Raw genomic sequence first — 122,060 nt, 5'->3', positions numbered from 1 at the left:
GATATGAATATTTTATGTAATATTTATAAAAGCAGCTGAGATAGGTTATATTTTTGCTTGTTTTTTTACAAAAAAATAGACTATGTATAAAAATTATTTATATAGTTCAACATTTGGCCAAGGGAAAAGACACTAGGCTCATTATTTAAAGAACAATTTTTAACTAATGTGAACATTATCCCTCACCTTTTTTTAATTATTGATTTATGAAATCAAATTTCATCAGAACGATTGAGATTTTAATAAGTAGTGGGCACATTATATACTGAATCTACTCGCATGGAATTTGTTTTTATGCGTTAAATTTCATATTAATCACATGTTATGTGTATTAATAACTTTAGAAATTTAACAAATTTTAATTTTTAAACCACATCTGTTACTTTAAATGAAAAACATTAAATTTTGTCACTGTTCTTCCTTATCTTTTATGAATCCCCTAAATGCTTAAAGCAGTGTTTCCCAAAGTGTGGTACGCATACACCCAGGGGTACGGGAACAGTTTAGCGGGGGTACGCGTTCTTATGCGAATATCTTACAACAAAAAAAACATTTCGAACATTTTTATTTAAAAACAAAGCTCTCCATGAAAATTTACAATTAAGTATTTTTCTATTGGCTATTTTTTTTCTGAGTTAACAGTTAATAATTAGTATTGTCAAAAGCCAGTTGTAATTTTTAAAACTTTTGTGCTATTTTTTTTATAGTAAAAAATACATTAGTTTTTTTTATTAGGGTACACAGCGTTACGAAAAATTTAGAAAGGGTACACAAAAGTCATAAGTTTGGGAAACACTGGCTTAAAGGGTTATTTATAATGTTACACTTTTTTCTTTATTTTTGATCCCCTCTTTGTCACATTTCCACCTAATCCTTGTCACATGTCATGCTGTATTATATAAACATATGCTAGCAGTTAAGAAATGAAATATGTTATTTATTATACATTTCAAATTTTATTTTTAAACTTTAACTACTTCCCTTTTTTCGAAAATGGCACAATTCCACATGTCACGCTATATAATAAAAACATTAAGATTAATAAGCTTTTTGATGTTCCTATAGAACCAGAAACATGGTGAATTTTACCATATTCAGATAGTTTTTATTTAGATACTTTTTTTTAGTAAGTCACATTTCCTTTATCTGTATCTACTTAGTTCATTTTTTAAATTCATCAAATAAATGAATTTTAAATAAGTTCAGCAAATTTTTTATTTATAATTGATTTTTTATTAATTTTTTACCGCGGAAACTTTATTTTTCATTTCAAAGCACAATTCTCAGACTATATTTTATTTCTATCTGGTATTTAATAAGATTTCCTGATTACTAAATTATTTGTTATTCAATTCGTTAGATAGTGAAAATTTATGTCTTCGGCTACAAATTAATTTATTTCTTTTTCTTATATATTTATTTATTAAATGGTTCATTATTTACCTTATTTATAGACTAGAATAAAAATAGAGCATTCCAACAAAAGCCCATTGTATGCCAAAAGATTCGTGGATGTTCAGGCTTTACAGTGTGGTCAGCATTGTGCACAGGCAGCGTTTATTTCTTAGACAAACTAGCACCCATGGATCTGAAGCAGGGTGGGCTTCAAGCCAACTCTGGGGATCAAACCCTAGCTCTTCACAAATGTTCAGTGCCTTATTGACTAATTGTGGTAGGATGATTAATTATAAAATCGTCAATTTAGTAATAGATCAGTGGAGTAGTAATACTGCTTTATTTATGTCACACTAGAGCTAGACAATGAAGTACAGGCGATAGTTTGAGAATAATCCGAAGACAGGCTATTACAATTTTGATCCTCTGTGAAGGGGAAAAAATATATTGTAAAAATATTAACAAGATGATTTTTTGATTGAAGTTATTCAATTACATACTTATGTCAAAAGATTCAATTATATACAGTAGGGAACCTATTATCCGGAACGATCGGAATCATCTATTCCAGATAACTGATTTTTCCGGTTTGCTTCAGTGATCCGTACGTTAAAATAATCCTAATTGCCAATTGATGTTTTACAATAAATATAAATTGCCATTAATACTAAATGAGTTTTGCTATTTTTTGTTTTAATGAAGTTTGACTGTTTTCATAAAAGAATTTTATAATTAGATTCTTTCCTTTAAATAATTTATTTGAGAATTAAAGATTTGTCAAAATAAACAATTAAATAAATGCTAATGTAACTAAAAAATTTATTCTTATTTTTTTAATATTTTTATTGTTGCATGGACAGTTATTTTCTTTAGAAAAATGATTCTTGACATATATTCTGATCGAGCAATAATTGCTAAGCAGGTATATTTCAATCTCCCTCAAAACTTTGTAATTAAATACATTTTAAAAAATTTCATTAATATCTGATTCATTGTTTTTGGAGAGCTTTTTTTAACTATTCGTTTCAAGCGTTTTCTTTATTTTATTATTATTTCTTCAGGATTTGCCCAAGTTATGTAATTTAATTTTTGATTAATGAGCAACATTAATATTCTACCTTGTGTAAGCAACATTAGGTTTTTGGTATCTGATTTCAGAACTGAATGGAAAAGAGTTTCTATAACGTGCACACAGGGTTGGCAAGGTTTAGGACAGAATGGATTAATCCATCCTGACCAAAACCCTTTTACTTAAATTATGTCAGAATTTTATCTGAACAATATTTAAAAGGTAAAATAAACACAGAACTATTAACATATTGATAATTAAATCTACTAGAGAATATTTGTTTTTAAAAGTATAATGTTTTATTAATATTGTTTGACTCTTCAATTTAAACATTAAACAAAGGAAGATTAATCAGTAATCAAGTTCACTTGGTCCTCTTTAACATTCAATAGCACATAACTAAAGTTTGACTAGCCATACAGGTTAAACTATTAGGGACTAAGTGCTTGGTTAGTCATAAACAGGTTTATTTATCTATAGCACTATTCAAGAATACTTTTATTTCATTCATGTTCAAATCTTTTAGCATAGTGGTGATACATCACCAATGTCAGTGACTGAAATTGATGTTATGCCCTTCAAAACTATTAATACATTTTTCAGTTATTTTGTATTTCCAATTGAAACTAAGATATTTATATTTAAAAACTATTTTTTTTAAATAGATGTCTTTTTTATCATCCTGTGATGCAGAAATTATAACATTTTTTTAAAAAAAATATTGTGAAAAATAAAAAGTTAATTTTTATACAAATTTAGTATTTTTTCAAAAATTTTTTAATATTGCATTATTTTTTCTTATGCAAAAACATAATTTATCAGTATTAAAAGCATATTTATAAGGTATTCACTTTTGTCGTTCAATGAATTGTTTCAAAAATTATAAACCTTTTCCTATTATATTATATTATTTTCCTTTAATAAGTTAAAGTAAATTGTATAAAAAATATCAAATATTTATTGATAGATATAATTATTCAAGATATATTGATAGATATTAGTTCAAGGTTTTGGACACTTTAAGACAGTAAAATCCACGTCCTGTACAAAACCCCAAACCTGCGTGCACAGTTTAAAAATATTTTTTTCTTAAAGCATTTAACAAGCAAACAAATAAATAAATCTTAAAATTAATAAGAAAAAGTGATTTTATGATTATTTAAAATAAATAGTATAGTTTTGTTTAATAGATAAATCAAAATATAATAATGACATTTAGTATGCTAAGTGTTTCTTTTATCTTTGTGAAAACAAACATTTAACAAAATAAATCAAATTGAAAATGTCATAATAAAAAGTAATGTTTAATATTTCTAAGTATACTATACTTAAAATAACACAGAATATTTTCTTAAATTTCTATATCTTCATTTGTTTGGCAGGCGGTTCATCAGTTTTTTCTTCATTGGAAGTAAAAATAGGATTTGGTTGTGTTTTTGAATATGCTGGAGTAACCCAGTAAGGATTTTCTGCAGCATCTTTTGCAAATTTTAAAATTGCTTCTCTGGGATCTAATGAGTCATCTATCTTTTTCTTTAAACCAAGATTTCTTACAATAAATGAAGATAATGTGTTTCCCGCTGACGCAATACGCCCACCTTGACCAGGACCAGTCACCGGAAGATCAGGTCTCTGGGATTTAAGAGGATCTTTCCTGTCTTTTTCCATTTGTTTTTTGGTGCTTCTAGGTCGGTCAACTCTAAACATAGGCAATGCATGTGGAGTTATAATTTGTTGTTCAAAAACCATCTCAGTTTGCTTAGCTTTTCTTTTTGTTTTAACAACACACAACTTGGCTCCTCTTTCACTTAGATCAGGATTGTAATACACTTTAACGTTGCCACTTTTTGTGCTAGCAATTATTTGATTTAATTTTGGGTGCCAGATACTTCTTATCACATCTGAATCTCCAACCTCTAGTTCATAAGCAGTTTTAAAAGTGTTGCGATCGACAAAAACCAACTTCCCCACATTTTCATGTTTTCTTAATGATATACCAGTAAGAATATAATTATCATTAGGGCTAAAGCTACAGTCAGTCATTGGATACCTGTTAAAAAGATCTTTAGCAACAAATATGGGCTGTTTGAAATTTCTGATGTCCCACAATTTTAAAGTATCGTCTCCGCCCCTTGAGGCTAAATAATAATTATCATGAGAAAATGCTATTGATGATGTATCTGTCCCTTTTTCATGTGCATTTCGTATGAGATGCGATGTATTAACAAAATGTTTACGATGATCCCACATTTGGATCGATCCGTCCTGACACGCCGCTGCCACCAGCAATCCATCTCTGCTGTAGCGACACGATATAGGCAAAGCCCTCAATCCACCTTGTTGCCGTGGTTTTATAACATTACGTTGAACTGCTTTTTCATCCATTTGCCAGATCCTTACACTTCCATCATTTGAACATGTTAAAAACTCTTCTTTTGTACGTGGATGCCAACAACCATCATTCAGCATAGCGACATGTCCTTTAGTTTTAGCCATGTCGGTTATATATTGATCTCCTTTGGCACATTCCATTAATTCAAATCCATCTCTGTCTAGAATTTTGGCTTGTGAATTGCCAGCTATTACTAAAATAGCATCACCGGTAATGCTGTATTCGAGATTTTTTATTTGGTGACACTCACAGGGTCTAAGACTACGAAATGATTGCAAGGATACATCCATACCAGCAAAATCCCAAAATTTAATATCAAAGTCATATCCTCCGGATATAAGTCTGGCTCCATTTGGATCTAGACTTATGGCAGATACGGTTTTATTCCCGTGTTCCAACTGAACTTCATGACTCACTGGTATAACCCTGTACCTGTCCTCCAAAAGAGTGGAAGTCTCTTCCTCATAATCAGAACTATCCTCTTTTGCTTCTTTTAAAATGTTCTCAGGCACCGGTGGACCTATAAGCTCATCTTCAGAATCACTGTCACTTGATGAGGATTCTCCTGAGCCATTTGATGAGGATTCTCCAGAATCACTAGATGACGATTCATTAGTTTTTGTATTTTTAGTAGTGTCCTTTTCCACACTCTCTGCAGCAGAGCCGAATTTTTCTTTGGCAGCTCTTCTAGTTTGCTCAAATAAAGCTTCAAAATCAAAAGTACGAGCTTTCTTGCCGAAACTAGAGAATCCCATGAGAGATGACATGGCATCTTCATCGCTGTTATTTGCAATTGAGGAGCTTGGTTTATTTTCCAAATTTGTATTTTTTATAGAACTACTTTTCTGTTGCTGTTTGTTCCGCATTTGACGCAATCGCGTCATTTCCTCTAGATCATCATCCATTTTTAAAGTTAGAAATAGATTATTATGAATTAGTGTCAAACAATTAAATTTCTTAACGACACTAGATAGTAGACGAGATCAACAAATTACACTGTTTAATAACAACATTGAGTTATTGCCAGCTTCAAAAAAAGACATAGATATACTAATGAACGCTCTTCACATAGCTTACTCAAATGACCTATATTAGTGTTAAAACAGTACATTAAATAATAGCATAAAGCTGTAAGCAGATAGCTTAGAGCTCGTCGTCGATTCTCCAATTCAATCATAAACAGTCAACCGTGTGGTAATAGGAATTTTTTGTTCTGTTTTATTAATAAATTGTTTCTGTATAATTCCAAATATGTATTAAATTTAATCAGCTATCCACGTTTAAAAAATATTGATTTACTTTAGTTTTGTAGGATTTTATTTTTCAAAAAAGAGGTATTCCGGCTTGAAAAGTAAGAATTTTTAACTTAATAGTTTTCAAAACATGCAACATTTCTTTTTCTTTAAGAAAATAAAATCTGCACTAGCAGAAAGACTTGATTAAATGAATAATTATATAATAATGAATTTTAAAGGAAATTTATATATGACTATGTTTTTTTGTTTTATTAATTTTTATAAATATGCCTCATAAGGCTGTCTTTGCAAATTTCACCTATTCTATGGTTTTGCTTATTAAAAAAATGTGATTTAATGAAGGACAGCTTTAGACGAGGACATATTTGCTGTTATACAATCTACTCAATTTTAGATACCATTTTTATTGATTAAATATTAAGGTAGAACAAGTAAGTGTTTAAGATTTATATATTAATGTGTGCATGTCCTTTTGTTCAAGTAATTTCATTTTCTCCAGGTAGGAGTCAATCTTAATGGTTTGAGGGCCTTATTCTAAACATGCTAATCAGAGTTTTTTCCACAATAGATAAAATCACCCTGGTAGAATTAAATTTCTTCCAACCCAAGTGAAAGAAATGGGGGGGGGGATATTTTTTAAACAGAAATATCAAACATTAAAATAATTTGTTGAGTTTAAAATATTATAATAATTTTCAAGCTATCAAGTTGCTAATTTTCAAGCTGTCATTTTTAAAATAAAATATTAATTTATTGAAATCAAAATAGTTGTAATTTTTCATACAAAAAGCATACTCAATTTTTAATCAAATACAATTAAGTATGAATATTCAAATCAACTTTTAAGTAGTTTAATGTATATATAGGTTTTTTTAAAAAAAAAAATTCATGTGAAAATAGTTTAAAAAGGTGTATTAAATTTTTTTTTTACTTTCTTAAATTTAATTTGTTTGAATTTAAACTGCTTGCAAGTGTTTTCTCCGGCTCTTAAATTATCCTAACAATTCGACTAAACTGTTAGAAAAAACATAAAAATGGAAGCAAATGAAGAATTTTTGCATTGCAAGTACCCTATTTAAGATTTTGCTTCTAAATTGTTATAAAGGAATATTTATTTTTCTTAGTTTAAAAAAATGTTATTAACATTATCAGATGATATTACACAAAAAATTTTTTTTATTGTATACATTATTATAACCTAACATGTTTTAAAGAAAAATTGTTAATTGGAAAAAAAAGAAAAGTAAATTGAATTCAATTTTAGACTTCTTTTTCACGTTATCAATTTTAAACTTACAATCATCTTATCTGATAAAGTGAATATCTGTTCATTATATTAAAACTGATTAACAGAAGATTCCATTCCTTTGAATTAAGACAATTATATTCCATAAGATTTGAAGAAAATTTTTTTTTAACTCCTTAGGTTTTTTTTAAATATTTTATTTTTTGTTACATAATATAGATGCTTATATTGTATATATATATTCGTGTTCTTGTTAAATTTTTAATTTTCACAGTGTACTGATCGTAGAGACACGGTTCTCAATAGAACACGAAAGTCAAGCATCACTGGTTGCGGTCAGTAAGCGGGTGAGTGACCACTTTGATCAGCCTGCGTAGGGACCGAGGGTACACTGTATCGGTCTTCGTTAAACTGTTCTACCGTTAAGTGCTCAACTTCGCATGCAGGTCATCTGGCTACCGTAGCAGGGGAGCCATCCACTCTGCATAGGATCAAAATTAGCTCTAGTGCGATGTCAATAAAATATCTACCTACCTTACTAAATTTTAAAATTTTGCTTATCTTCCGCAAATTTTTGTCTTTTTTCTACAGCGACGGACATGCAACTCTCATCATCTAAGGATGACTTCCTCACTCTTTCCAGTAGCCTATTAATATAGCTGTAGTGCCACATTAACAACCAAATTAAAATTGACGTAACCTGTTTTTGGTTTCTTCAACAATTATCTGTTTCAAACTGCTTATTTTTTAGTAGTTCGATGTAGGTATCTTTAATAACTTTTTTTATTTTATTATTTTAGCTCTGTAAGATGTCACGCACAAAAAAAGCTGCTATTATGGCTCGCAAAGAAAAAGCTGCTAAGAAGGCCCACACAAAAAAAAGTGCTAAATTTGCTAAATTTAAAAAAAATAGGAAATTGCCAGATGCTACTCCATGGGAAGAACTTTCTAAGAATATCAAAGGAAAGTTAAAATCTAAAAATGAAAATGAGAACCAAAATAAAATTCAATCAATAGTTTCTAAAGATTCTGTTAATGAGAAAAACAATGATGAATTAAATTACCCGGAAACAAATAATGGTCAGTTACAAGAGATATCTCTTAAAAATTCTCTTGAGCCTGTGCATACAAAAAAGAAAAAACTGAAAAATAAACTATATACATCCACAAAAAATATCAGAATTAACGCAATAGTTAAGAATATACATGAAAATAATCAAAATGACTTAACTGAAAAATTAGAGGAAAACAATGATTGTGAATCTTCTAATCCAAAGGGGCAAGAATCTTTGTCTGCAAAGCAGTTATCAAAATATGAGAAAAAGAAGCTAAAAAAGCAAAAGAAAAAACTGTCTGATTCATCTTCTCCACTTCCAGCTGAGAAATCAGATAATCCAGCACAGTTAAAATCGAAGAAGCTATCAAAGAGAAGATTGGAGAAAAATAAATTGTATGAAAAAAAGCGATTGGAGAGGAGAAAAGAGCTTGGAATAATGCTGCTCCCTAAAAATATTGAAAGCAAATTGTTACGAATAAGAAAAGCTTTAAAAAAGAAAAATTTATCTACTGAAGAAATCAAAGATATAATGCGTAAAGAAAGAAGAAAAGCGCAAGATGAATTTCGGAAATCTCACGCCAACCAGGTAATATGAAATTATTGCAATTTTAAAAATTTCCAACTTTTATTTTTTGTGGTTTTTCTTACATGTTGAACTATGATATATTTATTTAGTTAGATCGAGGTTATCTCTGATTTAAGGGTGATTCCAATATTCATAAATTCCATATTCATATAATTTAGTTAAAAAAAATTGTTGAATTTAACAGTTCTGATCATTTTTGTTAATATAACTCTTATTGATTGTTTATATAGCTATTATTATTTATCTAAAAAGTTATGTGACGCTATTTTTTCTCATGCTGTCGCAGTTTGTATTTTTAAGACCTAATATTGTGATTAATATTCACATGATTTTAAAACCCATTATCATGATTCCTGTTCACGTGATTTTAAAACAATATATCATGATTCATATGCATACAGTTTTAAAATCTGACATCGCACTTCTTGTAAGAACTAAGTTTTTATTAAATTAGTTACTCTAAATGTGTGATATTCTTCATTGATAGGTAATTTTAGTATAAATCTTAGTTTGAAAAATTGTGTTTTACGCACAAAATTTTCAGGGTTTTTCCCTTTGTGCCACAATTACCCCTGAAAGTTTTTAAAAATTAAAAACTTGTTATTAGGGTTGTAACATGTTGTCCATTTTTTTATTTTTTAAATTCATAAAAATTACCATAACTTGGAGTAAATTTAAAATCTATAAAATTAAAAATAAAAAATTAATTTTATGAATCAGTCAAATTATTTTAAGCCACTTTCAAAGTTAAAGCTTTTTTTTAATTATAATTTTGAAAAAAGTGCATCTATACAGGGATGAGATTCTTCCGCGGATTCGCGGATTTCCGCTTTTTTGCAGATTTTTCCATTTTTCCCGCTAATTTCCGCTGAAATTTTTTTTTGCCCAAGTTAAAATGTTTTATGAGGAATTTAATTTTCCGCGGAGGGAAATTGTTGAAGTCCCTTTTCCTCCCTCTGAAGTTTCTCTAAAAATCATTTCCTTGGGATAAAACTGGTTGACCTTTATACAGGGATGAGATTTTTTTTGTCTCTCGAATTTCAGCCTTTTTATCAAAAACTCCAAATCTCTAAAAGTTTCGTTTTTTTAAATAAATATCCCGTTTTTTTTTTTTTTTAAATTCAGTCATTGAAGTAAAATAATTATATTTATTTACGATTTTCAAACATAAACAGAAAATTCAATCTACGCCCTAGCTGCTAACCCTTCCGCATTTTTACTTATTTTAGCTATTTTCTCCGATTTCACGCACAGAAAATAAGATTTTCCGTATTTTTTATCCGTCAGCTGGATAGCTCGTATTTTCGTAATTCAGATCTCGATTTTCCACGCGATTTTAATATCAATCATCGATTTTCGTATTTACCTGATTTAAAAGTTGCACATTGCGATTCTTATTTACGCTATTTAAATATCGTATATTATGATACTTATTTATGACATTTAAAAATCCAATATCGTGTTTTGTATTTATGCATTTTTAAAATCTTGATTTTATTATCAAATCTCGATTTTCGTATTTACCTGATTTAAAAGTTGAACGTTGCGATTCTTATTCAGGCGATTTAAATATTGTACAGTGCGATTCTTACTTACGAGATTTAAAAAATCAATATCGCGATTTGTATTTACAAGATTTTAAAGCCCTATGTAGCAATTCGTATTCACGTGAGCTTAAAATCCAATATCATGATTCGTTTTTGTGGTTGTAATATCGTGCGATTTAAAAATTATGCATCGTGATCAAAAAATTAAAAAATCATGATTTGTATTTTCGCATTTTTTTAATTCGATGTAGAGTTTCATATTTACGTGATTTAAAAGTCTCCTATCGGGATTCATATTCACATGGCTTACAAGTTTAAAAATCGCACTTATTTGTCAAGTTTTTGTTTATATATATATATTTTTTCTTCTTCTTTTTTTTTCCTTTTTGTTTGTTTTTTGGATTTCCTCTTTTTTACTTTCTGACTACTCTCATCCCTGATCTATATTTATTTATTATTTAAATGCCTAAGGTTGGCTGGTAGGCATCTTAGAAGGAAAGTTAAGTACCCTTATCCTCATTTACCAATCAATCCGATTCATAAATGAAGAATCCAAAGAAGTCTAGAGTTCTGATGTGACTTTTTTTATTGTCTATTTCTCTTTTAATTTTTTATATTAAAATTTTAAAAGTATATAAACATTAACTATAAGAGCGAGAAAAAATCTTCCAAGTTTTCTTGAAACAAATGATAAAAAATTAATTTTGTTAAGTCGATACCAATAAATTAAAATTTTGTATAACCAATGCTAAAATTAGCTACTTTATCGAAGCATTACTTAAAATAACTATTGGTCTGATCAATAGAGTGAATAGTGTTTTATTGAAACGCAAAGTTTTATTATAAGTTTAAAAAAATGTTTTTTGTTTTGTGTGAACTTGTACTTGCCAACTACAGCTGCTTAGGACAAAAAAAAAAAAAAAAAAAAGCATATATAATTATGTATTCATAAAACAGGGTTTCTTGCCTGACATCAAAAACTTGTTGGGTTGTGTATTTGGAACTGTAGCATTTTGTGTTAGTTGTGCATTGTTTGGTTTTATCATCCAAACAATTATTTGACTTTTTTTTTTTTTAAATCTATTAAATAAAGCTGAAAAGTCCATTCCAAATGCTGCTCTTAAAGATGCAGCATTTCTGACTGCTTCCATTGCTTTTTCAATGTTTTCTTCACTACCTAACTTCTGGTTTAGTGCTTTTTTTTTTTTTTTTTTTTTTTTGTATGTTCGCACCATTTTTATAAGTCAAAATAATAGGATTGAGCATTTTATTTAACATAATGTTACATCTTAAGCTTTTCAATTTACTTAAAATTAATTTCTTTTTTCAAAATCGAATTAAATATTTTTATAAAATTTCAAAATAATTATTTTATTGGCTCTTTTAATGAATTCCTTGTTAATAAATTCTATTTTCAACAAAAATGCAATGAACCGAATCTTGATTTTAAGCTTTTAAGAAAATTTGATATAATTGAAAAAATAATTACAAGCTTGTTTCCTTGAACATCTTTTTCAAATTTTCAAAAGTTTGGAATAATGCTTTATGAAAAAAAGTTGAGTATTTTAAATGTAACAACCGTAATAAATAGGCTTTTTGCAGACTAATGACTTCTTCAAGATTACTTAACAAACCAACAGTTGTGATTTTTAACTTTTGTGCAATTTTTTTATAGTAAAAAATACATTCATTTATTTTATTAGTGGCACACAACATTTTATTTTATAACCGTCGTTGAACAGCTGACCCAATTTCATGGGTTTACGACTACTTACGTTCAACTCCGTAGCCTTGTAATTTTGAACCAATCCAGAAGACAAGGAAACTCCTGGATCAGTACCCCCAGAGGTATTGATTTGTTGTGGGAACATGGAGGACTTTGAGACTCGACAGATTTAACGTGCATCAGTCACCATTTACTACACGGGGAGTCTTTTGCCGGCGAGGATCGAACCCACAACCTCTTGGATATGGGCCCAGCGCCCTACCGACCAGGATATCCCGGCCTGGCACACAACATTGCAAAAAATTTAGAAAGGGTACACAAAAGTCATAAGTTTGGGAAACACTGTTATAAACTATTAAACGCTAGGGGTGCCATCTATGGCCATGAATTCGACTTCTGCCTCACCCATTTATAGGGTGGACCCATTCTTTCATATTCCCTTCTGGAAATCTATTAACAGAATTTCATCTCAATAGGAGACTGACACAACCAGAGGTACCTACATTTTTAAATAAAATATACTTTTCATAAAAATCTATGCTAGCCTATTAAAAAAAAATGTTTGTTGATGTCTAAGTTTCTATTTGAAAGTATTTAGAAAAAAGCAGAAAATACACTAAATTTAATTTGCTGTACATTTACCTTTCATATTTTTTATTATTTTAGATATGTTTCAACTGTAGGAAACCTGGTCATTTAGTAGCTAATTGTCCTTCAAATGAAGATAATAAAGCTGCTTCCATTTGTTTAAAATGTGGCTCAACTGATCATAAATATACTACATGCAAAAAGGAAATCACAGGTGATATTTTGTAAATTTATTTTTCTCTGAATGGTTGTTTAAAATGTGTTCATTTAAAATAATCAATTGATGCACTAAATTTAGTTTGTATCAGAATATTTTTTTTTTTTCCAGCTTGATGAAAGAAAAATTTTTTATTTTAGGTTGAAAATTATTTTGACTTTGACATTGTAATTTTTGATTAAATACCATTTGTTGAGCATAAGTTGATTTCTAATCAATTATAGGTTTCTAACTATTCAAAATATGGCATGTTTAAAGTATTTTTTTTTAGATCTCTTTTTTAGTTTTTATTCACTTTTTTCATTCTATCTGTTTGTTTTCCTGACAAGGATCATTTCCAGGAGTCATTTCTTAACCGTTTTGTGATCATTAACTAACCCATCCTTTATTGGTAATTCTATCATAATACAGTTGAACCTGTTTATCTCGAATCTCACAGGAAAGGCGAAAAATTCAAGATAAAAAGGTTTCGAGTTATACAGGTACTTGAAAAAAAATTTAATTTAATTAAGAAATTCTATTAAAAGGGCATTAAAAGTGCTTTAATTGTTTTTATTCTTATCCACTAATCATTGGATATGAATACAGTATACTCTCAATATCACGAAAACCTTATTATGTCAAAAAATTATTTTTTCCCTTCACATTATATATTTACCTAATGTTAATTTGAATTTCTTTGTTGAAGAATTTTTCTCAAAACCTTGCTATGTTAATTTTTTTCAGAAAAATCCCTATGTAAAATTATTGTAAACCCAATTCTTTTCTATTTAATGCATTTAATTATTTTTGTCTTACTTTTAAAAATAGAATTTAATTATTGTTGTATTTAGACCTATAGTCAACTATCATTTCATACGTCTTTAATAATGCATAATTATTCTTGTTTCATGACTCTACTTTTTAGTGTAATATTTCAGAATATTTGTTTCGACTTTTTAGAACATACTTAGTTCTAAACTTGTTCTCCTAAAAACTCGGTATCTCGAAATTTTTTTAGCGTCCCTTCAACTTTGAGACTTCAAGAGAGTATACTGTACTTATTTTGGCTGGAAACTTACTCATATAATTTTTAAAAAAATTTATGTGATACCTAAAGACTACGAATGAATGTATTGGGGTCTATAGTAGTGTGATTCAGAATGGCAATAATTTTGACTAATTGTTACTGTTCACTGTGTTAAAACAGCATTGAAGTAAATTTAAATCATGTTTATGATAGCAATTCTGTTATTTACTATTTTCCTTACCTTTAAAATTATTGTTTCAATTTTTTTTCTTATTATGACTCAAAGCTGTAAAATGAAAAAGTAATGCGAAGCATATTGCTTTATTTATGTTAACCAGTGTTTTTCCGGTGCAGTTTTAGAAGGACGGCTTTGATCTTTTTTCAGTTAACTTTTTTCGAAAAAATTTATTCACGGATATTGTCTGAACTGCAAATTTTTCTCTTATTTTAAAAATTACTTTTAAAGATACGCATAAAATAGTATTAAAAAGTAATTTAAAAACTGTTGAGGATAGAATTCAGTTATTGCATAATATTACACATTTCAATAAATTTTTACGGTGTTGAATGAGTGCCTTATCAATATTCAAAGTACCCTTTTCTGAGAGAAAGTACCCTGCTCTTTTTTATTCCTAGGGAGAACTCAGTGTTAACTATTCATATTATGCTGCCAACCTTTTAAAAACTTCCAATTCACTAGTTAAAGCTAAATCACCCAAAATTATGAAAAAAATGAAAGATTTGAAAATGTCATATTTTTGGTTTACACTGAAATTAAAAGCTTTTCTTTATATCTATTTAACTTTGTACCTTTCTTCATTGTTTGAAGTGCAATACTCATGGAGCAAATGTATGTACCATGTATCACCAAAATATGAAGCTGATCAAACAAATGTTTCACAAGCCTGATTCATAATAATTTATTCACATAATTTACGAGCACTTGTTCAACGACATCCAAACAGATAACAGAAAGTATAGTTTATTCAATAGTTTATGCAGCAGCATTTCTGATACTTTTTTCAGTGACAATGTTTAATTTCTTATTCAACAGTTGCAACATTATGAACTATGATTCAACTTGTTGTATGCTTCATGACAAAACAGATGAGAGATCTCACATATTTTCCCCTTCCCATTCCTTATCTTTATTAATTGTAAAGTATGTTTTAAAACTTTTTCTAAAGGAATCCTCCATTAAATTTTTTTTATTTAAATCAGTTAGCTTCCATATAAATAAACACACATATTATGAACTAAATTTTAAGTATAATGCAGTAAAGTTTTTAATAAGTTTGTGTATGTTTTCTTAATTTGGTATTTATTTTATGCCATAATTATATCCTAAGAACTTTTATATTTAGTGTCTTAATTTTTATTACTAGGTTTTCCTTTTGCTACCTGTTTCATATGCAAAGAACAAGGTCATATCAGTCGAGATTGCCCCATCAATGAGCATGGGATATATCCTAAGGGTAATGATGAGTTTTGCTAACATACATTATTTAATTATACTTAATTTTGTTTTTAATGTAATATGCTTTTACTTATTCATAATTATTTTCTACTTATAAATTAATCTTCTTTTTAATTTAAATAGACACATTTTAACATCAATTGTATTAATAATTACTTATTCAGTTAAATTACTAATTAATAGTTCAACTTTATGTGGATGAGCATTGTTTTGAACTAATTTTTTAATTTAATTGCCCTAACTTTTTTACTGTATAAACTGGGTTGGAATGGGAGAATTATTTCTTAAAGAGTATTAATTTCTCTTCACTGAATAATTTTGATTTACTCTTTTTAGGCGGAAAATGTAGTTTGTGTGATAGTATCAAACATCTAAGAAAAGATTGTCCAACATTGAACAGTAAAAGTAAGTTTTTATCTATTTTCATCTTTCTGACTATAGTTATGAGTCTCAAAAGAAAAACAAGAGTTTGCATTCAGTATTCATTTTATTTTAAAATTTTAAGTAAATGTCTAGTCATTTAGGTATTTTTATTTTAATTGCTTTTATGGTTTGGAAATTATATATTTGAGTTTAATAAAAGTTAGTAAGGATATTATCATACTTGGAGAATATAGAAAGGACAAATCTAGCTCTTCTAATACTGTAACTAACAAGGGAAATTTATCGGTGTGGTATGCTATCCTGGAAAAACAGCTTACCAGGTAAGCAACACACTCGTATAAACAAGCATCATCTGTACTAAGATCCAGCACATGAGATATGAAAATCATTTGAAGCAATTTGATAGTAGATAATAATTAACAAGATAAAGGTGTATCAATTACTATATTAATTATGTATAGTGTTTATAAATTTAAAATTTGTTTTGTGTTGTTTAAGTATTTCAAATGGCGATTTTCTATTTAACGAATTTTCTATACAAGGAACTTTTTATCAGGATTTAGTGACTTCGTTAAATAGAGGTCCGACTGTATATAGCCATTTAGGTATTATTAATTTGTTTTTATGGTTCAAAAATTGTATATTTGATTTTTATAAATGTAGCTAAAGATATTGTAATTAATCAAAACATCAGAAATTATTTTATGATTATGCAATTAATTTGTTTGTCAATTTCAGAGAAAGGCTCTTCTGTAACACTCAACACAATTGATAAAGGTACAAGCATTGATGATGAAGTTGTGGACACAGAACAAGCGACTCCAAAAGTTAAAATGGCAAAGCCTAAAGTTGTAGTATTTTAATTTTTGTAAAAAGGTATTAAAAGTATTCTGTTTAATAACTGTTCTTTATATTCTATGAAACTTTTCTATACACATATAGGTGTTTTCAAAAACTTAATTTCTATTTTTTTGGACATCTGTACATATACCACTTACGTTGTCATAAATTCAAATTAAATATACCATATTTATATACTTTAAATCATGTACCTGTGACTCCTGTTAAAAAGAATTTTCTAAAAATGGCTTGACTAATGAATTTTATGCATAGATTCATATCCATGTACTTCAGATTTTTTTATCACCGTGAAATATAAAAATTAGGAGTAAAAAAATGACAAATGAAATGCTTATAGTCCTGACAGGGTTCACATGGGTCAGGGAGAACAGGAAAAACCTGGAATTGTCAGGGAATTTTATTTTTAACTCCAAAAATCAGGGGAAGTTGCAATTTTTTTTACAAAAACCTGGAATATTCCTATATCAAACCTGGAAAATAACCAGTCTTAAAATTGTCAATAATAGTAATTAGTTATTGAGATTTGAATTAAATAAGTCTAACATCTATTACAATTGTCGCAAAAATTTTACATTTTAGTTAAACTGTATCTTTTAGTAAATCTAATATTTCACATTACAAATAAAAGAATCAAAGTTTTCTGATGAAAATATGGTCTCAATTTTCGTTGAAATTTATCTGGTATACCTGGAAAAGTCGGGGAATGTTTTTTTTTTGAAATTGAGTGGGAACCCTGCCTGAGTAAAAGTCCTTTAATATTAAATAAGAGATCAAAATGTGTTTTTGTTGAAAAACTGTTTCATAGGATTTGCTTTGCATGTACGCTATTAATTTTCATTCTAAATCCTGAAATATGATCTGATGGATTAAAATGCAGTTAAAATAAATAAGTTATGGTAATCAATAGGTTCAAAGAAATAGGTCAATTTAATATCCCAAACTAACTTATAGAAATACACCCAGAGATGCCAATAGCTACGGGTTCAACGAAATATTTTAAAAATCTACTACAAACTAAAATTTGCAGAAGTTTTGGTTAATTTTAAGGCTGAACATGGCTTTGCTATAAAAAAGTGGTGTATCATATAAGCTCTTAAATTATTTAGAAGTACTTAGTAAAAACTCAATGAATTGAATTTACTAAATTAAGGATCATACATTGAAAGACTACCGCTTGAAAATATTTAACCCATTTGGCATATCTGTACACCTATTGAAAGCTCTATTTGCAAAACTGATTACATTATATCTTGATGTATAAGTAGACCCAATATTTTTTATTACGAGATAGCGAATTTCTGGTATGTTATGTGTATAAGTTGATGCTGAAAAAGCATGAAAGATTTCATATTTTTAAATACATTTCTTGAATAAATAAATTATTACTTTTCATTTTCTTAATAAAATTTAAAGTACTGTTTCTAAAGGAAACACAATAAGAGAAATCTCAAAATTTCTTGTATATAGCATTGAAAGTAATTTTTGACAGGGAGTTGTTCTTATTTATCTCATTGTTTATAATGCATCGATATTTCAGAATCAACGAATATACAACTTTATTATCGGTGTACAAATCAATCCCGATTTTTATAAGCTTTTGGTAGTGTAAAAAATTGACTTATGCACAGAAATATATGGTAGTTATAATTCCTGTTACAAATTTTTTTTAAAAATTTATAAGTATCACTGCAATACTCTGATGTGATTGTTTTTTTAGAAAACAAAACACTTATATGTATTAACATCATGAAATGGCAATGCATTTTTAACCACTGAATAATAAGTTATTTCAAAAGCCAATCTTTATCAGATATATTTATTATTTTTTTATTCAGTTAAATTTAGTAAGTCTGGAATTCATATGATAGTAATGTAGTTATCCAGTCAAGTATCCCAGAGAACAAAAAAGTAGCATTTGGATAATTTTAAGGGTTAAATTATTTAACTCCTAAAATATTAAATTGACAAAGATATCTGTAGTATCCTGTCATTCTAAACTAGTTTATTTACCTTATATCACTGGTCATTACAAGTATTTAAAAAACAAGCTTAAAATATTGTTACCTTGAGCATGTAATGATATGTTTTTCCTTAAATCCTTTTATTCCCTATTTCATGTTAAAATTTTTCTGCTCTCATGTACGAACCTATGACTGATAGTTTACCAGTGATGTGGCAACATTATCCTCCAACCACACATTTAAGACAGAGCTATGTTTCCCGTGGGAGATACATATATTTTTTTAACAATACGCTACATTGATTACCATTTAATATAGTATCAATCTACTGATAGCGTTCTCTAATTACTGATAACGTTTGTTAAAAAAAATCTTTTTAAGCTGAATCACACAACAAAAGATTAACAATTTAAAATATTTATTTTACAAAAATTACAATGATATTAACTGCTATACAAACAATGCTTAAAATAACAAAGACCTTAACAAATCACGTTCAAACTATTCATGTAAAAAAAAAAGTGTAAAAAAGCAAGTATCCCAGTGAACAAAAAAGTGACTAATAAGGAATCTTGGAAGACATTTTAAAAAAACTATACCAAATTTAAAAGAAGTTCTCAGATTCAAACAAATATGTACATGTGCAATAAATAAATCCTAACTAAGAGTTTAGTAAATTCATTTGTTACTTTAAAAAGAAAAAGGAAAGTTTAAGGGAACAACTATATTTTTTAAAAACAATTTACAAATAAGTTTCTTATTTTTAAATGAAAAAATTATATTTTTATTCAGGACATTAAAAAATATGTATAGGAAATCAAGGATAAGGCAAATATCATTTAAGAATCTTAAAAGCTAACTAATAATTACAGCATTTACACATAAAATTTAACTTTTAGATTTAATCTATAAAATAATAAACTATGTTTTGAAGTTAACAATTCACAAACTTGTAAATAGGCTTTTTGACTTAATAATTTTATAAAACCATTTTCTTTTTTATTTATACGAAATATGTAATTTTTCAGTTATGTTTAAAATTTGGCTTCGAAGGGTTGCTTAAAAAAATACGATGTGAAATTTAAAAATACCTTGTTTCAAATAACCCAAACTGGTTTTTAAAAAAAAGTAACCATTAAATGGGATTAAGTTAAATATCTAAAGTTGAAAAATATGTGATCTGATCAAATGCAAAATTTAGATTGATCTCAAATCTCTCAATTGTAAAATGTGATAAAATAAAATCTGTACACAAAAAAAAACTATACATGGACTGCTTTAGATATTGGTCGCTGTCTGCACACAGGTGTTCTTAAAAGTAAGGCACTTTCTGCGGATATGATTGGCAAGCAATTGTCTCTATGGTGCTTTATTAGGTGACTAATACTATCAAATACATGGTCTTTTGTCCTTATCTGAAAACAGAGTACAATTGTTAAAATGACCAATAATTTAGTAATCTAGTTATTTTTCTTACAACATTCAAAAATTATTAACAAAGTTTGTCAACAGATGGTACTAATTTGAAAAAAACAATAAAATGTTTAATAAGTAACCGCCATTTTTTTTCTCCTTCTAATTAATGTGGTGTAGTCTGAAAATAAATTTAAGCCTGTGTGTACATTTCAGTTCGAACAGTCTGACATGCAACAGAAAACATACAGCTAGCTCTTCTAATAAAAAACTATCTGTTGATAAAATTCTGTATAATACATCAAACTGTAGTACATTTCCATATTTTTCTGTTTCATTTTTCTTCAGTAGATTTTTAAAATTGTCTGTCATTTTTAGGACACCCAGATATGTATACCAATAGATTATAAAATTAAAATATTAATACATACATACAAACTTTTACTAACAGTTTTTTCTTCTTAAATATGAATTTTTATAAAAACAAGCTTGTTACTTGCAAACAAGTAACTACATAAGTTTATTTTACTATCATTTATTTGCATTGTCACAAAAATATTGCCAACAAAGTGGGCTCCTTCATAAAAATGATTTTTTAAAAAGATTGTGCCTTTCCAAATATTGGCTTTTTAAACTTTCCATTTATAGATTGGTACATTCAAGCTCAAAAAAAAAATTATAGTAATTTGATAACTGACTTTTTCATATATATATATATATATATATATATATATATATATATATATATATATATATATATATATATATATATATATATATATATAAACTTGTAAACTGTATTTATTTCAAACTTTAACTTAAAAATTGTAGCTATACAATTTATAACCTATAAAATATCTTAATAAATTTTTCATCTTTTGAAGTTTAAAATCTAGTCATATTACCTATATGTTAAAAATATATTTTGGATAAAATAGATTGGGCCAATTCAAGTTTATAATTTCTAAATCAAATCTTACCAGATGATTTGAAAAAAACAAGAAATGCAGGGCTGTCACTGGAGTAGGACTCCAAAAAATAGTTGCTTCAGATATGAGAATTAGTTACTAGAGGCATAAAATAGTTTCCAATCTCATACATATTCTTACAATATCTATACTTAATGATATAAAATATAATGTACTTATTTAGACATTTACATTTTATAAAATATCTAACTTCAAAAAAAAAAAAAAAAACTAGGAATTTACAGAAATAATAAAATAGCAGCATAGTTAAAAATTGATTGTGGCATGCTTTAGATCTAAGAATTTTCTTAAATTAAATATGATAGTTATGTGGATAAACTGTCAGTCAAAACTGCATAAAATGAAACTACAATAAAAATATGGTAAAACTAAAAAATGATTTAATATGTCTTACTTGATGAATTAAATTTTACATGCAATCATGTAAAATTGAGTAAAAAAAGTTGCCGATTTTTCACATAGTCATTTTTGGCTATATTTTGACAAAATTAGTTGCCATAGCAGCCTTTTCATCAAAATTGTCAATTTAGTAATCTTTTTATTGCCAATAGCTTCCATGGAAATAGAAAAATCTTTATTTTTGTATTTTAACATTGAGCTGTGCAACTTCAAATTAAAATTTTTATCGAGCACTTATGAGAGAAATCTTATTTCATGTTACGTAAAATGAAACAAATACGAAGTAACTAAGGCAATTCTCTTATAAATCGGAGCGCTAGGAAATTGTTACGCATACAACACTTGCAGCATTAAATACATTATCCCATACAATATAAGAGAGAAAGCAAAACTTCACCAAACAATAAAACATTTTAATAAAGCCTCACCCTTCTTGCAAATAATTTTTGATTTTTTTTTCCTTCAGTGGGAAGAATCTGAATTTTATCTCTACCCATTACTAAAGTTATAAGTTGATAAAATAAAGAGCAGATTTTACATGTGTAGAAGAAAAACAAAAACATATGAGTAACAAGAAGTAGAATTGATTCTTAAACTCCTGCTATTACCACACACAATTTCTACTTTATCCATTGCCTCATTATTATCTCCTGATTCAATGCAAAACAATTGAAAAATACACATTGTGTTATCCTTTATTGTAAATAGTAGAATTCTATCAGGTGGAGTAAAATGTTTTCGGCCAAAGGGAGATACCTCTAAGCCAAGAGCAGCTATTCCCATGGTAGTTAACCTTTCTCCTAACGGGTTTTTAGATAACCACGTTCTGGCCACCCTATTGAGGTGTTTGATGGTGACCAGTTAAAACAAATCATTGATCAAGACAAAAATGTTACAACATGACCTATTGCGTTAGAGCTTGACATTTGCATTTTATATACAAAACATTTTAAAAGTTTGTTTTTTTGGCAGGAAACTTTTTACTCAACGTAATATTTACAACTTATTAGTATGTAGTACATAAAATTACTGTTAAATAAATAAAAATAGTTACAATTTATTCAGAGTTCTTAACTAGCCAAAACTATCAATGTTAGAGATTTTTTTTATTTAAAGAAATAATACTTACTACTCCTTCTGGATCAACAAGTAATAAATGCTTTCTTTGTAGTTTTTGCATTCCTGTTAACACATACTGACCAGGGGTGGTTTGAGATTCTCGAACCAAAAAGTCACCATCTTTCACGACAAGAGCTTCACTTTCTTGCCTGCTAATTGGACCGTGAAACCAGGGCTCTTCGAGTAATAGAGTCTTCTCAGCATCTATTTTAGCAAGTGGCTTATTTAATGGAAGAGGACTAGCAATTGCTGCTGCTTCAGAAGTAGACAATCCCAGTAATGAATCAATGGATGGTGGCTCATTTTGAATAGCACTTAAGCTAGCACTAAAAGGTTCTGAAATAGTATAAAATTATATTAGCCAGTAATCGCAATAACTACATTATTTTTGTAGTTTGCTACAACTACTTTTGAAATGTAGTTATTATTTCACTACTTTAAGGAGATTAACTATGCTGGAGAAATTAATTTACACCTATGTTCAAAATGGTTTTGAATAAAAAATTTACTTATATTATTTGAATAAAAAAAACTGCTTCAGAAGTAGACAATCCCAATAATGAATCAATGGATGGTGGCTCATTTTGAATAGCACTTAAGCTAGCACTAAAAGGTTCTGAAATAGTATAAAATTATATTAGCCAGTAATCGCAATAACTACATTATTTTTGTAGTTTGCTACAACTACTTTTGAAATGTAGTTATTATTTCACTACTTTAAGGAGATTAACTATGCTGGAGAAATTAATTTACACCTATGTTCAAAATGGTTTTGAATAAAAAATTTACTTATATTATTTGAATAAAAAAAACTGCTTCAGAAGTAGACAATCCCAATAATGAATCAATGGATGGTGGCTCATTTTGAATAGCACTTAAGCTAGCACTAAAAGGTTCTGAAATAGTATAAAATTATATTAGCCAGTAATCGCAATAACTACATTATTTTTGTAGTTTGCTACAACTACTTTTGAAATGTAGTTATTATTTCACTACTTTAAGGAGATTAACTATGCTGGAGAAATTAATTTACACCTATGTTCAAAATGGTTTTGAATAAAAAATTTACTTATATTATTTGAATAAAAAAAACTGCTTCAGAAGTAGACAATCCCAATAATGAATCAATGGATGGTGGCTCATTTTGAATAGCACTTAAGCTAGCACTAAAAGGTTCTGAAATAGTATAAAATTATATTAGCCATTAATCGCAATAACTACATTATTTTTGTAGTTTGCTACAACTACTTTTGAAATGTAGTTATTATTTCACTACTTTAAGGAGATTAACTATGCTGGAGAAATTAATTTACACCTATGTTCAAAATGGTTTTGAATAAAAAATTTACTTATATTATTTGAATAAAAAAAACTGCTTCAGAAGTAGACAATCCCAATAATGAATCAATGGATGGTGGCTCATTTTGAATAGCACTTAAGCTAGCACTAAAAGGTTCTGAAATAGTATAAAATTATATTAGCCAGTAATCGCAATAACTACATTATTTTTGTAGTTTGCTACAACTACTTTTGAAATGTAGTTATTATTTCACTACTTTAAGGAGATTAACTATGCTGGAGAAATTAATTTACACCTATGTTCAAAATGGTTTTGAATAAAAAATTTGCTTGGTTAAATATGAGAAATTATCAAGAAATATTTATTTATGTTTACATGAGTCATTTTGTTATTCTGAAATATTTTTTTTAAATTTATTAATTTAACCTTCAACTTTTTATGCCTTTCTCGGCAGTGAATATTTAAATTAAGAAATACTAAGAAATAACAATTACTTGCAATTTTGTTAACAGTTTAATACTCGTTTATTTAAGATAAAAGAAATTAAGCACATCAGAAATATATTCCCTTCCTTTGAAATAACATCAAGGTTTCACAAGGGTACATTCACATGCAAAAGTGTGACCAAAGAGAAAAATCATTTATTATTTGTAATAGCTGACTCGGGGGTGATTGTGAGCCCAAGTCAAAATTCCGGAAAATTGAGTTTAAAAATTTTTTTAAAAAAAAGACAGTTTAAATTGAAAAATTAGAAAAAAATTTAAACAAGGTTTTTTTTTCTTCCTTTTTCTCAATATTTCTTAGTTTACTTAAAATATATTTAAAATTTTACAAATACCTATACCATTTACACATATCTTTGATATGACCTGGAGAAGTAATTAAAATTTACAAATATGTCTTTCTTTCTTGAGTTTATGATTATAACAACTGTATACTGATAAAAAATGAATATTAATCATGAATATAAGCTTATAAAGTATCTCTCTGGCTCTCCCTTACAAACAAATAAAATAAACTGTGTTTTTAAGTTCCACCTTTGAAAATTTTATTTCCGGAAACTTCTGTGACCCATGATATTTTTAAACATCTCCGGAAACTTCCGGATCACTGTTAGCGAAAATTCCGGAAATCCAGATTTTTTTCCAGAGCACAATCAGCCCTGCTAACTTAAATGATACAGTAGAGAACCAATTACCTGGGATGCTCGGAACCATCGCTATCCCGGATGTCTGAATTTCCCGGTTTTCTGGATCGGCCAAAAGTGTCGTTAATCGATGTTTTATCAAACCCAAATTACAAGGAAAAAGTTAAACATTTTTAAAAATAGGAAAAAAATAATAAGATCTCCTAAATTAAAAAAAATGGTAGAAAAATAAGATTTAAAAGGATAAAAACATTTGCAAATTTAGACAAGAAAAACAAGTTTAAAAAATACAAAATTTGCATATTTATTTTTTGATACTAATTAAAATCCCCAAATTAACTAATATAAAACCAATAATTAAAAAACGCAATATATTTCATACCTAATTATACTGGGGGGTGGGAGGATGAAAAGAAAACTTATTAATCTAAATAAAAACAACACTTGAAAATTATGGAACTGAAGCAATATTTAAAAAAGGCACTAACATAAGTATTAAAACCTTGAAGGATATTATAAGATAAACGGAATTTTAAAAAAATCTTAATGATAAAATTTATGAATAAAAATAATTAATTTATTGAGTACAAAATTTATCCTAAAAGAAAAAAAAAGCAGTGGAATCAGAAAAACAGAATCAAAATTCTAAAATAAAAAAAACTACTATCTTCTTCACATCAATAATCACCTGCTTTTATTAACAAATAATTATATGCTTAAATTAATAAACAATCTTCTCCTTTTTTTTTTAAAGACTATTTTTAATGAAAGCAGATGTGATTGCACATCAAGAAAAACTTGCTAATGATATCGCATTTCAAAGAAATCAGAATTTATTCAACAAAAAAATATTGTTTTGTTAATTGATGTCAAAAAGATGAATATAACTGGTGATTAAATAATGCATTATTCCAAATAATAAAACAATTCACCATAATAAATAACAAAACTGAGTAACTGAAGTGGATAATTTAAAATAAATCTCACATTTCACCTTTAAAATCAATACTCTTAGCCAGATGTTTCAAGTTCCTTAACTCAAACATTCATTGCTATGTGCACTTGTGCAATGCATTTTCCCCACCCCCTGGTAAATCAAAGAGAAAACGAAATCAGCTTGCCACTCCTTTAAGTTTGATTGATGGCAGCTTATCAGAAAAAGAAAATAAACACAGGAGAAAATAAAACATTTGTCCCTTCCCTGCCCCCTCTGGATCTAATGATCTTCAAGATCAGGGGAAGAATTGAATTTCCTCTGGGCAAGTGAAGAGAAGAATTTCCCCCTTTCCCTCTACTCAACTTTAAGGATGAGTCAAATTACTGCTTTTTTTTTAATAATCCTTATAAGTAATTTAAAATAGCGGGAAAACCAAGCAAAATTCTTCCCGGTTATCTGGATACCAGATAAATGGTTCTCTACTGTAGTTATATGCGATTCTAAATGCGCAATTCTGTCAGCGCTCAGCCACAGCACCAAAGGCATTTTCATTGCATCCATTGACAGAGTAGTTGAGTTAGAACCTTGTTTCGTTACCAAACTAACATTAAAAGTAGTTTCCAGGAATCGTAATGCACTACTGTTCTTTTATATTGCATTACTCACTACACTACACTATTTTTTTTTAAAAAAGTAGCACACAACACTACAAACTATGAAAAAAGTAATGTCTTCACTAGTTTTACTGCTTGTTCCACTGCTTGCACTTTTTCCACTCACTGATATCAGCAATGTAGAAAATAATATGGATATCTTAAATGTTTTCAACAAAAAAAGGGCAGTTTATTTAATTCTTTTATTTAGATCAGGTATTCAGAGCCTATGTGTCATAGATCAAAAGTGGCACAGGAAACTGACTTGACTCCTGAATGGCCCTGAATATCAATAACATAAATATAATGGGAAAAAATTAAAAAAAGAAAATCTTTTTCTTCTTCTTTTAGGCATTTTGTTATAGTAAGTTTTTCTCAAAGAATTGAATTTTAACCATTTCTTTTTGTTAGTTTTATTTATGGCAAGGAATTTATTGTTTGCATTAAAATGTCATTTCTAATAAATATTTATAAACAAAGTGAGACATAAACATTATTTAAAAAGTTTTAATTTTTATACCTCATAAGTTTAAAAATTTTTATACTCAATAATTGAGCCAAAAGTTTGTTTAAAAGTAGCAAAAATGTTCATGAAAATTTTATCATGAATCTGAACCCGTCCGAACTCAAAACTTATTTTCAGAAAACAAGCCGCGTAGGGACCAGACAAGGTCCCTAACTGTGCATGTTTCATCTTTTATCTATAAATATCGATAAAATGAGTAGAAAAAAGAATTCAAATAAAGAATAAAAAGTTTGTTAAAAAGTAGTAAAACTGTTTATGAAGATTTTTATAATGAATCTGAGTTTGCCTGAACTAGAAACTTATTTTCAGTAAATGAGCCCACGTAGGGTTCATACTTAGTCTCTGCCTGAGCCCGTTTCATCTCTAGTATATATATATATATCTATATCAATTAAATAAGTAGAAAAAAGAATTGAAATAAAGAATAAATTTTTCTCAATATTAAAACAAAACTTACGCATGTCAAAAATATCGTGATTTACAGCCTTAGTCTTAGTGCTAACATCAGTGCCTCTTTCATTTGAAATAACAGCTGTAGTGTTAACATATTCTAAAATGAACAAACAATATAAATCATTTAAAAAATATTTTTAAAGTTAAATTGTAATTAGTTATTAGAATACAAACAAACCTGGTCCAGGGCGCCTATAAACTGAAACATAATTTGTATTGGTTGTAAGATCAATTAGACTATCAGGAAATTCTTTTTGTATAGGCGTGGTAGCATATGGAACAGGGTATGGTTGAAAATTTGCATTCGCTTCTTTTCTTGTTGGGCTAGGCTAAATAAAAATATAATAATTTCTAAGCCTTTATAAAGAAAGAAATAGGTGTAAATTATATACATACATTGGATTTTATAAAAATATTCCACAAGCTATACATCCATGAGAATTAAAATCACACCTGCCAACCTCCGAAAGTAGGGAATTAGGGAGATTAAAGTTCACAAATAGGAAGATTTTGTGCAGGACAAATTTTAATACTTGAAATACCTCCAATAACCTTTACCTTTTTTTTAGAACTTTAATAATAAAAAAGCAATATTTATAAAGTAGAAATTCCCTCCAATGAATTAAGTTTTTCTGAATGAAAGAAAAATTTAGAAATTTAGCTTTTTCTTTATAAAGAACGCTTAGCAATAATTCATAGTTAATATAATAAGCTTTAAATAATAATATTTGAATTAATTTACATACATTCTATAACTAAAGCAAAAGCAAGAACTCAAATATTTTAAATAACATTAAAATTAAAGTATTTAAATATTCAAATATATAAAAATATTTATTAAAATTGTTCATTTAGAATTCGTTTGTGTCTCTTTTTAATTAGATATTTTCAAGGAGTAATTTGATTGCACCAATTTTGCTTGTTTATGGTGCATAAATTTTTTAGTCTTTTTTATATAAATGTTTTTAGCCATCATGAGTTGGGCAAAAATTCACTCCTCAAACAAATGCAATATCCATGACTAGATCAAAAAATTGTTTTCGTAACAAAAACAAAATCTGTAATATAATTTTTCTGAAACAATTAAGAATATTTTTCTTCAAGCCACCACTAATTTTGAGTGCAAAACACAATTATATTTTTATATTTATAACCATATGATAAAACTGTATTACAGTGACATAGCTTAATGCTGATGCGATTCAAGCTTCCACACAGTCGCTGTTTGCAAGTATTATATTCACAAAATATAAGCAGAAGTAGAAATGTATTGAAATTTCAAGTTACGAGTTGAATTTGTTTGACACCTTATACAATCTTTTTACAAACACCCATTCTGTCTATGTGAGTAAATACTATGCATTTCTTTCTTTTACACTTGTTTCCATGGATACAAAAGTTGTATGATCTGGTTCCAGTAGAAACAAGTGGCATTCTTAGTTTTTGCGCAGTAACTCACAGAACTCATTGACTCACTTTATTCTCTATAAGAAGTAAAAAGAGAATGAAGACACGAGAGGAAGGAGTTACTGGCTATTTTGTTTTCTTTTATAATCAAATTTTGGCAGTTTTTTTATTACCCTTTTATTAATTTTTTTTTTTACAAATTATTTCCTCGTACCTAAAGTAACACTCAAAATTTTGTCCAAAAGTCAGAAATCTTTCACCAAAATCAAAAGAGTTGGTAGGTATTCACCTTTTCCTGTATGCTAAAATTATTTATAATAAAATTGAATTTAAAACATATTTTCAAAATAGAACCAGATTATTTTAATAAATAAAGATAATATTGTTACTATTAATAAAAAAAATTTAATTCTATCTCATTGATCATTGCTTGGAAAAACTATCCACTACTACTTCCTGTCAACTAGCACTTCTTTGATTTTTCTTTCTCTAATGATAGATAGTTTCACTAAATACCTTTTATTTACACAGTTTTGTGATTTATTAATAATAGAAGACATGCTTATTTTAAAACATATAGCTTTTTCTTATTATTATGATTTACATTTTAAGAAGTCTATTAAATATTTTAACATTTATGAAGAGTATGTTTCTAACAATTTGATTGTGTATTTATATTCAGGTGAACAAGTTTGTACAAAGAACATTTAATTTGGAATATAATTTAATTTGGAATTTTGTGATTTATTAATAATAGAAGATATGTTTCTTTTAAAACATATAGCTTTTTCTTATTATTATGGTTTACATTTTAAGAAGTGTAATAAATATGTTAACATTTCTGAAGAGTATGTTTCTTACAATTTGGGTATTTATATTCAGGAGAACAAGTTTGTTCAAAGAATATTTAATTTGGAATATAAAACAAGATTGAAATCATTTATATAACCTTATTGTTTGCATTATAAAGAAATTCTGAGAACTAGATACCAAGTGCTTAATATTTTTTCTTTCGATTCTACAACTTTAACTTTTAAGCAATGATAAAAAAGACATAAATAAATATATACATCTTGTCAGAAAATTTTTATTAAAATTTATAACTGACAATTAATTTTATTTGATAAAAATAAAATTAAAATTATGCATACTTATAAAGTTATGCATTTAAAGATTGAATGTAAACTTTAACGACGAAAGATTATTATTGGGCACTGAGCACAAATAGAACATTACATACTAAAAAGTAAAGACATTAAACAGAGTCATAAACTACACTTGTCCAAAAAAAAAAAAAAAGAAGAAAAAAAAAGGAATGACAATGGCATAGAAGATTGCATATTATTAAGAAAAACAGCTAATATTTTATTACCTCACTACCACTTTTGACAGATTCATTATCCAAAAATGCAGCATTGGCTATTACATCCGGAGGAACTTTACCAGGAAGATCATTATAATATTCAGGATCTTCCCTCGGTGCTATCAAATTTCCATTTAGATGAGAAGCTTGATGTCTGAAAATTGTTAAAAATATTCAATTCATTGATTTTGGAATATAAAAGTAGTTCAATGATATTATTAATAAAATTTAAAAGAATAAAACAAGTAAAAACTATTTATCTCTAAAACTTTATAAATATGTTTATTCCCAGTTTACTGGTTGAAAAAATATATAAATCTGCGTACAATTGATGTTTAATCAATATAAGAACATTTTTAACAGAAAAACATAATAAACAATTAAAACCCAATATATTAACATAGATTAAAAATTAATTATGAGAAAGATAAACACCAATAAAATTGCAGAACTTAATTGAGCGATACTAATTTAAAAAGATTATTGAAAAGAAAAATTTTTGAACACCAATTATCAAATCATCCTTAAAAAATTAACAAACCATATCTAATTAAAATTAATCCACACTCATTAAGTCAATAACTAAAGAATAAAGCTTTTATCAACAAACAAATAAAAATAAATAAATCAAGAACAAAAATGTAATATTTATATTATTTTGCTATAAAATAAATTAATCATCCTAAAATATGAAACAAAGCTTCAAGAAAACAAAAAATAAAATTAGAAATTATTAAATCAATAAAATAAAAGAACAATTTTTCAACAACTAAATAATTCCAAAAAAATAATAAAAAGAACTGAATTAATAAATATACTATACAAATATTCTGTATTTAATTGAAGTTTAATAATATTTAATCAACTGATGAACATTTTTAAGTATAGAGAACAAAAGCGAAAAAAAAACCCAATAAAAATGCAGTGTGTCAATAGATTTTCTATTGGCACAAAGAAAAAAATGAATCATAAAAAGAATGGATAAATTGATAGAAAGTACAAATTATGATGGTAAAACCCACAAAATTAAAAAATATATATTTAAGAAAAATTATTTTAATGATAAATACCTAACGAACACATAAAAAAACTAGCGAAAATATATAGGTTCATTGATGTTATTCATTTAATTGAAATTGAGCCAAATTATAGTTAACTAAAGATTTATTAAAATCACCAAATTAATTAAAATAAAACAAAATTAATGGTTAAAAAATGCAATATATTTCATACCTAAATATATGGAAAAATATATATACTATAAAGAAAACTCATTTATCAAATAAAACCAAAACCACGAAAACCTTGCACGTTAGACGGACGGCAAGGGGACTCTAACCCTTGATCCCTCTACCACTGAGAATATTTTACATCAGCAATTTGTTAATAATGGCCAATTCGGGAAAAACGGAATTTTTTAAATCCTTCATTGCAAAGTGTGAATTGCAGTAGAAAATGGAACAATGAAATCCAGCAATTTGATAGGGTGTCAAATTTTCTAACGATTCCCGGTTTTGGGTTAAAATTATGTTTCTCCCTGATTTTTTTTCTGCTCTCATTTTCCCTGACAATTCCCAGTTTTCCTGATATTCCCGGTGTTTACAAACCCTGTGTACAGAATATCCTGCAGACAAAACATGGCTCAAAATTTCTAGCAGATAAATTACCATGGGGCATTATCTTTTATGAACAATATACTATTAGTATTTGATACACATCAGAGTTTGCCCTAAAAGTAGATAGATAATTCATTTGTGGATAATCAGGATTTAACTGCTGCAGATTGAAAAATTTCTTAAATAATTATTTAAGAATTTAGGCAATACTCTGGCAAAGGAGTTATTACCAAACTTATTACTATAGTACATATATTAGTTAAATAGTTACCTATTACAATACCAGTGGCATTTTACCACAATTTGGCAATTATTCTATGGCCCCATGAAATGGAGTAATATTAGATTTATGCATTTAGATTACTACTGAATTTAAAACAATAAATAAAATCTTTAAAATAAACATTTAAATAAATTCATGATGTCTTTAAACATGCATATGAAGAGAATTCTTACAATTCAGTTTCATTCCTGGTGGCAGGAGTTTTCTTTAAAAATTGTTTATAGCGCAGTTCAAATGCTTGTCCTATAGTAGTAATGACATCTTGGGCAAGTCCACCACCGCATTCAAGAACAAAACATGCACGACCATAGCGTTGGTCTTTGGCAACATAAGAAACAAAATCCATTGTATCCTACAAAAAAAATATCAAATAATTGAATATGTAATACTGAGTAACAAATCATTTTATTATTTAAAACTTATTAATTATGCAATTTTATTATTATTTTATTATTTATTTTTATGAGATTTACTTGAATTGTCAAGTCTTAATGTTACAAATCTAAACCTTACTATCACTGGTGTATTTATAGTGGATTTTATAATATAAGAACAAGGTTGGCAAATTTCTGCCGAGGTGGTTAAAACCGCTGGTAGAAACCGGTTAAAACCAGCATGGCAGAAACTGGCAAAAATTCAGAAAATAACATAAAAGTAAGTACAGAGACTGACATACAATGGATAATTCATAGGAAAAACAATTAAATGTTAAACAAAGTACAATTTATTTACAAAATTATCAGCATTCAAAATCAAATATTACATTGTTTGCACTCTGCAGTAATCTATAACGAAGGATAAGTTTTGATGTAGTTTCTAAACCTAAACAATTTCTCAATTTGCTATGGAACGAACGAGAAATTTGAGAAAATCCTCTCAGAACTAGCAGGCATTGCCATCAAGGAACAAGCAAGATTTGTGAAAATTTCATCTATTGCATATTTTTTTAAAACTAGACCACCATGTAGCAGCTGGGGTAGTGGTCAAAACTTGACTGGAAAAATAAGTTTCAGGAAATGGGGCGATTTGTTTTGCAAAGCTATGACATAAGGTACAAAATCTGGGTTAATATTCCCGAGTAAAATTCTGGCACTTTCTTCTTTAGCACATGATAATTACAATCCCAAATACTTTGGATGCAGCATATAAGCTAGCAAATAATAATCAGTAACTGCCTGTTTAAATCTGTATGTAAACAAAATGTCATTAAGCAATTACTAGAACTAATATAGAAGTTTTTTTAGTTTCTGCCAGTTTTTACTGGTCATAACCAGTTTCTGCCGGCAGAAAGACAACCCTGTATAAGAATCTATTGGAGCATTCGACAGAAATTTCAAATATTGTAAAATAGAAAAAATCTCAAAATATTTGATATTTTGAGTAACAGAAAGTGTTTCCTAATATTATAATAAATGCCTTATTCATAATAGCCATTTATTTTTACTAAAGCTAGTGACTGATGTGGAATACTTAGGAAATTAAAGGCAGTGAACTTTTTAATCAACAAAACAAGTTTGAATATTTTTTCTTTTGAAATTAACCAGAAAATTTAATAAATATGGAGGGGGGGGGGAAGCTCATTTTTTTGAGCACAATGGAGGGGGGAAAAAACCTACAATTAAAAAATTTCTTTTAATTTTGCTCAGAATAATAAATAAAGGAGAGATTAAGGGATTAATGTGCTGTATTATTACATAAAAGTAAAAAAAAAAAAAAATACATAAAAAAAACATGAAAATATAATTTATACTTAGTTGATTTAATTTTAAAGGTTTATATGAATTAAAAAATCAAACAAATAAACAAGCAGAATAAGCAATCAAGGTTTAATTTTCAGAAATAAAATTTTCTGACTCTTTCAGGTTTTACAGGAAAATTCCCAGGGCTCGAAAAAACTCAGAAATTTTACCCGTCCCCGAGGACGGCTTGTCCAACAATGCACCCGTCCTCCGTTGAAACTAACCCGTCGCTTTGAAATAAATAAAAATATAATTTTCTCCTATTTATTACAAACATTTATATAAATTGCACAATGAATTAGTCGTCACTAGGATTACATTATACAGTAATAAAAAAAATACTAGGTTATACTAATACTAATAGTAACCTAGTATTTCTTTTATGAAATAATGTAAATGACAAGGGTCAAGTTATCTGGAATGTCAAGTTATCCGAGGGTACTGCGTTTTTTAAATGAATCAAATATGACGTTTGCCAGTTCCACAATCAAGCCAATGATTTACAGAGGTTTCTGAACAGAAATCTGAAAGGGGTTTTCCATTTAGGTAGATGTTCATAACTGCTTTTAAAGCTTCTTGTTTAAGACCAGTACGTATTGTGTTTTTTTGGAAGTTTATTGCTGTAAAGCCCCTTTCAACCGCTGCAATACTCCCAGACAGAGAAAACATCAATATATGCGCAGTATGTTGCTGTGTTGTGGGTCATTTTGCTGCCTTGTAACTTACAAGACTCTTTGTAAGATAACAAAAATTGAAAATGTATCACGAACATTAACGGGAAAATGGCCGTCCGCGCGGACGTCGGATTCGAGAAATTCGTTGTCCGCGGAGAATTTCTGACCGTCAAGGACGGGCTGTTTTTCGAGCCCTGAAAATTCCTACAAAATTTAAGAACATATTTTTGCTATACATTACAATATTTAATAAGAAATATAAAGCTTTTATTAAAAAGTAACAACGCTTACTTTTTAATAGAAAATATGTCAATCATTGAGCTTTAATAGAAATACATTACAGGGTATAATTTTAAGATGTAGATTTCATGTTAATCAAATTAAAAATAAAAACAATATTTCAGATAAAAACTGCAAAAATTTAAAAACAATGTAAATAATTTGTCAACATGGATATTATAGCCAACATATATTTTCCTTTGATTAAGAACAAAAATGAATTTACACGGAGAGCTTAATTTTAAAAATAAATTATTACCAGCCTCGAATAGTATCATTTGACTGAAAATCTGAATATAATCAAGAAATTTTTTTAGCAAGAAATTGTTAAATAAATATCATTTTGTATAAATTAAAATTTTATTAAATCTAAGAAAAGTTAAGCATCTTGCAGTAGGTTTTTACAAGAAATATTGGATATTAGACTCATTTACTATGACTTTTATTGGCTACTTGTTAAAAAAATTTTTTAAAAAATCATCAAATCGAATTCAAGGTTTTTTTAAACCCACAAAAACCCTGATAAATTTAAAGAACAAAGAAAAATTCAAAACTCACAGCATCACCGCCAGAGGCAAATGATATTTTTGGCATCTCATGATAGGCTATCACCTGCAAATAAAAGAGTTTGAAAAATAAATATTCCAAGATAATATACAAAGAGATAATATGCATAAAATACAAGAGGAAAGAGAGATAATATACATAAAATACAAGAGGAAAGAGAGATAATATGCATAAAATACAATATTTTAGTACTAAAATCAAATAACTTAAAGAATGGTGTTACAGAAATAACTAAATGTTGACACAAAATGAGCACTCACATCTCCAGTTTCCATAGATACAAGATTCAAATAAGAACTAGTTATAGTTAGACTAACATTAGCACCAGCATGATCCATATTTGGTTTTTCAGCAAGCATTTTTACTATTCTTTTATCGATCTGAAATGAAAAATAAAATAATAAAAATTTTAAATAATGTAATTGTTATTGAATGAAACGTCAAACACAATGGTTTAAAATCATTATTTACTTTTCTTTTTTTATCAGGAGTTTTTAAGCCAGCTATTTCACACAATTTTGTAATGCATTCTCTGAAAAAGTAAGATTTCTTTTATTAGACATTTTTTCAACAATTAACAAATAACTTGAAAAATTAAATGTTTTGAAAAAAATTAGCTAAAATGACAACACTCTTTAACAGATTATTTAGTATAATCAAAAATTTTATCTCATTTTCTATTCTTCAAACTATGCTATTTTTTATTAGTAGATACATTTTCTTTGACACTTTTTTAAGTTTTTAGAGACATTTCTAATTTATATATTTGTAATTTAAGATGTATTAATTTTATTTTTCACAGTTTATTTTTTGGTTTAGGCTTCATAGTTTTTTAGGTTAATAATTATGATTAACCAATTATTGCATTATTTTCTTAAGCATATACATTTTTCTTTAATTAGAACCCAAGATTTGACTACAAGTTACATTTCATCTTGACAAACTACATAGCCTATTAACATTAGTATATATTTTCTTCCTGGACAAGAAATTATTTTGATAAAGGAGTTTTTATTCATTTGATTGTACTCATATTTAACAAATTCAGGAGTATAGCTGAAATATCCCACAGATTGCGCTTTGAGTGGTCACCATTGTTTGAAAGACGAAAATAAGAAACACAATTCCCTGTATTTTCTCAGTTTGTAAAGAAAAACTCAAAATTCCCTGTTATCTTAGGTGATTTTTAAATTCAATGCATTTTCCAGGTTTTCCCTGTTGAGTGGCAACCCCAGAGTTAAAAATAACTATCCAGTATTAATGTCTACATTTCATGAAATATTAATTAGAATTAATTTTTTTTATGCGACAGAAAGCCTCCCATCAAATCTCATGTTACCTGTGATGCCAAAATTGGCATTACATATTTCCTACCTTTTAAAATATCGTTAATTACTTAAACTTATTTTATTAATTAAATTATACTTAAATTAAATCAAAGAGTTAATCTTTTAAAGCGAACATAAAATATTTTATTATTTTCTTATCGATCATAGTGACGACTAACTTTTTATTTCAATTCTAATGTAGACTCATTAATTCACTGCCGCTCCTAATTGAAAACAAAAGTCTATTTATAACTCTTTATTATTAATTTCTTTACTCAAATATGTTTCAGTTACAGGGTTATTTTAATTCCCACAGTTTTGTTGGTGACTCATGATTGGCAAAGTATTTTCAAACCCAATATTGATTATGCGGAGTTGGCTTTGTTTTGGTTATGTTATATTTTGATAATTCGCCAATTTTGGATCTCCTATCCATGTTTCTCCTGTGTTCGTTGGGAACAAATACATTTACTTTCAATTTCAAAATTTGTGGCTACTGCAGTCTTTTTTTAGTTATGATTTGTATTTTATATATGGCTATTTTTAAAGTTACAAATTCTTGCTTAATAAATCAAATTTTTACTTAAACGATTTTTATTAATTCCTGGAGACGATCATTTTGTTACGGTCATAAAATAAGAGGTGTTGGTAACGGCCAAGAAAATCCATGATGAGTTTTATACTACCACTATATGCTAATATGGCGATTATTGTCATCAAACTACCTTATACAGTACCCTTCCAAAATATTAGGGACACTTAAAATTTCTAAAAAATTGTCATTTCTCAAAGTGTCATAACTTTTTCAAAAATGATTCAATTTTCATAAAAATTTCAGGATATCATGTTCAGGTCTTCTACTTTCACCTAAAAATTACTAATTTAATTTATCTCAATTTTTTTCAAAAATTCGCACATTTGAAGAAAGCAATTTTTAAAAAAAAAATTCTGACAAGTAGCTACTTTGTAACAAAATTTCTTGCATAAAAATTATTATTTACACATAAAAGTACAAGTCATTAACTTTAAAACGCGCTAAAGTAAATGACTTTATGATTTTTTTGACCGAGGTATGAGATTTTGAAAATTTTTTGTCATTTATAGTGAAAATGAAATTATTGTGAATTCGAAAATTAATTTAGTATTTATTCTTCAGCTTAAAGAGATCAACCTATTAACTATTTTCTATTGAAAATCTGTTAGCTATCAATTATTTATTTGTTACGTAAGGTTCGCATAAGTTTATATTTATCACAGTTGCGAAAAGTTTAAATTTTGCATAAAAATAGGTGGCAAAATAAAGTTAAATTTCCTAAAAATTCCTTGAGTCGTTTTTTAAAATTGTTATTGCAAATTTATAAATAATATTCTTGTTTGTAATAATGTTTTAAATAAAAAACTTAATTAATCCGAATAAGAAAGTTGCAAAAAAATAATTATAAATACTAAATAATTTTCGAATTCACAATAATTTCGTTTTCACTATAAATTACAAAAAATTTTCAAAATCTTATATCTCGGTCAAAAAAAAACGTAAAGTCATTTACTTTAGCCCGTTTTAAAGTTAATGACTTGTACTTTAATGTGTATATAAAAAATTTTATGCAAAAATTTTTTTTACAAAGTAGCAACTTGTCAGATTTGACATTTTTTAAAAATAAAAAATTGCTTTGTTCAAATGTGCAATTTTTTGCAAAAAAATAAGATAAATTAAATAAGTAATTTTTAGATGAAAGTAGAAGACCTGATTATGATATCCTGAAATTTTTATGAAAATTGATTCATTTTTGAAAAAGTTATGACACTTTGAAAAATGAAAATTTTTTAGAAATTCTAAGTGTCCCTAATAATTTGGAAGGGTACAGTAGCTAAATAAAATAATGAATTAATATTCAAGATATGGTATCTAGTTCACACTTTCATATAGATTTTTTCCAATGCCATGGTGATTGTGACTTGAAGAAAGCTTGAAATTGAAGAAAAATTTTAAAGCACAATAGTTAGTTTTAAAAAAAATGCTCTGACAAAAATTAAAAGGACTATACAAATTTATTGACAAATCTTATTTTCACGATAAATTTTGCTATTTTTTAATATAACTATTAATTATATAAAATTTGTAAAACTAACTTAAAACTATGCAAAGTTGTTTTTATTTTCATAAACTTATGTCTATTAGATAAACACAGAAAAAAAAATTACGAGAATTTTTCAGTTAATGTATGTTAATAATTGATAAGAACTAAATAACCTTCATTGTTTATAAGGTAACAGTGACACTTAAACTGTGAATATACTGTGATTCATACTATTGATAACAAAATTAAACAAAAAAAAAATAATAAAATTCAAAACATCATATTTAACTCATTAATGCAAACCATTTAATAATGAAAATGTGATACTTTGTAAGACTATTGTTATAAATATTTTAAACATAAAAAAATAAAATTTGAAATAAACAGTTGTATATTATATACATATTAATGCTTACAAATTAAGGCGATTTTCTAACATACTTTGACAAATTTTTGTTAAATATAAAAAAATATCAAGAAATTAAAAATTTCAAGCAAATATATTACGTTTTATCACAATATAGTAAATCATACATATAATAAAAAGCCATAATAGTCACAATAAAAGTTATAATTAAAGCCCGAATTTTGATAGCCTAAAAAATCTCATTAAATGCAGTTTAAAAATGTCCTTAAAACTACCCTAATATTTAATTGCAGTAATTAACAAAGAAAATGTTTTCCTATTTAAAATTGCTTTCATTTGTGTCAAATGTAAAAAAAAATCAATACATGTTCTTCATACATTTAAGTTTAGAATAAACGTCACATGCTAAAAAAGGAAGAGGTATTATCTCATTAGCATAAAATAAAAGAATTTATCAAACACTTAAAAAGTACAATTAAATGCAAAAAAAATGTTCCAAAATTTAAATTAAAAAAAAAAAAAATACCCAAAAAGTGAATAAATGTCCAAAAATGCAAAAGTCATAAAAATTTGGACCTTAGTCATAATAGTAGTCATTAAGATTTTAGATAAACAAATAAATACTTTGCTATGAGAGATCTTGTATCAAAATCTAAGCTCTTCATAGAAGTATTGACTTCCAGGCATCCTATATACTAAAATTGAAAAATAAATATAAATAGATAAATAAAACACAAAAATAACAAAAACAAATAGATAAAGAATGCATAAATCAGAGGGGTATTCTCAAAAACACACACTAATTGCCTACATTGTTTTTTTTTTTTTAATTATCTTATTAATTCCTTATGAACTGCAATTATTTTAATAATTTGGAACAGCACCATTAGCTTTGCTTTTGAAACTCACTCACGCATACCCAAAATTGTTTGGACAGGAAGACAAAAAAGCCTAAATTAAAGTTCACTGCTGGCCACAGGGAGAGTAAATGTGACAAATCACAAAATTGATAAAATAGCAAAAACTTTTTATCAGTCGCCACCAGGTCTCCGTTTTTTTAGGTCGAAAATGCATGCATGCACTCAATGTGCATTTTATTTATTTTTTTATAAATATGAAATTATTATGAGTATTTTATTACTGTAAAATCTCCCGTTACGAACACTCCTGCAAAGCGAACACCTTTCATTAAGGACATATTTTTAATTAACTGTGAATCTTTATTATGAATAAATTATTATGTACTTTCTCTAAAAACAGACACTCCCATAACCAGACACGGACAGTAATTTATGCCTTGAAATGTTATACTCTATCACTACAAACCGGACAACAATTTTTCTAAATTAAAAAAAAATATATTTCTGCTTTAAACTCCAAGAAAACAAATATGCAACTTTCCACCATCTTTTAAAGCATGTAATTTTTTTACCTTAAATCCACAACTAAAAATATTACGCTATTTCACTACAAAATTATCAATACGTCTCCTTTTTACATGCCTTTGTCTATGCAAAGAAAGGAGAGAACATTTTACTACTCATGTGAAACATTACAGACAGTGGCATGTTTTGATCTGATCAATACTGGTTATGAGACCCCACAAGCTGATAGGATGCCTTAAATGCTCTCAATTTATCTTCCCCACTGAAAATTCCTTTCTATATATATTCAATTTGGAGTCAATTTGATAGGGAGGTGTAAACCTAATAATCAAACCATCTGATAAAGTGACATAGGACTAAAGCACCTATTTGGTGTCATATGAATATCTATGTAAATAAGAAAAACATACTCATTTTTCTGTAACTACATCTAGAATTATGTATACATTACATATATATCACTATAGAAATGTAAGTTTTGATACATTTTTTTTCCGTATTGAGAAAAGTATTTTTTTGAAGTTTAAATAAATATCATTGCAAATAGTTATTGCAGATTATTTAACTCTTTCTATATCATTGCAATTGTTCTAAAAAACAATTTACGGGGTTAAACTTCGCTATTACTGTACCCTTCCCGTAAAGGGACACTTTTGTTACTCCCAAGACTGTCTGTTTAGCCAAGGTTTCAGTGTATAGTCTAAAAAGTACTTTATTTCATGCTTGTTTCTTAATATTTTTTTTATTCATTTTAAAAATATACCTTGTAATGTTTACTGTATTTTGAAAAATGCTTTACGTTGTTAATATTGACAGTTTTTTTTAAATCATTTAACATATTCAATTTTTAAAATATGAGGTCACGTTTTAAAAAGTGACCACTGTTAAAAGAGCTACAGCTAGCCAGTGGCTAGTAACAAAATTTCCCAATTTTCCCTTATAGTGAGCCATGAAATGTTTTTAAAAAACATATAGAGGTTCGCCCAGGGGTGACTACAAGCTATATTCTTCGAGTAAGTCCTTTTCAGTGATATTATTTTAGTTTTTCGCAGGTCGCAGCCTTGAAGTTGCCAAGACTTGGCAATTATTCTGCCATAGATCAGGATACACAAATCTTCCAGGGACAAACACAAAGTTTTAGTAGAGTAACTTGGCATGGCCTATAACACTGTTTCCATTGCAGTTATATAAACAAATATTGAAGTGACTAATTAAACAATTAAAAAATAATTTATAAAATAAAATATTGGATATGTAGTCATAGTCATACATACTCTGACACCATAAGCAATTCCGCTGTCAGCTATTTTTTGATCTGGATGCAACCATCCACGGATTGGTTTGTTTATAAAATTTCCACCTTGATTCCAATCTTCCATTTTGTATTAAGTTTAAATACAACTTCAGTGAAACAATAAGGAAAAACACGAAAAAAAATCAAGCCATTTCATCTAAGAGAAATTAATAATGAATTGTCTTTATAAAGTTAAATTAGAACATCAAGTAAGAATGTTTATTGAAAAAGAAAAACAAGTTGTAAATAACAACTATAAAATAGAAAAATTTAAAAGAGAAAATTTGTTAGAATGTCTCTGGTTACATCAATATATTTTTAAAAATAAATATTAATTGATGATTTCATTTGACGAACACAATGAACTACATTCTTTATTTATCACTTAAAAAATACAGTGATACTGGACATGTAAACTTCATAAGTAAACTTTCATTTCTTTACAAATTTAAATATATAAATTATATATACACATATAATTATTAAAATTTTTAAATGATTACTAACCTTTTAAATTCTATCAACACTACCTTATCGATCGATTGGCAGTGCATAGCAAGAGGACATGTGTGTTGCCATAGGAAACAGGATGCCCCTTCAAGGCAAGTTTTTGCGCATGCGCAGTTTACTATTGATAAACGCTTCCTCCCTGTCCGTGGTACACGATTACACTCATTTCAAGAATGCGACTAATAAAAACTTATCAAGAAATAATAAAAGATTACTAAAAGGGTATTGTAATTATATTTTATTCAATGTAAGATTTTCTGCCTTTTCACTAGAAATTTGTATTGTAATTCCTTAATAGTTGAATGACCATTTCTTAAAATTAATTGATGAACATTGAATAAATAAAAAGCATTGCAAGAATCTACGCTTAATTTCTTACCTATAATCTTTATTTGATGTTAAAACGTGTAATGACTGGTGATTAAGAAGTTAAATTGGAACAATTGCGAGCAGAAATCTGAATAAATTGAGTATAGTTTTTAAATGCAAATATATTTATACAATTCTTAGTATTTAACTATTATCATTCAATAAAATACAGAGAAAAGGCAGCAATAAATATGAATGATATAAAATATATTTACTACTCATAATTCTAAGATAGCTTTCCTCCTTCGTTCACTAATTTTTCATTGACTCAATAAAGTATTCACGTGAATACTTAATTAAAAATACATCAGTAATATTTCATGAAAACAATAAAATGCGACCCAAGCATACATGCGACGAAATTTTTGAGTGACAAATAAAGCATGCTACCCAATTAGTGTATGCTATAATGTAGATTTGAGGCACTATTTATTGAGTGTAGGTTAATTTTTTTCACCCTTTTTTTATTGACTCAATGAAATATTCACAGGATTGCTTAATGAAGAATTCATAAGAAATATTTCATGAAACAATATATTAAAGCAATAATACGTCATACTCTAAATCTTATGTTATCAAAAGTCAAATTATTGTTTTAATTTTTTTTTATTTTCATAGAAAAAAACAAATAATCTTTAGAGTTTCATGTTTTTTATTTCTGAAAATTCTTTTGGAATGATATATTTAAAATCTAGCCTTTTTTCGTTAATTAATTTTACTTGATGAAATATTTATTAAAATATCATTCAAAAATGATATAAGTTGATTTTTTTTTAAATTTTTATTTTAAATTTCATAAATGAAATACTTTTATTTAAAATATTAATTTCTTGTAAAAGTATCATAATTCATTAACCAATTCACATAACTTATTAGCATATATATATGGGATATGTATATTAATTACTTTTTTATGTATATTAATTATTTTCAACACAATGTTCCCTACTTTTTACTACTAAAAATATTCCAAAAACAGAAAATTCAAATATATTAAAAAAAAACTAATACCACTAAATTTTACCTTATTAATCTAAAATTATAGTTTCTTTACGAAATGTTAATTTAAGTACTTAAAAATGTTTCAATTTTCATAATACATTTGTTTTCTACTCCAATTTCTTAAACTTCTTCCATATTGAATTTTTATTCTCTTTCATTTAATTAATAACAAAAAAGTGTTACAAAACAGAAATTACAGAGTATTTGTTAGTGTGTATTATATTTGTGTATTCTGTTAATAGATGACAGCACCAGTCATTTAAAATTAGGAATAATAGTTGCTTTCTACTGAGTGGAGACGGATATTGTCAACAGATGACAATGAGATGTGATAACGTATAGTGTCAACAGATGACAATGAGATACACAAAAATTTAACCATCAGTAAATTGGTGGACCATGCTGATTGGTAATCAGGTGGACCATCAGTAAATTAAATTAAATATCTAGGGGGGGGGAGTTAGACGGACGCTCTTACTTCGTGTTTTTTTTTTTTTTTTTTTTTCTCTTCGTCATTTCTGAAGACTGAGCAAAGATGAGAAAGATTTCTCATACATTTGTATAAACTTTGTCCTTAGTTATTTGTTATTCTCTTAACTAGTAAAAGAACTTGATTGCATGTTTTAGATATTAAATTCACAAATAATACGAAAGATCATTAACTGGAAAATAAATCCGAAATATTATATAATTATTCTTCATGTTTCTTTAACATTTATTATTAACACGTATGATAGTTAGCTCACCTACAACAATTTTTTGTTCCACATCAGTATGTTCCAAATATTCACTGTGGAGAATATTTGGGTTACATCGTTAGTCCACCTACAAAAAATCTTTGCCCATTTTATTTACGAAAATAATTTAGATTAAAAACATTTCATATTGTGTCTACTATTTTTATTTATCTACATACTTTTTTATTCATTTTTAAATACTTTCTAACTGAAATTCGACAAGTCATGGGAAAAAAAACTTCTTAAAATTGTCGGTAGTGAGTTTATTACGATAATTTCAATTTTGCTTTTACTATTATAATAATAGAAACTGAAAATAAAATTACATTCAGGAACTTGCCTGAAACTATTGCGCTCTTTGTAAATTTTACAGCAAAATGTATTTCAGTTCAGAATAAAATTTATATTTTAACGCCTGAATGCTTTTTGATAAAAATCACTTGTATACACAATATAAAAAATTTATTTTGATCTTGTTTGAAATATCGATTGTTCAGAGATGCTTGCTTAATCACTCATTGAGAGACAAATCATTAACCCTTTGGGGCAGAAGAAACTTCTTCTCTTTTGTGTGTCCCTTTTATTTATACATTTTTTTATCTGATAGTCCAATTACCAGTAAAAACATAGTTTTGTATTTTTTAAATATAAAAAAACAGTCTTATATAGTTAAAAAAAATTCTGTTAGATTATCGGAATTAAATTTGCTCCAAAAAATAGAGAAAATTTGATCAATAATTGATTTTGTAAATTAAAGAAATTTCAATGATGAATGACTGTTTCTCTTAGAATTTAATGACAGAATTTAAATATTGATTTTCAAAAATAGCGAGAAAATGTTTTATATGCTGGGAATCGTCTCAGCTTTTTACAGAACAAAAAATATTTAAAACAAAAAGTAACATATCTTTTGCATATAAAGAGAAAAATTTTTTTAAAAAAGTATATAAAAAAAGGAAAAAAATTACTTTTATAAGAAGGAAAGAAATACATCCCACTCAATATCCCCTTCCCTTGATTAACAAATAATCGGAATCATATCAGAATAGCGAGGAAAACTTTCATGATGCAAGGAATTGTTACCGCATCAGGTCTATAAAAAATATTAATTAAAATAAAAAAATAACTTCTTCCAGAAAAAATAAATAAATAAACACCTTTTAAAAAAGAAAGCTCCCCTTTATCTTAATTATTGAATCTGAATCATAACTGTTAAAATCGCGAGGAAAACATTCTTAATGAAAGGATAATGCCTCGTAAGAAATTTCCCTTGTGAGGAGAGGAGTATTCGACCATGTCAACCTTCATCTATGAAAAGGTACCCCGACATAGAGTCGAGTTAACATGTCTTATATACTAGTGAAATGTAGTTGTAATTTTGTAGTGGTAGATACGCTACACCCTATATACATTTTCCTTGTTGAGGTAGTTTTTTCAACGGGACAATTTTTACCGGTACCTTTTTAGCCGGACCGTTTTTCCCACGTACCCTTTTTACTGGTACCTTTTTTCCGAACTTTTTTTCACCGCCAACCAAACTTTTGTCCGTAACCCAGAAGACAAGGAAACTTCTGGATCAAACATTAAGACTGCGGGGAAAGACCATTAGGCATTGTCAATGGTCTCTCCCCAAACTAGCCTTCCTGGAGGACTTTTTAATGGAACATTGGGGTGTCCAGTCCAAGCACTTGTTTTACTAAGAATTTTTCCTGTTGTCAAGTAATCCCCTCCATCACTTAAAAAAAAAAAGTAAGATAAAGAAATACTTCCTACTCAAAAGTCTTTATCTCAGTTAGTGAAATTGAATAATCATAATTAATAATATTGATGTAGCAATAAAGGAAACGAAGGAAATAAAAATATGACCACCGAAGCCGACGTCTTCAGCGGGTACCGGCCCCGGTAGCCATAAAACAAAACCTTTTCTATTGAGGGGGAGGCAAATGCCTAAAGTAACACCCTCAGTACCCCGAAGGTTTTGTATAAAAGTTCAGGAAAAAACATGACATACAAAGAACCAATTTAGAAAAGAAACTCAAACAAATTCATCAGAAAATAAAAACTTAAAACTCACTTTAACCAGGTCAAACATCGATTTCATAAGCACACTGAATGATTATTTTAATAATAGTAATTGTTTCACTGATTATGAAATTTTGCATTATCAATTTCATGATTTTGATAATGTTACTCTTTTTATTTTAGATTTTATGGAAATTTAGAAAATAGACTTGATTTAGAAAACATTTACATTAGTAGTCTTAAAACTCTTTTTCCATATGGATTAAATAGTAAATTTAATGGGGATGGTAATGTTAAAACTGAAGAATGTTGTATATATGATAAATTTAAAATTTTTGATTTTCCTGGTCCACTGCAGAAAGTGCTTGTTTGTTAGAAACATTGAGCGGTAAATCTTCGATTTCCTCATCCTCTTCTTCTGATAGTTCACAAGAAGCTTTCGTTTGAGAGATGATGATGATATCATTGTCATTCCACTGACTGCATCACTGTTACTGCATCATCTACGTTTACTAAGTCATGAAATTCCATGTCATCAAGCTTCATGAGTCCGGTCAATCTGTTCCAATCATTTTCGGTGTAGTTTTCAGCAGAATTAACGATATTGATTGTTTGACTTTTTTGTGATCTTTAATGAATTCAGACTTCTTGAAGCCATTCATTATCGTAGAGGATGACACATCATTCCATGCCTTGTCAGCCATTCTTAAAATTTCTTATTTTTTCGGAATATTTTTTTTAATTTTAGAAAAAAAATGTACACTATTTATGGAAAAAAATTCAAGTTATCATGGGATTAGAAAAAAAAAATTCGTGAAATCAAGTTCTTTTTAACATTGAGTGTATAGAAATTTTTTTTTCCTTCGAGATATCGAAAAATTCGTGAAATCGAGGTTCGAGTTAGCGAGGTTCGACTGTATAATAACAATATCAAAAATATTAAATTCCAATTTTGAAAACAATTATTACAGGTTAATCTTAATCTTTTGTCTCGACGTGGCCTGCGTGATGAATACAGCCTTGTTTCAAAATATTAAATGAATAATAAAATAAGCAGACGAGATCTCGGGAAAAAAATTAAAAATTCTTTCAAGCTCGATAAATTTATTCTTAAGTACTGAAGTAAACGCGTGTGCTAGAAACAAATATACGAGCTAACATAAGTTATTGAAAATTAAAGAAATACTATATTTAACTATCAGTAGTAGTTTTAAACACAAATATGCGTAATCCTATTTATCCAAGCGGCATCCCTCGAACCCCTTAGAGTTTGGAGTTAATATCAGTTACTTTGCACGGCAAATACCCACGGCGGAACAAAGGCCAAATAACATCGAAATTAAAGCTTTCTTAACCCGCTCTGCACCACATCGTGGTTCGAGAGTGAAACGTCTTCTGACGGCAAATAACGCAGACGGAGGGAGCTGTAGACCGAAGACTGCAATAACAACTGGTGCACTGAGTTTTTGATTTTAAGAATTTGTCTAGATATTATTCGGCACAGGTCTATGATTTTAGAAGCAAACTTTGATTTTAATACGTCCGATAGCGAGCTCCGAGGATTCCTTTGAGGAATACCAACAGGAATGGGTCCCTCTCTGGAGCGTTTCTGAGAGAAAAATTTGGCAGATTTATTAATAAGAACCAAGGCAGACTAGCCCCCACTGGGTCTGGTTGAAGTATCACAACTATGGATGATATTTTTCGAGTACAGTGACATCATAACAAGGCAAAATGAAATACAAGCCTACACAAAGGACTACAGCAAGAAGCCGAACAAGCCTTAAAAGCTATGATAAAAAGCAATAACAAAAAGAACAATATATACGCAGAAAAAAAGGAAGTGAGTGTCACAGGTAAAATTGGTCAAGGAGAACATAGAACCGAGTGAACTCAATATCGGTATTAAGAGAATCAAAAAGATAAGAGATGGCGGAGTACAAATAAAAATGGCGAAACGAAGTGGCACATTAAAAATTATGGATGAATTTAAGCACACCGACTTGAATATTTGCCAAGAAGTGAAGAGATGGAAGCCTAGACAGATTGTTTATGGAACCGTAGAGACATACGGAAAAGATGAACTTAGATCCAAATTGAAAGAGGCAAACAACGAACTCAAAGAAGCTGAAATTGAAGTTTTATTCTCTATAAAAGGAAAAAGGGGTACTCACTGGGTCTTGAAACTTGACCCTAGCTCACACACTAAGATAACAAGAGGACGGGTCAGCATTGGCTGGGACTCCTATAAGGCAAACGAGTACTTGAGACCTCTGCAATGTTATCGATGCAACAGGCTCTGCCATTGCCATATGGCAAAATTTTGCCAGCACGAAGAATCTTCCGTAAAACTGTGAATCGAGCTGACACATGAAAGATGAATGTCAGAACACGAGCAGCTGCATCAACTGCAAAGAGATTTAAGATTCCGCTTAGGACTCAAAACAAATCACTGCCCTCACCAACAAAGCTGTCCATTGATCCAGTGGGCCAAAGAACAAATACAACAAAGAAACAGATGTCGATCCTAGAGTGCGCACATCGTTCCGGAATTGTAAGCCTTAGTGCATCCTACTTTTGCTGTAATATTTTTCATTACAATTGTTTTGTGAGCTATTGCTAATTTTATGGCATATCTTTGTAATTTTTTTAATAAAGTTTTGTTGGTTTTAATTATGCAAGAGGTTTTTCGGATCACTTGGTGGATCTCGGTGTGGTGGCTGCATCGCTGCTGTCGGCCCAGTGCTGGTACCGCAGTTTGACATCACCACCTTTCGACTGCTGCATCACCCACAGGAACACTTCATCCTCCATTGCCATCCGACAAGAATTGTGTTGCTCGGGGCCTTGTGTCTTAGGGTTCACTTACTGCTTGGGCTGTCGTGCCGTGCGGGTTCTGTCATGACGATGAGACCTCAAACATTGGCGTATGGGCCATGGGCCTAGAGATCTGGTTTAGGATAGCTCACAATCCTTCTCCCGAAAATAGTGAAATAGTATCGTAGCCTACCACGTGAAGAAGGCGGAGCCAAGTGTCAGCTCCTGGTGAACGAACTATACCTCATGATAGAATCAAGTTAACATGCCTTATATACTACGGAATTGGCATTTAATATTTATAGTGGTAGTTACACCACATCACTTCGAGAATATTGAAGAAAGAGATGACTTGAGGTTGAAAACAAATTGTAGAATTTGTATTAAAAAAAATTAAACGTGGAAAAAAATGCAAATAATTATTAAATACAATACATTTGAGATAATGAATGTATTAGGCGAACCGTATAATTATCATAAACAGAGCAATATTGTCCTCATTTTCACTGTTTATTTCAATTTTCAAACTCAGTTGTTTATTTGAACAATTGTGCAAAAATCTTAAACCATTTTAATCACAAATCATATTTATAATGAAACTACATAATTATTTATGCCAGGATTTTAATAGTGAAATTGCTTCTTCAGGTCCTCCTCAATACTTCTTATTTTTAAATGGTTATTAATTTAATTACTTTAACTCTGATCTGAAAGATTTAAGATAACCTCACACGTATTTTGTAATTTCATCAACTTCTACTCAGTAAAGAGCCTGTTTTTTAGTTTTTTGTGAAAGGTTAAGGAAGGGAAGCTTCAAAAAAAAAAAAAAAAAAATTAAGAAAGATTGTGGTGGTGTCATCTATAGAAGTGTTATTGAAATATAAATTTTTAAAGTGTTATGTTTCTCCTTCGTGTAAATTTGTAAAAATAATTCGAATTATTTTCACCAAAAATCCTTCCTTTCGTTGATGATTTTAATCAAGATATAATTTTATTTTGCATTAAAGTTAATAATATAGGCCTAAAATATTTTTAAATTAACTATTTTGTAATAAGCTCATATCTCCCTCAATTATGACGGAAAATTAACCTACACTCAATAAATAGTGCCCCAAATCTTACATTACAGCTTAAACTAATTGGGTCACATGCTTTATATTGGTCACACTAATTTCGTCACATGTATTCTTGGGTCATATTTTATTGTTTCCATGAAATATTGCTAATGTATTTTTAATTAAGTAATCACGTGAACACTTTATCGAATCAATGAAAAATTGAATAATCATTAAGGATTGTATAAATATATTTGTATTTAAAAACTATACTCAATTTATTCGATTTCTACTCGCAATAGTTCTAATTTGACGTCTTAATCACCAGTCATTAGACATTTTAACATGAAATAAAGGAACAACGTTAATCAATTAATTTAAAGAAATGACTATTTAACTATTAAGAAAATACAAATTTCTAATGAAAAGGCAGAAAATCAATACTTTAAGTAAAATATAATTACAATACAAGTGAGAGTGCCACGAAGGACAAGGAGGAGGCGTTATTCAGTTATCTTTAGTAAACTGCGCATGCCTCCTAAGAGCATCCTGTTCCGTAAGGCGACAGACACAGCCTACTGCTCAACGAGACCCTTGACACCCAGGCTCCAGCCATTGTTTGTTTACAATCAATGCCCATGCCCCATTTATGAGAACAAGTCGCGTTAAAAATAAAGTTGTGAAAAGAGAAGCAGTAAATTAGTAAGTAAATTATATCGTATTTAGATTTAACAAAAGTGTGCCAATATACCTGATTTTAGCACATAGTAAAATTGCTATATAAAAAAATTCGTAAGGTACATTTGATTCCAAGAAAAACTCTTCTCACAGCAGTTGTTTTTAATTCAACAAAAGTAACCATATTACTAATTTAATGTTAAAAAGTATGAAAATATATATCTATAAAAAGTACCGGAGATAACAAAAAAAACTTTGCTTTGCTGATTTTTATTGGCGATCGAAATGGGCTGCAGGTGGCGTAGAGCAGAACTCTTTTCCTATGGCAACACTTCACATGCTTTCCCCATTAGCGTGTGGAAAGTCATAGAGGAAGGAAGTACGTTAGTTTCTCTTTTGATTTTTATATAGATTAAAATCTTTCAACTTGAAAAACTATATGGAACTGATGACTACATTAAACATAGTTCTAAGGAAAAGTATCATGGAAATTTTAAAAGATATTTTTATTAAATAAAAAGGAAAAATATTAAGAAAGGGTAAAATATCGTAGTACATTCCTATACAACTGGAAAGAGGAGGAGAGGGAAGGGAGAAGGGCTAAAGGCATGAAACCGGTCTCTCCCCAGATGGCGTATTCGAGTGTTGCGATCGCGAATTGCTACTAAGCGATAATAAGAGGTTTTAAATTTACCATTGCAAAATACTGAAAGATCCTGGCATAAACAAGATAGTTGTTCAAGGAGTCCAGGTAAGGAAAATTGTAAAATAGGTGTAAGCTCTAGAGAACAAGAATGTTCTGTAAAAGTTCTGCACCAAAAAGGATGCACATGAATGTCAATGTCTCTAGTAATGAAGATTCAGAATTTCCTAGTGAACCTAGAAACGATAAATTGCACAATGCTTATCAAACTAGTCATTGCATTCCTCATCATCCTTTGCTCACTTAGAAAGTCTATGTATGAATATAAATACCCCTTATTATCATTCACGTTTGAAAATTCCGGAACTGATAAATTTAATTGTCCTTCGTAATAAAAAGTATATTTATATACAAATTGCAAATGTAGACAAATATTATATATATAATGATATTTGTTATGCTTGATTATTTACTAAAGAGAAAGAAAAAAAAGTTTTTTTTATTGATGGTTTTGTTAAATATCTAATCTCTAAATCAAGTAAGATAAAATATCTTGATATCTATACTAATTCAAGCTTGAATCTTACAGAGGAAGAAAAATTGAAACAAGGGCGATCTTGGAGTTTTTATCTTTTTAAATTCGATTACTTAAGCATGGAAGAATGTGGTATTTTGAAAGACTTTCCGTTTACAAATGATAATGAGGAAGGACACGTTTTTTAAATTTTTTTTTAATCAATTTTTGCAAGAGGAAATAACAAGAGAAGAACTTTTCCAGTGTCTAAAATTTTCATCTGCTGCACAAAAATTAATAGGAGAAAAAAATTTTCCTCAGGAAAAGGTAAAAGAATTTTTTTTAGATAAATTAGTATTTGCAGTTAATCAGCCTAATAGAGAAGAATTGAACAGCATTGTTAAAAGTGAAATAAAAGATAGTAAAGTTCAAGACAACTCTATAGCATTACAGGAAAGAATATTATGCGATTTAACAGCTCTTGAAAAACTTAAGACCTGGCATCATATATGAATTCAATTTATTAATCTCCTTCTTGCATGACATGTTTTTGCTTAAAAATATGTTCTTTATAAACTCTAAAGGTAAAAGCTGTGATATGTCTAATAAGATTATCATTAACTATAAAAATAGAATTACTTACGGAAAGGCTCATAATGAGCAGAGAGTGATATTGGTTATAGTCAGTTATTTCCCTCCAGAACTCGGATATTTTACTCTTTTCATTGAAGATTTAGAAAAGGATAAGAATATAGAATATTTTATTGTCTATACCAGTGTCTACTTGTGGCTTTTCTAAATTTTTCGTAATGCTGTGTACCATTAATATTAAAAATGAATAGATTTTTTACTGTAAAATAATTGCACAAAAGTTAATTTACAATTAGCTGTTGACACCACTAATTATTAACTGTTAACTCTGCAAAAAATAACCAATAGAAAAATACGTAATCGTAAATTTTTATGGCTAGCTTTGTTTTTAAATTTTTGTTTGTTGCAAGATATTTCGCATAAGAACGCATACCCCCGCTTCTGGGAGTACGGAAACACTGGTCGATACTAATGTATGTCTAGATCTTACAGAAGAAAATATATTAAAAAAATTGGCAATCTTAGAATTTTCATCCTTTAAAACTTGATAGTATAGGTATTCAAAAGAAGAAGTATTAAATTGTCCGTGCGTAAATAAAAATAGCCTTTATTGATTTCTACAGGAAGAAACAACAAAGCTTTCAAGTCTATTTTAATAGACTTGAAAAAGCTTCCGCCTTCTTTCCAAAGGGAAAAAGAAGAAAGTCTCTCTGAGGAGAATGAAAGAGAAATAAAAGAATTTTTTTTTTATGTAAACTAATATTTGATTTGCAGTTAATCAGCCTAATAGAGAAGAACTGAACAGCATTATAAAAATAAGATCGAAAATAAGCCTAATAAAGTTAGATATAGTTACGAGGAATTACATGAAATACCCTTACATCTGTCAGAATCTCATGAATTTGGCCCGATCACAAAAGGAATAATGGAAAAGCTTTTGGGAGATATAAAAAAATAACTGATCTAGTTATCAGGGAATTCAAAATGAAGAAATTAAATTTGTTAAAAGTGTGGTTGGCAGAGAAGGAACACCAGCATTTTATCAGTTCTTAGATTTTTTGTCCTTTATAGGTTCAAACCGTGAAATTGAAGAAGGAAAGCAAACACGCAAATCTTTATTAGAAAAGTTGGTTAAAGGAACACTTAATTTACTTGCTGCTGTTTCTCTTAAGTTCGTCAAAAAGTCAGTTGTCAGAGAAAGCAGGCAACAAACTTTTTTAAATGATCCAACAGTAGACAACCAACTACAAAGATCTCCGTGAAATTTCATCTTTAGGGAGGCCAGAAGATTCAGCTAGGTTGATAGATACCCCAGCTTTAAGTAGATTCTTTGCAACTTCGATTTCCCTTTATTTTCTGCCTTTTTTGTGACCGATTTTAGTGCCTTTTTCAGTGGCATCATCAAGTTGTTGCTTGCAAATAGTTGCTTCTTTATATGCTGCTAGATCTTCCCAACTAAACTTGTTTAACTCACCACATGCTAGCTTTAATATTGGTGATTTTTCTGTACTATCTTTTAGCCACCTTTCTACTGTGCTGTACTCTTATTTTTTTGTAAATTTAGGCAACTTGATTAAGACAACTTGAAAATCTTTTAAGTAATGTCCGGTTTAATGTGGGTTTTTATTTTCTCAAGTTTTTGTTCGAATTTCTTTTCTGAATGGTTTTATGTATTTTTTCCTGGACATATATAAAACCTTCTGGGTACTGAGAGAGTTAATTTGGCATTTGTCCTCTCTCTCAATAGAAAAGGTTTTGTTTTGTGGCTTCCGAGGAGGCTGGTACCCCCTGAAGACATCGGCTTCGGTAGTCATATTTTTATTTTATTTCCATTGATTATTTATTGCTTCGATTATTCTTTCTTTTGAAAATTCTGCTGCTTTTAAGCGCGTTTCTTTCAAAGATAGCTTTGTTAATTTAGTATTTAATACTTTGTATTCTTTTACTAACTTAAGTAATGTCTGTTGGTTTTTATATCACGTACATTATGAGTGGAAATATACTCAACGTCTGTATTGTAATTTTTTATTGACATGAATATTTTAAAATATGTTACGCATCACAATAAACATTATTTTTTAAAAACAGTTTCACGTGTCATTTGATTAGAAAAAAATATACAAAATAATGTGATGAATATTATCATTACATGTTTTTAGTTTAATCAAAAGATCTAAGCGAAAATTGAAATTTAAATGCGTAAAAACTTTTTAATAACATATTCAACCCTTTCCTTATTTCACTCAATTTACTGTCGGATGTTTTGGTTTAGAATTGATGTCTACTGTCATACTACGGTGTTTAATTAGGTGACTAATACTATCAAATACGGTGTCGTAGTTGTTTCATCCTCGGGTCCAGGTTTTCATTTTCCCTCCCCTTCGACTCAAAGCCTCATATGATTCTACTGCTTAGCACGTAAACTAGCTTGGCGCGATTATTGCCGCTTTTACACCAAATGTTTATTGCCGATGAAACTTATAGAATAAAATATATAACGAGGAAGAGCATGACGCTCTTCCTCACATTTGGGTGGTGCGCTTGTAACCTTTTCAGCAATTTCTTGGGGGGGAAAAAGATTACAGGATCATGTACTTACTTTGTTTGAAACTGAAAGGGGAACTAACAGTATTATGTTTTCAACAATCAAGAAGTTAGAAACATGCTTCTTTAAATTTTGTTTTTAAAAATTATATTTTTTAAAATAAAAGTTTGTTTTTTAAAAGAAATTTAATAGGAATTTCTTGTTTTTAAAAATATAAGCATTCTTATTGAAGGAATTTTTATTTTTAATAACATTATTTATAAGTTTAAGGAAATTCTTAATTTCAAAAATCTAAATTGATTTTTTAAAATCATTATTTATTTTTATTACTGGTTGAAGGGAATTATTATCATTATTTTTTAAATATTGCTTTTTTATTTAAAGAAAATCAAATTTTTATTATTATTTATAAGAAAATTCTTATTTTGTTGAATATTATTTATTTTCAAAAAACATTCTTTGTTTTAAAAATATTTAATTGTTTTTTAAAAACCTTATTTCTATTTAAAAACATTATTTTCTATATTTAAATTTTTCTTGAAAGAAATTCTTTATTTTAAAATATAATTTATTTTTTAAAACTATTACTTGTTTGGGGATTTTAATTACATGGTACATTTATAAGTAAAAAATTTTATTTTTTAAATCTTATTTTACTCTTCCTGTTAGCGATTTTTCTAGTAAATTTTATTCAAACATTTATTTGATTACATGATTACCTCTTCTAATATTAATTAATATTTTATATTAATATTTTTAAAATATGAATATATATATCTTAATATTTTTAAAAACTAATATCTTCATTTATATCGAAACACAGCTAAATTAAGTTAATAAATTTTTAAAAAAAATTGTGGTTAAATATTTAAACTTTTAATCAAATTAGACTTTGAGTTTTCTATACATGGGATATCAAAAACTGTGCAGTGAATACCTCTTGATCTAAGGGTTATAGAAACATGGTTAAAATTGCAAATATTTTTCAAATTAAGTTAGCATCATATAATAGTTATGATTGCTTGACTTGTTTTAGTAAGTGTTTAGAACAGTAACCTTTTTAAACCTTGTTTTAATGCTTAAACATAAATTCAGAAAAATGCTCATTAAGTACTTTTATACAATAGTCTGTAAAAAAAGCTTTTAAAAAAATGGTAAAATTTACCCCAAAAAAGAATTAAAAAAATCTTTTATTACTTTCTCACAAAGAAATAGGAGAAAGAAGCATAACATTTTAGAAACCATAATAAAAACTTTCTCACTAACATGGTTGCCAACTTAACTGAACTGCAAACTAATGAAAATTAAATTGAACTTTACTAAACTGAATATCTTATGATAAGAGCTATGATGGCTCAGGAAAAGAACCTTCAAATTAGATGAACAGGTTTCAAAAGCGGTAGACGGATAAAGGATTAGTGTCCCCTTGCCGTCAGCCTAACCATGATATGTTTTCGTGGTTTTCCTCTCCATGTAACACAAATACGGATTAGTTCCATCAAAAAGTCCTCGACGAAGACACATTTCTCCCAACACTTGGTTCAGGAGTTCCCTTGTCTTCTGGATTGGGTTCAAAATAACAAGGATACGGAGTTGAAGTGGGACTAAACATATGAAAAGTTTAAAATTGAAATACCTAAGAATGAAAGATTTTTAAATACAATGGCCTCTTAAATGGATTGCATTATAAAATTTATTCTTATTTGGTTGAAATTATCCAAAGCTATTAGCACTGAAAAATGTATAAATGAAATGCATTGATAGAAAGAAAATAGTTATAATTAATATTTAATTATTTTTACAAAGTTTATCTCGAAGTTGATGGTTGACAGTTAGCAATTTTTCATAAATTTCAGAGAAATAATGAAAATTTTACTTCTATTTACTTTTTTTTTGTTGAAATATTTAAATAAAACTTTCACTTAATAATATGAAGCATATTTATGAAAATTGCTCAAGGAAAATAAGAAAGAATTAAAACACTGAAATCTCAATTAAGTAATAATACTATTTTATAAATTTTGTAAAGTGTATTTTACAGATACTTTGAAGAATGAAAATATTGAAGTTATTTCAGTTAAAGTTCGGTTAAAATAAATAATAGTTTAAAAAATATCGAACAATTTTATATCATATTCTAAATTTTTAATCTTGTTTTATAATCAGTTAATCCTTTTTTCTTAACTATAAACGAATGGAATTTTAGCAATAAATAAAAATAACTATTATTTCTTCATTTTGACAAGTTTTTTTTAATAATTAATCCCCTAATCAGTCAATTTTGACATCTAAAAAATACTATTTATTAATATACTCTAAAAAAACTATTTAAAAAACTGTTTAAAAAAATAAAAATCTATTTACACATTTATTTCGCCAATCTTCCTATTTCTAAACTAAGAAAATTGTACTACTCATGAAGTGAAATTATGAAAGTTGCACCTACTAATTTTATTAAGAAATTACGAAGTTTATAAGGAAATTTATTAAAATATTACGACATATCTTGATTCTCACAATCAAAATATAAGTCAGTGAATAAGAATTAATCTAAAATAATGCAGCATTAAGTAAAATTAATACTTGACCCATGAACATCATGCGCTTTTATCACGCACTTTTAAATATACGAGTGTTTTACAAAGTTTTGAAATATTAAAAATTCCAACTCACAAAATTTTTTCCCAATTGAAATTCGAAATGAAATATTCTTAGATCAAAAAATCATGACAAGTAAAGAAGCCTTTATTAATATGTAATATTAATATATAGTATAAATAGGGATGTATAATAAGTATTTGGATAATGAATTAGAGCTGATAAAAATGAAGTTAAGATTAAGGTATGAGTAAGAATTAGCTTAGGTAAAGCCATATTAGACAGGTCTCTTTAAAAAAAAATTTTTTTTTGTGTATGTTTTAGTCTTACTCTGTAATACAAGCTTGATTGTTAATATACAGGGTGTTTACAAAGTCCCGGACCCATTTTGATGTCTAATAACTCATAAAATAATAAAGATAGATTAAAATTAATAACATAAATGGTTAGATCAGGGTTTGAAAAAACCCGGGGATTTTTGAAAAAACCCAACCCGCCTGGGTTTTATTGAAAAAACCCGGGGAAAATTGGGTTTTATTTGAAAAAACCCGGGGAAAATTGGGTTTTTTTCATTTAGTGCTCATAAATTTCACTGTGAAAATATTTTTATTCATTAAATAGAGTTGTATAAGCAAACACTAAAATTTCATCTGACTTTTACCTGTATTAAAATTAAACTGGAATAAATATTTAATGGTCTTCCATGTTTTTATAATACGATTAATAGAAAGTGAAATTAAAATTACATATAATTATAAAGAGTATCAGTTACTTGCCCCTTTTTTCAAATATTTAGATAAATATATGCATTTTTAGATACATTTTAACTTTATAGTTTCAAAAGACAAATTAATCTTAAAATACATACACTAAAAAGCATATATATAAAAAGTTATAGCTTATTTTTAAAATCAGAAAATAAAACTTTAAATTTGTTAATTGTTGTTTAATGCATCACTTAATAGAAATTTTTTTTTGTTTGCTTTCAATATTTTTAAACATGATTAAAAGAAACAAAATAAATTGTATTCAAATGAAATCTTATTAATATTTAAAAAATCTTAAAAGTAATATTTTAATTTTTAACTGTTTTTTAATTGTGATAAACTTTCTCCAAATAGTTAAAAATTGTCAGCAGATGTTAAGAGTTAACTTAAAAAAAAGATCCGTTTTTTCCCTTATTATTATTATCATACAACAGATTCAAAGCGTCTACATTTCTCTCTTACATGGTGATACACTTTTACGAGTTTTGTAGCTTTATCTATTCCTAATCTATTTCTAAGTTTACTCTGTACCAAACCGAAAGTTGAAAAGCGTCTTTCGTTAGAGACAGAGGATGCTGGTGCTGAGTGCAAATAAAAAAGAATTGACAGAAACTTTGTGGCAATGAAAGCAATGAATTTTATTTACTTTTTTTTTTTTTTTTTTTTTTGCCATAATTTTCCACTATTTTTTGATGAAAACTGTTGAATAACAGTGTCAAGCATCATTGATTTTGGAAAGTATTCAGGATCGGAAATTTTGAATGCCATAACACGTGGCAGAAATTCTGGAAATTAGAAAGACAGTTTTCTGCTACTTGGTCTTATTCATCATTTAAAAATTGTCCCCTTGTTTCGAGATCCAGGATGCATATGCTAATAAATGATGTGGCTGAACAGCCTGATTGAATCTTTTTACAAAATGTTTATGGGGTTCTAATTCATCACACGATAGTAAGTTAATTCATATTTCAACAGCTTCTGAAATTGAAATGTTTTCTGATTGAAGCTTTTTTAAAGCTTAAGAAACAATTGATCTGTTTTTCCCAATTGATAGTTTATTGGTAAGGCCCAACATTATTTATTAGATTCATTTTGATGTTCAAGAACAATCTCTTCATATTTATGGTAATTATTGGCAAAAGTTTTTACGTGCTCACAATATCAATTCCACCTAGTATCATTTGGTCATCAAGCAGTTTTTTTTCATTTGCCCATCCATGTGCTTGACACATTTCTAAAATATTTGTTAACTTCAACGATGTGTCGAATGATAGTATTAGGAGATACTTCTTTTTGAACCAAATTAAAAAAAAAAACAATTTGTGAAAAAAAACACCAAGTGGGTTTTTTCAAAGTGGGCCCACTTGGGGAACCCTGGTTATATGTATTTTATATTAAGTTTAAATAACGCATTATCACTACATATTTGAATCTTCTTTATTGTTAAGTACATTACGTTTCATAATTTTTTAAATTAGGAATTATAAAATATAAATGCAGTAATATAAAAGGAACAAGTTTATTAATCTTTTTGTTTTTACACACATTAATTTACTATATTTATTAAACATATGGATATTACCTATTATAAAATTATAATCAGTAAATATTTATAAACAGTAAAAATTAAAATTTCATCTGACTTGAGTTAAATAAAAAACTGAAATAAATATTTAATGGTCTTACATGTTTTTATAATAAGGTTAATAGAAAGTGAAATTAAAACTACGTATAATTATAAAGAGTATCAGTTACTTGTCCCATTTGTTTTCAAGTAATTAACCCTAGGAAAATGATTTCATTTTTAGATAAATAATTTTAAAAAGTTTTAGCATTTTTTTTTTTAAAGCCAGAAAATAAAACTGTTTAAATTTGTTAATGTATCACTTGGTAAAAAAAGAAAAAAATTGTTTCTTTTCAATTTTTTTAAACATATGAATTAATAATAATAACCTGTTTATTAATATATAAAGCATGCAACAATATTTGAAAAATTGATCTTTTCAGAGTATACAGTGAAACCTCGATTTTACGTCCCCCGAATTTACGTTTTTCCCGCATTTTACGTTTTTTTCATCAGGACCCAGTTTTTCCGTATACCTCCAATGTTAATTTTACCCGGATTGTAAGTTTTTAATTTACGGAATTTCCCGCATTTTACGTTTTTTGTGGAAAGAAAAAAAATAAAAAAACGTTTTAATAAGCAATATTTAAGGTTTTTTACAGAAAGCAACTTGTCCGGAAAGCTGTAGATGAACTAGAGAACGGAAACCTAAATGACGCCTGCAAACTAAAGTTAAGTGTTCTGGAGGCTATGCATTTTATTTCTGCTGCTTGGAGAAGCGTTACACAAAAGTGCATTTCCCACTGTTTTGAAGAAAGCGGAATCGTAGCTTCTAATGAACCGTTAGCAGATGCAGGATTAGCTAGACTAGACCCGGAGAATGACAATGAAACAGTTAGCTATGACTTCGACGAGTACATCCGAGAAAACTTAGCAACATGGGAAGCTGAGAGAACCACTGCTCCACCCGTGGACGATGTTATGGACTTTTCATCAGCCGATGAAGATGAACAAGAAGGAACAGAAGCACAGCCCGTTCCTTCTTTCAACACAGCATTGAGAAGTTTGCTAATAGTGAAAGACTATTTTCTATCATACAAAGACCAGGAAAAAAATTTGCAAAAGATTTCAGTCCTGGAAGATGAGGCATTTACTTTGAACTCAATGTCTAAAAAACAATCTACTATTACGCACTATTTTGCACCTAAATTACATGATTCTTAACAAAAATTGTAAAAATGATCTTGAACTGGTATGTTTTTTTCTTTAAATACTAATATTCTTTTCGTAAAATATAGATTTTAATAGTACCTTTTGAATGAGTCTTCTTTACTACCTTTCGTTTGTTTTATTTTCCCATTATTATTATATGATTTTTTGCTATCGAAGTATTTCCCGTATTTTACGTTTTCCCGGATTTTACGTTTTTTTTACCCAGTCCCATGAGAAACGTAAAATCGGGGTTTCACTGTATTATTAAAATTTTTATTTCATTTAATATCATTAAAATATTACCTTTAAAAAAAAACCCACTTGAAGTTTTCAATAGTAGGTACCTACTATAAAATTATATGAAGATTCGAGTTTCTTTTACTTTACTAATATTAAAAACTTAATCATATAAATCATGCAACTCTATTTGACAAATTTATGCTGCACAATAAATTATATAAAAGTAAATGCAAAACAATAAGTTTTAGTAAAAAAAAAAAAAATGTTTTTTTGAAAAAAACCCACTTATTGTTCCAAGTGGGTTTTTTCAAGGTGGGCCCGCCCAATAAAACCCGGGCGGGTTTTTTCAAAGTGGGCCCACTTGGCGAACCCTGGGTTAGATAGACTCAAAAAGTTTCATGACCCCTGTCAATGAGCTTCCACGTGTGCCCCCTTCGTCGCACGGAGAATATCAAGTCGATAGTCAATTTCACGCCAGTTAGCGGCAAGCATGTCGATGTATGCATTCTCCTTAATATCTGCTCGAATAAAACATCACATAGAAAGTAAACATAACATTGCAATAGTTGCCAAAAAAAAAAATGCAATTAATAAGCAGACGATATTTAGAAAAGTACAGATATTTAGACAAGAAAATGAAATTATCTGAAATTAACCACACGCGCAGACGATATTTACAACAGTAAAGATATTCTAACCTGAAAAGGAAAATATATGAGTTATTCCATCAATAAATGCCATAAGTTTGTTTATATCTTCATTATTTTATGAGTTATTAAACAGCAAAATGGTTCCGGGAATTTATAAACACCCTGTATATATAGAATTCAATCAATTTGATTTAAATCAAGCAATTATATTTCATTTAAGTTCAGATTTTCTAATAAAATAATTTAAAAATTTTACCGCTGAGACCCTTGTTAAAAATTATAATATTGAAGAAATCTTAACTATTCAAAAAAAGAAGAGAAAGAAAATAATAATAATTTAATAACTGCTCAAATTTGTTTTAAATTGTTTTAATATTTGCTTAAATATTTAAAATAATTCTCATATGACTGTAAAAAAAGAAGAATTAGGTCCGTAATACAAGGTTGATTGCTAATATATAGAATTCGATCAATATACCACTGAACCACTTGCTAAAAATTATAATATTAAAGTGATCTTAACTATTCAAAAAAATTTAAATAATTATTTAAATTCCTTTAAATAATTTTAATATTTGTTTAAATACTTAAAATAAGTCCCATATCTCTGTAAAATATATCAGAAAAGTGAAGTTAACTATCTATTAAATATCTGATGTAAAAATAATTTTAATTGACTGAATGTTTCAAATGATTTCAATCAATGACAATTAAATAAAAAATAAAGAATTAAATAAATTTCTCCAACTTTAAAATGAATATTAATCCAAACCTTCATTAAGTTTATATGCTATGTTTTAGTTACAGAAAATAGCATTCTTTGGAAAAAACTGACCAAGTTTTGATGTCCTAAAAAATTTCTTATGAAGTTTTCTTATGATTTCTAGAAAAAAAAATTTTAAAATAAGATTTTTTAGTTTTAGAATTTTTTAAGTACGATGTTCCTCTAAAGAGAATAAATCAGAATTAAAAGAGAAAAATTTTTACAAATTATTAATATCGAGTTGCTCAGATATATATTAAATTTAATGCAATAAGTACTATTCATGAAAAAGTATGATATAATTTAATTTAAAGACTAAACCTATTGGGTGCTGCTATGTCGATTGAGAATATTTATTTTTTTCTTTTCAATTTCTTAGAATTATTGCATTTAGTAATGAACATATAAAGCAGAAAAAAAGATTTTGTATTAAACAAATTGCTTTACTTTTATAGATAATTCCACACTTCCAACCAACGCTCCCATTTCGGGACAGACGAACTGGGAGTCATTATCAAGGGCTAGTAATAAATTTTTTGAATTAGCTGGTATTAAGGAAAGCTTATTACCAAGCATTTTCTGCAATTAATGTTTTTAGCATTGTGTTAAAAAAAAGCGATGGAAAAAAACCACTATTTTCGTATTTTACTTATTTTTATTATAAAAATCGAATACAAATAATTGAACTTCTGGGGTTGTATCTAATATAAGGTTTTTACCCTCTCTTGATGTTTGCACGAAATATAATGTAATAATATATTTAGCCAAGAAAAATAAACGGCTATTGAGGATAAGTTTTGCGATTTGTGAGAAAGAAAGGGATCTACATCTTTTTTTAGATTAATATTTTGGCAAAATAATCTGCTGCGAACTCGTACGTTTGTGGAATGAGTATTTATAAACATCAATTACTTATGATATCGATATTGCTAGCTAGGAGTGCGATTTTCCATTATTTTGCAGTTTCGATTTCTCGAGCACGCGCAGTCAACTTTTTCAGGAGAATAGGGGTATATTTTTACATTATGAGCTGCCAAGTTGCAATTCCCCACATTGGCGAAATTTGTATCTAGTCCTTGGCATGACAATGACTGCAAACATACACTAACCCCTTTGCCCTACCCAGCCACTCCCTTTCAGCGATTGGAAGGGGAGGTGTCAAACACGATGCGAGGATGAAAACTACATGTAACCTCAAATACATGGTCTTTTGTCCTTATCTGAAAACAAAGTACAATTGTTAAAATGAGAAATATATATAAAATACCTGGTGTTATCAAAATTGACTTATAATTTAGTTAACCATTTCAAGAAAAAAGGAAAGAGATATATGGTTTACAGTGTTTTATTTGTGAAGTTTGTCAACAAATATTATTGCTATCTGAAAAAAAAAAAAAAAATGTTTTCAAAGAAACATTAATTAATTTGTCAAATTAATGTGGTGTAGACTGAAAATAAATTTAAGACCTGAGCAAATATTTCAGTTAGAATGGTCTGACCTGCTACAGAAAACATTGCTTTACAGATAGGTTTTCTAATAAAAAGCTCCCTTTCTCGATAAAATTCGTAATTCATTTTTAAAACTGATAGGAATAATTTTTCTAGTTTCCTGCATTATGCCCCAATCTGTAGTACATTTCCATCCTTTTCTGTTTTATTTTTCTTCAGAAGATTTTTTAAATAGTCTGTCATTTTTAGGATATCCAGATATGTATACCAATAGATCATAAGATTAAAGTATAAATACATACAAAAAAAAATTAGTTTGCAATCTACAAATATTTACTAACAGTTTTTCTTTCTTAAATACAAATTTTTATAAAATCAAACTTATTATTTACAAATAGGGACTATATAAGTTTATTTTACTATCATTTATTTGCATTGTCACAAAAATATTGCCAACAAAATAGGCTCCTTCATTAAAATGATTTTTAAAAAAAGAAATTGTGCTTTTGTAAATATTGGCCTCTTTAACTTTCCATTTATATATTGGTACCTTCAAGCTCAAAAAAAAATATATATATATATATATATATATATATATAGTAATTTGATAACTGACTGGGTCATATTAAAAAAAAAACTTGTATAAACTTTATTTATTTTAGGCTTAGTTTAACTTAAAATTGTGTAGTTCGGCTTTGAGGAGAACTCCTGCAGACTAAAAGTCTGGGGCATTCTGTTACTATGGTAATAAGGTAGAGCCTAATTCTAATCCGGGTGCAAATGAGGAATGAAGGGGTCAATTGGTTTACTCGTGTCAACCTATGCCACAATTAAGACAAAACTTTTTACCGCACATCCCTTTTTAAAGTGACTTTTACTCACAACCATAATACTCGCTATTACGCGATACTGATGTCTGGTGGAGTTCTCCTGAAAGCCACACAATAGCTGTACGATTAATAACCCATAAAATATCTTGATAAATGCTTCATCTTTTGAAGCTTACAATCAAGTTATATTACCAATATATAAAAAATATATATTGAGTAAAATTATACATTTACACAAAACAAATATAGACTGAGCTAATTCAAGTTTAGAATTTCTGAATCAAATCTTCCCCGATGATTTGCAAATATAAAGAAATGCAGGCCTGTCACTGAAGTAGGACTTAAAAAATAGTTGCCCACCTTTTACATTTTCTTACAATATTCATACTTAATAATATAAAATAATGTAATTTATTTAGACAGTTACATTTTATAAAATATCTAACTAAAAAAACAGACTAGGAATTTATAAAAGTAATAAAATAGCAACATTGTAAAAAATCGATTGTGGCAAGGTTCAGATCTAAGAATTTTCTTAAATTAAATATGATAGTTATGTGAATAAACTGTCAGTCAAAATTGCATAATATAGAACTACAAGAATAAAAATACAATATAACTAAAAAATATTTAATATGTTTTACTTGAGGAATCAAATTTTACATGATTATGTAAAATAGCGAATCGACTTTTTTTAAGCAGCGAATTAGAAAAAGATAGTTGCAGATTTTTAGTATAGTTCATTTTGGTTATATTTTGACAAAATTAGTCACCATAATAGTAGCTTTTTAAATTTTTAGGTAGTGTATAGCGTGAGGATGCCTGTGAATCCTCAGGAAACAGGATGATCCCTCAAGGCATGTTTTCAAGCATGCGCAGTATACTAATCATAATGAGTAACGCCTCCTCCTTGTCCTTCCTAGTCGATGACTACGCGATAAAAAATGGCGAGAAATGGCATTTCAGAAATGTGACTACTTCAGATTTAACCAAAACTAATCAAGGATTACATAAAGGGTATGTGACTATACTTTATTCAAAATATTTATTATCTGCCTTTTCACTAGAAATTTATACCTCCTTAAGAGTTGAATGATCATTTCTTTAAAATATTTGACTAACGAAAATCTTTATTTGATGTCAAAATGTGCAATGGCTGGTGGATTACCAGAGGAAACCCGAATAGAGAATGATTTTTAAATTTAAATATGTTTATGCAATCCTTTGTAATAGTATTTAACGAGCATTTAATAATATATAGAGAAAAGGCAGCAATAAATATATAGAATAAAATATATTTACTACTCATAATACTGTGTTCCCTTTTGTTCACTCATTGACTCAATAGAATATTCATAAGATTGCCATAAATGACATAAGAAAAATAAATAAAAAAACATTTCATCAAAGCAATATATTATTTAAGCAATAATGAACTTCTACTCACTGTTATAAAAAAATACTTTATTTTCTTATAAAAAACATTAAATTTTCAGAGTTTACTTCTTATTCCCAAAATTTCGTTTGAAATTAAATATTTATATATAAAAATATAGGGGTTTTTTTTTTCATTAATTTTACTTCATAAAACTTTAAAATATGCAAATTGATGTCTTTAAAATTTTTACTTTAAACTTCAATTTTTTTTATTGCTATTACAATTAAGGTGACGTTCCCATTCTTTATTACTAAAAGCATTCCGAAAACAAAAAATCCAAATAAATATTGAAAAAAAAATACCTTTTAATTTTACCTTAATCTAAAAATATAACTTCTTAAGAGACATTTGAAATTTTAATTCAAGTACTTAAAAATGTTTCAATCTTCATAATGCATTTGTTTTTTACTCAAATTTATCAATTTCATTTCATATTTTGTTTTTATACTCTTTCATTCAGTTGATAACAAAATATGTTACAATATAAAGATTTAGTTGAATTGAATCATAAAACAGAGTCTTTGCTAGTGTGGATTATATATTTTTTATTCTGTTAATAGATGGCTGCACCAGTTATTTAAAATAAATAATAATAGTTTCTTTTTAGTTAGTAGAGAGGTATATCGCCAAAAGATGGCACTGAGATACATTGGAATTTTACTTTTTGTCTGGACTGTCAAATCTAGTGGGAGGGGAGGGGATGTTTGACGGATGCTCCTAAATTAGTGGGAATAGTTTTTTCTTCTTTTTTTTCTCTCCGTTTTTCCCTCTTACTCCTTTCGGAACACTTAGCAAGGATATAAGAATGATTTCTCGTACTTTTTGTATCTAAATTTTTAAGATGTCTCATTTCACATGTTTCTGTCCTTAGATTTTTGCTATGATTTTTCATTAATAAAAGCACTAGCATATTATCTTTTGGTTATAAAATTAATAGATAATGATGTAAAGGATCATTAACTGGAAAATGAACCTTTTATTAATAAAATTATTCTTTATGTTTGTTATACTTTTTTAATTAACATGCATGAGAATTAGTCCACCCACAGCAAATGTTTGTTTCACATCAGTGTATCATAAATATTCATCGTAGAGTTAAAACCTTTGTTTATTTTATTTAAGAAAATATTTCACAATTTTCTCCAATTGAAAACATTTGATGTTGCACGTAGTACTTTCATTTATTATATATTCATTATTATTATTATTATTTTTTCGTTTTTTTTTTTTTTTTTTTTTTTTTTGCATTCTTTCTTCTACTGAAATTCGATGAGTCACGAAAAAAATTTCTTAAAATAGTCTATAGTGATTTTATTTCCATAATTTTACTTTTTACTATTATAATAATGCAAACAGAGAAAAAAATCTGATTTAGGAACTTTGGATAAATGTTTTGCTTTCTCTTTTCATTATCTATAGTACTCATTGTAACTTTAACAGTAAAACGTATTTCAAACTGTTAAAAAATTTTTATATTATAGCGTTTTATTTATTTATTATTTTTTTATATATATAAAAATCAACTGCACATATAATATTGAAACTTGAAATATGGTTCTTGCTTGAAATATGGATAATTCAGAGATGCTCTCTGTTTCCCTAATTCCCCATCAAGAGAGAAATCATTAACCCTCTGGCGCTGGCGAAGCTGTAGTGATGCCAGCCGACGCCACTTTCCGTCATTATTAACAAATCCAGAGCCGTTTTTAAGGATGGGCCTGGCCCAAGGCATGTGGCAAATGATTGAATTAATACGTTCTTGTAGAAGGGGACTCGAAACTTGATTTCTAAAGGGGTGGTTTGTTTTACTCAATTACTGCACCAGCTATACAATTCTTGGAAAGGGGATTTTTGTATGCCAGCCAACAACAGTAGAACAATACAAATGTTTCTTTCTATACATACATACTAGAACATACTTAATGTTTCTTTTTATTTTTAAAAAATTAAAATTTTTATATGACAGAAAATTTGAATTATGTGTTTCTAATAATACTTGTTTTCTTAAATGTATTGACCACAGCTGTTTTTTGAGAAGCAAGTTTAAAAAACGAAATTAGTAAATTGATATTTTTCTTTTATATAAAAATAATACAAAATTATTATTTGTAGAATTAAAATAATCATTATGAATATGTAATTATAAATTTAAAATTTTTAAATTTAGCGAATAAAAAAATATTAACGATAATTCTAAATTTATATTGCAAAAATTCATTTATGAAATCAAAATTCATAGCTACTAATAAATATATTATTATTAAATAAAAAAAATTCCTTTACGATGACATTGTTTGCTTAGAAATATATTATTATTATTGTTAAATGAAATTCTCCCTAGTGTAAATTCAAAGAATAATAATGAAGGAATTATGAGACTGAAACACTAAAAAAAAATTTAAAACAAATACTTCCATGTAAATAGATGGTATAACAGGTGAATGAAAAACTAGTTTTTGTAAGAAAATTATGAAGTAATTTTGTATTGTAAACAACAAAAATTCTATCCCAACCTATCCTTTATAAAAAATAAAAACTTCAATCTTGATTCAAATTCTTCATTTTTTTTTTTTTTTTTAATTTTCCCACGAAAAATCATCTAGCTTGCGGCGACTGAACTTAACTTAATCGTAACCGCAACAATTACGATCAGTAACTGTCTCTGTCATTCCGCGCGAAGAAAAAGCCTAACCGCCATTGTAGACGCACTGCTCTAACTTTCATGTTTTCCCTTGTGTTCGTTATAATTAAATATTAAATAAATACTAATTAAAATGTAAACTACGTCTATTCATCTCCTGGACACAACCAACCACCACAGTGGTGACAGCCGGACGTTCATATATTAAGGAGATTATGTTTCAAATGGAATAACTAATTTCGCTTTGGATATCGGAAGTTTCACAAAAACGGTACTGTGGCTTTTCAATTTTTGTTTCTTAATTTCTGTCGGAATGCATACTGTATATTAATTTAATTTCATTACATATATATATTATTACATTTTAATATGCAAACAAATAACGCTGAAAATACTCACGTAGATAAGATTGCACTTAAATTACCCCCCTTTTGGCGTACAAATATTAAACTTTGGTTTTTACAAGTTGAAAGTGCATTTACTTTATCTAACATAACCAAAGATGAAACTAAATACGCAAGTCTTATTGCACATATCGATGCAGAAACGCTATCTCATGTATCCGACTTGTTATTTTCACCCCCTGCTACTAATAAATATGATGCTTTAAAAGAACGTCTCATCACCGAATTTTCGGATTCTGAAAATAAACGCATTCGAAAACTACTTTCAGAACTTCAATTAGGTGACCAAAAACCCTCTCTTCTCCTACGACAAATGCGAGAAGTTGCTACCGATTCAGTAACTGAGGATTTTCTTAAAACAATATGGCTACAACGTTTACCCCCCAATGTGCAATCTATTTTATCAATTTTAACTGATCAAACGTTGGTCAAATTGGCTTTACTAGCTGATAAAATACTTGAAACTTCCCCCACCCAGCAAATAAATTCCATTAAACAAAATGAAACTGAAACCGATCTAAAAAATAATTCATTTGTTGCTCTTCAAAATCAAATATCAGAGCTCAGCTTACAAGTAGCGAAAATGTCTGTGCAGCAATACCGGCGCCGATCAGATTCTCGTGGCCGTACAAACTCAAGGACAAGAAATAAATCAGAGGAACGTTCTCTTTGTTTTTATCATTTTCGTTTTGGAAAAGATGCGTTAAAATGTACACAACCTTGTTCTTTTAATTCGGGAAACGAATAAGTGCCACGTCATCTATTTTGCCTGCAGATTCCGTGGCTAATAAATTAGGCAACAGATTATTCATTTATGATAAAAATACAAACTTAAATTTTCTTATTGATTCGGGAAGCGCATGTTGCGTTCTGCCTATTTCTAACAGTAAAAATAAATATACGCCAAGCAGCATAATGCTATATGCCGCGAATAATTCACCCATTAAAACTTACGGAACAAAACATTTAAAATTATCATTTAACCTCCGTCGTTCATTTGGCTGGGATTTCATTCTCGCGGACGTCACCTCGCCAATAATTGGCGCTGATTTTTTAACGCATTATGCATTACTTGTTGATCTGAAGAATAAACGTCTCATTGATTCAAACACTTCTTTAAAGTCGAGCGGCTATTTTGCTAATTCTTCTCAGTGCTCAGTTAAAACTATATCTAATAATATGCCTTTTCAAAATTTATTACAAGAATTCTCGGATATTACTAACCCCTCGCAAGAAAGAAAATCTATTAAACATTCTACCGTTCATCACATTGAAACAACAGGTTCGCCTGTACATTGTAAGCCACGTCGCTTACATCCGCAAGTTTTCGAAGCAGTTAAGCGCGAATTTTCAACAATGTGTGAAAAAGGTATATGTCGTCCTTCAAAAAGTCCCTGGTCTTCTCCGTTACACGTTGTTATTAAAAATTCGAATATAAGACCAGTAGGAGATTATCGACTCTTAAATTCAAAAACCGTCCCGGATAGATATGGCATTCCATATTTACATGATTTCGCACATGCTCTCCATGGAAAATCAATATTTTCTAAATTAGATATCGTCAGAGCATACTATCATATCCCAGTTAATGAGGCTGATATTCCCAAAACCGCGATAGCCACCCCTTTCGGCTTATTCGAGTTTCCTTTTCTAAATTTCGGACTCTGTAATGCTGCCCAGACATTTCAACGTTTTATGGATGAAATATTTCGAGATCTACCTTTCTGCTATTGGTACTTAGATGATATTTTAGTCTTTAGCAATTCAGAACAAGAGCATATTCAACATCTTACTGAAGTTTTTAAAAGACTCCGAAATTACGGTCTGACATTAAATGTATCAAAATGCATACTTGGGGTACCTGAAATTTCTTTTCTAGGGCATTCAGTAAACGATAAAGGTATCACTTCTCTTACTGAACGCATCGAAGTAATCGACCGGTTTCTAAAGCCAAATACGATCAAAGAGCTTAAGCGATTTTTAGGCTTATTAAATTTTTATCGTAGGCATCTACCTAACGCGGCAGCAATTCAAAAACCTTTACATGATCTGTTAAAAGGTAGCCCAGCTCGAAACAAAATCATCGATTGGAACTCAATCGCTACCGAAGCTTTCGATAACTGTAAGGCGTTACTTCGAAATTCAATGCTTCTTGCCCACCCTTCCCCAGATGCTAACCTCGTCTTGCACGTCGATGCTTCAGATTTCGCCGTTGGTGGGGCATTACACCAACTGATAGGTAACGATTTGCAACCTCTCGGATTTTTCTCAAAAAAACTTACTCCTAGGGAAACGCGTTACAGCGCTTATGATCGGGAATTGCTCGCGGTATATTTGTCAATTAAACATTTTAGACATATGCTTGAAGCACGTTTATTCACAATATACACTGATCATAAACCTTTAACGTATGCCTTCCGACAGAAATGGGACAAATATTCGCCACGTCAACACCGTCACCTTGATTTCATCAGTCAGTTCAGCACCGACATACGTTATATTAAGGGCGCAGATAACATATCTGCTGACATATTATCTCGAGTTGAAACAATTCGTACACCTACTGCAGTGGACTATGACGAAATAGCCGATTCGCAACGTGATGATCCTGAATTGAAATTAATTTTGAGTACAAACTCGTCACTTGAATTACAAGAAGTTGTAATTCCTGGCTCCTCCAAGACACTTTTTTGTGACACAAAATCTCAAATCACTCGTCCATATATTCCACAATCGCATCGTCGTACAATTTTCAATACTTTTCACAAATTGTCACACCCTGGAACTCGAGCTACATCAAAACTGATCCGTTCCAAATTTGTGTGGCCTTCCATCAACAAAGACTGTGTGAAGTGGACTCGAGAATGTCTTGCCTGTCAGCGATCTAAAATCAACAAACATACTCGAAGTCGGGTTGAATCAATACCCATACCTTCAAAAAGATTTGATCATGTACACTTGGATCTCATCGGACCGCTTCCGCAATCTAGAGGATTCCAATATTGTCTCACGTGCATAGACCGTTATACACGTTGGCCAGAAGTTATCCCAGTCACTGACATGTCAGCAACGACTATAGCATCAGCGTTTTTCACAGGCTGGATTGCCCGTTTTGGCATACCAGCCTTCATAACGACTGATAGAGGAACAAATTTTGAATCATCATTGTTCTACAGCCTGACGAAACTGCTTGGAATTGAGCGTTGCCGAACAACAAGTTTTCACCCGCAAAGCAATGGCCTGATAGAAAATTTTCATCGGCCACTCAAAGCCGCTTTGAAGTGCCATGCAACAACAGATTGGACAGATGTTCTACCAGTGGTTCTCCTCGGTTTGCGATCCACAGTTAAGGAAAGCATCCAAGCAACCCCAGCTGAACTAGTTTATGGTGAGACATTACGCTTACCAGGTGATTTCTTGATTCCCACTGCAAATGATGATCCTCCACAAGAATTTGTCTGTAAATTAAGACGTCTATTTCAAGACTTAAGACCTCGACCGACGCCACACCATGAAAATCGTCGAATTTTCATACATCCCGAACTTAGAAATTGTTCACACGTATTCGTACGTAGGGACTCTGTTCGAAAACCTCTACAACCTCCGTATGACGGACCATTTAAAGTCATACGAAAAAGTGAAAAACATTTCACCATCATGATACGTGAAAAAGAACAGACAGTTTCTATTGACCGTCTCCAACCAGCATTTGGACTATTTCAATCCGAACCAAACACGATCCAGACTTTTCCCTCAAAAGAACCGAGTCTACCAAAAGATTCTCCGGACAAACCTGCACAACGGACTAGATCAGGCCGCAGAGTTACCTTCCCCGATCGTTACGTATCAGTACCCTGATACTGGCGGGGGAGTGTGCGGCGACTGAACTTAACTTAATCGTAACCGCAACAATTACGATCAGTAACTGTCTCTGTCATTCCGCGCGAAGAAAAAGCCTAACCGCCATTGTAGACGCACTGCTCTAACTTTCATGTTTTCCCTTGTGTTCGTTATAATTAAATATTAAATAAATACTAATTAAAATGTAAACTACGTCTATTCATCTCCTGGACACAACCAACCACCACAAGCTTCTCTTTCTCACTCTCTCTACTTTTAACTGAAAAAGATAATTTGGAGTTCAGTTGTACAATTAGTTTTAAAATTTTCATTTTCAATGTGAAAAAAGTGCTTGAACGAAATACTTGAGTAGTGCTTCGAAAACAAAAGGTTTCAGGGCATTGAGCTATTATCCCTTTATATTTTCTTCTTCATACACTTCTTTTTTTTCTTTGATTTAAAAAAGATTTAATTATTTGTCAATCATGAGCATTGAATATGATGTCTGGCAGGAAATGAATTTTAATGATGTGACAGAAGACTCTCAAAAACCATGAAAAGTACTGTTACCTTAAACTTTCAATACTAATTATGTATTAACGCTTTTATAATAATGTATTTGTTTTTCAACCTTAAAGTAAAATAATTTTTTAAAAATGATTTAAGCTAAAAATTTTTTATACTAAAATTAATCATAAAGGACTCCCAAATAACGACAGGCCCAGGGCCCCGAAAAACATAAAAACGGCTCTGAACAAATCAATGACGACAGTCGAACAGCGGCGCTGCCTCACCGATCCAGACTTTACTAATAGATGTTTACAGCTAATCTTTTGTTACTTAATTGCTAGCATGTTATCTTGTTATAAATATGTTTTTTGTTGGTTTTTAAATACACTTTTTAAGTTATGATTCTTCATTTGTCGTCAAAGATGCACACAGTTTAAAAGAAAGAGCGACGTCCCTTTTATATATTTTTTCAGACAGTTTAATTACTAATAGAAACATGGTTTTTTTATTTTTTAAATACATAAGAAACCGTCTAATAGTTACTAAAAAAATCTGTTAGATTATCGGAATTATATTTCTATTAAAATCCAAAAAAAAGTAGTTTGAAAAAATGTTTTTTATTTACATTCAAAAATTTATCAATAATTAATTTTGAAAATTAAAGAAATTTACATGTTGAATTACTTGTGTTCCCTTATGGTTAAATGATTACAAATAAGTGCAAATTTGGAAAGGCATTGTTTGGAAGTGCGCCGTCAGTCCATGCTTCGCAATGGACTCTTGTATCCTTATCTACATTTAGTTTTCTCTATTTCATAACCATAAATTATTATAATTCAAAATATTAAGTTTTTTACTTATTTTGACTTTAATTATTACGAAATAATAAAAAATATTTTGAATGAAAATTCTGCGTCAAAGGGTTTAACCTTCTACTCTTCACCTGACTGTTATCTGCCGTGGAATATTATCTCTTTTACATTTCTGTGTTTCTTTTGTTATCTATTTTGTATTGCTTACAAAATTAAATGATATCTTTGGAAAGTTCCAGCAAAATATTTTTTTTTTCAATTTCATTATTATTCTTTAATAACTGGTTTGTTCAAATGTAATTTAAAATTCCTATTGTAAATGAAATCTGCAAATTTAAATATAGAACAGCAATGTTTATATAACGAAAAAACGTTTATTGAAACTGTATTAAAAAAGTTATTTTATTTAGCTCTTTTAAACTATGTGAATAAGCACAATAAATTAGTCAGCTAAAATGCTTGTTAATTATGGTGTAAGCAAAATATTGATTGCACAGCAAAGATATTGCTTGTATTCAGTATTGTCACCTGGAAGAGTCATTCCACAGTATTTTCAGTTAGGGGTTGAATAAATTCAAATTAATGCAGCGAAAAAGCGAGAAAATTATTACTCTCATGATCATTATCTCCACTATTTTCATTTTATGATCAATAAAAAGCGAGGTCACAGAAAGGGATGTTTTATAATGTATTACATTCTCCTTTTTTCCTGACAACCTTAAATATTTCTATAAAAATTTTAAATAACTACTAAGTATTGCTTTTTAATTAAATTGTGATTAACTATTACTCTATTATTTTTCAATAATTACTATTACTTAAAAAATTGCATATAATTTTACTTATTAACTGCTTTTTTAAATAACTATTACTCCACTTAGGCTCCATCATTAAATTCATGCTTGTTTTGTAGAAGGGAAATATGAAGACTGAGTCGCAACGAACATTATGGATCTATATCCATGACCATAATGTCCTCGCAATTAGGCCGTTATCTGGTAAAAAATAATATTGCTCTCGGTTTTTTTTTTCTTTTTCTTGTTTACATGATATGTTACACGATGTACTAAAAACTGAACTCAGTGGCGCGACAGCCCATAGAGGAATATCTAACTCTTCTTCATGTCAAAAGCAATAAACTATGGTATAGTACATAGGTTCTCAACCTTTTTAACGCTGCCGCCCCCATAAGGAGCAAAAAAAAAAGTTTAAACTCCCCTTTTGTGAAAATTCAGTTATTTGGAGCATAGGGTGAGCTGAATTATAAGAGGTAACATTTTTAAGCAATATTCTTACGCGTTAACATTGTTTGGTTTTTTAAAAAAAAATAGTGTGAACGTTAACTCGATACTTTTCTCCCGACAGGTAATCTATTTATTATAATCAAAATAAATACGGTAATGAGAAAACAAACAAAGAAATCCATGCTAAAAAGAGTTATTTAAACTTAATTAGATAATTAAAAAAACATCAAAAATAATTTTTTACACTGAAACGTGGTATCAACCAAGCAATCAAGTAACTATGTCAGTGGGATGATTTTGCTTGATGGTTCAGAGCTGGTTTCTTAACATTCGGTTCAATATTTTCAGTGAGGTGAAGACGCAAGTCCCCTCGTTGCACGATTTCGAGTCGATTTCTCTTTTTTGTGACTAGATCCGTCACAGCACAGTCCAGGGTAGAGACGACTTATGTTATCTTGAAGCCAAAATTCTGTGAGACGATCACCATTCTGGAAGCTAGCTTTCAAAGTTTCATAAGTTGAAAGTTCGACCAATTCCTCCTGAATATGAACCTCTGCTGCTTCAATATTCACGTAAGGGTTCATAACCCATTGAGGGACTTCCAGGGTCAACACATCTTTAAAACGATTAGAAAAGCCCATGTAAAAAGACTCAAGATGTTGACAATATTCCTGTATATCACCAGAGGAAATTTCACCATTCTTTTTAAGATCCGATAAGATCGGAAATTGGCTAAACTCATTCCTACCAAAATTCTGCTTCCACAAAATGAGTTTTTTTAGAAAGGCAGAAATAACTGATTTTGAAGTGATCAAATTGAGTTCGTTGCCTTGAAATTTTAAATTAACACCATTAAATTTTGCAAATAAATCCGTCATGTAGGCAACGTCTATCTTAAATTCTAGCAATCTGTCTCTCAGAGCTACATCTTTGTCTTCCAGGAACTCAAGCACAGAGTCGAAAAGATTTCAAAACCTATTGAGACAGGTCATAGCTGTCTGAATAATCGATCGTTTAGAGCATTACTGCGAATTTTGTTCACAGCAGAGATAACGTATTGCAGTGACTGATGCAAGCGGTCACTGAGATTTTTTCCAACTAAATGCTGTCTGTGAATCACGCAGTGAACAGCTAAAATATCTGGTACCTCCCTCTTCAAAAAGGCGATAAACCCACCATTGCTGGAGCTCCATCAGTGGCAACAGACATAATATTCGTAAAAGTAATGTTTTTCTCTTTAATATAATCTTTGACAGTGTTAAAAATAGATTCTCCTTTGGTATCTATAATCAAGCTTCGTGCAAAGAGCCTATCTAGAAAAAATTCTCCTTCCTCAACAAACCGGACATACGCCAACAATAAAGCCTCATTACTTGTCAAAGTTGATTCATCAACTTGCAGGGAAAATTCATTCGATATCAAAAGTTTGCATAAGGAATCCTCAACGTCTTCCGCCATCTCATCAATTCGTCGCCGCACTGTATCGTTGCTTAATGGGATATTTTTTATTACATTAGATGCGGCTGGATGATGTAAAACTGTTTCTAAGACTTCCTTAATAGATGGAAGTATCAACTCTTCGCCTATGGTATGAGCCTTGGCCAGATTTGGCAATTAATTTTGATATATTATAAGAGGCTATCAGACCATCGTCGCATTTTTGGGACGAGGTTGCTAGTAAGCAGGGTTGGCAAGTTTTTGACACATGACGGTTTTTACCGGTTATTACCATGGTTTTTACCGTCATGTCAAAAACCCCTGTGTCAAAAACCCATAGTTTGGATAAAACTGTATTTTTATTTGGGTTTAACTGCTTATAATTTAAAATTAATTCATTTTTTTGGCAATAAAATTTAAAACAAAGTTGCTAAAAGATATTTAAGAACAGATTTCTGCATTTTCCCCAACATGATTATATCAAAACATACTATTTGAAGTAAAATATTAGGATACTAATCAAAATTTTCAACATTTCCAAGCATCATTTTGTTTGGCATATTACGTTACTGAAGAATGTCAAGATTGATTACTTTCATTCATAAAATCTTGCTGTGAGAAATACATGTACACATAAAAAGAAAGCCTCATCAAAAAAAAAAACTTTTCTTATCATTTTTGTTTTCAATATTTTACACAGAAATGAGACATGAAAAAGCCTGGGAAATCCTTTTAGAGTTTCCTTGCAACATTGCACTAACCTTTTGTTATCATTATCCTCAATGATCTCGAATCCTCATTATTCTTGAATTTCAGACTCATTCATACTAAACTCAGAAATCGACTGGGCAATGAAAAATGTGCAAAATTAGTCACTTGCTATCGTATGCTTCGGCACAGTGACCCCGACTACTGAACATAATTTTGTTTGTAATTAAGTTTTGTTTAATGTGCTTTTTCAACTGAATAAAAGCTTTTAACTTGACAAAATAGCAGTAATTCTTGACATAGAGTTTGTTAGTAGTTAGAAGTTTTGTTTAGCTTATTTCTAATATTTAAGAAATGCCAAATTTTAAATTCTTCATTTTAGTTCCTGAATTTATTAATAGTTCCAAGCTTTTTTGTTTGTTTGTTTATTTCTAACAATTAAGAAGTGCAAAATTTTGAATCCTTTGCAAATCAAGCTATAATGATAAAAGTAAGTATCACTATTTTCAATAAGTATATTACAATATTTCTGTATGAATGTATATCCTTCCATAAGAATACGTGTATGTAGTTGCAAAATCAATAGCAATCATTTACAACATTAATTTATAAAGGCAATTATGTGAAAATAATATATTGTCCACCGTATGCCATAAATTAAAGAAAACAGTAGGTTTTTGACAGTTTTTACCGGTAAAAACACGGTTTTTACCACCGTCATGTCAAAAACCAGTTTTTGACGGCAAAAACCCAACCCTGCTAGTAAGCCCGAGACCGAAGGTGCCTTCAGAAACTTGTCCTTGATGTTCTTTAAAAATGACAAGTCTTTATTCTGTTTGTCAGGGTGAATTTTTTGCAAATGCTCCTGCAAACGAGAGGGTTTCATGGCCTCATTCGATAAAACTTTGTTACAAAGTAAACACATAGGTAGTTGAGAGTTCGACGGTGATTAAACAAATCCAATCTTCCAGTAAGTGGCATTGTATTGACGACACTTCTTTTTGTTAAATGACATTGTTGGCGGCAACAAAATGCAAACGATGGGGAAAAAAATAACTATTTCTTAAAATTAATGAATAATATACTATGAAAAACTAATTCACACACGTACCTGGCCAAAGAAATAATGAAATCGAATTGAAACCTGGGAAAAAACTGAAAGGAGTGAATGAAAACGATCATAAGAAATACTGATCAAATCAAACATTCTTACTAAAAGAGCATGCACTTCAATTTCGCCAAATGGCTTGAATGAGTCAGAGCTATAGGAGACAGTCTTAGAAAATCCGATAACAATAACGGCAGCTGTCTGCCAAAATCTTAATTGTGAATTAATAACCCCCCTAATAGAATAATGTGTAAGAATTAATCACTTTTAATGAATAAAACGTGGAAAAAAATGCAAATAATTATTAAATACAATCTAGTTTAAAGAATAAATGTGTTAGTCGAACAACATTATTATCAGGGCCGTCTTAATAGCATGCAGGGCCCCCGGGCAAAATAATTTTGGGCACTTATAACATGTCATACTGCTTAAAATCGAATTAAAAAACTTCACATACATAAAATAAAGCATTTTTAACGTATGCAATATTTTAAACAAATTTAAATACATTTTGATTTAAATGTATTTAAATTTGTTTTTAGTAGACCCAAAGAAGAAACTGAATACACAGAAAAATTTCATTGGAACGTAGAAAAATAAATTTCGGTTGCCTTTTTAAGTTTCCCTGCTGATAAACTACTCAAATTATTGTTGTTTGCAAGATAATCAATTACTATTTTTAGAAAGGAAAAAAAATACACACTTTTTACAATATCATATATTTATTTAAAAAAATGTATAAGGTAATTTTGTTTAGTCTTAATTTTTTTTAATATAATTTATAAAATTAAGATTCTCAAGGTCCCCCTGAGTGCCTGGGGCCCTTGGGCACTGCCCGGGTGTGCCCATGCGTGAAGACGGTACTGATTATTATCACAATAAAACTTAATATTGATATTTCAAAATTTTACCTATTTTCGAACTTATTAATTATTCTTACGGTTCATGTATTTCATTTCAATTTTCAAACTCAGCTGTTTACTTGAACAATAGGGTAAAAATCTTAAACAATTTTTATCACAAAACATATTTATAATGAAACTACATAAATTATTTATGCTACGTCCTGTGATTGCTTTTTTTAGGTGCACCTAAATACTTTTCATTTTTGAATGGTTATAAGTTTAATTTTTTTAACTCTAATCTGAAATATTTAGGATCCTGTCAATCATCTTATCTTTCATAATTTATTGCTACCAGCTGTCGAGTAAACAGCCTATTTTGTAAGTTTTTCGTTCATGCGTATCCTTTCTCAAAAGGTTGGTGAAGGGAAGGGAAGCATCAGTTAAAAAAAAGTTTAGATAGAAAGATAGTGGTGGTGCCATCTACAGAGGCGTTATTGAAATATAAGAAATTTTTAATATGATTTGTGTAAATTTGTAATTAAATACATTGAGTTTGGGAAAAGAATGCAAAAATTATGTGCTAATTAATTCGAATTATGTTAGTCAATTTAATGCAAAAATTTCCTTATTTTGTTGATGATTTTAATCAAGTCTATTCTATTTCGCATTGAAGTTAAAAATATTGGCCCAAACTTTTTAAATTCATTACTTTGTCATGAACTCATACTCCCCTCAAATATGACGGAAAATTTACCTACACTCAATAAATAAGTGCCTCAAATTTTACATTATTGCTTAGTCTAATTAAGGAAACATGCTTTATATTAGTCACACCAATTGTATCACGAGTATGCTTGGGTCACATTTTGTTATGATTATGAAATATTTCTTTTGTGTTTTTTATTAAATAATCATGTGAAGACTCTTGAGTCAATGAAAAACGAGTGAACAAAAGAGATCTTATTATGAGCAGTAAATATATTTTATTCAATACATGAAATGCTGCCTTTTCTTTACATTGAATGATCGTTAAATACTAAGGATTGTATAAATATATTTGCACTTACAAACTATAAATAATTTATTCGGTTTCTGTTCGCAATTTTTGCATTTTAACGTCTTAATCACCAGTCATTACATTGTACATTTAACATCAAATAAAGAAAATAGGAAAGAAACTGAACATAGATTCTTGCAAAGCTTTTTATTTATTCAACGTTCATTAATTAATTAAAAGAGATGATCATTCAACAATTAAGGAAATACATATTTCTAATGAAAAGGCAGAAAATCAATACTTCGAATAAAATATAATTACATACCCTTTTAATAATCTTTTATTATTTCTTGATAAGCTTTGATTTGAAATGAGCTTTGATTCTGGAAATGACCGCGCCATTTTCTGTTCTGTAGACGTCTGTAAGAAGGACAGGGAGGAGGCGTTACTCATTATGATTAGCATACTGCGCATGCTTGAAAACATGCCTGGAAGGGTCATCCTGTAACAGTCATTACTTGTTTATTTTTTTACTTAAACCGGAAGTAGACTTTCGCAAGTGAAACCGGAAATAATCACTGCGAAACTCTACTTCCTGGATAAAACTGGATAGTTTAGTTTCAAATCTTCTATCAAGTTATTAATGATTATTTTGTTCATTTAGTTTCTTCAAAATAATTTTTCGAATTGTTTGACCTCGTTACTTTTATTTTTTCCCCTTTATGTTATAAAAATCAAGGATAGAATATTTAAACTGTAAACCGCTTCTTTTATCACTTTTCGTCTGTCGTTTCGGTTTTCTTAGCAGTTAGCAGGAAATATCAAGTTAAAAAAAAGTAGTGGATTCCTTAAAAAGTTTTTGTGTAATATGTTGAGTTTGAACCATAAAACCACGGTGCGATATTTCATTATAAAATTATTTAAAAAACATCATTTCTTTACCCTGTTCTTTACTAAATGATTTTATGAAAAGATAAATAAAGTACATTGCTCTGTGAATCCAAAATAATGTTGCAATGACCATGTTTCAATCTTTAATCTCATTTTTTGTTTAGTATGACATAGAAAGCTGTAAAATCAACTATTATACATCTTTTATTTATTAAATATATTGTATAGCGCACAAAATGATATTTATATTAAATATAAAGTATTTACTTTAAATACGATGGTATACATTTATTAGCTATATTTGCTGCAGTAAATGAAATATGATGCCATAATAGTATCCAATAAGATAGTTATAATTTTATTTTCCATTGATAAGACGATATTACCTTATTATATTTAATTACATGTGGCGTTATTTACACAACAATATAAAAAAGCATTGAGCTCTTAATAATCTATTATATAATTATTTACTATCTTGTTTCAAATGAAATTTTATTTTTAAAGTTTAGTATTCTTAATTAAATAGTTTAATTTAATTCCTATCTAATATATTTTAGTTTTAAATCAGTTGCGGAAGTAGTGATTTCCCTTACTATAACAGGGTTACCACTCCACAGGGAGAACAGGGAAAACCTGGAAAATACAGGGAATTTAAAAATCACCTAAAATAACAGGGAATTTTGATTTTTTCTTTACAAACTGGGAAAATACAGGGAATTTAGATTTTTTATTTTTGTCTTTTAAAAAATGGTGTCCACTCAAAGCGATATTATACTATGGGATATTTTACCATGATATTTCAGCTATACTAAACTATTTAATTTACCATAGCATTATTTAAGTATGCTCGGCTGTTTTTCCAGCAATTGAAACTAATAAATATAGTTAGCCCAATATAGCTCACACAAGAGCACAGTAATTGTTGTTTCCTCTTAATATATTGCGTATAACATGTACAGGGAATTTTTTTTTCTAGATTTGAGTGGCAACCCTGTATAATTTATAAAAAGTGTGAAACCATTGAAGTATTCTGATATGTTTTTTTCAAATTGAAAAAAATTGTAAACAAATTAATGCGATTTTTAAAAACATATATAGAGTTCTTAATTTTCACTATGTTATACAGAGTTTCTAAAATGTTATACTGTGTTTCTATAATGTTTTGCTATTACTTCTCTGCAATTTAAAATATAAAAATGAGGTTTGTTATAAATTTAATCAAATTTATAAGGACTTTTTATTTGATTTTGATTAATATATATTTTTTTTGCAGTTATCTGAATGCCTTGCTTGAAATGTTTAGCGTTTTCTTTGCCTTTCCATTACCTTGATAATGGCTGATCCTTTATCTGGTATCGCTATAATAATCTGCATAGCATTTGGTGTTTTGGTAATAAATTTTGGTATTTTTTCTGAATAAAAGAAAAATTTTAATCAGTCTAACTAATTTAAACTAAACAAAACAATATTTCGTTAGAAAATAAAAGTTTATTAAACATATTTTTTTAAAAATATAATGTATTTTAATGAAATTCCTAACTCTATTTATCTATTTATCATTTTTTCTGAAACTGTCAAGGATTCAATTTCCCCCTCCTCCCAAAAATAGAACTTTGATGTTGAACGAACTGTTTTATTTCACTCTCTGGCGATTTCAATAAATTTAGGAAAATATATTTCTTCTTTACAAAATTTTTATCTGATAATATCTGTAAATTTGGAAAATATTTCTCTTCTGTACAGTTTTCTACCTAAATCTCTGACAATTTCAGAAAGTTTATCGAAATTTCCCTATGATTTACTGTTACGTGAAACCTTTGGCAATTTCAGAAAATGTTTCTCCTTTATACATTGTTTTCTTATCTAGTAGAATGAAAAATCTTGTTTTGATATGCAGGGAAAAAAAAAGCATTTTAAATATGTTTTTTTATATGTGTGACTGTCTGGGGTTTAAAATATTTTTATTACTTATTAGTAATTCATTGACTTAATAGTGAAGTAATTCACCAAAGTATAAATCTAATCTATCTGCTCAGTTATAGTTTTAAAATATTAACTAAAATCTGCATTATTTTGTCTGATGCTCAGTAATTTTATTATTTTTTAGACATTTGTGTTGCTTTTTATATTCGCAAACCGACAAATTAAAAGATTTTCTTTAAAATCAAGACCTGGTCCTCATACTCTTGTTGCTCAAGATGCACCCAAAGTTAGTATTTTATTAATTTATAATTTTCCATTTGTTTATTTCCTAGATTTTTCTTCCATTTTTCCAGTGTTGTATATGTCTTACTTACCAGTATTAGCAACATTTAAAAAACTAATTTTTCATTAGCTTATATTATATAATATATTGTAGTATAAATTGAATGTTATATATATATATATGCAGGGCCCTCACTAAGCATTTGCCACCTCACCAAATGTGATAAAATCGTAAATTTGGTGAAAAAGCGTTTCAGCTATATTGGCTAATGATTTTTTCTATCGAAACATATATATTCCCCTCAATCCTGGGAAAAGAAAGGTCAAAAGAAATTTTGCTGAACTAATCCTGTATTTTTTTACTCGATTACAGTAATTTCCATTAGATACATCGCTAAACCAATTAGAATTGTATAAAGTAGAGATGATGTAAGTAACAAGAGAGATTATGTAAGCTTGAGACAAACTACTGTAAAATACAGATTACCATGTTCGTTGCTGAATCATGCGATATCACATCTAAGATGCTTGTGTCAATAAAACAGGTTATGTGATCGCAAGATGCATATATCATCCAAATATTTTTTCAAAAAATATTTTTCTCGTGACAATAACATACTATAATGTGATACTAAAATAACAATAAGGCGACAATAACATAATGTTACCAAAAATTTATCCTTATAATACTGATCTAGTCTATTATAAAAAATTAATCCAACGTCTACGTTTTTCATCGTCTCTTGCATTCATTGCTTCTTTACTCCTCCCAACTAGAAAATAACTCTTGATTTGAATTGCATTTTATAAAATAGTTCAATTTATAGTAAATTTGTATTTTGATTTGAAGTTTTCTATGTTAAAAAATCAATCATTAGAAATTTGCATTTGGCTAAGAATTTAGAAATTAGGCTAATACTTTTGATTTTACTAATTAATAATTTGAAGTCCTTAAGATAGACCCTGTATATGTATATATTCATGCATATGTATCTATCTATCTATAATATATGTATATATATATATATAGCTTAAGCTCAAAATTTTATTGGCATAAAATATTACGACTCAATTTTTCGATGTGACTCAATTTTTTTTATTATTATTATAAGTGTTTAAACCTTTCTCCCCTACCTCTTAATTCTTTTAAAATGAAACATTTGACATATAGTCTGGTAATTACAAGATGAGCCTCTGTTCTCAGGAAACCTGATTGAGCCTGATGGCAACTATATATATATGAAAGGGTAGCAGTCATGGTGAGTGTTGTTATGCCACGCAGATAGCAGTTGGAAGGCAAAAAATATTTTATTAGCTTCACATAGTATATTTAAGACATTTTCTAGCAAAGGCGGAGCTCAAAATTGCACTCCAAAACTGTGTGCTTAAGTTTTTATCTTAGGGAAAGTAGCAAAGGAATTTCCCTCTATTTTGTTATATTTGAGGGGAAAAGGGAAGTCCCAAGGATTACTATTGGTTTAAGAACTAGCTCGAGTGATTCCCACGTAGTTTGAAAGGGATTGTATAATTTAGATTTATAATTTTAGATTGTATAATTTTTATCATAAGTTGCTGATTCTAATATCTTTTAGTTATTAATGAATGTTTATGGTATCTTTGTTGGGCAAGATGATTATGGGGTATAAACAACAAGTTTCCAAAAATCGGAATTTATGTTTTTGTTAAATATCACCATTAATAAAAGATTTTTTTTTCCTTTTAGTTTTGCAGCTTAACTTAGTATTATTTAAATTCAACTAAATATTAATTTTATTTATTAATACTGTAAATAGTTATCTTTTGAGTGTTATCACTCATTTAAAATATTTGTTTCAAAATAGAATAAATTCTTTATAAGATTATTTCGTTTTCTGCTCAATATCATTCTGTTGTTGTTGTCTTGTCCAAGTAGTGCAGAGGAAAATAGCACCGAAAACTGTCCTGGCAATGTCAAAGACCTTTGGCGAATCGAGCAGTTGATAGTCTGTGGGGGTCTATTCACCACCTGTAGACGCGCCTTCTACGGATAACAGGGTTCCCTAGGGGAATATCAATCTAAATACTGAAAAAGAAAAACAGTAGTTTATGTTGGAATAACACCACAGTAGATAAATGCAACCCTTCAAAATAGGAACAATGACAGTAATGATGTGAAATTTAATCAGAAATAGTTACCTTTGTGCCTTCTTGTTTATTTCTCCACTAGTGTCACCTTCATTATTTTTTTTTATGCAGTTAATCAGTCATAATTTATGTTTAATTTGAACAAAAAGGGTTAGCTATCGACTATCAAAGGGCTGAGTATTGACTATTTATATAGTGTGTAACTTTTTTTTTAATTAAATGATTCTTAAAATTATTTTTTTTATGTGATATTTTTTTAATATTTATTATTATATTTGTTTTCAAAGTTTTCACACTGAAATTAATAGAAGACTTGATGTATAATTTTTTTTAAAAATTAAGTGATTCTTTTTAAAATTATTTTTTTATTGTGAAATTTTTTAAAATATTTTAAAATTATTATTTGATTTCAGAGTTTTCACACTGAAATTAATAGAAGACTTGATGTTGTAAAAACTATTTCTTATCAACCCAAACTTTTGAAGAAGTCTGATGAAATTTATTTTCAAGATGAGATTCCTTATCACAGTGAGTGTAAATAAATTTTTTATTGTAATATGAATACATTTTTGGTAAGTAATGTTCTTACCATAGGCTGAAATATATGATTTTGGAAGAAAAAAAAATTTCTTTAATGTACATTGTTTAATTTTATCTAGCTGGTTTCTTAGGGGAACAAAACAAACAAATATAATGTGATAAATTTTAATTTATATCTGATAAGAGTTTTTTTATTTTTTTATGTATAGAGTAAAGTTTTTACTTATTATTTTGCTTGAATTATGATGTTTTGTTTTGTTTTCATAATATACTATTTTAATGTGAGTGATACACTAAAGTTGAACCGTAACTTAAAAAATACATAAACTTTACTATGTCAGTGCTGTTTGCAGAACTGGGGGGGGGGGTCATAGGGGGCTATAGCCCTCTCACTTTTTATAAAAAAAGGTAACACAGCCCCATCTAAAATTACAACTTTTCACTCAATATTCACGTAATTTAACTTACAATTAAAAATAAAAAAAAAACAGAATTTTTTTTGTGTTTAAATATTTTCTATTCCTTTCCAAGTGGAAGAACTCTTGGTTTCATATGTCACAGTGAACAGAATAAAAATAAATACTGCAAAATGAGAAATATATATATATATATATATATGTATATATATATATATACACACACATATATATATGTATATATATATATATTGAAAAAATTTCAATTCACATTTAAACTTTTGCAATAATTAATTTAATATTCCTTTAAGATTCTCAAAAATTATTCCTACTACTATATGCTAAAATTCTGAGATCCAATCAACTGCCTAGACAAATAGTAAGTTGATGAAGCCCAGTAGGTCTATTTGCAGAGTATAAACAGTTTGCATCCCTCATTCATAAATTGACAGTTATGTTAGGCCTGTCAGCAATTGGCTTTCTTAATGAGTTTGAATATACCCAATGAATCATCTGCACATTTGTTCTATCTTTCTTGCCTGAAAAATAATTTAACCTATATAATTCAATGGAAAATTAGTGCTTAGCTAGGAAATTTCAGTACTCAATGCTTGGATGTTTATATGTAACAATTAACATGTTTTACAATATTTTTATTGAGTATTAGCCAATTAGGCTAACTTATATGACTATTTCTCTTTGATATAGAACTTTTTCTATAAATAACAGGAGACAATACTGATTTTTTTGACAATTAAAACAACAGGGATAGGAAAATCTTTAAGCGTTGCAAACTATCAGTTTATTAAGACATTAAATCAGATATGAAAATGCACTGCCTCTGATTAAACATATATTTTTTGGATTGGATTTTTCCCCTCTGAAATAAGAAGGTAATTACATTTCAAAGAATATGGTTCTAATAGTTTACTCAAGAGTGTAATGTTGTCTTGAAACACTCTTGAAAAATTGATAGTAATTTTACTTATTTTTAATTTTTTCTGAAAGTAATAAAATTTATCATTTCTAAAAAAACCTTTATATGTAAAGAAAATATGATAAGAGAAAATGCAAAACTGTCTTTTACCATATTAAAAATAATTTTTGAAAGCGATTAATTCATATAGAGTCATTCATATCTATCATTCATTGTCAATCATATCTATTATTCATTACATATGTCATTCATTGTTTGTAATGCATCACTCTTTCATGATCCATGAATGTCCAGCTTTTTCACTTGTGTCACTAAGTCGATTTCCTGATTTTTGTAAAATTTTGGTGGTTTAAAATATAGACTTAAACACTGAGATATACCATATGTTTATTCAGAGATTGTACATTTTTGTATTTGATTTTATAACTAAAAATATTATTTTTGCTAAACAGTTTAGTGAATTTAAGTTCAATTCCTCATAAATTATTAAAATTGTAATATGTGAGTGCATAAAAAGCTGATTCTGATTATTAGATGAAAAATTATACAGTGTGTGCCTTTTTTTTAAACAATGAACTTCTGTATATTTTATTTATTTTTCATTTATTAATGTGAAAACTGTGTGCTTAATTTGTTTATGGCTTTGAAATTTTTTCTGAATATGTATTTCTTTAATTTTCAGGACCTGTCCACATATATAGAATGAAAGCTTTAGATTCAATTTCTACTTTAGGTAAATTTGAAAGCTTGTACACAATGGTTTACTTTAGTCTTTTTATCTTAAGTAATTTTTAGTGTATGACATTTAAAATTAATTGGTATTTGACTAGGTGTATTGGTGCTTTTAATTTTGCGACTAATAAATGATAAACATTTAAAAAAAATATCCCCATTACAAATCAAACCAGGCTGTTATGTTTTGTGTTAAATTTCAAATGTTATGTTTGACTGATTCCACCCAGTGCAAAGACGATCATATTTGAGCAAATATTAGAAAAGACTATTTAAATTATACCCATCACGTTAAAATTTATCCTACTGAATTAGATAAAAAAGAGGCAAATTCTTTTTGTTCAACTTGCTTGTTATCAAAAATTATGCCATTACAATTTGTTTTGTTACTATCAAATGTAATATCTAGATTATTTTAGTTATTTCTTTATTTACATGTATGTACATTATAAGCCCAAAAATGTAGGCTTCAAAAGTACGTAAACCTAAAAAAAAAAAAATTTCCTACTTGTGACGATAAAAACAGATGATGAACCTTGCATTGTTGTTTTTCATTGATCTACATAGAGTTTTATCATATATGTAAAGTAACTGCTATAGCTCAGTGGTTAAGGCATTAAACTGTAATTGTGAAGAACTGGGGTTCGATCCCCAGTAGTGACTTGCAGCCCATCCAACTTCAGATCGACTAATAGTAGCTTGTTTGGGAAGTAAAAGCGTCCTGTGCACAATGCTGACCACATTGCCACAATTATGTCATTGATTAAGAAATTTTGGTGCCTTACAGTTAGGGGGATCATGGAGGCATGATCTCCTTGGTCCACAACTGTTGCGGGAATGTTTTACTTTAACATAGAATATTTTAACGATTGAAGATAAGGATTTTTAAATCCTATCTAAGGGAATGAAATTTTCATTAATTTAATAAAATATTCTCCAGATGTTTATTAGAAATTGCATGTTAAATGCAAGTTATGCTTGGGATAACGAAATTTTATATTGGATTTTTAGCTTTAAATTGTCATTTATTAAGCAGTTTTTTATTAAACCCTTGATTCTTTTCAAATTAGGGCTTACAATGCACACTATTACCTGTAACTTATTTCAAAAGTAAGTTTGTAATATATTATAGCTTTCACTTTATCCATTAATATTTTTATACAACAGATGCTGCAATATTGTCTGCCGACCCATCTCGTATTCGCCCGTATAATCAAGATTACAGGGTTTTCCTAGTTCGACTTTTTCAAAGTGGCCTTTTTGGTCAGTTAGAAATTGCTACCATTCAGAAGTACTGTGATTTATTTGAGATAGCCAGGCATGAACCCATGGTAAGAATTACTGTATAGTGTTATTTTGAAAAAGAAATTTATGTGCTCATAGTTGAATTTAAATGTGTAATTGTATACCCAATTATATATTGTGTTGTAAATAAGTCATAATTCAGTTGTCATATATTTTTTAAGTTTCAACCCAAAATTTTATTTCCTCTATTTGACCTAAAGAAATAAATTAAGATGGCTGAAATTTGTTTGGAAGTTTGTTTTATTAAAATGCATATTGTGTTGTATATTCTTCAATATATGTACAGGATTTGATAATTTTCAAAAATTTATCAGGAAAATAGTTGAGATGAAAAGAAAAATAAAATCTTGCAGTGGATTCATGTAACATGGTCTAAATCTTTTCACCCAGTTTTCCTAGTTTAAGTTCAAAATTTTTCCTGTATCTGGAGCTGTAAGTCTCTTCTACACTTTTGTTTATATGCCAATTTTGTCTTCAGATAATAATGTGAGTGTGGCCAATGGTGGATTTTTCCAAAGTGTATTACTGTGATTTACCTTCATTGAAAACTCAGGTTGTAAAGTTCAATTATTTTTCTTAAGTATAGAGGTTTATTATTAGCATTGACATCTGCTTTCAATTTATTAAGCTAAAGATGAATTCTGGCAGAAAAATATTTATGTCCTATCACATGATTTTGGTTCAGTATTAGTTTTCTTAAATTTAATAGTTTTCCAATTATAAATTTTTAAAAACTGCCAATCTAATTTAATCCACCCTGTATGTAGTTATATGATAGAATATTAATAATACAAAACAAGAGCATGCTTGGAAAAATTATATAGGAACCTAAACCATAATGTAGAGAAAAAGTATTATAAATTAAAAAAGAAGTACCATATTTATAAATTTTTTTAAATAAGTTTCTCTAATAAATAGTATATTATTTAGAGAAAATAGAAAAGAAGTATATATCAAAGTGAAAGCAAATAACTATTAAATTATGCACAACCTTTATTATTATTATTTATAAGAGAATAAAGAAACAAAAAAATATTTAGGGTACCTGGGCTAGCAAATAAAAGTTGCTTTAATTTCTATATGAATGAGTTTTTGTTAGGAGCATTTTGCATATTGGTGGAAATACTATTGAAGAGTTTGGGAGCTAAATAACTGAAGTTCTTATACAGTATATTTTTGTGAGAGATCAGTTTTTTGATTTATGTTCTCCGTGGGTTAATATATTTTCATTTTTTTTGCACATTTGGGTTAATTTAAAAATGTAGAAAGATTTTATCGAAAAAAAGGTGATCAAAGATTTGAAATATGTATTTATTGTATTATATATGCTTCATAAATTTCTTTTGAAGTATATCGAGTCTTTTACTATTTGTATAATAACATTCCCAAATCGTTAAGACCATAATTTATTTGCGAATTAACTCACAAGTAATAAAGGACTGCAAAAAAATTTATGCTAACTTTATATTTTAAATGATAAATGATAAATTTACAGCCTTAACCCATTTGACTCCTGGTTAACATGAGATTTTCATTTAAGATTTTAATCAATATATAGCCTACAATACTTTTTTGAATTAATTTTTTCAAGGGGTTTGCAAATTTTTGCTAAATTTAATTTACAAGTAGTCTTGTGGTATATTATTTTCAAGTTTTCAATAAGATTTTGCTTTAGATAAAAAATCATGTTCTTAGTTTTACCGATGTTAAGATTGAAACCACTATCAAATAACCAATAACGAATTGTTTTTAGATCTTCATTTATAATAAAATTAAAATTGTCTACCGTATCAAAAAATAACATTTACCATCTTTCATTTTAATAGTTACATTTCACGTGAAAACATTTTGGAAAATAATGCTTAGGAAAGTATTGTATCAGTTTGCTTAAAAGATAACTTTAGATTATAATAAATAAACATTTTTGAAAACTAGCCTTACTTTTCCTTTTACAAATGTAACAGTTTACCTGACTAATTTTATTAAGTTTAGTCATATTGCTCAAAGACTAAATATTTTGTTCTTATTCAATTTGGTCAATGTTCCCTCTCTGTTATACCTAATCACAATAATCTTTCTCCCTCCCTTTTTTTTGTAATAATTAAAATTTGTTTTGATAAATAGAAAGTTTTTGTTTTTATTTTGCATCTTAATTTATTTTTGATATGTATGCATCATAAAAAGCTTTAACAAAACTTTTTATGTTATTTCTTTGTCTAAATTCTTAATTTTAATTCATTCTTCAAAACAAAACCCATTTCCATAGTTAGTAACTTACATCTACTATTTTAGTTCTAAATTTAGATTAAAAATGCATAGCTAACAATTTTAAGTTTTTCCCTAAACTAAGCTTAAAAACCCGAGTAATCCCTTGACCTATTTAATAGATTTAATGTAACTAATGTTTCTTTATTTGCGTGAGAGGTGACATGTAATAAGGAAAAACTTGTGTTACTTTCCCTTAGATAAAGCTCAAGCACATCAATTTTAGATGGTGATTTGGATTTTGCTCTTTATAGTTTCTATAATGTTATAAAATAAACTAAATTTTCCATCTTCCTTACATGATATTCAGTATGTAAAACATTCATTCATGATTGATATTTTAGATTTTTTTTAAAGTAAAATTAATTTTGAATTTGTATAGTTTATTTTGAATGACCAACTTTATAATGAAGAAAATAGGAGTTTTTCTGAATATATTTTGCCTGTGTATTTTTATGCATATTTATCAAATTTATATTCTTCTATTCAGGAATTTAACAAAGAAGATTTTATACAATTTACAGAACTGATGTCACAGATACAGCAAAGGTATATTTTTTTATAAATGTTTATGTATTTATATAATTTCTGCAACAAAGTGCAACAAATCATACATTTCTGTGTACCTTTGTTTTTATTTAATTGTTTTTCTAATCATCTGTAATTTTTTGATGTGCAGTGCATGTCTCAACAGCAAATAATATTATGATGTTACATCACATGTAAGCCAAGCCAACAATTTTAAATCCAGCTACTTTAATGAGTTTCTTTTATTTTTAGTCTTAATTTTAACTTTTTGAAATTTATTAACTTAATTATTTAGTTTATTGCATTTGAATCACAATGACATTTTTACTCTTTAACGCACATGGAGTGAAGATACCCTTAGGTCAGTTACAGGTAAGATAAAGATAATTGATATTTTAAAATTTAAATATAAGCTAAAGGAGTAAAAATGGGATCATGGTTAAAATACAATAAACTTCTTCCTTATCCCCAAAATTAGCAGGGCTAAACAATGTTCATGAAATTCATGACCTGGAGGAAGTCAGCCACCAAAAGTGGGTTATTTAGTATGTCCCTCTTGTCGAGTCCAAGACAGTCCAGGCTATGTTGGGGAGAAGCCTGCACGTTGTGGCACCTGGGGCAGTTTGGTAAGATTTTAATACTACCCTCGAAGGAAAGAGACTTAAGGTGGCTGCTGGTAAACACCGTCTGGTCCTTGCGGTTGCACCGAATGTTGAGTGCAACCTACTCCTGGACGGGTGCTCTGGTTCCAGTGATGTTTGGGGGGTACGAGCCAGGAAACATTGTCTTCTTTTTTCTTTTTCGATGCCAGTTCCATGAAGGTGAGTGAATTTGGACTCATCAAAGTTTCTTCTGTCCCCTCCTTAGCTAGAGTGTTGGCGATATCATTGCCCAGAACCCCAACGTGAGAAGGGATCCACTGGAGGTGGACTTCATGCAATCGTGAGAGGATTTTTAAGTTTGTGCAGGATTGAAGCTCCTGTTTTGTCTCTCACCTTCCTCCAATGCGATAAGTACTGTATGGAACTGAGACTGTCAGAGAGTATTCAGATATTATTGTGATCCTGTAGTGTTAGAAGAGAATCCAGGGCAGAATCAATAGTAATGGGTTCACTTCTAAAAACTTTGCAGTAATCAGGATTCCTTTTGGTGATGTTAAGGGAGTAATTAATTGATTTAATGTAGACACCGCTGCCAGATGATGATGTGTCCGTCTTGCTTCCGTCTGTGTATACCAGTATTGAGTGTTTGGGGATAGTATTTATAACCTCCAAAGCAAGTTGCTTAAGCGATACAGGGTGATCTAATTTCTTGTTAACTTGTGATGAAAGGTGTTGATGGAAATAATCACCAGGAACGGATGATGTTATATCCCTTTACTTTAAGTGACACGTTTTTATTTAATTTGGTTTCTTGGAGGGCAACAATCTGTACCCCATGAGTGTTTGCAAGTTCCAACACCTGATCTAGTTTGACTCTTGAGGCTGCGGTTGAGACTTGAGGAAGTACTTGAGGAAGGTAGTATATTTTTCGAGCGTGGTCCGCTTCCAAAGCCACAAACGCGATCCTGTGTGACAATCGAGGCAATATGAAGTCAGAACAAGGCCTGAAATTCATGGTTGGGATAATAATGCAGCTTCTGAAGTCCTATGACTGGAGCACCATGCTGGCCGAAGTCTGACTTGGCTTCTTCGCCTGTTGACTTTAGCTGAGTGTAATGGAACGGCCTTCTCGCAATGGGTGACCCTTCCAGGAGTAAAACTCCAGACGTACATCGCCCGTTCTACTCAGGGTCACCCCCTCGCCACGATGAGGCAGCCAACAGGACTTGACAATTCACTAAACAAATTCAGTTAATAAATTTTAAAAAAGTTAGTGTTACAACTAAGAAAAAAAATTATCTCATTTAAGTTTCTGAATTTTGAATTGCTGGCTTACATGTGATGTAGCAACATCACAAATATCTTATTATAATTAGTGTTATTTGTCACTGTTTGTATATTATTAGGGTGTAAATTATCAAAATTTCAGTCTAATTCTATCCATCAGTCTTTATACATATGGGAGAGTCTGCTTGCAAATTCAACTGTTATTTTTGTGTTCATTAAAGTGCAGTTAACAAAATTTGTAACTTATTTTAAAATTTGATGTCGATAAATTCAATTGTTTTCTTAACCCCTTAACGATTGGTTAATTTTCAAGAAAACGGTCATAAAAGTGCCTATTTTTTTATCAATGAAAATTATATAAAAATATGTGTATGAACAATATATATATTCATTTTTAATTTTTGATTTGTTTTTCGCTTGAAATTTGAAAAATTAAATTTTTAGGAAAAGCTGACATTCTGGATTACTATGACTTAATGTTGGTTTCCCAGCAAGCAAGTAAAATTTGAAAAATATGTGTTTTAAACATTAAAAAAGAATTTTATTAAACTTACATATAAAATAAATAAAGTTTAGTAATTTTTTTTGTGTAATAAATTTCAAAGCATGAGATACAGAGGCCAAAGTCACAATCTGGACAGTAGTACAGAGTTTCCTTCCTACATCTCTTATTGTTTTCATCTCTTCTGGAGCAAAAAACTTTGCATTCTCTTGATGGTTGAAAAATATCCCTTAAAAATATCCTGGTACTGCCATCTGTTGCGTAAAATGAGAAAGGAAATGTTTTCCGGGCAAAAGAAATGAATTAGTTTTATTCTCATTGGTGTGTTACTACTGAACACTACAGCCCGGAAATATCACGGGAACGAGAACTAGAGGACGAAACCTCACCCCGTCATTTGCACGGGAGCGAGAAGGAAGGGGTTAACATAAATTTCTCTCTCTTAATTTAAATGATTTTTCAAATGGAAGGTCAGTTTTAAGACACCCGGTGCTAATAAATTCTTTGTTGTAGCATATCAACTAGAACCTCCAACAGACAACAGAACGTGAGCAGAACAGCTTCGTCTTCTCATGACTCATCCAGACATTTTACTAATGGTAAAGTCCCAGCTGTGCCTAGTTGCCTGCAGGTGGAATCTACTGTTGAGGACAAAAAAGCAACTTATGAGACATCTGTCTAAGTCTCAAATGCTTTGCATGGTTGTGAATGTTTTATATGGTTTGAATCTTTCAATTGTATTATGTGTTTTTTATATATTTCAGCATAGTATTTATAACTAAATTCATATTTATAAATTGTTACGTTTGATAGTGAGATCTTTTACAAAAGACCCAAGTGATTCTTTCTCCTCTCTATATGTATGTGCCTTGGACCTTCTAATCTTAAAAATTTTATAGTTCCATGTGGTGTAATTTATCTTCTTTGTTAAGGGTTCTACATAGAGTTCTAAAGAGGATGAGTGATTGGTTTGAGTGTTGATAATGAAGGAATTTTTGCTTGAGAAACTATAATTTAAATTGTTAGATATATTTAATTTTTGACAATGGCTTAAATGTTTTTTTTTTTATCATTAAATCTTGTGAGCATTTTTATGTATTTAAAAAATATTTAAAATAAAACATTTTTAATGAAGATTATCATTTAATTATAAGTGTTAGATATTCTTCAAATAATTGACAGTTTTTTTCTTAAAGTCTTGTTGCAATTTCATAATGGATATCTTTCAAATCCAATACAAAGATTTTACTAATTATAAGTTACTTATTAAATAAAAAGGATAAAAAGCAGCTTATACTTATTTTAAAAATTTGATTTGAAGCATGGTATTATTTGCACAATTATGCTTATTAAAATTCTGTTTCAATGTTATCTACATGTTTTTTGTTGATAAACTTATAATAAGGAAATAACTGATGAGCCAAATATAAGTAGGAAGTAATCAATTTTTCTCAGCTCAGATTCTACTATGGAACTTATTGGCCTCGAATGGCTACACCTGTAACAAAAACTCGTAAAATATGTTTATATTACAAGGATAATTATTTAATTTAAATTGTAATATTATGTAATTGTAATGTGAATGAAACTATCTCCACTTTTTAAGACACTTCTTTTTCCTTAAAAAAACGTTAAAATTTTATTTTAACTTGTTTTATATCTTTTTAAAACATCCTTATTTGTAAAGACGTAAATAATTAAAAGTATTCAAATAAAAATTGAATGTTTAAAATAAAACATCAAAACCATTTTTAAAATATATATATATATTGATAAATACTTCAAATTCATTTAAGTTTAATGTAAATGAAATGTAACTTGAATACTCTAATAAATTTTCTTGCCGTTTAAAATAAAGTATGTTTTAATTACCAAGTAATTTTTATTTATATTATGACATTATGCGTAAAAATATGAGTATCAACACTATAATTATACTATTTTCAAGTGATACATATTGAGTCTCTAATTAGTTAACTTTCAGCTTAGTTCAGATTTGGAATTTTTTGCTTCCCTGCGTAACAAGCAGGTTTTTCTGAATGCTTCAATAGACTAGTATTGTAAAACATTTAAAATTAAATATAACAGTTATTATAATGTGTGAAAAATAAATTTTAAAGTTGCATAACTTGTTTATTAAACAACCTTCTTAGTTGAAAGATTCTGATAACTTTTTAAAACTTAATTCATGTAAAATTGCATGAAAAGATTTTAGACTAAATTTAAAAATGCAAAACAAATGTTTAAAAAATAGTTTGTTTCAGTTTATAAGTTGTAAAAGTCATATACATTTATATTCTCATGCTTTAAATTTTGGATTTTAAATTTAAATTTTTTTTCCCTTTTATATTATACTTCAGATGTGTTTATCTCTATGATCAGATGATAACATTGGTTGTGATTTGCAAGTTTCAGCAGAATGATTTATAGTTTTAAAGACCATTTTCTTTTAGATGAATTTCTCTTTTGGGAAAAACAGTTTATTTCATTGATAAGTGAATTAGGTTTTAAAAATGTTAAATATTTTGATGTAATTTACTGTAGCGTTAATTAGAGTATCATTCTGGGTTGCTGGATTTTAGCCAGGCCAAAGAAGGCTGCTTGTTTCTTTTTCTTGGCTTAAACCACCTGAAACAGACCGGCTAAGTTTAAGAAAAGCTTTCTTTTATCAGAACTAATGTTTTGCAAAAACTTCTATATTGTAAAAAATATATAAAGCTGTTAATTAATTACTACATCGATGTGATTGTATGTTGGGAACAATTTGGTACATTAACTTTGCACTTTTAAAACAGTTTGAAGCAACAGCTTTAACAATGGAATACTAATTTTAAACTACTCAAAACTACAATTAACTAAAATATAAAACCAACTCATTTAACGCAGCATAAGTATATGAGTAATACAAAGTAAATTATAATTATTAATTATCCAATTTTTTAAACAAAATACAATAATAATTTCATATAAATCATGCACAGTTTTATAGAAAATGCCCAACTTATAAAAGATTTAGTATAGTTTTAAAAATTAATTATTCTGAATCAATTTAAAGTACACTTAAAACTAAACTCGGTATCACGACAGTCCAAAAGGGGCCAAGACCTATTGTGCCCATCTCAGTTTTCTTAACCTTGGGCACTGGATTGAAGGAGCAGATGTTCCGGCAGGGTTGTCAGCCAAGCGTGAAAATGTTTAGTTCCTAAGTATGCTTGGTACTTGTTCGATTGACCCACTGAAGGGATGAAAGGCTAATTCAACCTTGCCTGGTTGGAGGATCGAACCCAGGACCTGTGGCAAGAAACGCTACTATTCCGCCACCAGGCGTCAGTTAGGATGAATTAAAACATGATTAAAATAGATATAAAACAATTTCAGACAAAAATTCCTGGTTTTGAAGCAAATTTGGAGTAGCAATTACATCATTAAAAATAATAACATTTAATCAATTTATGGAATAACTGCTCTTAAATGAAAGTAGAATTAATACAACATATTTTACTTATTATTTTACTGAATAGTCATTAATAAAATTATTGTAAATATGTGTATGTTGATTTTGAATTATAAAATATAAAATATTAAAAAGCAAATAAAGTCTGGGTTTTTAAATAGGAGATTAAGGCAAATAAAAACTTTTGAATAAAAACCAGCCAATTTTGCCTTTTTTTTTTAGAAAAAACTGACTTCTTTTCAACCCTGGTATCATTTATGGAAAATATTAGCCCTCTGAAGTTATGTTTGATTCTTCCTTCGTTTTATTTTTTATTCATTAAATGTTTAAACTAAGCATAAAATTAGAACAAAGGTAGAAATTTTTTTCTTCAAAGCAACTGTATACAAATGCTGTAAAAGATCATGAAAGTATTCACACATACTTTATTCAACTAAAAGTATCATATTATAACAATTTTATTAAGCTTTTATCTCAACAAGAATTTTTATACTGTTATAAAATATGCACAAAAGCTGTATCAGAAATATTGTCCATTTCAACAATTTTTAAAAATATTTTTATTATTGTGTTTATAATCTTTTTAGACAAAATTTAAATTTTAATACACTGTTGTTTATGTTTTAAAACTATGGATAATTATAGTCATGAAATATATCTAGACAAAGTCAAATAATTAAACTTTGATTACTGATTTTCTCGTTTGTTGAGGTGAGGCAAGCCTAAAACCTTCTTATGAATTAATGGGAGAGTTATATGTATCAAATTTATGCATAGTATGTGTTATAATCTCAAACTCTGTTAATTAATATTTATTCATCAATGTCTTAATTTGCTGTCAAAAACTTATTTATTGTTAAAGTGATAAACTGTAAAAGTGGTGAATTAGTTAATGAATTAGTTTATAGTGCAAACTACAGGACATCAAAACTAACAGAAAATATTTAGAGACCTGGGCCAAATAACAAAAAATTTCCTATAAATATATTTATATGTAACATAAAAAGCTTCAATTAATCTTTTTATGTTATTTCTTTTCTGTAAATCCTTTCCATAATTTATTATTCTAATCGAAACACTTTCTCACACTTTTAAATTCACATCCTGTTCTTAAATCTATTTTTGGCTCAAGCATGCATTTATTAAAAGTAAGACATTATTCCCTTTACTCTTTGTGAGAATCGCGCCATCTACTTAATAAACCAATTACAATGACTAAGTTTTCCCTAAATCGAGACATTTCACGGAATGACAGGTCCATGACTGCAAACGTTACATGTTTATATATATACACAGGTATAGGACAAAATAATAGGAACACCTGTGCATAGTGGTACTATGTGCAGGTGTTCCTATTATTTTGCCCTGTACCTGTATATATATATATATATATATATATATATATATATATATATATATATATATATATATATATATTATATGTATATGCAGTTTTACTAAAAACACCTCTCTTTGATTTTTAATAAAACTTTTTTTTTTCATAATGCCACATTTTTAGCTATTTTGCATCATATTTGATCCAGTATTAACTTAATAACTAAACACTAAATGCTCCTTGTTATTTTTTATCACTCTGTAATTGCATGTTATTTGAAGCAAATTTTGAGTAGCAATATTTCGTATTAAAAAAAAAATATATGTCTGACCAAATTTCCCACTCTTTTCAAAAATATCTTTAAAAACAGTGATTGTAAAATTCTAATAATTGTTTTGGATTCTGACTTGTCACGTCATGTAAAAACATTAACTAAACTCGTCGAACTGATAAACAAAATAAAAATAATTCAACCTTTAAAGACATTACACTGGTATCAATAAGAGGCATTTAACCTTTAACTATGTTGCACTTTTTTTTCAAAGCCAATAGTTTATATTGTGTAAAAGCAAGAAATATCATAATTTTGAAAGTAAAAACATTTTCATGTTATAGTGTACATAATTTTTAATTTTTAAAAAGACTTCAAAATTGCAGTATTATTATTTTTGCAATAGCAAAATACTGCACTACCGAAACAATATTCTTCATTAAATGTATTGTCTTCGTAGAAGAATAAAAAAAAATTATTGTGGGCACAGGGTTAAAAGTGCATGTGGTATTTTTTTCTTCCATTGTTGAAATTTGTCATTTAATTTTCACATTATGTTTCAAAATTATATAAATCTTTCACCAATAGTTTTGGTTTTGCTCTAATCAAAAAGTTTTAGATTTTGCGTATTCTGTTATTATTTATTTATTATTATGCATCTTTTTCCTATTATTCTAGGCAGAGCTACCAACCTAGAAGTTCTAGTTCCCCATGATATTTATAGTGGTAGTGAAATTACAATTAAGTTAGCAAATACGTTTGAAATTTTACCAATGCTTAAAACCACCACAATGTGCTTATAAGATCTGTTCTATTACTGTCACATAGTTTTTGAAATGTCATGATAGACTATATTATTTTAATTTATAAAATTAAAATAATAAATATAAAATTAAAAAAATATAAAATTAAAATAATTTAATAAATCTAATTTATAAAATTTGCTGTTTTAAATACTTAGAAAAATCTCGAGCCAAAAGCTCGCAAAGTTAGTAAAAGTTTAGTTTTTTTTCCATCTTTTTTTAATGATACTTATACTGCATAAAATTAAATGGCAATAAAAGTCGCTTATTTTAGCTGCAACTTTAAATTTAAAAATTCAAGCAATGAATTTTTTTTTCAATATGTGCTGCTGACTTATGCATAACAAAATAGTCTAATCTCACTTTTTAAATATTTCATTGACTGAGGAAACAAGGTGCATGAGGCAAAGTAGTTTCAAAATCTTACTTTATACACTATGTTTCAATATATGTATAAAACAATATGAGTTTTCTAAAATATCACTCTAAAGTAGAATAATAAAGTTTATTTAATATTTCATTTTTTTTTTTTTTTTTTTTTTAGTTTTCATGACTCTTCAATTTTTTTCTTCATATCTTATTACTTAATACATCAAATCAATCAATCATTTCATTAAAATATTTTGAAAATTATACCTTTTATAATACATTTATTATTAGCTTATTATATGATTTTTTAAATCTTATTTTTCATACGTAGATGGCGCAGTTACTCATTAAATTAAAAAAATATTAATCTTATCGGAATTCAATTTATTTATATGATAATTATTTATTTGAGTACAAAAATATTTGCCATTAGATTTTTTTAGTAGTACTTATCAATCAAATATGTTTTCAAATATCAGTTATATACATTTCAAAGCACAAAGTTTCTATTATTAAGAGATTCAATTTTGAAAATCGTTTATATCTAATGAAGGAATCATGCTAAACATGTTTAGCATTCATAAATATGAAGATTTTTTTTTTGTTTATTATATATCTATAAATATTACATGTATTAAATCTAATGAGTTATGCTTAGGAATGTTGCTTTTGTTTTAATATTTCTTGTACAACATTTTAAGGAATCTCTTGCTATTAGCTATTTGTTTTAGATGTATTGTGTTTCTGTGATATTTTCTTGTTTGTAATAAATTGTGATATTTTAGTCTTATAATTTAATTTCAATTTAAAAAACTGAAGTAATTTAACTGATTTTTTGTTTCGTACTAAGTTTCAAAATTTGAACACATGATTTAAGTCTAATCTGTGACTTCCTCAAATCAAATAAAATTAGAAATTGCCAAGACTTCTTGTCAAATACAACTATCACAGCTATAAAAGTAGGGTGAGTTAGTACATTTTATTTCATGAAAAAAAGAGAGAATTCGACAGTCTTTTACCTCTTAAATACTAAAAATTGCTTGAAATGTTCCCCCCCCTACTATTTTATGTTTAGGGAATATTGCATATGTGTGATGTTTCTGAAAAATCTATGTAAAGAAACGTGGTGTGATGATTATATTTTGTATTCTTTACAAGAATATATATTTATTTGTGTAATGTTGCTTCATTCTGAAGTGAAACTGACAGATTTGTGTTGTTTCTATTGTGGAATAATAATTATGTCTTAACGCATATGTAAAAAAAAAAATCTTATATTTATTACATAAATTAAAATATCTGTGTCTTGAATGATATAAAAAGAATGTGTAAAAAGGGTTTTGTCGTATGTTTATAGTTCTAAATGCTTAGAAGTGTAAGAATTTAGGAATGAAAATAATAACCAGTTATTTATATCGTCATAATATATATAAATATATAAAAGAATATTGTTATGAAAAGTTCCACTTCATTGAGGAAATGAACTATTTCTTTTTATTAATTGTAAATATGCATTGTTTATATCATTAAACTAGTCATTTTTGTTACATGTGCATTTTAATCGAATGTATTTATGTAATACTTTAATTAATGTAAAATGGTTTATTGGAAGTTGATTTCTTTTTCATAGCTGTAATACTAAACGAAGATTTGAAATGCAAATAAATCTTTTATTCATTATAGGATTATCATTTATTATGTATTTTTTATTTTTAAACTTTTACAAGACAATCACTATTTTTTTCAAATTTAAATTATAAAACAGTAATTTGGTTGGAAATTTTGCAAATTTTTGTTGATCAAAAATATTAACCCTTCAATACAGATTATCCTCTAATCACTATTCTGAATATGAGAGTTGGAACTTAAACTGGTTGAGTGTTATGAACAGAGTATGACCGGTCCCTTAATTTTATGGTAATGCCTCTTGACCGTAAATTTCTCTTTCCGTAAACTAAACCGAAAGCTTTTCGAACGAAGCATGTCCGTTCGTAATCTGTAGAGAATAATAGCTGGTGCTCAAATACTTAAACGTCTTTTTGGCAGGGGAAACATGTTTAGTACATTTTCTGAAAGGGGCTGCTAAATCTGTTATGGGGGTAGCAGTACTGAAAAAAACAACAACATGCAACAGAATCGAACGATGTCGCTTATACCACACGTTATTCTATAACTGGCGACTTATTTTTCACTATCAATATTTATTAATGTTCAACTCCGTATCAACTTCATTAATAGACTATCAAAGTTCAGCTTTGTCGCTTTGTAATTTTGAATTCAATCCAAAAGACAAGAAAACCCTTTCCTCTAGCATTGAGACAACAAGCCTTCGTAGAGGACTTTTTGATGGAACTAACCTGCACATACGTTCCACGTAGAGAACAACTTTGAAAACTTCCCATGAATTGCAACTGCAAAGGGATTCTGTCCCGCAGTGGACTGATCGTTAAGACACGGTTCCCAGCAGATCACTGAAGTCAAGCATCACTGGTTGCGGTCAGTGTGCGGGTGGGTGACCACTTGGATCAGTGTGCGTAGGGATCGAGGGTGTGCGGTATTGGTCCTCGTTAAACTGTTCTACCGTAAAGTGCTCGACTTCGCGTGCAGGTCGTCGGGCTACCGAAGCGGGGGTGCCATCCCCTCTGCAGAGGATCAAAATTGCGATGGCATGTCTTCGGATCATCCTCAGGGATGTTTCCCAGACCGTCGCCAATAGCCCATTGTGTAGCTCTAGTGCGACGTAAATGAACAACAACAGCAAAGGGATTCGGACCGATGAACCTTCTACCACTGAGGACATTTTACGTCAGCATTGTGCTCGGTGTGAGCCGTGAGTAGAATTCTAATTGCGAGGATTCTAATTTGAGCAATTGAGCATTAGTCATATATCTATCTTACCGCAGACTAGGAGCTAATGAACTCTCACATCAACATCACGCGCATATGCATTGATGTGTAAAGCAGAGCCTTATGACAGTTTCGAAGCAAGAACAATGGAGTTGGATTAAAATTTAATGTGCCAGAGATCGCGGACAGTGTTATGAAGGTCTTCAAGAAGCTTGCGGGGAATCTACATTATCTTCTAGAACAGTGGCAAGATAATTGGTGAAATTTTTCAGCTAGAAATGTGAAAATGTGGCAGACATGCATCGGCTAAGTCGTTCTATTGGTGATCAAAATGGGAATACAGTTAACGCCGAGCAGAACTCTATTCATGGCAACACTTCGAGCGTTGCAACCACGAATTATCAGTGAAGAAGAAATTGCTAGGGAATGCATTTCCTTTAGCTACATATACTCTCTAGACTTAGGCACTCGTGAGTTTGAGTTAAGGTGTCGAAAACATTTCATAGCATTTGCGTCAGAATTATTCCCGACATATTTCAGGCTGACGACCGCTTCATTTGAACTATAAACCAAGCAGGTGCTACTAAAGGTAATCTATGACTAGCACATTGAGTTGTACACAATGCTGGTGGGCACATTAAAGAACAGCAAAAATTGTTAACACGAGTCTCTTTATTATGACATGTAAATAGAAAGTTAGCTATGTTAAAGTTTCCAGCTACGTATCTTACTTTAGAAGTTAAAAAAAAGAAGAATATTTTGGATCGAAAATTAAGATGTTATTAATACTCAAGGAGCATAGCATTCACGAAAGAAATGTGATGCATTTCAGCTGGCCTCATAACACATACGTCATAACATGATGGGACCAAAGTTCAGGGTTTGTTTACTTTAGTAGTATGTATTCTACATAATATACAAAAAATACAGTTGAAATCAGCTGGATTGGAAAGTTATTACATATAGCAGGAAATTTGAATCAGAGTTTATTATTAATTGTAATGTTATCGTTCAGCAAGTTGAGGAAAGAAATTTGATTTGTAGAATTGTAACGTCATTAAAACAATTTTTTAAGTTTTCTTTCTTACCACAGAACCACCTAAAATGTTGCAGTATCATGTTAAGTTTGCGGTCAAGTATTTTTATTTTATTTTATAACCATTGTTGAACAGCTGACCCAATTTCAAGCTTACGGCTACTAATGCTTAACTCCGCATCCTTGTAATTTTGAACCTAATCCAGAAGACAAGGGAACTCCTAGAGCAAGTATTGGGGGGAAATTCGCCCTCGTGGAGGATTTTTTGGTGGAATTGCGTTACATAGAGAAGAAAACCACGAAAATCTCCCATGGTTAGCCTGATGGCAAGGAGACTCTAACCCTACCACTGAGGGTATTTTACGTCATCACTGTGGTCGGTGTGAACCGGGTGCGGAATTTGTATCGACCAGCCATGACTGGGATTTGAATCCGGTTCATCTCATTGGCAGGTGAAAGCTCTAACCCCTGAGCCACCACGGCCCGTGGTCAAGTATTCGTTGAAATTAGAACAAATTTATTTTAAAAAATGATGAAATTTGATTTTCTATTTTAAGGGGGGAAAATGAAGTCAACAGTAAAAAGAAATTTTTTTTTTGCTGGAATTAAAAATTTGAGCTCAATTATTTTAAAGTTTTATTTTCTTGAGTTAACATTATCACCTTTGATCTTCAAATTAAATGGTTTCTAATTTGATTCTATAACACGACAATTGGATACCTGCAAATGATATTATCGTTGGTAAATCGTGGCATTTGCCGATTCATTTGGAGTTGCTAGTACCCAATTCTCAAAAGATAGGATTTGAACTCTCAGCTCTGACAGCAATAAAGTTGAAATTCGCAATTAAACATTTTTGAGTAAATTTTTTTTAACTCTATATAGTTACAGTAATTGGCAAAATTATCACAAAAGTCTTTTAAAAATATGTACCTTAAAAATATTTTTTATAACCAATGTAATATGTTTTAATAATGTCTAGATGTTTGCAACAAATAAAAATAAGAGTATAAAGTTAAACCCTGTTGGCATTACCGGGACTTATATGTCCCGCAAATAAAAACACCAGTGGGATGAAAACTTGTGGGACGCAAATGTCCCAGTCCCCAAGGGCCCAATTGGTTATTTTTTTTGTTGTAGTTTGGCACAATATTGTTCATTTTACCTTATTTGATCTAATAAAGTCGTAATTTATCTTTTTATAGGAAAAGAAAAAAAAATTGTCTTGAAAGAGTTAAATATGACGGCTATTTAATAATGGCAGCACTAGTTATATCTCACTGTATGAAAATGTTTTTCTTTAAAAAAAAAAAAAAAAAAAACATTTAAGTTTTTCGATACGGATCCAATAAAGCAACCTTCAAAACATCGCTATTATTTAAACAGACATACATTAAAGTATGCACTTTAAACTGATTTATCCAAAAATAAAATAATTTTCAAGCGTTTTCTTATATTTTTATGAAATATTTCTGCAACAAAAAGATATTTTCTTACATCTAATAAAAGAATCTTTAAATTATGTAACATACGCAAAGCCAATATTTTTCCTCATAAATTTATTGTTTAAGATAAATCGATGTAGTAAAATTTAATAAAAAAAAAAGCTATTATAGTGTTAGTTTTATGTAAATAATAAAGTAAATGGCATGACTAGGGAATATTTAGTGCATATAACATAAATGTCAATCGAATCAAAATTAGCTGCTTTTAAAGTTATTGTTTTCACTATGTATTTGAGGAATGCCCAAAACTAAATTACATTATGTGGGGCAGTTTTTTTTTTAAACGTTATTTTTACTGGAATAAAATACTTTTTTCTATTAAATTTCTAAGATTGTTTCCCCTTAAAACGAGAATAAATATTCAGTTAACAAGAAAAAGTATCTTAAGTTTGAAAAAAATAATAAGTATTAACGTCCTTTGGCTTTTTAATCGTAAATATTTTACCATAAAACATCGATATCATAAAATTCAATACACAAGTTTTAAATTTACCGTTCATAAAAAAGAGTAAACATTAAATCATTATAAAACAAATATTTTTTTAAATAAATTCGTAAAATTACTTTAGATTAATTACGTGTAAAACAGTTTTCGATTAACCGTCAAAATAAATTATTCATTTCTAACAAATCGTGACATAAGTAATAAAATAAAAGTAATAAAAACGTATTATAATTGCACGATATGTATCAACAAAATAAATAAAGGACAATATATTAATTCGTTAAATAATTGTTTTTATCGGAAACTTTAAAAATAAAATAAAAAATTAAATGTTTAAAAATCTGTAAAAAATGAGCTAACGTATTCCCAAAAGTTAAATTAGAAAACCACTAAAAATGAAATGTAGTTAATTCTCTTCCTATACTAAAAAACGTTAATATATCGATCAAAAAACTGCAAAACGTAATGATATATACGGTTTTATAGAGATAAAAAAAATAGATAATATATTGAGCTATCGTATTGAATATAATTAAGTGCATAACACTCTTCAACCACACCTTGACGTAACTAAGAGTAACCGTTATCCGAGGGATCAAAATCATAAACAAACTGTAATTGTAGCGTGCAAAATTAAACTGACGCTTAAAGATATAGCGTAAAAGGAGCGAATATTACAAAAAACGTTATCTAAATAAAGGGCCTACTGATTGTTGACTCTGTTTTTTACGTTATACATGTTTGAATAACATTTTCCATGAAGCTGGAAATTGTGATTGTCTTTCATTAGAGGGCAGCACGGGAGGCATGACACGGAAGGCATGATGGTTACAGTTATGCAGCGACCTGATGGGTGACATTTATTTATTGGGGATAATTCATTATGTATCCATACCACTCTAGCAAATTAAGTTCAGTTTATAGGAGTAAACGAAAGTGAGGCCAAAGTGAAGTTTGTTTGCTACAGAGGAGTATAAACATATTTTAACGCGAGAAAAGTTGTCACGATAGGGTAATCTTCTATGTATCGTGACGTTTTGTCGGTTTTAGTATCATAGAAAAAAAATCTTTAAGGATTACACTATACATGTTATATATATATTCAGTTTTATTATACTCAAATTTTTTATCGATCTAAAAATATACCAGTAATTTAATTTTTAAGTTTCGTAAAAAGAGTAAAAATAAAGTCAAGTCGTAAATGATATCCAATTTAAGAATCCTATGTATATTACTTAAGTTGTCATTATAATATGATCCTTCATATGTCTTGACGTTTTTGTAGGTTTTATTATGGTAGAAAAAAAATCCGAAAATGTTTAAGGATTACACTATGCATGTTAGATGTGTAGTTTTATTATATTCAAATTTCTTTGACAATCAAAAATTAAACCATCAATTTAAATTTGACAGATTTGTAGAAAGAGTGAAAGAAAAGGAGACTTAGAATCGTTATTGATGCCCAATTTGATGATCCTAGGTACAGCGCGCAAAGTAAAAAACGAACAACCTTGAATAACTTTTAATCTAATATCAGATCTTCACATTTCAGGAGTTAATCTTAATAGTTCGAAAGGGTTACTTTAGATATGCTAATTAATTTGCGCAGACGATATTTTAATTTACGAAATCAGACACAAAAACATACTTTGTCTGAGTAAACATCCCCTTTTTTCGACGGATTGGATTTCTGACCTTCGAAATATAGGGAGCAGTGCAATCAGGGAAATATGGTTCCCATAGTTTGATCAGGAGAGCTTTCAAAAGTTTGAACCCCTTTATGCTAATTTTGCTTTTTGCGTATTTAAGCATGTTCGAAAACTTTTTAAGCGAATGAAAAAAGCTTTTGTACACATTTATAAAATTCGTTTATCCAAAGATAATGCAAAATATAATAGAAGGTAATTAGTAAATATTTATTATTTTAACAGTCGAAAAAATTTTAAATTTTAAGGTATACAAATTTTTACATCATTTTATAGAATGCAATTTTAAAAGGCAGAATACAAAACTTGAGAGAAATCGGTGGAATAGTTCTTGAAAAAAATCGTATTTTTAAACCATTTAGATTTAATTCTAGAACGTGAAGATCCGATCATTAAGATCAAAAGTTATTTAGGGTGGTCTGTTTATTTTTTTTTGCTCTCTGTACACTGATTAAGCTGTCAGGATAAAGTTCTCTTTCACGTGACTTGATATTTTTTGTAAGTTTTAGTATTATAGAGAACAAAAAAATCTGAAAGGAAGCGTTTAAGGATTTATATTTGGTTTTGTTGTACTTAAATTTTTTAGTAGATAAAACATTATAGTTAATTTAATTTTGAGTTTTGTAGAATGAGTATAAAAAAAAATAAGTCAAGAATATCAAATCGTTAATGACTCCCAATTTAATAATCCTATGTATATTATTTAAGTTATCGTGATAGGGTGATCTTCTGGACAGACGTTCTTTATTTTGTAGGTCTTAGTCGCATAAAAAAGTCTGAAATAACAAATAAACGAACTTGACAAAGATATGTATAATTAAAAATTACAATAACGGTGATGAACAATCTTGGCTTCTTAAAACACACCTTAATGCTATTTGACAAAATACTAGAACAGTACTTTTTTTACCACTTATTTTATTCTTAGCGCAGTAATTGAATAAAAAATGCTACAGTTAGTAATCCAGAAAAGAATCTGATATCTGATTTTTATTAGCTATGAACTTATTAAAAATGAACTTCGAAGTCGAATGTTTTTTTTTTTGTTGGTTAATGGAGGGCACTTGGGTCTATTTCCCATTGGCCTCACAAATGCCTGAATTGCTTACTCTCTTATGGTTACCCAGTGAGTGCCTATGGCTAAGCCACGACGGCGGAGTAGCGTCGCCCACATCATACAACCACAAACCCGTTTATAGGGCGGGTTACATTCACACAGAAGAAATAACATAGAGAGAAAGAAACATCCATGCCCTGAGCGGGATTCGAACCCGCAACTATTGGCTCCGCAGTCAGGCACGCTAACCACTCGGCCACCTGGTTGGCTTGAAGTCGAATGGTCGAAGATGCATTCTTCTGACAATAGGTTTGTAGCATTAAGGCTCAATATCAGATGTTATCTTGGTTGCGATTTATATTCTGTTTTGTGTTGACTCTATGTCATTTAAACTTTCTCTTATCTCGGCAATTGTTTTTAAGCAATTCTTTACAAGTATTGAGCAGTCTGCAGATTTGCTAAATAATATGATGATAATATGTTTCTCTCCTCAAAACTGTATATTAGTTTCGAAAAGTATTTTGTAATCGAAATATGCATAACATGAAATCAATTAAAATCATTATTACAAAAAGTAAAGAGACTTTTGTGTTCAGAACACAAAAATGGTACTATAAATCAGGAAGATGTATTGCATGTAACATTTTCCCCACCGTAAAGTGATAATGGGGAAAAGTTATCTAGGTGTTCCCCACTGCGTGAGTGACATGGCAATAAAAAGTGTGCGTGAGATGAGATCACTATTTTCCCTTTATTTACCAAGTTAAATTGCAGGGACAACGAGTTCGTTCGAATCAAATGACACTTTGACTGAAGTAATCAACGAACGACAGAGCCTCGCCCTCCGTCGAGACTTTTGACTTGATGAATGACCCTAAACATGTTTTAAAGTATCTTTTCAATGTTTAGCAGATGATAACAAAAAGAAAAAAAAGAAAGAAATCTGACACATTTATCATTTATCCAGGAAAATGTTTGAATAAGTCTCTCTTATTTAGGCTGACTATTATTATAATATATATATATATATATATATTATAATGTATATATATATATATATATATATATATATATATATATATATATATATATATATATATATATATATATATATATATATATATATATATATATATATATATATATATATATATATATATATATATATATATATATAATATATATATATATATATATATATATATATATATATATATATATATATATATATATATATATATATGGGTCATTCTCACAAAAACAGTCATTTTCATGTCCCCAGTATATTTTATGTTTGTTTTACAGCTTACGAAAAAAAAAAATTTAGGGAAAGTGTCCTTCAGAATGCAAGCTAACCAAAGAATAAAAATAAAATTATCAATTTTTATTTTTTATTTATTTTAGGAAATTAAAATATACCAATATGTCATTCCCTCACTTGTCCCCACTGCTGATTTAAAAAAAGAAAAAAAATTGTTTCTGAAATAATATTTTTTTTTTTTACAAATTCGTGTTTTTATTTCAGAATACTGAAATATAGAATTCAGAAAATCAATTTTAATTTTAATTTCTGATAAAAATATTAACACAGCACTATTTTAAACTTTGTCCCCAGTGTTTCACGTCATTCCCTCACAACAATGTTCTTATCACCTGCAATCTTCTTAGAATAAAAATATTTTAATAAAAACTTCAGAAGTTAACAACTGGCATCATAGAACAAAATTGCAGTATGTTTCCATCTTCAACTTAAAGCAGCTTTGCTGTGGAATAAATTTGAATGAATCAAACCAGGTAAAATTTTTTACATTTGTCATTCCCTCATGTCATTTTTTAGAGTAAAATAAAATACAACTTCATCGAGAAAGTGGATAATTATATGTTGCTTTCTTGTATGAATATAATTGTATGTGATTGACTTCAGAAATTAATTAGGCCTAACTGTTATTTTTAAATTTTATTGAATTCGTCATTCCCTCACTAGTGTATAAAGTGAGGGAATGACGCTGAAGTGAGAGAATGATTCAAGATGAGTATATTATTAAATTTTTTTTTGTTCAATCGTGCCAGCCAATTTTATTTCCCAAACCTGTAAAAACTATTAAATATATAAGACTAAATTATAATAAATATTAGATATACTTAGTATGTTTTCATTTTCAAACTTTAGGTAGATGTAACTTAGCTAAAAACATGTATTAAAATAAAATATCATTCCCTCACTATTAGTGTCATTCCCTCACTTTTTAAATAGTGAAAAGAATTAATTTACTTATTAATTAATTTGAAAAATAAATTAAAAAATTAATAAATTAACTTATTAAATTAATTAATTAGTTATTAATTATTATAAATTAATTAATTGTAAATTAATTACTTAAAAAATTAATTAATTTAAATATTAAGTATAATTTATAGGATATATACTTTCTTTATAATGCCATTACATATTTCTATTAATATAAAAAGTTTCAGAGTTTTTTATTCACTTTACTTTTTTGGGATTTTATGAACTGAAAAATGACAGTTTTCGTGAGAATGACCCATATATATATATATATATATATATATATACATATATAAACAGAAAAATACGAAGAAAATTGAAAGTTAAGAAAATCAATAAGTTTTATTTCTCATTGCTCATTTTTGAGTGCTCCTCACACTATTGTATTGATATATGTTGCTTTGGCTATATTGATGCAATACTTAAAGTCAAAACATGTTTAATTCTACGAGGAAATAGGGAGAAAATGTAAGACAATTACCGCAAAGACCCTAATGTCCCAACTTACAATCAAACAGGTTTTAAAGTTCCAATATTTTGTACAACTACTTTTCTTAATCAATATTTATTACATTTCTATGACGTTTTTGTTTTTCTTTTCTCATATATTAATTTGCGATCACCAATGTGTTTACATTACATATTTATACATTTTACACTACATATTGTTCGCATTACGTATATATCTATTTTTGATAAAGAGTATAGACTTGAGTCCGGTGTAATTGGCTCCCATGGCTCATTTAAACCTCACATTATTTAAAGTCTCGAAGAATAGTACAGGCCCATTATATTTGAGATATCCATCACATTATCGTTTAATGTAGGGTGTCTAAAGGACACTTTTCAAAAAACTTATAACAGGAAAATGGTTCAAGTTAAGAAAACTATTCTTTGGGCAAATTCATGGAACGGAGCACGAATTCCCTCACCCAGAGTTCCCGGTTTTAGTTCAAAACTATTTCAATGCCATTGTGACTGATGATGGTTAATGTTTCGAAAATACTGCAATGAGATTGACGCTTTCATTATCTGATATCCATAATGTCAGAAACTCTAGCAGGAAAATTTTATATCCCATTACACGAATTTGCTATAAGATTTTTTTTAACATTAACTTTTCATTTTCTCGTTATTAAATTTTGAATAGTGTCATTCTAATTTAAAATTCTTAAGTCATAACAAACTAAGATTCAATATTTAATTTTTTGTAACAAATACATTTTAAGCACTGTTACTGCAATTACTACGGGCGTTTCCTGCAATGGTTTTTACATTTCCCACTCTTAAAAAATAAATAAAGTAAAAATGATGAATCGTTGTGGGGTGTACGAGAGTGTCAAACGATTCCTTCTAATGAAAAGGTTCCGGCACCGAGCAAAAGATGAGGAACACATTAAGTAACACGTTATGTAGGCCACTCCTTTTCCCAGGAGGCGAAGGTACTCTCATCAAGGCCCCTTCATACTTATAGATCGTCTAGTATAATGTCTAAATAACAGGTACGGATCATTTACTTGGTTGCATAACACTCCTTTGATGAAGTCATTAACGCAAACGATAGTGTTGAAACAGCCTCCTTACCTTAATATGATATGTACGTTAAAAGAGTACTTGTTAATTTATGAAGAGATTTTCTTGTACTCAGTAACGGAGTGCGTGAAATTTAAGACTTAGAATTGTTAATGATTTAGAGAAGATCAAATTTAATGGTAAGTATTTTTCTTCTTTAAGAATAAGGCGAACGGGGTTTTTAAATATTTATATTGAACTAATTTTATATTTATGTTTTCACGAAAAAAACATTTGGACATTCGTGGTGTAGTGAAAGTAAATTACTAAAAAAAATAATTGAGTTAAAACATCATAAACTAATTGCTCATAATTGATCATTTTAATTACGTAAAGAGGTAATAATCAAATCAATCTAATTCTACGCAAATAATTAATAATTATAAATTAATTTAAAAAATGATACCATAATAAAGTAATAAAATGATTAATTCAAAACTATTACCATATTAAAAGTAACAAGATCAAATCATTGCAATTTAATACCCAGTGATGAAGTTGGAAAAAAATATTTGGAGGAACTCACCCCTTTTTATAGGGTATATGTCATTGTTACATATATATATATATATATATATATATATATATATTATATATATATATAAATATATATATATATATATATATATATATATATATATATATATATATATATATATATATATATATATATATATATATATATATATATATATATATATATATATATATATATATATATATATATATATATATATATATATATATATATATATATATATATATATATATATATATATATATATATATATATATATATATATATATATATATATATATATATATATATATATATATATATATATATATATATATATATATATATATATATATATATATATATATATATATATATATATATATATATATATATATATATATATATATATATATATATATATATATATATACGTATAGAGAGAGAGAGAGGGAGAGAGTAAAAAAAAGGAAAAGCTATTGATAAAATAATGGTATACCATTATAAATTAACATTATAAATTTCTATTAAATGACTGAATACACAATTCGTCATAAGCATTTGAAAAGTACTATGACGATTTACTTTTTAAGCACATTGCCATGTTAGCTAGACGGTTGAAATCTGTATGCTCATGAACGCAAAAATACAGATTTGTTTTGTCAGAATTTAACAGTAAAAGAAATTTACATTTGCAATAGCTTTTGTTGCTTACTTTATAGTGTCTTTATTCAACTGAAGAGTGAGGGAGCTCTATGAGCCCCTTTTATTTATTGTTTGAACATAATTATTTGCTCTTAGATTAGTTCTTTAACTTACCAAAATATAAAATATGAAGACAGAGTTATAAAGAAATATAATTTCCTGTAATATTCACAATTTTATAAACCACATGAAATTAATTAAAAGCAACTTTATATCAAGATTTCGTTCTCATTAAATACTGATAAATGCAATTTAAATATTTACTTTAATTACTTAGCCTTTCAGCTACATCGAAAAGTGTAAGAACTATAAACATTTTCGAAATTACATTTTTAACAGGACTATTCTCATTGCGTCTGTTTATAAACGAGCCCGAAATTTGTATTAATTAGATTTGTTTGCTTTTTTTAATCTGATTGGTGCAATTTGCACTTCTCTTAATGTAAAAAAAAATTCTCCTGAAAAGAGCAGAAATTTTTATTTCACTTTTTAAAAAAATAATAAATAAAAAGTAAAGAGAGAATAAGAAAGAAAAAAACTGGTTTGAAATCTTCTTCAAGTATTTTAAACTTTCTTTATTACAGCAAATCGAATATTTCGAGGAACGATGTTCCCCCCTCAACTACAGCACTGTTAATACCAATGAATTAAAGCAGATACTTGAATTTGCAATTAGGTTAAAAATATATTTTGAGACAAAACAGTTCTGACAAAAAATGTGGTAAACAATATCCCAACTTTTTTTTTTGATCAAATAAATAATGAAATTAATTAGCATTAAGACATTTACTTTAGATTCATAATTTTAACTAAAGACGAGGCACTATAGAAATGAACATAAATATAGAAATGAACTGTTTAGAATAATTTTTCGCTTAGAGGAAGTGAAGAAGAGAATTCTGATAGTTTTAGCAAAATATTAACATGATATTTTAAAAAGAATTTATTTGCTTTAATAAAAAAATAGCTACAATATTATAAATATAATTAAACAAATTAATAAAAAAAGGAAAATACTATTGACCTGATAAACTTAAAGATCCTAACTATAATTTTCTTAAAATGTTTTTTTGGATTGGGTTCTTGAGAAAAAATTAAATGTTTATGTCTAATGATTTAAATTAGATTTAGTTGGATGCCTGCAAGTGACGTCTCACGTATGTGTCAAACCTGATTGGCTTTTGAATAGACAAATGCCACGATTTACTTACGATGACGTAATTTACAGGTATCCAATTAAAATAACATGCCTTTTCATGAAACCAGAATGTTCTAAATTCAAGACAGTGGTGAATCAGATTGAAACTTATATGGGCTATTACCGTCTTTTGATGTTAGGGAAGAAATTTGTTCTTCTTATTTTTTGCATAACTTTTTCTTTAGAGATAAAGTTTTCCATGTTATTGGGCAGAATATGTAAGCATAACATAATTTATTTACGTTGTTAAAAAACAGTTCATCTCCTTGAATTCACGAAGTCAATGCAAGATTTAAATCAGCATTTAAATTTCGGACAGCTTAAGGTCTGTCACGGTGATGAAATTAGTTAATTACCAAAATTTGCCTAGATGTGCTTTATTATGCACCAAAATGAAAGTTTAAAAATGAAAATTTAAAAAAAAAACAATTTCAAGAATTTTATTCGATAATTAAAAAAAGAAAGAAATATCTTTAATGTTGGGTTTTTAAAAGTATGTGACTTAAAAGTAAGGTTTTTGAATAAAAATCGCTTTTGTTTACTTATCTTTTAGTACAAGAAAAAAAAAGCATAACAAAAAATCATATTGAAATAAGGTTCTTAAAATTACAATTAAATCTCTCTTAGTAGTAAGAATTGAAACAAAATAATAATAAAAAGACACTTTAAGTCTTGATAATGTCCACAAATTACATTAGTATGTAAGTATTAAAAATATTTTAAAATATTTATTAGAAAAAATATGAATTCTTACAAGTTTTTCGATAATTTGACGTTTGGTAAGCTAGAACTTCTTATCCTAAATATGTATCCACTATTTGAATATTATTGGTTTAAATAATAAAATTTCATAAAATTTAATTACCACCAAAACATACGCTATCGAAATCAGAAGTACTCATCTAATTTTGCGTTGAAATAAGATGAAAACTAATCTAGTTTTTAAAGGCTAGATATTTCTTATTATAATCTTTAATGCCACTCACTTTCGTAGTTAAATTCGTCTTCAATTACAGAAAACTGTGGTTGGTAGGACAAATGACTTTTCTTATAATCTACTCTGAATAGGGATGCAAAGAAAGGAAGGGGCAGATGTAAATTAATGTCTTTCCAAATCTGAGCAGTTTTTTCCCCTGCACTACTTTTCCTTGACAGATTGAGTGAAGACTCTAACTTTAATCAAGTCTACAACCACTTTTGAGACAGATTGACAAAGTGGCACGCCTGCACGTTAACTTCCATCTAACACTTAGAATATATCTGCCACAACTTGAAAACCAAACGCGGTATGCGTTTTTTTCATTTTTCCTAAGTTGCGGTAGCTGGAAAAGAGGACTGGATAATCAAATCACAGAAACGGAGCCATTTGTGGTCACTCCGAAAGTATTAAGGATAGAGATCTTTGTCGAAATAACTAAATTACTATTAATTTTGCTATAATTTCGCGTTTATTATGTGCACAGAGGTGGAAGTAAGATTTTTTTCACTGTTTTTATAATTGTTGGTTAACAAAATTAAAAAAAATTATAATTCGAATAATTTTTTACGCTTTCATTTGTGTGAATTTAAACTTATACTTTTATGTCAATATTAAGGGATAATAATAAACGCCGATTTGATGATTTCATATTTATTATTATATTCATATTGTTAGTAAGACTTTTTTTAAACTGCATTTATTGTATTATTTATAGCACCAATGGTATTCCTTTAAGTGGGGTTGACTATATTTGACTAATTAAATGATAAACATAGAATTTCTGTAAATCTTTATTTTAATGAATTTCAACTTATCCTTTTGAAAAAATACTCTGAAATTTACTTACTTCTAAAATAAGTAAAAATGCAAAAATTAATGTTTTGAAAATTTTATTGGATTACTTCCACATAAATATTGAACTTTAAGAAAAATTAGTTTTACTCCAGATTGCAAATTATTTGAGTAAGTATACTTAAAAACATTAAACGTTTTAAAAATATAATTATTTTTATAAATTAATTATTTAAATAAAATTATGACTAAAGAATAATACAGTGATCAGAAAAAATTATACTAGCATTACCAAATAGTATTTAAAAATAAATTGCTGTAATAATTTACAATTAATCTACTTTAAAAAATGTAACTAATTTAATACTTTATAATAAATTGATATCACACAAGAATTTAAATATATAAAAAAATATAAAAATGATTGATTAAGAATCAAATAAAATCCACTATTTTTCAAAAAATTTAAAGTTCAGCCACAGTTTCTACTTAATTCTAAATTTAGAACTCCAATACTAAGTCTATTTTCTTCAATATAAGGTAATATTATTATTAAATTCTTATTGTTCAATTTAAAACTAATTAAGAGAGAAAAGGAAATTAAAAGATATTTGTACCTGCAATTTGCTAATATAGTAGAAATCTGCGGTTAGACTAGGAAGCGTTTCTGTAGAAGTTGCTTTACCACTTGAGCCTTGTACATGCAGTAAAGCAAACATTAGAATACTCTTCCGTCTTTTAACAGAGAAATTTTTTTATAGTAATTGTGTGATGTAATGCATTAATTAAATTTTTGTTAAATTACTTGCATGGAGAAAAGTCTTAAGGACCTTGTTTTATCATTAGAATCTTGTTTCTTCATGGAAATAAATGTCTTGATTTTTTGATTTATGATAAGAACTTTCATTAATTTGTTTTTTAAGGAAGAAAAATAAATTTGCTGATGATCTTGAATAAAAATTAAAGGTTTCAGAATATTTATTTAAAGTAAAGTAACTTAATTACCACGTTTATATAAACTTTCCTTCGTGTATGTCTGTCCGGGTGGAATTTTGTAATCGATTTTAAACTAACTTTCCGACTAGCTAGAAACTTCAAATTTAGCACACAGTTCAGAATTGGATGACAATGCTTGAAAATGAAGAGAAAAAAGACATGCAAAGTAAAATAAAATTAAAATTTAAAAAAAAAATATTTTCGAGATTTTCCTTTGTTGTCGATTCCATTATTTCAAATTATTACGTGTCAGGTGAAAATATTTTCGTTGTCGGAGTATTTTTATTGGCTGAAAAATCACGTGGTAGGATCCAGTTTTTCCTCATTCATTTCCAGATTGTTTTGGTTGTCATCAGCATAAAACTAATGAAAGTCGTAAAGGTATTGTTTTTCTATAAAGATTTTTGCATCCCTAATTTAAAATAAAAGTTCTATTACTTTAGTAGTGGTCTTGTAGTAGTTTTGACTACTCTTGACTAAGAAAAATAATCTAAATAAAAATATATATTTTTAAAAACCACGTTTTTTGTAGTGAAGAATAATAATTAAAAAATAATAATTTTTTAAAAATATAAAATAAAAATTAAAAATTAAAAAAATCATAGCTTAAAATAAAAAAATTCAAAATAAAAAGTAATTTTTTTAACAACCACGTTTTAGTAGTGGAGAATAATAATTAAGAAAAAAATTGAAAAACGAAAAACGTGGGGCGCATGAAATACATAACAGTACATATACACATACATATACACATTTTCTTACTCATATACATGCACAGCCACATATACATCCACATACATATGCATATACAAAAGCATATTCCACATCCACATTCAGATACAATTACAATTACTGATATACATACACATATTCTCAAGAGCACACATACACACACTAATATAACATTACTGTTATGTATTTCATGCGCCCCACGTTTTTCGTTTTTCAATTTTTTTCTTAATTATTATTCTTCACTACTAAAACGTGGTTTTTAAAAATATTACTTTTTATTTTGAATTTTTTTTTTTATATTTAAGCTTTTATTTCCATGAGTGGTTAATTTTAAGCGTGATTGGTTAAATACTTTAAATCAAAAATTAATCAACCACAAAATCTTCTTCAATTGCTTTAGATATATCAAGTTTTTTAATGTAAAAAAATACGTACAGGAGTCAACTATAGGTTGTAAAATGGTTGTTCTTGTTTTTATGGTTGTTAATCGTTTCTGTTAATCTTTTTAAGTAGTAAATTAAGAAAAAATCATTTAAATTTTTATTTTTATTTTAGTGTGTCACTAATGTTTAATTATTTATACCAGTGAATTTTATCCCTTCCCGCTTTCACTCACTAACCGGTCATGATCATTCTTTTTTTTGTTGCGTGGTGATAAAAAAAATTACAAATTAAACCTAGCTGAATACCTGTTCTTCTCATGGGCAGCAAAAAAAAAAGTAAAAATCATACTGAATAACATTACGAAATCATGCGCAAAACTAGGATGTAAATGGCGACTTATTAAAGCTAAAATAACTTCAACGTATTTATTTATTTATTATTATTCGTAACCCTTCCCGGTGACTTTACGTTATTAGGTTTAACGAAATATGTATTTAGTAGAAATCAAAATATCAAAATCAAGGTTAACTTTATTCAGTATCACATGCCATAATACTGTTACTCGAAGTCAAATCATTATATTTTGACTTTAACACCAATAAGGAATTTTCTCGTCTACTTTACCTTCGAGGCGCCATAATAAACAATTTTACAGTATCTATAATAAAAATGCACAGTATTGGTACAGTTTTTTAAGCCCCATATTTACTCAAATACTTTATTCTAATATTAATATGTTCGGTAGCGATTAAAATTGTACCAAGTGCCATAATACCAGTTGTGAATATAACCGCAAGACGATCACAGGTTACTCATTGTCAAAATGGTTGTTGTCAAATTTTTTTTTAGAAAAGAAAATTCATTGTATTTTTAACTTGGACATCTTTAACTGCTAATCCTGAACTGCTCGGTACACAATTTTGCAGACATATTTAAATGCAGCTCAGACGCATTCTGTGTAAATTCTTTTGATGATTGAGCAGACATTGAACAGCCGATCGAGATCAATATAAACTTTTTCGGATTGGTACAATGGTGTTTGAAGGAGATTGTAAGCTGCATCATACACCCGTTACGGATTCACAAGTTCATACATGAAATATGA

General features: G+C 28.4%; 5 protein-coding genes across 9 annotated transcripts; 3 read left to right on the top strand and 2 right to left on the bottom strand.

The window, feature by feature from the left end:
• Positions 1-3,747: 3,747 nt before the first annotated feature.
• LOC107436765 (WD repeat-containing protein 70) lies at positions 3,748-5,972 on the bottom strand. Its single transcript, XM_016048571.4, has one exon. It carries the CDS (start codon positions 5,759-5,761, stop codon positions 3,824-3,826), a length of 1,938 nt encoding a protein of 645 aa, XP_015904057.2. The 5' UTR covers positions 5,762-5,972; the 3' UTR covers positions 3,748-3,823.
• Positions 5,973-7,628: 1,656 nt separating this feature from the next.
• Positions 7,629-16,850, top strand: LOC107436766 (uncharacterized). Its single transcript, XM_043047573.3, has 6 exons — positions 7,629-7,705; positions 8,159-9,001; positions 12,941-13,076; positions 15,474-15,563; positions 15,902-15,970; positions 16,688-16,850. The coding sequence occupies exons 2-6, from the start codon at positions 8,168-8,170 to the stop codon at positions 16,810-16,812; spliced, it is 1,254 nt and encodes a 417-aa protein (XP_042903507.2). The 5' UTR covers positions 7,629-7,705; positions 8,159-8,167; the 3' UTR covers positions 16,813-16,850.
• A 2,322-nt stretch (positions 16,851-19,172) lies between these two features.
• On the bottom strand, positions 19,173-66,437 carry LOC107436767 (SHC-transforming protein 1). 3 transcript variants are annotated; one of them, XM_071183139.2, is made up of 12 exons: positions 66,288-66,437; positions 42,068-42,244; positions 40,033-40,103; positions 36,107-36,167; positions 35,896-36,015; positions 35,627-35,680; positions 32,550-32,728; positions 30,487-30,631; positions 27,886-28,036; positions 27,712-27,804; positions 22,702-23,027; positions 19,173-20,186 (listed from the first exon to the last, which is right to left on the bottom strand). In XM_071183139.2, exons 2-12 carry the CDS (start codon positions 42,170-42,172, stop codon positions 20,034-20,036), a joined length of 1,458 nt encoding a protein of 485 aa, XP_071039240.2. In that variant the 5' UTR covers positions 42,173-42,244; positions 66,288-66,437; the 3' UTR covers positions 19,173-20,033. The 3 variants fall into 3 exon arrangements, with proteins under 3 accessions (XP_071039240.2, XP_015904061.3, XP_015904062.3); XM_016048575.4 differs by lacking the exon at positions 66,288-66,437 and adding an exon at positions 42,595-42,735; XM_016048576.5 differs by lacking the exons at positions 42,068-42,244; positions 66,288-66,437 and adding an exon at positions 42,595-42,684.
• Positions 51,183-97,111, top strand: LOC107436768 (lipid transport auxiliary protein 1). 3 transcript variants are annotated; one of them, XM_087168283.1, is made up of 8 exons: positions 51,183-51,301; positions 83,795-83,911; positions 84,629-84,730; positions 87,264-87,378; positions 89,426-89,476; positions 90,643-90,806; positions 93,536-93,594; positions 96,478-97,111. In XM_087168283.1, exons 2-8 carry the CDS (start codon positions 83,855-83,857, stop codon positions 96,644-96,646), a joined length of 717 nt encoding a protein of 238 aa, XP_087024409.1. In that variant the 5' UTR covers positions 51,183-51,301; positions 83,795-83,854; the 3' UTR covers positions 96,647-97,111. The 3 variants fall into 3 exon arrangements, with proteins under 3 accessions (XP_087024409.1, XP_087024410.1, XP_087024408.1); XM_087168284.1 differs by lacking the exon at positions 51,183-51,301 and adding an exon at positions 51,953-52,028 and having other exon boundaries at positions 96,478-96,684; XM_087168282.1 differs by lacking the exon at positions 51,183-51,301 and adding an exon at positions 82,387-82,522.
• LOC147807324 (uncharacterized) lies at positions 70,092-70,874 on the top strand. Its single transcript, XM_087168886.1, has one exon. The coding sequence runs from the start codon at positions 70,092-70,094 to the stop codon at positions 70,872-70,874; it is 783 nt and encodes a 260-aa protein (XP_087025012.1).
• Positions 97,112-122,060: the final 24,949 nt, after the last annotated feature.

Source organism: Parasteatoda tepidariorum, chromosome 7 (assembly GCF_982258835.1).
Source record: "Parasteatoda tepidariorum strain Cologne lab strain chromosome 7, Ptep-v5.0, whole genome shotgun sequence".
NCBI lineage: Eukaryota > Metazoa > Arthropoda > Arachnida > Araneae > Theridiidae > Parasteatoda > Parasteatoda tepidariorum.
The sequence above is the reverse complement of the archived record's forward strand: the minus strand, read 5'-3'. Positions and strand labels throughout refer to the sequence as shown.

Excerpts from the sequence above, each read along its gene's own strand:
- LOC107436766 (XM_043047573.3), top strand. The coding sequence starts at position 8,168 with ATGTCACGCACAAAAAAAGCTGCTATTATGGCTCGCAAAGAAAAAGCT. Across the intron at positions 9,002-12,940 it reads GGAAATCTCACGCCAACCAG|ATATGTTTCAACTGTAGGAA; the intron begins GTAATATGAAAT and ends TTATTATTTTAG. Across the intron at positions 15,971-16,687 it reads TCCAACATTGAACAGTAAAA|AGAAAGGCTCTTCTGTAACA; the intron begins GTAAGTTTTTAT and ends TGTCAATTTCAG.
- LOC107436765 (XM_016048571.4), bottom strand. The coding sequence starts at position 5,761 with ATGGATGATGATCTAGAGGAAATGACGCGATTGCGTCAAATGCGGAAC.
- LOC147807324 (XM_087168886.1), top strand. The coding sequence starts at position 70,092 with ATGCAAACAAATAACGCTGAAAATACTCACGTAGATAAGATTGCACTT.
- LOC107436767 (XM_071183139.2), bottom strand. The coding sequence starts at position 42,172 with ATGGAAGATTGGAATCAAGGTGGAAATTTTATAAACAAACCAATCCGT. Across the intron at positions 35,681-35,895 it reads TATCTATGGAAACTGGAGAT|GTGATAGCCTATCATGAGAT; the intron begins GTGAGTGCTCAT and ends TTTTATTTGCAG. Across the intron at positions 28,037-30,486 it reads CTGTCAAAAGTGGTAGTGAG|CCTAGCCCAACAAGAAAAGA; the intron begins GTAATAAAATAT and ends ATTTTTATTTAG.
- LOC107436768 (XM_087168283.1), top strand. The coding sequence starts at position 83,855 with ATGGCTGATCCTTTATCTGGTATCGCTATAATAATCTGCATAGCATTT. Across the intron at positions 87,379-89,425 it reads AGATGAGATTCCTTATCACA|GACCTGTCCACATATATAGA; the intron begins GTGAGTGTAAAT and ends TTTAATTTTCAG. Across the intron at positions 93,595-96,477 it reads ATGTCACAGATACAGCAAAG|CATATCAACTAGAACCTCCA; the intron begins GTATATTTTTTT and ends TCTTTGTTGTAG.